The sequence below is a fragment of the Lithobates pipiens genome, unplaced genomic scaffold (assembly GCF_037356315.1).
Source record: "Lithobates pipiens isolate NorthernLeopardFrog02 unplaced genomic scaffold, aLitPip1_a1.2 Scaffold_8, whole genome shotgun sequence".
Lineage (NCBI taxonomy): Eukaryota > Metazoa > Chordata > Amphibia > Anura > Ranidae > Lithobates > Lithobates pipiens.
Window position 1 is genome coordinate 677901049 of NW_027507903.1, and position 140537 is coordinate 678041585.

Consider the following 140537-nt stretch of genomic DNA (forward strand, 5'->3'; position numbering starts at 1 on the left):
TAAATAAAAGTTTGTAATTTTCCCGCAACTTGTGGCAAAATATAAAATATTCCATGGACGTAACATGCCTCTCAGCAAATAGCTTGGGGTGTCTACTTTCTAAAATGGGGTCATTTGGGGGTGTTTTGTGCCATCTTGGCATTTTATGGCCTTCAAAACTGTGATAGGTAGTGAGGAGTGAAATTACAAATGTATGCCCTTAGAAATCCTAAAGGCGGTGCTTGGTTTTCGGGGCCCCGTACGCGGCTAGGCTTCCAAAAAGTCGACCACATGTGGTATCCCCATACTCAGGAGAAGCAACAGAATGTATTTTGGTGTGTAATTTCACATATAACCATGGCATGTGTGAGCAATATATCATTTAGTGACAACTTTGTGTAAAAAAAAAAAAAAAAAAAAATTTTTGTCATTATTCAATCGCTTGAGGCAAAAAAATAAAATATTCAATGGGCTCAACATGCCTCTTATCAATTTCCTTAGGGTGTCTACTTTCCAAAATGGGGTCATTTGGGGGGGTTTTGTACTACCCTGCCATTTTAGCACCTCAAGAAATGAGATAGGCAGTCATAAACTAAAAGCTGCGTAAATTCCAGAAAACTTACCTTAGTTTGTAGATGTGACAACTTTTGCACAAAAAAATAAATATACAGTTATTGATTTTTTTTTAACCAAAGACATGTGGCTGAATACATTTTGGCCTAAATGTATGACTAAAATTGAGTTTATTGGATTTTTCTAATAACAAAAAGTAGAAAATATCATTTTACGTTTATATCGCAAAAAAAAAAAATCGCAGAGTCAGTCAAATACCTTTAAAAGAAAGCTCTATTTGTGGGAAAAAAAGGACGCACATTTTGTTTGGGTACAACATTGCATGACCGCGCAATTACCAGTTAAAGCAGCGCAGTGCCAAATTGTAAAAAGACCTCTGGTCATTGACCAGCAAAATGGTCCGGTCTGAAAGTGGTTAAAGAACAGTTATAAACAATAAATTGTTTGAAGGCATTGTGGGAATATTGAAGACTGTAGAAAAATCAACTTTTCACCCGCATGTATATTACATTCAGTACATATAATTTCATTAAAAATAGGAAGTTCATAAGAAACCACAAATTACATAAATAACTAATCACGTGAAAAAAAAAAAAAAACACATAAAAGAAGAAAAAAAAAGAATAGAAAAAAGGAAAAATATGTACGTTTATTACTCATTGTTCAGGAAACAGTTCACATCTTATTCGATATTCATGCCAAATGGGACATAATTTTTGAGGTCATAAATCCAGCGGGTTTCCATCCTCAAAATTTCCCACCTGACATGACTCCCTCTCCAACGTGGAGAAAATGTATTTATCCCCACAAAAAGGGAGTCCTCCGGATTTTTGCTATGGCAACGTGCATTAGAAATGTGGATGATGAAAAACGTTGTTTAGCTTTGTTAAGATTCGGTAATCCAGTTTCATTAAAGTCAGTTGAATCGTTCAATTCGTATTCAGGCTTCGTATTCAAATTTGGTATTTGGTAACTCTTTTTTCAAGTTTTCTTTGAATTTACCAATTTTTAAAACTCAAGATACACTATTAATGGCCTCCCCTCTAGTATATCATCACAGCGCTCAGTCACCCCCCCCCCCCCCCCCCAGCTGCCACTTAAATGTTTAAATATATATCACAGAAGGTGAAAAAAAGAAAAACTGACAATTAAATTACAACAATCACCTTGTGGCGCTGAAAGAAAAAACTGCTGAATAACAGTGTACTAAAGTGTTCAAATAAACCACGTGAAAATTATAAACACATGTGCATGAATAAAATACAATAAACGTTGAAGTAAATTGTGATTAAATATCCAGAAATAATACTAAGCAATCACATATGGATAATAAAATGTAAAAAAATATAACAAAAAATAAATACAAAAGATAAATAATATCCTCTAATAGTGATCTAATATCAATGTGAGCGATAGTGATCAAAGTCCCAAAAAATTTCAAGGTTCAATAATCAAACAAAAAAAAATTTTTTCCTTGTATGAAAATTATAATAGTAATAAAAAATTAGTTCAAAGACTCCTTTTCCAGTGAAAAATATACAACAAAGTGTCCATATAACGAAAAGCCTCCACCGCACCCTTGGTGTTCGTGCCCTCCTTGTTTAGAACACTCACCAGCAGTATTGCTCAGCACTCTCGTGTCGAGCAAAAATCGCTTTTAGTAAATAGAGATGATTAATACTTCTCCAGCCAACTCTTGTGACAGACTTCGCAGCAGAGGGTAATGATTTAATATCTCAGAATTACCTTATTGGCCAATAAGGTAATTCTGAGATATTAAATCATTACCCTCTGCTGCGAAGTCTGTCACAAGAGTTGGCTGGAGAAGTATTAATCATCTCTATTTACTAAAAGCGATTTTTGCTCGACACGAGAGTGCTGAGCAATACTGCTGGTGAGTGTTCTAAACAAGGGGGGCACGAACACCAAGGGTGCGGTGGAGGCTTTTCGTTATATGGACACTTTGTTGTATATTTTTCACTGGAAAAGGAGTCTTTGAACTAATTTTTTATTACTATTATAATTTTCATACAAGGAAAAAAAATTTTTTGTTTGATTATTGAACCTTGAAATTTTTTGGGACTTTGATCACTATCGCTCACATTGATATTAGATCACTATTAGAGGATATTATTTATCTTTTGTATTTATTTTTTGTTATATTTTTTTACATTTTATTATCCATATGTGATTGCTTAGTATTATTTCTGGATATTTAATCACAATTTACTTCAACGTTTATTGTATTTTATTCATGCACATGTGTTTATAATTTTCACGTGGTTTATTTGAACACTTTAGTACACTGTTATTCAGCAGTTTTTTCTTTCAGCGCCACAAGGTGATTGTTGTAATTTAATTGTCAGTTTTTCTTTTTTTCACCTTCTGTGATATAAATTTACCAATTTTATTCGTAACTTTCAAATTGATAAATTTTGAATCAGTCAAATCGAAAATGTTATTATTTCTACAGAGTTCTACAGACGCTTCTAGAATGGTGGCTTGGGCTTGCCAACTGCAGAAGACAATGTGGGTGGTCTTCCCTTTGTGTTCATTGCTGATGAAGTGTTTGGGCTAGGTGACCATCTCATGAGGCCATTTCCGATGAGGACCCTCACCCGGGAGCACTGGGTCTTTAACTACCGGCTGGGCGGGAGCCAGAGGAGTCATGGAGAATTCCTTTTGGATAATGGCTAGCCGGTTCCGCCTATTTCTGACAACAATCCACATGGCGGGATATAAACTGAACCATATTGTACTTGCCTGCTGCATTCTCTACAATTACCTCAGAAAAAATGCAATGAACTATGTGTCCTCAGTTGGGGCTGAGGCCGGATTTCAAAATACAAATCTGACGACACTTGAACCTGGTCGTCCTGGCTTGACCCCAAAGTGCCTGCGGACTTAGACAAAGTTATGTTGAGTACTTTACAGGTAGGGGGTCATTGATCTGCCAGAGAATGTTTGAAACATTTTTAAATTATTTTCTTTTTTGTAAACTGAACTAATATTTAATTTGATTTACTGTTTTTGTTTATTTTAGCTGTCTCATAGGTTCTCCAATGGCCTTTTATTTTTGAGCATTTTCTTCACCGATGCTTCAGAAGCATCACCTCTGTTGTCCGGCTGGGTCCCTGGCTTGACACTCACTGAAGTTTTCCCACTTCTTCCCAGCTGGTGAGAAGTCTGCTCTGGTACTGTCCTCAGCTTACTCACAGTGGTCTCCAGTAACAAGATGGATGGTCCTTTAGTGGGGACAGCTTCCCCTTGACCTCCCACCACAACTGCTTCCCCATCTGGCTTGGCTGCTACTTCTGGTTGGACTGCAAGCCCGCTCATGGAAAAGCCATCAGGCAGCCTAGCAGTCAAATGTGGACCTGAGAATAGGAGGATCCGGGCTGATCTGTGGAAAACCATTACAGACCAGGTAAGTATGACATCTTTATTATTTTAATGGAAAAGCTTTACAATCACTTTCAACTTGATAAAACGTCAAACGGTACAGCTGACACGTTTCAGGGGACTACAACTTCCCTTCATCAAGGCTTGATTGTGCCGGAAACCATGAAATTAGACCAAGACGGAAGTACAGTTAAAGCGGAGGTCCACCCTAAAATGGACCTTCCGCTCATCGGATTCCTCCCCCCCTCCGGCGCCACAATTGGCACCTTTCAGGGGGGAGGGGGGTGCAGTTACCTGGATAATCCAGGTAACTGCACCCACTTCCGGGCTAGCTCTCTGCGGAAAGGGGCGTACATTACGCCCCTTTCCGCAAGTGCCCACCCCCTTCCGCAAGTGCCCCGCTGCCTGCTGGGAAACACACAGATCCCAGAGGCAGCGGGGACCGTCCTCATTGCGCAGCGCGGCTCGCGCATGCCCAGTAGGGAACCGGGAAATGAAGCCGAAAGGCTCCATTTCCTGATTCCCATACCCAAGATGGCGGCGGCAGCACTCGAGTGTCGATCTAGAGATCGGCTTCGGGTGCCGACATCGCGGGCGCGCTGGACAGGTAAGTGTCACTATTTTAAAAGTCAGCAGCTGCAGTATTTGTAGCTGCTGACTTAAAAAAAAAAAAAAAACGCGGAGTCCCGGCGGACTCCCGCTTTAAATCACACATGTTTAATAATAAAAGTAAATACAAAAAACGTAGTCAAAACATAGCCAGAGTTCAGGAACCGGTACGGTTAGTCAGACAAGCCAAAATGTCAGGGGGTCAGAGAGCAGCGTAGTAGAACAGCAAGCAGGATCTGGAGCCAGAAGGAATGTCAGTATGCAAGTTTTTTAACAGGAATGCAGAAGAGTGTCTCTGTGATGTTGACTAAGGCAAAGGCAGAGATCTTCTGGGCTGCACGCCTTAAGTAGGCAGGACTGACAAGCAGAATATCATCAACAGCTGAGTAACTGTGGAGAGGTAGGAGCTGACAATTAGCTGACAGTTGAGCGGCCAGCTCAGAGAAGCTCCCTCCCCCTCGGAGGACCACCAGGCTTGAGGGGAAAATGTATATGGAAATCACGTAGGAGGACAGGGGCATATAAATCTGAGGATGAGATCCAAGAGTGTTCCTCCTGACCGTACCCTTTACAATGCACCAGGAACTGTATGTGCCCACAGAACCTACGGGAGTCAACAATGGACTGTACTTGATACTCCTCATGGTTATCAACCTGTACAGGGTGAGGACATGCACGGAGGTGGTAAAGCGGTTGAAGAACAAGGGTTTTAATGAGACATGAAATACATTTGAAATATGCATATTAGAAGGAAGGTCTAATGCGTAAACTACTGGGTTACTCCTGCGAAGAATACGGAAAGGCCCAATAAACCGAGGTGCGAACTTCAGTGAGGTAACACGAAGTCGGAGGTTGTGAGATGACTGCCAGACCCTGTTCCCAAACTGGTAGGAAGGTGTAGGCAGGCGTCCTCGGTCAGCACGGAGTCTGTAGCTATCATTAGCATGACGCAAAGCCTCCCAACCTTGTGCCCAAGTGGAACGAAGACCATGGAGATGCTCCTCTAATGCAGGAATACTCTGTGGAACAAACGTGTCAGGCAACATGGAAGGTTGGAAACCATAAACGGGGACAATCAGGAAGCAGAATTCAAGGCACTGTTGTGAGCAAACTCTGCCCACGGTAATAAGTCTGACCAGTTGTTACGATGGTCAGAAATATAGCAATGTAGGAATTGCTCCAAGGACTGATTGGCTCATTCTGCAGCCCCATTAGACTGCCGATGATACACAGAGGAGAAAGCAACTATGCACAAAAGCCTTGCCAGAACCGGGGACACAAACTGACTACCACTGTCCGAGACAATCACCTTGGGAAGCCAGTTCCTTAGAAGTGGGCAACTTCTTTAGTGGAATACAATGAAACATCTTTGAGAACCGGTCAACCACCATAAGGATAACTGTGTTGCCCTGGTAGTGAACTCCATAGACAGGTGGGTTCAGGGCCTCTCTTCATTGGATATGGGTTGTAGGAGGCCCACTGGAAGGTGTCGTGGAGTCTTACTCTGAGCACACATGGAACAGGCAGCTACGAAGGTGGCTACATCAGCACATAGATCAGGCCACCAGAATTGTTTGGAAATGGCCCAAAAGTGTTGATTATTCCCAGGGTGGCCAGCAGCCTTTCGGAGAATGGTAAATCTGGAAAACGGCAGTACAGAGACTCTCTGGGATAAAGCAGCGGCCACAAGGTTTCTCAGGAGGAGCATGGACCTGAGTATTACCAAATGTTCACTCTAACACACACTGAAGAAATGGTGCATGCAGACGCGTCTACAAGTGACGCTCAGGGTGGTAGCACCTTGACACTGAGCCCTTTCCCACTTCCAGCACTATGCGATACTAGTAAAACAGTATAGCACAGTATAATTACACAAGAGTTCCCCCTGTAATGTAGTGCAGTCCTTTGCATGTAACAGAAACACAAGGCCTTACAGTGACTGGTATATTCCCTTGTCTTCTTTCTTCAGCTAGCCATATTATACTGCAGTATTTGTATTCCAATGAGTTAGCAGATGGTAAAGTAACATAAAGTAGTGGATAACAGCAACTCCAGTTATGCAACACACTTATGCCAAGCCAAGCAAGTCTTTTAACGGGAATACAGGAGAGCGTCTCTGTGATGTTGACTAAGGCGAAGGCAGAGATCTTCTGGGCTGGAGGGCTTAAGTAGGCAGGACTGATGAGCAGGATATCATCAACAGCTGAGTAACTGTGGAGAGATAGAAGCTGTCAATTAGCCGACAGCTGAGCGAAGGAAGGGCTGAGCCCAGACCTGACAGATTGTTGGCAGTGATAGGGAAAATACTGAACAATAACAAATTAAAGATTTGTATAAAGGCAGTCTGGGCAACAATTTGGTAATCATAATTGGCTGTACCTTTTGAACCTTTATCAAGGCCACAAGTTTATAGTAGGTCCAGTATAAATTGAATTGGTATTTTGTTTCCCTTTATTCTGCATATAGTTACCAGTGCAGTACAGCGTCATGATTTGAGATGTATACAGTGGGCAGTCAGCAAATGGTTAATCAGGTAATGTAGCTCATACGCTATCTCACAAAAGTAAGCACAGCTCTCATATTTTTGTAAATATTTTATTCTAGCTTTTCATGTGACAACACTGAAGAAATGACACTTTGCTACAATGTAAAGCAGTGAGTGTACAGCTTGTATAACAGTGTAAATTTGCTGTCCCCTCAAAATAACTCAACACACAGCTATTAAACCGCTGGCAACAAAAGTGAGTACACCCCTAAGTGAAAATGTCCAAATTGGGCCCAAAGTGTCAATATTTTGAGTGGCCACCACTGTTTTCCACTGCCTTAACCCTCTTGGGCATGGAGTTCACCAGAGCTTCACAGGTTGCCACTGGAGTCCTCTTGCATGACAACATCACAGAGCTGATGGATGTTAGAGACTTTGCGCTCCTCCACCTTCCGTGGATGTCCCACAGATGCTCAATAGGGTTTAGGTCTGAAGACATGCTTGGTCAGTCCATCACCTTAACCCTCAGCTTCTTTAGCAAGGCAGTGGTCGTCTTGGAGGTACTGTACAGTATATGTGTATTTTACATACATACTATATTTATCTGCGAATTCTTTTATTTGCAGATGGAGACCAAATAATGGAGATCCCATATAATCCTTTAATAGTGATGTTCAATCTTTTTACATCTACAGTTTTTAATATAATAAACCCTGGTGATCCTGCCACGAAGGTCCTTGTTTTGGTAGGTCTGGTTGTAGGGTAACAATGCTCTCTGCCCCTGTCCTCCTTAGACATGTGCAGAGTAATATATTTCGTTTCGGAATTTTGTTTTCGTCCGAAAACTTAATTTATTTAGTTACTCCCGAAATTCGTTTTTATTTATTTCGTTTTTCGTTCAAAAATTGCATGCGTCCGAAAATCCACATGAATTATGGTCGAATCTGTCTTTGAAGGCTTATGGTGTCTGTCGAATGTATAAAGAAGATTCGACGGAGCTAGTATATAGCATACTTTAGAACCCTATTAAAGTCTATGGGACTCCAACGTTCAAAATCTAAAGTGCTAATTTTAAAGACTAATTTGCAAGTTACTGTCCTAAAAAGTGTTTGGGGACCTGGGTCCTGCCCCAGGGGACATGTATCAATGCAAAAAAAAGTTTTAAAAACGGCAGTTTTTTCGGGAGCAGTGATTTTAATAATGATTAAAGTGAAACAATAAAAGTGTAATATCCCTTTAAATTTCGTAGGTGGGGGGGTGTCTATAGTATGCATGGGAAGGGGCGCATGTTTCTGGTGCTTAGAATTGTCCCTGCACAAGGTGTCATTTATGCAGGAAAAAAAGTCCTTTAAAATCACTCGCAGCTATTATGAATTGTCGGCTCCGTAATACAGAGAACACTCATTGAAAGTCATTGATTAAAAAATAAATAAATAAATAAATAAAAAAAGCGTGGGGGTCCCCCAAATTCAATTACCAGGCCCTTCAGGTCTGGTATGGATATTAAGGGGAACCCTGCCTCAAATTTAAGAAAAAATTTGACGTGGGGTTTCCCCTAAATATCCATAACCAGACCCTTCAGGTCTGGTATGGATATTAAGGGGAACCCCGTGTCAAATTAAAAAAAAAATTGACGTGGGGTTCCCCCTAAAAATACATACCAGACCCTTTATCCGAGCACGCAACCTGGCAGGCCGCAGGAAAAGAGGGGGGGACGAGAGAGCGGCCCCCCTCCCTCCTGAACCGTACCAGGCCACATGCCCTCAACATTGGGAGGATGCTTTGGGGGTCTGTGACCCCTCAAAGCACCTTGTCCCCATGTTGATGAGGACAAGGGCCTCATCCCCACAACCCTGGCCGGTGGTTGTGGAGGTCTGCGGGCGGGGGGCTTATCAGAATCTGGAAGCCCCCTTTGACAAGGGGACCCCCAGATCCCGCCCCCCCCCCCTGTTTGAAATGGTCAGGGGGTACAAAAGTACCCCTACCATTTCACAAAGAAAGTGTAAAAAATGGTTAAATAAAACAAATACACTTTTGAAAAATTCCTTTATTAACCAGTTGCCGACCGCCGCACGCCGATGTACGTCGGTAGAATGGCACGGGCAGGCATAAGGACATACATGTACGTCCCTTGCCTCCCGCGGGTCGGGGGCCCGATCGGGCCCCCGCCCGGTGCCTGCGGCGGTCGGTTTTCGTCCGGGAGCGATCCGGGACGAGGGGGCGGCCATTCATTCATGGCCACCCCCTCGCGATCGCTCCCGACGAATAGAAATCCCCGGTGACATCACTTCCTCTCCTGTAATGTAAACACAGGAGAGGAAGTGATGTATTCTCTCCTCCGTGTCGGTATTTTTCGTTCCGACATGGAGGAGAGCGGATCGGTGAGTTGCACCAACACTCTACACACACAGTAGAACATGCCAGGCACACTCACACACCCCCTTTACCCCCCGATCACCCCCCCAATTACCCCTGCCCCCCAGTCACAGTGACACCAATGTCATTTTTTTTTTTTTTTTTTGCATTGGTGTCATTTGTGACTGTAATAACTGTTAGGGCAGTTAGGGTTAGCCCCCTTTAGTTCTAATGTACCCCCCTAACCCCCCCAATAAAGGTTTAACCCCGTGATCACCCCCCGTCGCCAGTGTCACTAAGGCTGGGTTCACATTGCAGCGGTTTATGAGAACGAATGTGATTCGCACCGCACTGCAGTGCAAATCACATCCGATCTCTGTGCGATTCGAGTTCAGCCATTCGCCGCACCCGCCGCACCCGCCGCACCCGCCGCAAATTCGCACGGGACCCTTTTTTTGGCCCGCAGCAGAATCGGATCACACCATGCGATCCGAGTTTGCAGATCGCACTGCGATATGCGAACTGATCTGGGGGTGTCAGTAACATTTCACTGACACTCCCAGCAGTTCGCATAGGGCAGTGTGAACTGCCGCCGGGAGGCATGCGATGCGGGAACCCGCCGCGCATTCGTGGCGTTCCCGCATCGCTCCAGTGTGAACCCAGCCTAATAAGCGATCGTTTTTCTGATCGCTGTATTAGTGTCACAGGTGACGCTAGTTAGGCAAGTAGGTATTTAGGTTCGCTGCAGCTTTTTATAGCGCCAGGGACCCCCATATACTACCGCATAAAGCCCCCTAATTGCCCCCTAGTTAACCCTTTCACCAGTGATCACCATATAACTGTTACAGGTGACGCTGGTTGGTTAGTTATTTTTTTATAGTTTCAGGGCACCCGCCATTTATTACCTAGTCTCACTAGTGTACCCCTAAATTTAGGGGTGTCTACTTTCCAAAATGGGGTCATTTGGGGGGGGTTTGTGCCATCTTGGCATTTTATGGCCTTCAAAACTGTAACGCCCTTAGAAAGCCTGAAGGCGGTGCTTGGTTTTCGGGGCCCCGTACGCGGCTAGGCTCCCAAAAAGTCCCACATATGTGGTATCCCCGTACTCAGGAGAAGCAGCAGAATTTATTTTGGGGTGTCATTTCACATATGCCCATGGCATGCGTGAGCAATATATCATTTAGTGACAACTTTGTGAAAAAAAAAGTTTGTAATTTTCCCGCAACTTGTGGCAAAATATAAAATATTCCATTGACTCAACATGCCTCTCAGCAAATAGCTTGGGGTGTCTACTTTCTAAAATGGGGTCATTTGTGGGGGTTTTGTGCCATCTTGGCATTTTATGGCCTTCAAAACTGTAATAGGTAGTGAGAAGTGAACTCAAAAATGTACGCCCTTAGAAAGCCTGAAGGCGGTGCTTGGTTTTCGGGGCCCCGTACGCGGCTAGGCTCCCAAAAAGTCCCACATATGTGGTATCCCCGTACTCAGGAGAAGCAGCAGAATTTATTTTGGGGTGTCATTTCACATATGCCCATGGCATGCATGAGCAATATATCATTTAGTGACAACTTTGTTAAAAAAAAAAAAAAAAAAAAAAGTTTGTAATTTTCCCGCAACTTGTGGCAAAATATAAAATATTCCATGAACTCAACATGCCTCTCAGCAAATAGCTTGGGGTGTCTACTTTCTAAAATGGGGTCATTTGTGGGGGTTTTGTGCCATCTTGGCATTTTATGGCCTTCAAAACTGTAATAGGTAGTGAGAAGTGAACTCAAAAATTTACGCCCTTAGAAAGCCTGAAGGCGGTGCTTGGTTTTCGGGGCCCTGTACGCGGCTAGGCTCCCAAAAAGTCCCACATATGTGGTATCCCCATACTCAGGAGAAGCAGCAGAATTTATTTTGGGGTGTCATTTCACATACGCCCATAGCATGTGTGAGCAATATATCATTTAGTGACAACTTTGTGTAAAAAAAAAAAAAAAATTTTTTTTTGTCATTATTCAATCGCTTGAGGCAAAAAAATAAAATATTCAATGGGCTCAACATGCCTCTTATCAATTTCCTTAGGGGGTCTACTTTCCAAAATGGGGTCATTTGGGGGGGTTTTGTACTGCCCTGCCATTTTAGCACCTCAAGAAATGAGATAGGCAGTCGTAAACTAAAAGCTGCGTAAATTCCAGAAAACGTACCTTAGTTTGTAGATGTGACAACTTTTGCGCAAACCAATAAATATACAATTATTGACTTTTTTTTTACCAAAGACATGTGGCTGAATACATTTTGGCCTAAATGTATGACTAAAATTGAGTTTATTGGATTTTTCTAATAACAAAAAGTAGAAAATATCATTTTTTTTCAAAAGTTGCGGTCTTTTTACGTTTATATCGCAAAAAATAAAAATCGCAGAGGCAATCAAATACCATCAAAAGAAAGCTCTATTTGTGGGAAGAAAAGGACGCAAATTTTGTTTGGGTACAACATTGCATGACCGCGCAATTACCAGTTAAAGCAGCGCAGTGCCAAAGTGTAAAAAGACCTCTGGTCATTTACCAGCAAAATGGTCCGGTCTGAAAGTGGTTAAAAATAAAAAAATAAAAAAAAGATTCCAGCGGCGGTAATCCACTCTTGCTATCCAGCGACGGACGGTCTTCTCTGCAGCGATGGCTCATCTCATCCAGCGCAGCGAATACATCCCTTTTCTGTCTCCAAGGAGGAGACACTGCAAGGATTCCGGCGGCCTGACGTTTCTTATATACGGAGGGCGGGGCCATCCGTCACCTGACCCCGCCCCCCCCTGACACAAGGGGAAACCCGGGGTTCCCCGTGACGTATGGGTGACCCCGCTCCCCTCTGATGTAACGGAAACCTGCCTGTGTTACATCAGAGGGGTGCGGGGTCACCCATACATCACAGGGAACCCCGGGTTTCCCCTTGCGTCAGAGGGGGGCGGGGTCAGGTGACGGGTGGCCCCGCCCTCCGTATATAAGAAACGTCAGGCCGCCGGAATGCCTGCAGTGTCTCCTCCACGGAGACAGAAGAAGGATGTATTCGCTGCGCTGGATGAGATGAGCCATCGCTGGAAAGACGACCGTCCGTCGCTGGATAGCAAGAGTGGATTACCGCCGCTGGAATCTTTTTTTTATTTTTTTATTTTTAATAAAGGAATTTTTCAAAAGTGTATTTGTTTTATTTAACCATTTTTTACACTTTCTTTGTGAAATGGTAGGGGTACTTTTGTACCCCCTTACCATTTCAAACAGGGGGGGGCCGGGATCTGGGGGTCCCCTTGTTAAAGGGGGCTTCCAGATTCTGATAAGCCCCCCGCCCGCAGACCTCCACAACCCCCGGCCACGGTTGTGGGGATGAGGCCCTTGTCCTCATCAACATGGGGACAAGGTGCTTTGAGGGGTCACAGACCCCCAAAGCATCCTCCCAATGTTGAGGGCATGTGGCCTGGTACGGTTCAGGAGGGAGGGGGGGCGCTCTCGTCCCCCCCTCTTTTCCTGCGGCCTGCCAGGTTGCGTGCTCGGATAAAGGGTCTGGTATGGATTTTTAGGGGGAACCCCACGTCAATTTTTTTTTTAATTTGACGCGGGGTTCCCCTTAATATCCATACCAGACCTGAAGGGTCTGGTTATGGATATTTAGGGGGAACCCCACGTCAATTTTTTTCTTAAATTTGAGGCAGGGCTCCCCTTAATATCCATACCAGACCTGAAGGGCCTGGTAATTGAATTTGGGGGACCCCCACGCTTTTTTTTTTTTTATTTATTTTTTTATCAATGACTTTCAATGAGTGTTCTCTGTATTACGGAGCCGACAATTCATAATAGCTGCGAGTGATTTTAAAGGACTTTTTTTCCTGCATAAATGACACTTTGTGCAGGGACAGTTCTAAGCACCAGAAACATGCGCCCCTTCACAGGCATACTATAGACAACCCCCCTTACGAAATTTAAAGGAATATTACACTTTTATTGTTTCACTTTAATCATTATTAAAATCACTGCTCCCGAAAAAACGGCCGTTTTTAAAACTTTTTTTTGCATTGATACATGTCCCCTGGGGCAGGACCCAGGTCCCCAAACACTTTTTAGGACAGTAACTTGCAGAATCTTTTCTCTCTGTCAAATCTTTTTTCTCTGTCGAATATTTTCTCTATATAATCTTGGACTAATAGAGGTAAGGTTAGGCACATTCGACCACAGGTTCTATAGACAGATTGTTATTGTCAGAGTCACATCGAATCTCCTATTCTATATCGAACTGTTGTAACAATGAAAACAAAGCATTTATTTATGTCGGATCTTTCGTTTTTCAGATTTTGTGCTTTCGTTATCGTTTGTCAAAACGAAAACAAAAATAGCTGAAATTCGGACGAAAATGCATTCGGACGAAAACGAATGCACATGTCTAGTCCTCCTGCGTTCTCACTCTGTCACGTTCAGCCCATGCTAACACACATTACTCAGGCACGGTCCACCATTGTCACCATCAAGATGTCGGTTCAGAGCCATGATGTGCAGGCAAGGCTGTGAGCAATTGCTTAGAAACATAAAATGTCTGAAAGAGGGTGGAGGAGACCAGCAGCACTGGATAAGGTAAAAAACAAGGGACGCTGCGATATACCCTGGCTACCAGTGTGTAGGTGGGGCCTAGGCCCAGGTTATCAGGGAGAGACCACACACACACACACACAGTTCAAGAAGTTGAATTTGTCTTATACAGTATATTGTATAACAGAAGTAGTAAACAAAGTTTTTGTAAGTACTGATATAATCAATATAACATGTGGTATTTTTATGGTGTTACCATGCTTGGACCAGTATAACCAGAGGGCGGCTTCCATTGGAGAGGTGGTGGTTTACCACGTACCAGAATGGCAATATGATGAGGAGAGCCCACTGAAGTGATCAAGGTACCGGGATGTTTTCCTCAAGATAGGCATTTTCTCAGGGCTGACCCTTCTCACCAGGAACCTCTCCCTGTGCTATGTACTTTTCCTAACCAGCAGGCTCTCTCCCTGACCTTCCACTCGCTCTAGGCATGCCCGAATGACGTTGGGACCTTATATTACCAGGTCAGACCCAGACAGCCTCCGAAGGTCACCACAGGTTACAACATCCAATGAGACAGCTTGATCCTGTCTCATTGGAGGAGAGAGACATTTCCCCTAAAAGACTCCAGTCCATCTGTATAATGGTACAGTGCTACCTACTGGATGGAGGGGAACACTACACCTGCCTACAGGCGTTTATGAGAATCCTCATCTACCTGAGTATCTGGTGGGGTCCAACATTCATATATCATTTAGTGCAAAAGGATGATATTATAACACAACACCACCAGTGACATCACTGGCTATAGGGCTCACATATGGAGATGGGGACAGATCCATTTTAATGAATAGGCACATGCCCAGGGGCCCCAGGGCCAGGAAAAAGGGGGGGGGAGATGTGTTGGGGAGTGTACTTTGATTTGGTCGCTTGTGCCACTGTTCTTTGACAGAAATAACTGAAATTTCACTCCTGTCAGAAGGAAAAGTGTCTGGCTTCTGCTGGAGAGAGGATTCTGCTTTCTCATTCCTCCTGCAGGGGACAGAAGAGAGCCGACACTGAGACTGAGAACTCACCTCAGTCTCAGCACAGGAGAGCAATGAGGAGCTGCCTTTCAGTGCAGGTGGGAACATCATTTGTGATCTGTGAGTACAAGGGGGAAATGAGGGGGGGGGGGACAACTCTGATGTATGAGGGCACTGTGATGGGGACACCTGATGTATAAGGATACAGTGATGGGGGAACCTTGATGCATGGGGACACTGTGATGAGGGGACCAGAAGTGTGGGGACACTATGATGGTGACACCTGATGTATGAGGATACAGTGATGGGGGAACCTTGATGCATGTGGACACTGTGATGAGGGGACCTGAGGTGTGGGGACACTGTGATGGTGACACCTGATGTATAGGGACACTATGATTGGGGACACTGTGATAGGGGACACCTGATGTATGGGGACACTGTGATGAGGACACCCATTGTATGGGGACAGGGTGATGGGGGACACCTGATATAAAGAGGCACTATGATGGGGGCACCTGATGTCTATGGGCATTGTGATGGAGACACCCAAAGCACGCTGGTAGGGGTCCCATTGCATTACTCTGCCAAGGGGCCCATGATGCTATTAAGATGGCACTGGATGGGGATCCTGACTTTGACCTTTTCTGTGCCCAATTTTATTCAAACAGGGTGTGCAAATCTGTTTGTACACCAACAAAAAATATTTCTAGTGACATAGAAAGTCAATGCCTGTATGAGATCATCTTTATTGATTGACTCCATTTACACATTAAAAGAAGCACAGGAGAAGCCGAAAGAGGGCAAACTGGTTAACGCCACCCAGAGCAACCAATCCAATTTCCCTTTAATGCAAATCATCAATTGAATAAGTTGTCTGATTGGCTGCTAGGTTTATGCACTGTACTGAATAAGCATGTATGTGCGTGAAAAGAAGAATGTTGGGGGGTCTTCTGGCTTCCCTACAGCTTCCTTGAGTGGCCCATGTAGGGGAATAGAAGCAAGCCCCCAAACCAATGGCTCTTGACACAGCTAAACATTGTTCCTTGAAAACTATACATTCCTTGAAAACTATACATTCCTATAGATTTGATTGACCTCATTGCTGGTGTTTGATGAGTACTATAAGTTGGTGGACAACTAGAGGAAGATATTGGTTTCCTCATATCTTTCCTTCAGAGCATTTTTTTCTCACAGATATATAAGTGCTTTGCGGAACAGTGGGCATCATTCCATCCTTCTCCCCCCCTCAACTGAGCGCAATCTTCCCCACCTTGGAGAGCTCGATTCGCATAGTTATCAGGTTGACCAGCCTCCCAGAACCTGCAGGGAAGAAACAACGTTTTTAATAAGAAAGAAGCACATGGAGACCCTAGTTCAGTGATGGCAAACCTTGGCACTCCAGATGTTTTGGAACTACATTTCCCATGATGCTCTACTACACTGCAGAGTGCAAGAGCATCATGGGAAATGTAGTTCTAATACATCTGGGGTGCCAAGGTTCACCATCACTGCCCTAGTTCAAAAGTCTTGGTCTTTGGATCTAAAACTTTTAATTCTGACCTACTGCTATGCAGAACATAAATAATGTACTTAATAGGTCATATAAAACTTATCAGAAGCAGCAAATCATTAATTAGAAGAGACATTAATTTCTGTTATCTTGGAACACCTTTTCAGCTTGAACAATCCACAGACTTCCAAATACCTCATTGTAGAACAAGTAGACTATATGTCTCCACATTCCACAACCAGATATTCAGAGAATCCAGACAACAACACATTGTTCTTGTTGCACCCTTCTAGATAGATGCTAGGTTAGTTACATTTAGTCTTCAGCTCTCTTGTAGTCAGCGGAGCTGCTTGTGGTAACTCTGTTCTGCTCTGAGTTTCTCATGCTGTGTGTTTGGCTGCTTTGCCCAGTTTCTGGATGGTTCTGGGAAGTAGTGGGCTCGGACAGTCCAATCAAAGGTATGAATATTTATTAAAATATGTTTATTAAAGGTTTTATAACAAACAACATAGAAAAACAACAGTGCTCACAGTATACAAAAGCTGTTTCATGACACAGAGATAGTCAATGCAACATAATACATCAGCAGACATAGTAGAAAACAAAAAGGGTATTCCACTGGCGGCCCCCATAACTTCTGGTAGCATATAGAATCCCCCGTCTTGTTCCATAATAACAGAAAACAAAAGACAGCTCCCCCCAAAAAAAGGGGAGGGGAGCACATATATGGCAGTACAGATCAAACGGATCAATACCCCCCGCAACCACAACCACCATCTCCATGCCAGACCTTATCGTATTTCCTTGGACATCCCCGATGCAGGTAAGTATCTTTGTAAAGGGGAAGACTGTTATTCACCAGGCGCTTCCATTGCACCACAGATGGGGGATCTGCCTTTTTCCAGTGCATAGCAATATTTTTACGAGCATAAAAGAGTAGCAGTCCAATCAACGTGCGTTTGGCCGTGGACTGCACCACCGGCTCAATAAGTCCCAGCATGCAGACCTCCATGGCCAAAGGCACCGTAGTCATGATGACCTTGCTGATCAGATGCAACACTGACTCCCAGAACTGCCGGACCCTAGGGCACAGCCAAAAAAATATGTGTAAAGTCCCCAGGGGAGGCACCACATCGCCAACAGCTCGGAGAGTGCGCAGGGTTCATCCTATGGAGTCTGTACGGGGTATAGTAGGCCCGGTGCACAATTTTAAATTGCACAAGGCGGTCCCTAATAGAGACCAGGGAGTTAAAAGGAAGGTCCCACACATCATCCCAGTCATCCGTGTCAAGTGAGGGGATGTCAGTCCGCCACCTGGCCCAAAGTTTATCAAGAGCCGGTAGCGACACCATTATGAGATGGGAATATAAAACTGAAGTAGGTTTCCTGTCACAGTCAGTCCTAAGTGTGTGTTCCAGTTTCGAGTGTGTCAGACTGCAGGAGGAATTCGGGAATTGTGCCGTGAACGCGTGGGCCAATTGAAGGTATCGGAATAGATAGTGACCAGGAACATTGTACTTGGAAATCAGGCTGGTAAAGGGGAGTAGAGAGCCCTGCTCCACAACATGCGACACAAGCTTAATCCCTAGCTTATTCCATGCGCATGGGTCAGGGATCTGGTATAGGTGAGACAGGCCAGGATTCAGCCACAGAGGGGCATTAGGGGACACATCAGAACGTTCACGGCCCTCCAGGGCCAGCCCCGCCCGCCATGCTCGCAGAGTAGCGACCATGGAGGGAGTCAAGGAAAAGGGAGCCCGAGGGCCCCGGTATATTAGGAGCCTGAGGGCCTCCAACGAACCCAGAACCGAGGCCTCCAGAACAGTGGAGGAGTTCGTTTGGTCCGGCTGCAGCCACCAGGCAACCGTGACTAGCTGTGCAGACAGATAGTATTTTTAACAGTCTGGGAAGGCCATGCCCCCCTGCGTCCGTGGTCTCATCAGAGTCGTCAAGCGGTACCTGGGAGATGAGGAGCCCCAAATAAAGGAGGAAAAAATCTGGTTCAGTTTTTTGAAAAACGACTTAGGCAACCACTGCGGGGAGTGACGGAACAGGTAAGTAAGTCTGGGGATGACCTTCATCTTAAGGAGATTTATACGCCCCCAGAGCGATAATGGCAGGTTACTCCATGATTTAAGTTTGGCCTGAATATCTAAAAAAACCGGGGTAAGATTGAGTGTAAGGTAATCTGACGCCAAGTGAGAAACCTGAACCCCCAGATACTTAAACGAGTCAACCCAGACAAGGGGATTGTCCGAGAGCGAAGTGGCGCTTGCCCCCTGATCAATCGGGAACAAAAGAGATTTGGACCAGTTCACCCTGAGACCAGTGACCTTCGCATACGTATCCAGCACATCCAACACCCCCCTCAGTGCAGGACCAGCATCATTAAGAAAGAGCAGCATGTCATCCGCGTACAGGGCCACCCTCTCCTCCAGCAGCCCAATACGCAGACCTGACACCTGGGGCGAAACATGCAGTGCCTCAGCCACAGGCTCAATCGCAAGGGCAAACAATGCCGGAGAGAGAGGGCATCCCTGCCTGGTCCCCCTAAAAAGCCTGAAGGGGCGGAAAGGGCTCCCCCCAACTGGACCGACGAGGTCGGGCTCCGATAAATCACCTGAAGCCAATTAATAAACAACAAGGGGAAGCCCATTTTCCGCAGTGTTTCCCACAAAAAAGGCCATTCCACCGTGTCGAAGGCCTTCTCGACATCCAAGGAGGCCACCACCCGGGTTCCCACGTTCAAATGTTGGGCGTGAATGTTAGTAAACAGTCTCCTGAGGTTAATGTCCGTGGACCTACGGGGCATGAAACCAGTTTGGTCAGAGTCTATCACCGAGGGGAGCATGGGGTAAAGTCTACCGGCCAAGTCTACCGGCCATGGGGTAAAGTCTTTCCCCCAATATAAGTGGCCGCACAGCGCGGCTCTGCCATTCCGGCCGGAGAGAGCGACGTGTCAACATCTCCTGGAGAAGAAGAAGAAGAAGAAGATGAAGAAGAAGAAGAAGAAGAAGAACGGAAGGCGGCGGCGACGACAGCGGCGACAGAAGACCGGGCCACCGCCTGCAAAAGAGCTATAAGAAGGCGCGGTGGCCCGGCAGAAGAACCGAAGAGGGGGACAAGACCCCCGAAGTCGGGAGAAGAGGCCGGCGGCGGGGAGGAAGAAAGCCAGACTCCTCCGCTAGCAAAAGAGCTACAAGAAGATAGCGGAGGAGTCCGGCGAGAAGACCCCCGAAGACGGAAGACCCCCCGGAGCTGTGCAATAAAATATTTTTTCCCTGTGTTGTGTTTTTTTTTGTACTTTATTTCACAGGTGAATGGGTAGGGGTACATTGTACCCCATACTCATTCACATAGGGTGGGGGGCCGGTATCCGGGGGCCCCCTTATTAAAGGGGGCTCCCGGATTCCGATAAGCCCCCCGCCCGCAGACCCCGACAACCAACGGCCAGGGTTGTCGGGAAGAGGCCCTTGTCCTCATCAACATGGGGACAAGGTGCTTTGGGGTGGGGGGGCCGCGCGGCCCCCCCTTCCCCAAGGCACCCCCCATGTTGAGGGCACGCGGCCTGGTACGGCTCGGGAGGGGGGGCGCGCTCGCTCGCCCCCCTTTCCTGGCCGGCCGGGTAGCGTGCTCGGACAAGGGTCTGTTGTGGACTTGGGGGGGACCCCCATGTCGATTTTTTTCGGCGTTGGGGTTCCCCTTTAAGTCCATACCAGGCAGCGGGGCCCGCGACGTCTCCGTCGCGGGCCCCGCCTACCTGCACACGCGCTCGAAATGAGCAGACTTTCTTCCGAGCGGGAACAGTTTGCTCATTTCGAAAGTGGCCTACACACGGGCGGACTGTTCGCTCAAACCAAGTTTCAGCGGACAGTTTTTCGGAATTTCCGAAAAACTTTGTTCGTCAAACTGTCCGCTGAAACTGTCCGCTGAAGCCCCACACACGAGCGGACTGTCCGCTGAAACACTGTTCAGCGGACAAAGTTGAGCGAACAGTCCGCCCGTGTGTACGCGGCCTTAGGAGTACAACCCTTCATAAAAGGCGCTGAAAGTCCGCAGTATATCCGAGGGGGAGGTCACGGTGTCCCCATCCGGAGTCTGCAAGGCAGACACCAGAGTGAGGGGATGATCATGCTGAGCCATCATTGCCAACAGACGTCCATTCCTATCTCCTTGTTCAAATACCCGCTGTTTCCCCTTATACATGTCAAGTCTGGTAATCTCCGTCAGGTGTAACTGCAAGTCCCTCTGAGCTTCCATTAGTAAGTCAAAATTTACCGGGTTGGGATTCGCCGTGTAAGTGGCATTACAATCATCAACTGCTCGTTGCAATGAGAGAGTCATACCCGTCTGTTTTTTCTTAATATCAGCAATACAGGAAATATATTGGCCCCTGGCATAAGCCTTAAAAGCATCCCAAACAGTTGCAGGGGAAGAGGTCCCCACATTCACCTCCCAAAATTCCGCCAGATGGTCCGGCAATTTGTCGGACAGGTCAGGATGCGAAACCCAGTGTGCACCCAACCGCCAAAGTGCCGCGTTACGGGAGGCTGGGGAGCGAAGCACCACCGCCAGCGGGCAATGGTCAGACAATCCACTGGGGAGATAGGACGCCTCCAACACGTCCGCTAACAGTGCGGGGTTGGAGAAGGCCAAGTCAATCCGGCATGCTGTCTTATAAGAAGCTGAAAAACAAGAATATGCCCTCTTGTCAGGGTGCCTCCACCTCCAGACCTCCTCCAAACCAACCGCCCGAGCCCATCCGGAAAGCTCCAAACACTGCCTCTTAGCAGGCGAAGGCCTGTCCAGGTCTGGAGACAGGGTGGCATTGAAGTCCCCCATCACCAGCACCCGCCCAGGACAGAAAGGTGAAATTTTGTCCAAAACATCATACAGTAATGTGGATGAGAAAGGGGGGGGGAATATAGAGATTCACAAAAATGTATCTTTGAGAATACAGGGTAAACACTAAGATCACAAACTTCCCCAGAGGGTCCGTGCGGACCTCTTCAATAACACACGGAAAATTCCTGTGTATAAGGATGGACACCCCCCTGGCATAAGTGGAGTAAGTGGCATGTATACCCCGTTGTATCCAGGGTTTCTTAAGAGTGAGGACCTTGCTGCCCAAAAGGTGAGTTTCCTGGAGAAGGATAAGCTGGGGGGAATGGGTTTTCAAATATTGGAAGAGCAGGGCTCTCTTAAATTTAGAATTCAGGCCTCTAACATTCCAGGAGAGGACAGTAAACGAATCCGAAACCTGGCTAGCCATTCGGTATATAAAGGAAAGGGGAGCAGGAGAAGCGGGGGGGACCCATCCAGGGGCACCCTGTAGGCAGCAAGATCATAATTACATTGCAGATAATACCGTCAGCACTGAGACACAACATAAAACACAAACAAACAAATGCAGTTGCACATAGAACTGTGGAGGTCAAAACAGGCTCCAAACTACCCAGGCACGGAATGCCTTTCCTACTATATCCCATCGCTCCCCCTAAAAAGAAAAACGAGGGGGGGTCCGGGAATAGTTTGTCCCCAAACAAAGAAAGTCCTAGCTAACAGGTGCAAGTGTCTCCAACTGGGACCCTACACCGGCAGTGGTCGCCCCAGTTCCACTGGTACAAAGGGGCGCGAACCACCGACCAGAAAAGGGAAAAAACAAAAATCAAAAATCAAAAAGTACATAAAGAAAAAGAGGGGGGGGGGACAAAAAAAAAGACTAGGGAGAGGGGTGGATGTGGGGGGCGGCAATCACGCCGCAGTGGCAGCACTTGCTTGTAGTAGTGTGTACGTGTCTTCCGTAGTCTGCTGAGTAGGCCCGCTCCTGCGAAAGTGCCCAGCAGAATAGTAGTGGCATCACAACCAGGCGTACAGGAAAAGAAAAATAGAAACTCAGGGGCGTAGGTGCCGGAGCAGGCACAAGGTAGATGGCAGTATTCCGATCCCTGTGTGCAGGCAGGATAAAAGATGAAAGTCAGTAGGTGCAACGGCCACCTGGCAAGGATCCAGCAGGGAAATCAAAAAAAGGAGTAGAGCGCCAGGCAGGCATTGTAAAGGTGCAGGTGGCATCCGCAGTGCGGTGTAGTTCATCTGCGGCCATCCAACCAGGACAAGGCAGCTTCTGGGTCCATGAAAAGGTGTGCACGATCATCAGCAATCACCCGAAGTTTACTTGGATACAGGAGGCTATACTTGAGGCCCTCATTTCGCAGGCGCTTCCTGACTTCAGTAAAGGAGCGCCTACGGTGCTGCACTTCTGGGGAATAGTCAGGAAAAAGCATTATCTTGGCCCCATTAAAGAGTAGATCCCGCTTTTCTCTGGCCGCCATCAAGACCCTGTCCCGGTCTCTGTAGTTTAACAGCTTAAATAGAAACGGCCGCGGTGGAGCCCCAGGAACAGGGGGAGTAGGAGGGAGTCGGTGCGCCCTCTCCACAATAAATGTAGGAGGCAGATCAGGCAAATCCAGGAGCGTCTTAAGGAAGGCCTCAGTGAATTCAGCAGGCCTCGCACCCTCTGCCTTCTCAGGGAGGCCTATGACACGGATATTATTCCTCCTGAGCCTATTCTCAGTATCTATGGACTTCTCCTGTAAGGCTTTAACTTGTAACTGTAAGGCATGGAGGTCCCGGGAGTCAGCTCTGGTGCTGTCCTCTAGCTGTGATATGCGGCCTTCAGCCTCTGTAAACCGGGCCCTAAATTTGTCCATGTCATGCCTAATGAGGCTCACATTGGCCACCAGATGGTCAATTTTCACCATCACCGAATCCCTGCCCTCCTTGATCGCTGCCAGGAGCTCAGCGTGGGAGTCTGCCTGGGATGGAGGAGGATCAGCTGCTGCCTGAGAGCCGACAGACATCGTGGCGACGGGGGACCGCGTGGGGAAGATGGCCGCCGCGGACCGGGCCTCACCTGCTGCGGACGAATGGAGCCTTCCCGGGGGCTGCGGAGAGGGCCGCGGGGTACCGGAGGGTTTCTTCCACCCCAGGGTGTCAGGGGGAGAGGCTGTGCGAAGAAAAAAACAGCGCTGGAAGTCGACAGGATAAGCGGTGGAGCGGAGCTCAGCAGTCACACGTCTGCTCTTGTTCACATCCCGGCCACGCCCCAAAAAGGTATGAATATTTATGTGGTTCCAGACAATCCCTTGGGAAGGGGGGGGTGCCAAAATGCTGGAAAGAAGTGAGCATAAACAGCCTGATGCCTGGAGCAGAGGGGTTCTTGTCCAGGAGGGGGAGATCTCAGCCTGAAGGGCTGCTTTGCTCATCAAGGTCTCAGGTGTGCTCTTTGGGGGGGGGTATTCCTACAGAACTCTTCTGGAGCTGACAGAGGTACTTCATTTGGGGGATCTGGTTTGAAGACTTCACAAGAATTATGTTTGGCAGATATTGGAAGGAGGCACCCAACTATCCATAAACATTAGTGAGTACAGAACGAAGTATGAGATCCCAGTGACTATATGCTGTTGCTATCCCTCCTTCATCAGAGTCCTGTTTGTGCTTAAAGCGGAGTTCCACCCAAAAATGGAACTTCCACTGTTCGGAATCCTCCCCCCCTCCGGTGTCACATTTGGCACCTTTCAGGGGGGAGGGGGGAGCAGATACCTGTCTAATTCAGGCATTTGCTCCCACTTCCGGGCATAGATAGCTGCAGTATCCACGGATATCAACGCCATGTCCGGCGCCTCCTCCGCCCCCCCCCCCACTGTCTTCTGGGAGACACACAGGTCCCAGAAGACAGCGGGGACCAGTGGGATTGCGCAGCGCGAGTTGCAAGTGCGCAGTAGGGAACTAGGCCATGAAGCCGCAAGGCTTCACTTCCAGATTCCCTTACCGAAGATAGTGGCGCCTCCACCTAAGAGTCGAGGGACAGCCCGATATCGCGGGTGCCCTGTACAGGTAAGTGTCCATATTTGAAAAGTCATCAGCTGCAGTATGTTGCCTTTAAAAAAAAAAAAACAATTTGGCGGAACTCTGCTTTAAAGCCGTTGTAAAAGCTTAAGGTTTTTTTTTTTTCCCTTCATCCATTCTATGCATGAATGTAAAAAATTTCCTCTGTGCAGCAGCCCACCCCCCCCAATACTTACTTACCTGAGCCCCATCTTCCTCCAGTGCTGTGCATGAGAGCCTTGGCTCTCCGGGGATTGTCCCTCCTCATTCACTGAGAATGGCTCCGGCTGCTGTCAATCACAGGCAGTGAGCCAGTGAGAAGTGGGGGGGGGGGTAGGGCACGCACCTGAATGAATTAGCATGATTGGGTGCCCCCATGCCAAGTTGCTTGCTCTGGGGGCACTTGGCAGGAGGGAGGTAGAAGGAGATAGGTGTTCTTAAGTTACTACTTGAAATTGCCAGAGTATCCCATGGTTACACTGCACCCATCCAAGTTCAAGTTTTCAATAAAGCCTATACCCCTACGCTTATCATTGAGCCAGAAGAGTGACTGAGACTATGTGCCTGGCTGTTAATGCACTTACTTGGGAAAGAACTTTGGGATCAAATCAACGTGTCTTTTTTGGGGGGGTGGGGGGGGGGGGGTAGTGAGCGCTACATTTTCATACATACAACGTATTTCTGCAAACTTAAACTTTTATTATATACAGAACCTAACATTAGCATATAAGAACTTAATATTGTAATTTAATCATAAGTAAAATACATGATAATTATGTTTATTCATCCTGTTAGTGAACAGAACTGATCGTTGGGCCAAGGCAGCCAAGATGGCAGTGAGACTAGTGCTAACCCTATTCCAAATGCAAAGAAATGTACGGCGCTGGAATGAAATATAAGCACAGGGCATACATGACGGGGTGGAAGGAACAATCATACTTCAAGGGGTTAAAGAGGGGTCGGGACGGTTTCAGAGAAGTCAATTTTACCATTACCTGATTGGAGGAGCTAGTGCAGGATAAGGAGGAGCTGGAGTGTAAGGAAGGGAGGAAGTAGGAGGCTCAGTTGCAGAAGACAAGTCGGTGTGGAAAGTCCCACCCTCCCGCCCCAGAGGAAAAGTTTGGAGGTGCATCAGGCAAAAGGTTTGGTGATTGGGGTCCTTGACGAAGGCACAAAAATTGAGGTATTGAATGATAAATACGGTTGTACCCGTCTCAGGTATGGAGTCCTCCTGGTTTGTCTAGTTCAGTCTAGACTAACAGGTAGTAAGGTGGTAGGGTTCTGTGGTCAGTTAGTAAGTCCCCGAGGCAGTGTTGTGGCTGGGGACAGAATCTAACATAGAGGTACCACAGATTCCTAAAAGTTTTGGATTGGTGTTGTCAAGGATCTTTCATATAAGGTTTATGGTTAAATATGTTTTTGAGTTAATAAAATACCAAGCGGCCATTTAAATCCAACACAGTGTCCGTGTTATTAATGGGAAAGGAAGGCAAAGGTTGGGTAGGTACATAATTGAGTTGGGGGAGTAAGTAATCTGAACTACCCTAGTCAAGAAAAATGTATATATAATGTAAACAAATCACCAAAAATTCCCAAATCTATGGGCAAGAATTCAAAGAAAGAAGACACTATATATGGACTTTTTTAGGCACCCCGAAGATCACAACCAATTAAAAATATAATATCTTTTTTTTAGCCATCAATGGCTTAAATAAAGACGTTATCATTTTAATTGGTTGTGATCTTCGGGGTGCCTAACAAAGTCCATATCTAGCTTTTTTTTTTCTTGAATACATTCAGGTTTAATTGGATATGGTGCCCTCCATTTAGGATCTCCTGCTACCACCCGTCAGGGACCTGGGGTTATTTTCAGTATAATCAATGAATAACAATTATCGTACTTTGGAGTCAACTCAAAGGAAGTGCCGTCCACCCAGTGCCAGTGATTGTCTATCTCTGTGAGGCCGATCCACCACATCTTCTTCTGAGAGAACGCACGTAGAAAAACCTTGAAGAAAAAACAAAAGACTGAACTGCATACAATGTAAAAGATGGGAACATCAAGTCTTTATTTAATGTAAAATTCAGTTCTGTGGATGTAGCAACAGATGTTCCTCTCTTACAAAACACATTTGTTTATTTTTTTTTAACAAAGTCATTTTTTTGTGCTGCAAAGCAGCATTTATGCATTTCTTGCCTAAGTGAGATTTTCTCCTCGACCTCCTGGGCGTGCACAGGGCTCAGATCCCAAAAGAGCCCTGTAGCACATTTGTGCATGTGCCGGTTATTCCAACCATCTGCCCATTCAGATAGCACGCTGGATGCAGGGCAGCCCAAACTAAATACATTTGGAAATGCATCCCTGAGGCAGCCCCATTCTCAACCGCTCCTCCTTTGACCAACAGAAGTCTCAAAACTAGTTTTTCCATGAGACTGTAACCTACCAGAGTCTGGAAAGGCATTACATAAACTCTTCTTTAAGGCGTCCTCAAGATATTTCCTCTCCCTGATCCCTCTGTGGGGATGGGTTGAGTTCAGAGATTTTACCCTTGTAACGGTGGTCAAGGAGGGTTGCCAAACAATAAAGATCCTTCTTCTTGATGGCACAAATTCTCAGGTTCTTTCGCAGGCTTTGCAGAATAAGGGAGCTCATGCACCACAAGTTTGCAGAGGCATGAGAAGCAGAGTCCTTGGGGTCACTGAGGGTTACAGTATGTGGAACTGCCTCCTCCCAGGCATGTACTGCTCCCAAGGGTTCTGGGGATGGAAAACCATCTCTTAAGGTTTGATGTATGTCTTCCTCTGCTTCAATGCCTCTAAAACTGCTAGAATCCTCCTCCTCCCTCTCCTCCTGTATGGTCTGTGGCGTGGCAAGAATGGTGTCTGCATAAAGCAGGCCTTGAGAGGAAAGGAAGTCCTCCTCTTCCTCCCGCTGCTCTGCCTCGAGTGTCCTGTTTATAATGCCACGCAGAGTATGCTCCAGCTGGAACACAACAGGGGTTGTGTCACATATGCATGCATTATCACGGCTAACCATCCTTGTTTCCTCCTCAAATGGTGACAGTACAGTGCATGCATCCTTTATCAGCAGCCATTGACCTTGGGGAAAATACAGAGCCAGCCTGAGCCTGTCCTTGTGCCATACTCAGACAGGTACTCTTTGACGGCCCTCTTCTGCATGTGCAGCTGCTGCAGCATTGCCAAAATTGAGCTTCACCTTGTGGGCATGTCACAAATCAGGCGGTTCACGGGCAGGTGAAATTTCTGCTGAATTTCAGCCAACCTAACACTGGATGTGTATGACTGCCTGAAATTGCTACAGATTCTCCTGGCCTGCTTCAGAAGATCTTGCAACCCTGGGTACCTGTTTAGGGAACGCTGCACCACCAAATTGAGGACATGTGCCCTGTAAAAGGGCAGACAGGAGGTTTCTGCCATTATTGCAGACCACCATTCCAGGCTGAAGCTGGCATGGCATGAACCACCGCTAGGCCTGATCGTGCAGAGCTGAAATAATCTCTGCACCGGTGTGGCTCCTGTCCCCTAGACAGATCAGCTTAAGCACTGCATGGCATCTTTTAGCCTGACTTGTTGAATAGGTCCTTGAATGCTTAGGGGGTACCTGTGGTTCATAGGACAATTCAGCAGAGGAGAGCATGGAAAAGGAGGGCATGGAGGAGGTGGAGGAGGGGATGATGCCGACAAATCTCACATCATCACCACCATGTTTGTTATTTAAAAAAAAAAAAAAAAAAAAAAAAAAAACAAGCCTTTACAATCACTTTAAGGTGAATACATTGGGCCTTTAGAACCATATTCATTTGGCTTGTCTCATTGTTGATCTAGATCTGGAGAGTCTGTCAGTGATCTGCTATGGTATCTGGGACCCCTAACCCTCACCTCCTTAACCTGGTGCCAAAAATCCTTTCTCCGTCTCCCGATTTTAGCCATGGACTGAAATTATAGCCTGCCCCTGTCACTAGAGGAGCTATCCTTACTTTGGGGTGTCAGAGAGGTGCTACAGCAGTAATAAAAAACTAAACATGAACAACATTAATTACAGTAAATTACATATAAAATATAACACAGAATAATCCCCATCCGATTATGAAGCCCCGGGCCCTTCCAATGGCCCAGTGACACTCCCATCATGACACCAATGAGGAATCAGAGAGTGAGAAGTGACTATTAGAGCTGATTAAATAACCAAAATGTTCACAGATTCGGGTTGCCAAATCTGAATTTTAGTGTTATTTTTGGTGGTTTGGATTCCCCAAAGGCTTTAGGGGGGAAAAAAAAGGGGCCGAAGACTTCAAAAGCTTTTTCTGCTTTATATCAGCTTTTGCTCTTCCCTGAGCACCCTTTCCATAACTACCGGTCCCGCTATGGTGAGATTTTTAAAGGAAGTGGCTCAGACTGCTTTTTTTTTTTTGGCACAATCTTCAATCAGAGCTGCCAGGAGCTTCTCGGACCATACTGCACACTTTTTTGTATTTCCTAATCTCTGGAGCCAGTTTTGGGGTTTCTTTTGACCTCAATGGGACTTTAGGCTCAGAAGCTCCTAATTTCAGAGGTTCACTTGTGGGCAGGACCAGTTGATTGGCATCCAAGGTGGAGTAAAGGCACACAGGGGCCAAGTAAAGTGGCTCCATAAGTATTTGGTTAATTATAAGTAACAAATAACACGCAGGAGACAGCGGCCAGGTGACTACTCAACAGTTGCAAAAAATATGGCATCAGAACGTTGATACCACAGGTGACTTGGGTCCAACAGTTCTCAGCCATGTTGACAGTATTTCAACACAGTCCCAGCACTTGAGATGACACTTTGATAATGCTTACTTTATCAGGCCAGCATCTGATTAAAGGGGTGGATGGTAGACAGAGCAGTGCTGCAGAGGCACTTAGTAGACTGATCCTTGTCCCCAGATGGTCAAGCCAGAAGTGGTATCCCTGCTCGACAAGAACCTCTCACTGGTGCTATTTACACTGTCTCTAAGCAGCGGGAATCCCGTCTCTACTCTGTCCGCTTTTCAAATGCACGCCAACTGCAGATGGGCAGTGTTATTTACTAGCCCTCACAAGAGATAGCCACCATGGTCAACCAGTGTTACGGCATCAAATTAGACAGCTGCTTTGTTGATGACATTGTTGTGGAAATTTTTTATTAATGTATGTTGTCAGATGTCCCCCAGTGTCAGTTTTTCTGTAATACGCTCATGCGAGGGTATTCGCACATATAAACATTGGTGGAAGACCATCAGTGGACACGGCAGATCTGTTTGCTCTTTTAAGGATGTTCGTACATGCCTCATCAAAGGACTGGCCACTCCATGGTGACCGCATCTAAACTCCTAAGTAAGCAGATCTGCGTACTTGGGAACCATAGCATAACCATACAAAATTATGGCCTGCTGAGCTGTGATAGAGTATGGCATGTCCCATTGGTAGCAGTGGGAGTGTGCACACGATCGTGTTCAGAGCCATGTAAGCAGTGTTCAAATTGTGAGACACTTTTGTCTCACGGGATGTTTGCCGCATGACTCTGCATACAACTGTCTGCACACGTCACTGCTGGAATTCTATTTGAATATATACATGTGTGTGATTGGTTCTTTTGAAAGAATACAAGTGTCTGATTGGCTGATTCCACTTTCCTTTGTTTATTCATGTTGACAGTATAAATAAAAGGAGTAAAGCATTCAATGGAGGATTCTGCTAAGCTCAAGGTGATACTAGCATCTGCGTCTGTGTTACTTGGAGATATACAAGCGCGCTTTCCCGGAATTATACAAGAGAGCTGTTTTTGTGCTTTTTAAGCACAAAGAAATTATTTTCTTATAGGGGAGAACCTTAAGATTTCCGGGACAACACTCACGAAGGCTTCAGAGGAACAAAGCTCCTCGCAACCTCTATTCCCTTTGTACAGCGGCCATCTAAACAGTGCCACCTACAGAGGGAAGGGTAGACTGCACCTGCCCACATGCTAACCAATCAAACCTTCCAGAAGCTGGATCATCTCTGGTGAGTGGTGACTACTGCTGAGTTTTACACACACTCTCTATGCACCTTCATTTAGCGGGAATTTCTTACCATCTCATCATTCCCATTAACGACCACCAGGTGAGCCTGCCTGTCCTCACATTGTTTCTTGGCGGACACCCATGGAACAGAATTCGAGCTCCAGTAATAACAGCCACCCGCAAAGTTTATCCAAGCTGTAGAACAGGGTTCACCAGATCCTGGGAGGGAGAGAAAAAAAAGAGAGGGTGAGGAAAAAAACAAAAAAAACAAACGCTGTTCATCCATTGAATCTGCATGATGGCCACTAGACATGTGCACTGACAAAAAATTGTTTGTTTTTGTTTCATTCTTTTTTTTTTTTTGCTTTTTTCGGAAATACGAAAATTCGGATTTTCAAATTTCCGAATTTTCCAAAATCTGAATTTCGACATTTCGAATTTTCACATTTTCACAATTTTCAAATCTTAGAATTTCCAAATTCTGCATTTCCACATTTTTAAACTTATTTCACATTTTCAAATTTCTAAATTTTCAAATTCCAAGATTCAAAAATTCAAAAAATCCGAAAAGAAAAAAAAATCTGTAAAATTCGAAATAACAACTAACTAATAATAACTTTTGGTATGTTAATTCACTACTCCGTCCCTCTCTTATGCAAATAATTTCTCAATATCTCGGTAAAGATATATAGAAAAGACAAACATAGTGTAATCCCGTAAAAAAAAAAAATATTCTTTAATTATACTTATAAAACCTTCAATTAATCCACTCACAAAAGAAGGAGAACACAAAGCATTGGTTCTCTATTCACAGCTCAGTGTTAGGTATGTGTGACCCTCAGATGATGTCAGAATGACGAAACGCGTCAGCTTGGAGCCATACGACGAGCAGAGTGACGGCAATGTGCGGGAGAGGACGGGCTAACCCTTTATCGGCTGCAGCAAGTTTCTGGCGTATACTGCAGAAGAGAGCGGTAGGACTGTCCCCACATACCTGACACTGAGCTGTGAATAGAGAACCAATACTTCATGTTCTGTTTCTTTTGTGAGTGGATTCATTGAAGGTTTTACAAGTATAACTGAAGAATAATTTTTTACGGGATTACAATATGTTTGTCTTTTCTATATATATCTTCACCGAAATATTGAGAAATTATTTGCATAAGAGATGGACAGAGTAGTGAATTAACATACCACAGGACTTTCTGATATGCCTAATTAACCTGGAGGTTCTGGTAAGAGCAATACCAAAGGAGAGTCTCCTCGTTCACACATCCCCTTGTGTGTGTTTTTCGGCACATGTCGAGGTGAATTGCGGAATTTGTTATTTCAGATAATTCGTAACTTCGGGTAAATTCATACTTGTTATGTTCACTTACAGCCAAATTTGAAAGGAAAATTCCAACACCTATAATTTAATATTTATCATTAGTTATTATTATTTCAGATTTTCGAGTTTTCTAATTTTCATATCTTCATTAAAATTTCCAAAATTTCGAATTTCTGAAATTTCAAATTTCTGAAATTTTCAAATTTTTGGAAATTCGAACATTTGGAAATTTGACAATTCGGAAATGCGAAAATTCAAGATTTCCGAAATTCAAAAAAATTCCAAAATTCAGAATTAACAAATTTGTCAAAATTTGTTAAAAAATTCATTTGGAATTAAACAAATTGCACATGTCTAAGCCCACGTACACACGGTCGGAGATTTTTCCAACCAAATCCATCGGATTTTGCCCGTCGGATTTAGTCCGACGGATTGTGTCCGAAACTGTTGCATACACACGGTCGGGCCAAGTTGGCGAAAAATCCGATCTTTCAGAACGTGATGACGTAATTTCGTTACGATGGGACTACATACAGGCTAGTAGCTAATAGCTTTGATGTAGGAATTTGATCTGAGCATGCGTGGCACTTGGCCCGATCAAAATTCTCTACACATGATTGGATTAGGTCCGACCGGCCCAGTTGGCCGGGAAATATTTCCAACATGTTGCAAAATTGGGTCGGACGGAGACGGAATCAGTCCGATGCATACCACACACAGTCGGATTATCTGATGACACGGTCCGATAGGACACATTCCGACAGATTCTCCGACCGTGTGTACAAGGGCTAATGGCCACTAGATTGGGCTAATGAACATACTTGTTTCCTATGACACTCTGCACTATCCGGTGACCACAATGCAGTATTTTAACAATTGAAACATTCTATCTGCAGAGAATATAGTCTGAGAACATTTGATTTTGCCCCATTCACACTAAATGAATTTCCATGCAGTTTTGATGGATGAGCAGCTATTTTTTAAATACACCCCGAATTTCCTGAATTTTAAATTCCGAATTTCCAATTTAAGGTCCAACTGTGGTAGGATTTTTAAAGGAAGTGGCTCAGACTGTTTTGTTTTTTTGTTGGCACCATCTTCAACTAGGGCTGTCAGGAGCTTCCCGAACCATCCTGCACACATTTGCATTTCCTAATATCTAACATGCCCCTTTTTTGGAGCCTGTTTTGGTGTTTCTTTTTACCTCAATTGGACTTTGGGTTCAGAGACTCCTAATTTCAGAGGTTCACTTGTGGGCAGGGCCAGTTGTTTGGTATCCAATATGGAGTAAAGGTACACAGGGACCAAATAAAGTGGCACCATTGTTATTTGGTTTATTAGAAGTAACAAATAACACATAGAAGATAGCGTCTAGGTGACTACTCAACAGTAGCCTGCGAACTCTAAAGTTCTGGGCCATTACACACAATGCAATTCCATGCACCTGGAGCAGTGATTCTCAACCTGGGTTTTGTGGAACCCTAGGGTTCCTCCAAAGGTTGCTAGGGGTTCCTTCAGCATTGGGCAATTTCTGCCTCTCAGATATGTTCCCACTCACACCATTGATCTTTTTAGCTATTTGTAAGGAGGTAATTCTTCCCAATGACCACAAGTGTGAGGACCATTCTTCCCACTGACCATCACACTAATGTATCACGAGTTGTAGACTTCCAATTTTTAGCAGGGGGTTCCCCCGAGACCAGAGAACTATTTCAAGTGTTCCTCTGTGTTGAAAAGGTTGAGAAAGGCTGCTCTAGAGGCTCTTCCCTAATTCACAAAATTCCTTGAACCCGATGGAACTGACCTACGATCACGGTAGAGCTCACTGTACTTTAAAATAAAAACACATATCTTGATCATCAATGAATTTGTGGTCACTGCTTATCCTTCCTAGAGCCCCCATCTTTACATAAGAGAGCAGGTACATTATGATGTAACATTGTATCAAGAGGTTCCAGATAAAATTGTTTTTTGGTGACTGAACTTACTTTTCACTTTTTGCATCTCTCCTTCCATTTTGTTCACAGATTCCAAAACCTTCTTGACATCTATGGAAAGAGAGCCTGTAATATAAAATGCATAAGCGGATGTTCAGTCAACTGCAGAGAAGGTGAGAGGACCCCTATTGAAGTGTACACTCAAATGGGGCTATAATGGCTTTTGGTCAATGGTACAGTGTATATTTATTTTGGTTACATGTATATAGCATCCTCTACATAGGTAGGTTTTAGAGGTTAGGATTTTTCATGAGTGCAGGCAAATTTAGGCAGGCCTAGCTGGACGGCATCACTTCACTGTAACCTCCCTCTTTCTTCTAAAGGAGGGGAGGATAGGTGGAGCTGTCTAGGGTGGTTCAGGGAGCCCTGACCAAACCCCAACTAGGATTTGCAGGGGGCAGGCCTCCTTAAATACCTAGAGTCAGCCCAGCTGGGGAGGAGTTGTCGGGTGAAAGAACTGGAGATGGAGTACTAGGCTGTCGGGGCCTTTGAGGGAGCTCCCCAGTTGAGGCGGGGGTGACCTTGGGCCTGAGACTTTGGTACAGGACGGAGCCTTTCAGGAAAGCATGAAGAATCTGGACAGGGGCACAGAAGGAGTCAGAGAAGACAGCAGGAGCTAGTACTTCCGGGTAAGTCTTCAGGAGGGGACCACCGGGTGCAGCCAGGAAGGCTTTTGAGTGACATGCACAGTTGGGGGGACTAGGGAGGCATGCCTAAATGGCCTGGGAGTGTGCAGTCTGGGATGGGTGCAGAGCCAGCAGAGTGGACTGTGATGTTACGGGAAGTGGAGTCAGGGAGCTGAAGCCAGTAGGGCTGGCAGGGCCTGAAGAAGGCTGACTGGGAGCAGTAGCCCATCTGTGGGACAGCCAGCACAAGAGACTTTCCATATTTTCTACTACACTATAAAGGCCCATGGTCCCTGTCTGCAAAGGTCAACTACTGAGGCCTGGCTGAGCCAGTGTCAGGCCTAAACATTTGCTAGCTGCTCCTGAAGTAAAGAGTTGTGCAGGAGGAAGAGGAAGAGAGAGCAATAGTCTGCAAGCAACAGATGTGCAGGAGGAGTCTGGAGAATAAATATGTACAAAGAATGCATATAGTTTCGTCCCATATGATTGCTATACAATCTGCAAATTTATTGTTCCACTGGGCATCCCATATATTCCTTTACCCATCCAAGTTTATCCCCTCAATAAAAACAACAAAAACAAACATATGGACTGTTCATTGTCTCTAAAGTGGCTGGGAAGTGAAAGCCAGGCTAGGTAGAGTGACAGGTGGGCCACATCACTAAGCAGCCCCTACGGGTATACCGATACATGTACTATGTATATTAGTTATTTCATGACTTACAGTATATGAAAAAAATTGTCAGATCATGCTGGAATTGATATGCCTGTATGCTTCATAATGACCCCAGTCTTTCCTTGGTACTTAACATTGGCCCGATTCTGTCCAAGGTGCTTCACATCAGCCCTAGTCTGTTCCAGATGCTCTAAATTGTCCACACTCTGTCTTAGATACTTGACATTGGCCTTCATTTGTCCTAGATAGTTAACATTGGCCTTCCTTTGTCCTAGATACTTGTTTAGCACTAACCCCTTAAGGAGCTGCTGGTTATTTTTGGGCTTACCATTACCTTTCGCTCTCCTCATCTGACGTCTAGGGGATGTCCCGTGGTAGATGGCCCAGTAACTTGAGACCGACAATAGATCCACTTGAACGGATTTTATTTGTAAAAACTCAAACCATTGAACAGTCTTTCAACTTGGGATCAGAGGGTTGGAAAGGAAAGTTCAGGTTCTCTCAATGTCAAAGTCAAAAACGTTAAAGAACTTTCTTTGACTGCATCCAGAAAATAGCCATTCACAGCTGGATGAACACTCAGATTGGACAGTCCCTCTCTCACAAGGCCTAGCAGCCAACAAGGTGCTTACTCAGGAACAAAGTCTTTATCACCGACGTTGTTGCAGAACACGTAGGGAAACTAAGCTGTAGAACACTTGTAGGATACCTGGATCTTTCAGCCCGCTTGGCGATATCCACAAAACCGCATTCTCTCAGTTACTTTAGCCCCTCCAGGCTCCCGTTAAGAAAACCAACCCATATGTGGTGTTCTTCTAAAGAGTCCTCCCCTGGAATGCTTGAAGTTCAATGGGTCTCTCCCGAACCGGAGACAGCACCCATCCACCTTGGAATCCTTCCTTAGTTCCCTTGCCTTGGGCTAGCCAGCCCCAAGGCATTAAAGTTGGGTGGATCCGCTCCCCAGGCCATAGCCTTCCTGGGGGCTGGTCAGGAGGACCAGGACTATGTAGTCAGCACAGCATACTGGACCAGAACCCAGAACCACATGACGTCCGCATCTTAAATACCCTCTCCCAGAGGGCACAGCGAGAGGGCCACTCCCACTGACCTGGCTCCGGAAGAGAGTAACTTAAGCACCTGACCAGACTATTGTTCCACGCCTGCCACCAGAGACAGTGCCCCCTGTGGCAGGCTGAACATCTCGCAGTCCAGTCAGACTGACACAGAAGTCAAATTTAGGCAAATAGACCCAAACCAAACTGTCATTTGGGTAAAGTTAAATTTTGAAAAACACAGCGCGTGCTCTTCAGGAGCCCAACACTACACTTGACATTGCTCTTCCTTTGTCCTAGATACTTGATGTTGGCCTTCCTTTGTCCTACATACTTGATGTTGGCATTCCTTTGTCCTAGATACCTGACATTGAACTTCCATTGTCTTATATGCTTGACATTGGCCTTCCTTTGTCCTAGATGTTCGACATTGGCCTTCCTTTGTCCTAGATGTTTGACATTGGCCTTCCTTTGTCCTAGATTCTTAACATTGCCTTCCTTTGTCCTGGATACTTGATATTGGCCTTCTGTTATCCTGGATGCTTGATATTGGCCTCCCTTTGTCCTAGATACTTGACATTGACCTTCCTTTGTTCTAGATGCTTGACATTAGCTATCCTCTTTTCTAGATACTTTACACTGGCCTTCCCCTGACCTAGATGCTTTCAATTTTCCTCACTCTGTCCTAGATACTTTACATTGACCTCCCTCTGTCCTAAGTGCTTTACATTGGTCCACTATATTTCACAAGAGAAGGGATGGAGGCTGATTCAAACAGTGAACAACACCAATCTCGGTCTTCACTGAGCAGCGAGCTGGAGACTGACAGTCAGTGGCCTTCTGCTCTGCCCCTCCAGCACTCATTGGAGTATCGGGCTGTAGAGGGGGTGAGAGCAGCTGGCTCAATATACCAGCAGCTGGTCCAGGCTTCTGGCTGGATTCCGAATGTAAAGCCAGGATCTTTCCTGGACAGGCTGAGTGACAACACTAAAGCTAAAGCATGCTGTCGGCTGAAAATGTTCACAGAAGTGCAGAACTAACTACTCACCTTTGGCCTACAGAAGTACAGCCAAAATAGCTTTGGCCATATTCCTCTTTTAATCTAAATGTACTTCTTAAACCTGACCCTAAAGCTTAAATAGATAAAAACTTTAATATTACACTGATTATGATGCCAAATGTTCCCCAAAAAGTCCCAAGCTCAATAACCAAATCATATGCCTCCATGACCCAAACTATCATGGCCAAAACTACTGATCCATCATGCACAAGCTCTCCATCAAAACAATATTATTGAATTATAGAGTTGATTATTCTACCTTATGTCCGAATCTTTGGTCCAACTGTCTTACATACAGTATATAAATCTCAGATTCAGATATCTTTTCATAGAAATGTCTGAACCCTTGGGCCCGACATCATACATAAAGAGTATTTGTATACAGATATCAGCTTGAGATATCTGTCCATAAAAATATCCAAACCCTTGGTCTTACTATCATACATACAATATACAGATCTCAGATTGAGATATCAATCCTTAGAAATGTCCGAACCCTTGATCCTACTATCATACATACGATATACAAATCTCAGATTGAGATATCTATCCATAGAAATGTCTGAACTCTTGATCCTGCTATCATTTGTATACGGATATCAGTTTGAGATGTCTATCCATAGAAATGTCTGAACCTTTGGTTCCACCATCATACATATAGAGTATTTGTATACAGATCATAGAAATGTGGGAACCCTTGGTCCTGCCATCATACATATAGAGCAGGGGCCTCCAAACTTTCAAAACAAAGGGCCGGTTTGTTGCCCTTCAGACAATAAGGGGGTCAGACTGTGACCAGGGGGAGTAGAAAATGGTGTCAGTGGAAGGAACATTGCCCCATCTTTGGTGTCAGTTGGAAGAATAGTGCCTGATTGTTGGTATCAGTGGGGGGAATTGCCCCTCACCACTGGTGTCAGTGGAAGGAATAGTGCCCATTCTTGGTGTCAGTGGGAAGAATAGTGCCCGATCATTGGTGTCAGTGGGGGGAAATTGCCCCTTGCTATTGGTGTAAGTGGGAGCAATAGTGTCCCATCGTTGGTGCCTGTAGGAGGAAAAGTGCCCCATCGTTGGTGTCTGTGGGAGAAATAGTCCCTTCTTGGTGGTGTCCAGTTGGAGGAATAGTGTCCAAAGGGCAAGGCAAAGGCAAGCAGAAGGTCACATCTGGCCCGTGAGACACAGTTTGGAGACCACTAATATAGAGTATTTGTATACAGATCTCATATTGAGATATCTATCCATAGAAATGTCTGAACCCTTGGTCCTGTCATCATACATACAGTATAGAGCAGGGGCCTCCAAACTTTCAAAACAAGGGTCAGTTTGCTGCCCTTTAGACATTAGGGGGGTCAGGCTGTGACCAGTGGGAGTAGAAAATGGTGTCAGTGGAAGGAATATTGCCCAATCTTTGGTGTAAGTTGGAAGAATAGTGCCTGATCGTTGGTATTAGTGGGGGGAATTGTCCCTCACCACTGGTGTCAGTGGAAGGAATAGTGCCCATTTTTGGTGTCAGTGGGAACAATAGTGACCAATCATTGGTGTCAGTGGGGGGAAATTGCCCCTTGCTATTGGTGTAAGTGGGAGCAATAATGTCCCATCGTTGGTGCCTGTAGGAGGAAAAGTGCCCCATCGTTGGTGTCTGTGGGAGAAATAGTCCCTTCTTGGTGGTGTCCAGTGGGAGGAATAGCGTCCAAAGGGCAAGGTAAAGGCAAGCAGAAGGCCACACCTGGCCCGCGAGACACAGTTTGGAGACCACTAATATAGAGTATTTGTATACAGATCTCATATTGAGATATCTATCCATAGAAATGTCTGAACCCTTGGTCCTGTCATCATACCTACAGTATAGAGCAGGGGCCTCCAAACTTTCAAAACAAGGGTCAGTTTGCTGCCCTTTAGACATTAGGAGGGTCAGACTGTGAGCAGTGGGAGTAGAAAATGGTGTCAGTGGAAGGAATACTGCCCAATCTTTGGTGTAAGTTGGAAGAATAGTGCCTGATCATTGGTGTCAGTGGGGGGAAATTGCCCCTTGCTATTGGTGTAAGTGGGAGCAATAGTGTCCCATTGTTGGTGTCTGTAGGATGAAAAAGTGCCCCATCGTTGGTGTCCATGGGAAAAACAGTCCCTCATTGGTGGTGTCCAGTGGGAGGAATAGTGTCCCATCATTGGTGTCTGTAGGAGGAAAAGTGCCCCATCGTTGGTGTCCATGGGAAAAATAGTCCCTCATTGGTGGTGTCCAGTGGGAGGAATAGTGTCCAAAGCGCCAGGTAAAGGCAAGCAGAAGGCCATATCCGGCCACATCCGGCCCACGAGACACAGTTTGGAGACCATTAATAAAGAATATTTGTATACAGATCTCATATTGAGATATCTATCCATAGAAATGTCTGAACCCTTGGCCCTGCTATCCTACATACCGATACACTATTTCTATATATATCTCAGTGTTTTATTATTTCCCATATTTCAGCATAGTGACCCAATCTTTTCATTCTTATTGGTTGAACTAGATGAACGTGCATATATGCAACTATATTCTCATAATTTTCTCCCTCTAGGCGGGTTTAAGAATTCAAAACGGTCTCAAGGAAATGGATGTTTGGGATATTTGCAGAATTGGAACCCAATACCCCCCAATATATCATTTCTTCATATTTATCAGTCTGCAGTCACCTATTGCGTCATTGGGCAGAACGCGTTTCACCAACGACTCAATCTCCGTCACTTTACTGAGCACTCTGGAAGCTGCAGACAGAGAAAAAAATGTTATTAGTCTATCTATAAATTTGCAGAGATGACCACACAAAGGGGTTGATTTACTAAGACTAGAGAGTGCAAAATCTGGTGCAGCATGGCATAGAAACCAATCAGCTTCTAACTTCAGCTTGTTCAATCAAGTTTTGACAAAAAAAAACAGAAGCTCATTGGTTTCTATGCAGAGCTTCACCAGGTTTTGCACGCTCCAGATTTAGTAAATCAACTCCAAAGAGTCTGAACTACAAAAAATACAACACTACAGAAAGACAACGAACAACAGAGAGATGCCGACTTACCGAGATACCCTGAACTATAAAGAAAGGCTGAATTACAGAAATACGTTAAACTACAAGCAGAGAGACTGAGCTACGCAGAAAGGCAATGAACTCCAAAGAGTACATGGTGGGAGACAAAAAGATGCAAAGAGAAGCTGAACCAAACATTCTACGCTCACGTTATGGAAAATTAAGGTTGGATAGGTAAGTGCTTCATTGAGGGAAGTTTAATAAACTTACGATTTGCGTTCTGGATTTCTACTGCCTGGTTCTGCAGAGCTTTCTCAATCTTTTGAATATCACTGGAAAGATCACCTGTAATAGAGGACAACATAAGTTTATTGAAGTGTCTTCAGTACATTCTTTCACAAAGGCAATAAAATATTAGGAAGGTCTCCTTCACAGGAGACAGCGAGAGGATCTCCTTTATAGGAGGCAATGATAAGATCTCCTTTATAGGAGACATTGAGAGAACCTCCTTCGTAGTAGTGAGAGGACTTCTATATAGGAGACATTGAGAGAATCTCTTTCACAGGAGCCATTGAGAAGACCTCCATTACAGCAAACAGTGAGAAGACCCCTTCACAGCAAACAGTGAGAAGACCCCCTTCAGAGGAGACAGTGAGAAGACCCCCTTCACAGGAGACAGTGAGAAGACCCCCTTCACAGGAGACAATGAGAAGACCTCCTTCACACTAGACAGTAAGAAGTCCACCTTTACAGGAGACAGTGAGAAGACCACCTTTGCGGAAGACAGTATGAAGACTTCCTTCACATGAGTAGGGATGGGTGAAAGGTTCGGCCTGAGCATGTTTGGGCCGAATTTTGGGCGTTCGGACGTTTGGCGAACAACGAACATTGTGTGGTGTTCGCGGCAAATTTGAAAGCCACGGAACCACGTTAAAGTCTATGGGACACTAACATGAAAAACCAAAAGCCAAAACATGCAAGCTATTGTCATAAAAAGTGTAGAAAAAAGTTTTAAAAACAGGCGTTTTTTTCGGGAGCAGTGATTTTAATAATGCTTAACCACTTGGGATCCGCGCTATTGCAAAATGACGGCAATAGCGCGGACCCACATTTTCGGGACTACGTCTATTGACGTAGTCCCGGTTACGAGCGGCCTGCGCGCCCCCTGAGGGGCGCGCGCGGCGCGCTCTGTGATCGGCGAGTCCGTGAGACTCGCCTGATCACCGATCCGTGTAAGGGGTCGATCCCGACCCCTTATCACGTGATCAGCTGTCAGCCAATGACAGCTGATCATGTGATAAAACGGAGCCGGTAATCGGCTAGTATTCCTCCTCGCGCTGACAGCGCGAGGAGAAAAAAAAAAAGCCGATCGCCGGCGGCCGTGTTCGGGACATCAGTCCCGATCACGGCCAGCAATATAAAAGGACACCTGCCCCCTGCCAGTGCCCACCTGCCACCCGCAGTGCCATCCTGAATAAAGTAAGTGCCCCCCTGTCAGTGCCACCCAGCAGTGCCCATAGTGCCCACAGTGCCACCCAGCAGTGCCCACAGTGCCACCCAGCAGTGCCCACAGTGCCACCCACAGTGCCACCCAGCAGTGCCACCCACAGTGCCACCCAAAATCTGCCTCAGGTGCTGCACCCCAGTGCCGCCCATCAGTGCCCAGCAGTGCCGCCCATCAGTGCCCAGCAGTGCCGCCCATCAGTGCCCAGCAGTGCCACCTATCAGAGCCACCTATCAGTGCCACCTATCAGTGCCCATCAGTCCCATCTATCTGTGGTACCTATCAGTGCCCATCCGTGCCACCCATCCGTGCCACTTATCCGTGCCACCCATCCGTGCCATCTTATCTGTGCCCATCTTTGCCCATCAGTGCCGCCTTATCTGTGCCCATCGGTGCCGCCTTATCTGTGCCTATTAGTGCCGCCTTAACTATGCCTATCAGTGCCCACCAGTGCAGCCTATCAGTGCCCACCAATGCAGCCCATCAGTGCCCACCAATGCAGCCCATCAGTGCCCACCAATGCAGCCTATCAGTGCCGCCTAATCAGCGCACTTCAATGAAGGAGAAAAATGACCCGTTTGCAAAATTTTATAACAAACTATTAAAACATGATTTTTTTTTTTTTTTTTTTTGCATCTTTTTTTGTTTGTTTAGCAAAAAATAAAACTCCGAGCTGTGACTAAATACCACCAAAAGAAAGCTCTATTTGTGGGAAAAAAATGATAAAAATTTCATTTGGGTACAGTGTTGTATGACCGCGCAATTGTCACTCAAAGTGCATCAGCGCTGAAAGCTGAAAATTGGTCTGGGACTGAGGGGGGTTTAAGTGCCCAGTAAGCAAGTGGTTAAAGTGAAACAATAAAAATGAAATATTCCTTTAAATATCATGCCTGGGGGTATCTATAGTATTCCAGTAAAGTGGCATGTGTTTCCCCATGTTTAGAACAGTCTGAGAGCAAAATGACATTTCTAAAGGAAAAAATGTAATTTAAAAGTAATTGCGTCTCTAATGGAATTGTCGGGTTTCTGTAATATAGATAAAACTCATTGAAAAAAAACGGCATGGTTCCCCCCCCCATCCATTACCAGGCCCTTTTGGTCTGGCATGAATAATAAGGGCAACCCCAAACCAAAAATGTAAAAACCCTGTGCCAAAATAAAAAAAAAAATGGTGTAGTGGTCCCCCCAAAAATCCATACCACACCCTTATCCGAGCACGCAACGTGGCAGGCCGCAGATCGAGAAAGCGCCCTCCCCTCCTCCTGAACTGTACCAGACCACATGCCCTCAACATGGGGAGGATGCTTTTGGGGTCCCCCCAAAACATCTTGCCCCCATGTTGATGGGGACAAGGGCCTCATCCCCACAACCTTTGCCCAGTGGTTGTGGAGGTCTGCGGTCGGGGGGCTTATCTGAATCTGAAAGCCCCCTTTAACAAGAAGACCCCCAGATCCCGGCCCCCCCCTATGTGAATTGGTAACTGGTACATTGTACCCCTAATCATTCACCAGAAAAAAGTGTCAAAAATAGTAAAAAAGACAGGAGACACTTTGGGACAAGTCCTTTAGTAAAAAATAAAAATGTGCCGCGATGTAAATCCATCTCATGCCACCCGACGAGCCAAAAATACGGGCAACCACGCCTTCCTCTGACATCACGGGGCATCAGAGGGGGCAGGGTCACCCATTTACATCAACCCTCATCTATATAACAGCTGTCACCGAGAAGAAGCATCACTTGACGGGAGCCACCCATGGAGGCGGAGCTGTTGCAGCTTTTTTTTTCTTTCTTCGGTCCGTCGGGTGGCATGAGATGGATTTACATTGCGAGACATTTTTATTTTTTAATAAAGGACTTGTTCCAAACTGTCTCCTGTCTTTTTTACTATTTTTTTTAAAAAATTGTGAAATGGTAGGGGTACAATGTACCCATTACCAATTCACATGGGGGATCGGGATCTGGAGGTCCCCTTGTTCTGCCGGCGTATATCGGCGTGAGGCGGTCCTTAAGTGGTTAAGCATTATTAAAATGACTGCTCTCAAAAAAACATTAGATTTTAAAACTTTTTTTTGCATTGATACATGTCCCCTGGGGCAGGACCCGGGTCCCCCAACAATTTTTATTGACAAAAATTTGCATATAAGCCTTTAAAATGAGCACTTTGGGTTTTTCAAGTTAGTGTCCCATAGACTTTAACGGTGCTTGCCGTGTTCGGCCAAATTTTTTGCCTGTTCACAAGTTCTGGTGCGAACCAAACCGGGGGGTGTTCGGCTCATCCTTACACATGCGACAGTAAGAAGACTTCCTTCACAAGAGATTGTGAGAAGACCTTCACAGGAGACAATAAGAAGACCTCCTTCGCAGGCAGGGCTGGACTGGGACAGAAATTTGTCCCTGGACTTCATCCAGACCGGCCCACTTAAATTTTGAGTGTTCCATTAACATTCCTTACATCAGAGTGTCCCATCACCAGCCCCCTTACATCAGAGTGTCCCATCACCAGCCCCCTTACATCAGAATGTCCCATCAGCACCCCTTACATCAGAGTGTCCCATCAGCACCCCTTACATCAGAGTGTCCCATCACCAGCCCCCTTACATCAGAGTATCCCATGAGCAGCCCCCTTACATCAGAGTGTCCCATGAGCAGCCCCCTTACATCAGAGTGTCCCATGAGCAGCCCCCTTACATCAGAGTGTCCCATCACCAGCCCCCTTACAAAGAGTGTCCCATCACCAGCCCCCTTACAACAGAGTGTCCCATCAGCACCCCTTACATCAAAGTGTCCCATCAGCACCCCTTACATCAGAGTGTCCCATCACCAGCCCCCTTACAACAGAGTGTCCAATCAGCACCCCCTTACATCAGAGTGTCCCATTACCAGCCCCCTTACATCAGAGTATCCCATTACCAGCCCCCTTACATCAGAGTGTCCCATTACCAGCCCCCTTACATCAGAGTATCCCATTACCAGCCCCCTTACATCAGAGTGTCCCATGAGCAGCCCCCTTACATCAGAGTGTCCCATGAGCAGCCCCCTTACATCAGAGTGTCCCATCGGCAGCCCCCTTACATCAGAGTGTCCCATCGGCAGCCCCCTTACATCAGAGTGTCCCATCGGCAGCCCCCTTACATCAGAGTGTCCCATCACCAGCCCCCTTACAACAGAGTGTCCCATCACCAGCCCCCTTACAACAGAGTGTCCCATCAGCACCCCTTACATCAAAGTGTCCCATCAGCACCCCTTACATCAGAGTGTCCCATCACCAGCCCCCTTACAACAGAGTGTCCAATCAGCAGCCCCCTTACATCAGAGTGTCCCATGAGCAGCCCCCTTACATCAGAGTGTCCCATCACCAGCCCTCTTACAACAGAGTGTCCCATCACCAGCCCCCTTACAACAGAGTGTCCCATCAGCACCCCTTACATCAAAGTGTCCCATCAGCACCCCTTACATCAGAGTGTCCCATCACCAGCCCCCTTACATCAGAGTGTCCCATCGGCAGCCCCCTTACATCAGAGTGTCCCATCGGCAGCCCCCTTACATCAGAGTGTCCCATCGGCAGCCCCCTTACATCAGAGTGTCCCATCACCAGCCCCTTTACAACAGAGTGTCCCATCACCAGCCCCCTTACAACAGAGTGTCCCATCAGCATCCCTTACATCAAAGTGTCCCATCAGCACCCCTTACATCAGAGTATCCAATTACCAGCCCCCTTACATCAGAGTGTCCCATGGAGCAGCCCCCTTACATCAGAGTGTCCCATGAGCAGCCCCCTTACATCAGAGTGTCCCATCACCAGCCCCCTTACAACAGAGTGTCCCATCACCAGCCCCCTTACAACAGAGTGTCCCATCAGCACCCCTTACATCAAAGTGTCCCATCAGCACCCCTTACATCAGAGTGTCCCATCACCAGCCCCCTTACAACAGAGTGTCCAATCAGCACCCCCTTACATCAGAGTGTCCCATTACCAGCCCCCTTACATCAGAGTATCCCATTACCAGCCCCCTTACATCAGAGTGGCCCATTACCAGCCCCCTTACATCAGAGTATCCCATTACCAGCCCCCTTACATCAGAGTGTCCCATGAGCAGCCCCCTTACATCAGAGTGTCCCATGAGCAGCCCCCTTACATCAGAGTGTCCCATCAGCAGCCCCCTTACATCAGAGTGTCCCATCAGCAGCCCCCTTACATCAGAGTGTCCCATCGGCAGCCCCCTTACATCAGAGTGTCCCATCGACAGCCCCCTTACATCAGAGTGTCCCATCGGCAGCCCTCTTACATCAGAGTGTCTCATCGGCAGCCCCCTTACATCAGAGTGTCCCATCACCAGCCCCCTTACATCAGAGTGTCCCATCACCAGCCCCCTTACATCAGAGTGGCCCACTGAGCCATCGGCCCACCGGGAAACTCCCGGTAGTCCCGATGGCCAGTACATGCTTGTTCGCAGGAGATTGTGAGAAGACCTTCACAGGAGACAGACAGTAAAAAGACCTCCTTTGCAGGAGGTATTGAGAAGACCTCCTTCGCAGGAGACAGCAAGACTTTCTTCACAGGAGATAGAAATAAGACTTCCTTCACAAAAGACAGTAAGAAGACTTCCTTTGCAGGAGACAGTAAGAAGATCTCCTCCACAGGAGACAGTAAGAAAACCTTCTTTGCAGGAGATAGTGAGAAGACCCCCTTCGAAGAAACAGTGAGAAAACTTTCTTCACCATTACCACTGTCATCCTTATAACCCACAGCGGAATGCAGGACAGTTCAGAAGGTTTGCTTCCCAAGTTCACAGGCAGATGATTGGTTGCTAGGATGGGCCTAGCAACCAATCACCAGCTTTCAGCTCCCATCCTCTGTCCAGTCTCACTGTCCAGGGCTGGACTTACCATTGGGCTTGACTGGGCTCAAGCCCATGGGCCCCGCCGAGATACATACCCGAGTGTACTCGGCTCAGCTCCGCTCACAGTCACGCCCAGTCCCTATGATGGACATAACACAGGGACTGGGCATGACTGTGAGCCGATCCGAGTACACTCGGCTACTCTCGGCTCCGCTCGGGACTGCAAGAGGACCCGAGAGCTGCCGAGAGCCAACCGAGAGGACCCGAGAGCCGCCGAGATACACAGGACTCTGCTCCATTTTTAAACTTCAAGACTGCAATGACAAGGCTGCAAATGACACTGGGGCAAGGTTGCAAATAACAAGGCTGCAATGACACTGGACAAGGCAGCAGATGGATGGACAAGGCTGCAGATGGGCACTGATAAGGCTGCATTGATGGGCATTTAAATGTAAGTTTTTTTCCTTAAACTTCCCTCCTAAACATGGGGTGCATGTTATATGCAGATAAATACGGTAATGTATAGAAGGTAGGGCCCGGAAGTGACTCAAGCCCAGGGGCCCCCACCACCCTAAGTCTTGCCCTGCCACTGTCCCATCCACTCTCCCATGTCTGTGTAAGGTAGAACAGGGGAGGGGGGTCAATGTGAAGAAAGGCTGCTTAAGAGTGACACTAATAGGTGGCTGAGGACAATAGGGTGACCTAGAACAGTAAGGGGGAGCTTACGGGGGGCTGGGGACAATTATGGGGGGCTAAGGACTGTAATATGGGGGGGTTTAAGACAGTGGTGGCACTGAGAATGGTAATGGGGGAGTTGAGGACAATTATAGGGGGCTGAGGACAGTAATGTGGGGGGGGGGGGCTAAGGACAAAAATGTGAGTAGGGCTAAGGACAAAAATGTGAGGGTAGGCTGAGCACAGTAATGTGAGGAGGGCTAAGGACAAAAATGTGAGGGGGGGGGGGCTGAGGACAATAATGTGAGGGGGGACTGGGGAGAGTAATAACAGGGGGGCTGAGGACAAAAATATGAGGGGGGCTGAGGACAGTAATAACAGGGGGGCTGAGGACAAAAATATGAGGGGGGCTGAGGACAGTAATAACAGGGGGGCTGAGGACAAAAATATGAGGGGGGCTGAGGACAGTAATAACAGGGGGGCTGAGGACAAAAATATGAGGGTGGCTGAGGACAGTAATAACAGGGGGGCTGAGGACAGTAATGTGAGGAGGGGATTTTGATGTGAAGGGGAGGGAACTGTGATGTAAAGAGAGGGACTGTGATATGAGGCTTAGTTCAGATTTGTGCATGCACAGTTCTGCTTTACACGTCACAGACAAGGCAGCCCTTAATTTTAAAATCACGCTGCACCAAGCCGCATGGTGCTTTGCCCTTATGCTGTTTGGTGCGTAAGAAAATGTGCCATAGGTGGTGATGTGTGTGGGTGCTTTTAAGAATGAATTGCACCCCCCGCACATCTGCTAAAGTGCAGCCCATTTCTCTGCAGGTTGGGGACGCAGCAAATTTTGCGCATATTCTCCAGCCACAGAGATGTGAACCTAGCCTAAGAGGAGAGAGGGGCTGTGAGGGGTCATTGCACAGACATGCGGTTTGGAACAAAATTAGTAAAACTCGTAGTAGACTGTTGGAAATGACCAGAGTAATAGGTGAAAGGGAATAGCTTGGCTTCCATAAATAATTGAGTTTGAAGGTGCCAAGCATTTACTACTGCTGGAGAGCTTGGCAAAAGAAAAAAAAAGGAGAACATTTGATGAAATGGGGATGACGTAAAGGAATACTCTTACTCTTCATTTTCTGGATCTCCTCTGCTTGGTTCCCCACTGCTCCCTCGACAGTTGGAACATTCTTGGAAAGAAGCCCTGTAATACACAGAGAACCAGTTCATCCCTGTCTTCCAAAGGGTTAGTTCTGTGTTAGGGATTGGATTAGGAGTTAGGTAAGTGTTAGCCCCTGTACACACGGTCGGAGATTTCGACAACCAAATCCATCGGATTTTGTCCGTCGGATTTTGCCCGTCGGATCTTGTCCGAAACTGTTGCATACACACGGTCGGACTAAATTGTCGAAAAATCCGATCATTCAGAACGTGATGACGTAATTTCGTTACGATGGGACTACGTTCAGGCTAGTAGCCAATAGCTTTGATGTAGGAATTTGATCTGAGCATGCGTGGCACTTGGTCCAATCAAAATTCTCTACACATGATCGGAGTATGTCCGATCGAACCAGTTGATCGGAAAATATTTCCAACAAGTTGGAAAATTGGATCCGACAGATATTCCGACGGAATCAGTCCGATGCATACCACACACAGTCGGATTATCCGACAACACGGTCCGATAGGACACATTCCGACGGATTCTCCGACCGTGTGTACAAGGGCTAAGAGTCAGGGGTTACGGGGCCAAGCTTAAGTGTTGGAGTCAAGTTTTGGAAGTCACGTTTAGGTGTTAAAGGGCTAGTTTCAGGTTTAAGGGTCAGCTCAAGCATAAGCGCAATGAGGGAGGTCACATTCTAAATGCTCATTTTAGAAGATAGCTGATCCCATGAACTCTCTCCTCTCATGGTGTACCGTTGAGTTCCTTTATTGATGTTTCCAGAACAAATAGTTTCTTCATCTCCTTGGAATCTGGGGGTGAAGAGCATTCACACAGTGAGTATACATAACCTCGGCCACTCAGTGCCTCCCCTCCCCCATATTAGTTCCCTCTTACCCTCCTGAGATAGCATGCTTTCTAAAGACTGCACCCCCATACTCAGATTCCTGAGCTTCACATCCATGTTCTGTTGCATGTCCTCCAGTATTTGACCTACCACAAACAAAGAACTGATGTTTATGCCTAGCAAGTAGGATGAGAGTTCATCAAATTGCATCCACATTTGACTCCTACTATGACCCAGATCTCCATCTGTCTCTTCCTTTTTTTAGATGTCATCTCAGAGTAAGTGTATATCTAGAGAAGTTGGACACATCTGCTCTCTGTACTATGTGATAACATGGGAATGTTGATTCACAGCAGTCACACAAAGGCCGAGATTAGTTGCTTCCCCCTTTACCACTGCCCCTGGATTACCTGTGAGGGCCTTCATTGAGGTTTCCATAGTGGACAGCTTCTCCATCATTCTGGAACCTGTGGGTAGAGAACATTCACAGGGTGAGTGGACATACCCTTTTACAAACATTGTTGCCCTTCAAGCGCACTGGTAGTCCCTCTTACTGTTCTGGGACAGGTGGTCCACTCTGGAACGTATATCCATACTCAGTTTCTCGATCGTCATCTCCATGTTCTTTCTAAACTCATCCAGCCATTGACCTACCAGAGAAAACTGAGATTTATTCAAATCAAGCAAAGATTAGGAAGATAAATCCTTCTAAGCCCTTGTACACACGGTCGAACATTCCGACAACAAAATCCGTCGGATTTTGTCCGACGGATTTTGTCAGAAACTGGTGTTGCATACACACGGTCGGACAAAGTTGTCGGAAAATCCGATCGTTCGGAACGTGATGACGTTATTTAGTTACAACGGGACTACGTTCAGGCTAGTAGCCAATAGCTTTGGTCTAGGAATTTGATCTGCGTGGCACTTTGTCCGATCGGAATTCTCTACAAAGGATCGGACAAAGTGCAATCGGACCATGTTATCGGAAAATTTTATAGCCCAGCGCTAAAACTTTGTCGGTCGGATATTCCAACGGGAACAGTCCGATGGAGCCCACACACGGTTGGATTATCCGACAACGCGGTCTGATCCGACATTTTCCATCGGAATGTCTGACCGTGTGTACAAGGGCTAACTCCACTCACATTGGATCTCTCAAGGGTTACCCAGCTCACTAGGTGTCTCAGCCTTGTTTATGTTGTCCTCCTCTGTAACTGTATATCTTGAGAAGGAAGTCATTTCATTTACATTTTTGTTTCTAGTTACTGGTGACATGGGAATTTTAATTCATGGCAACCACTCAAAGGTCCAAACCAATCACAGATTATGTTTTAGTGTAATAAATTGACCTTGTATCACCATTTGTGCAATATTCCAATTCTTTCCTTCCTTTTCCTCCCTTGTTACCTTTAAGGTCTTGCATTAAAACGTCTGTGGCTGACAGTATCTTCGTTATCCTGGATGCTGTTTGTGTTTTTCCCGATCCTCCCTCCCTCTTAACCGCATCCCTCAACTTACCCTTGAAGTCCTTCATTGATGTTTCCATGACTGACAGCTTCTCCATCATCCTGGAATCTAGAGTTGAAATGAACATTCAAAGCGTGACTACTAGACATATCCTCCATCATCCAATGTCTCCTCCTCCCTCAGAGGTTCCTCTTACCATCGTGGGATAGTTGCCCAACTACAGAATGCATCTCCATGCTCAGATTCCTGAGCTGCACCTCCATGTTCTGTTCCATCTTATCCAATCTCTGACCTGCCGGAGACAAAATACTGCAGTTTTTGATGGGGAGGTAATATCAATGGCAGCCACAAAAAGTCAAGATCTGTCATGTCCATGTTTTTTTTTTCCAACCCATCTAGTCATTGATCTACTAGAGATCATAATACCATATATATGTTATATCTTTCAAAGATCATTCACATGTACTCCTGAAGAAGATCGGTCGAAACACTGTGAGTCTACATGTGGATTATATTGAATCTAAACAATTACAAATTAAAGTTCAGTATTCTATTGTTTGTTTTGTGGTTTGGTTTTTTAATGAATGTTATAATAAAATGTATGTTTTTTTATATATGCAGTGTTCCTCTTGAAAACATGTCCCTCAAAAAGTTATTGGCTACCATTACTGTTGTTTGTGTGTGTGAACACATGGGCACCCCCCTGAAGCATGTGCACATACACCCCCACCCATAGGGAGAGGCACTTCCCTGAAGCATGTGCACATACACCCCCACCCATAGGGAGAGGCACGCCCCTGAAGCATGTGCACATACACCCCCATCCATAGGGAGAGGCAAGCCCCTGAAGCATGTTCACATACACCCCCACCCATAGGGAGAGGCACGCCCCTGAAGCATGTTCACATACACCCCCACCCATAGGGAGAGGCAAGCCCCTGAAGCATGTGCACATACACCCCCACCCATAGGGAGAGGCACGCCCCTGAAGCATGTGCACATACACCCCCACCCATAGGGAGAGGCACGCCCCTGAAGCATGTGCACATACACTCCCACCCATAGGGAGAGGCACGCCCCTGAAGCATGTGCACATACACCCCCACCCATAGGGAGAGGCACGCCCCTGAAGCATGTGCACATACACCCCCACCCATAGGGAGAGGCACGCCCCTGAAGCATGTGCACATACACCCCCATCCATAGGGAGAGGCACGCCCCTGAAGCATGTGCACATACACCCCCATCCATAGGGAGAGGCACGCCCCTGAAGCATGTGCACATACACCCCCACCCATAAGGAGAGGCACGCCCCTGAAGCATGCGCACATACACCCCCATCCATAGGGAGAGGCACGCCCCTGAAGCATGTGCACATACACCCCCACCCATAGGGAGAGGCACGCCCCTGAAACATGTGCACATATACCCCCACCCATAGGGAGAGGCACATGCCCGGTGGAATCCCTGTGTATAGGGTGGCAAGACACCAAGCCAAGATCAGTCACCAATTCCATATTTCTCTAAAGATGTACTTTTTATTTGTTTTCATCTCTAGCCCTTAATTCTTCTTTACCACCTCCATCAGCTTACCACTGAGGTTTTTCATTGAGGTATCTATGTCAGAAGGTTTCTCCGTCACATTGGAATCTGATGGTGAAGAATATTCACAGTGTAAGTAAATACAATCTCTGTCATCCGTTGTCTCCTGTCCACCCACCGGAGGTCCCTCTTACCATCCTTAGTCAGTTGCCCTACCACAGAGTGCATCTCCATACTCAGATTCCTGAGCTTCAAATCCATGTTCTGTTCCATCTCATATAGCCATTGACCTGTCAGAGGTAAAGCAGTGATATTCATTTTAATTAAGTAGTGATGAGGGAGGTCAGTTCCTCCCGCTCTATCCATATTGGACCTCTAATGGCCGGTCAACCATCTGTGTCTGCTTTTCATTAGTTGTCATCTTAGCCCTTGTACACACGGTCGGAAATTCCATTGGAATGTGTCCTATCGGAACCGTTTTGTCGGATATTCCGACTGTGTGGTCTGCATCGGACTGTTTATTCCGACGGACCAAGTTTTCCAACTTGCGGGTAAAATTTTAGAATTACTCCAACGGATTTGGTTGTCGGAATCTCCGACCGTGTGTACAAGGGCTTAGAGTAACTATAATTTGAGATGTTGGACATTGTGCGTATAGAGTTCCCCTGTCAGTATTGATGGTGTGTGAAGGTTGAATTGTGACAACCACACAAAGGCCAAGATCAATTACCAATACATTATGTCAGCGAATTGTATTTTTTTCTCTATTAGCCTGGATGGGGTGCAGACTGAGGCTGCTTCCACTCTTTACACACAGGGGTTTTGTATGATGTGTGGCTTTTTCAACTTTCACCTCATAGTTGTTTACGGAGCTGGGACGAGCTCTTTCCCTGCCTGAACTCTTAGTGGCTGACAACAAATGAGGACCTGCTGGAGCCTTGAGGGGCACCCTTAGTTCTTGTATGGGCTCCCTCCCTCTGAACCACATCCCTCAACTTACTCTTAAGGTCCTTCATGAAGGTTTCCATAGAAGACAGCTTCTCCATCACCCTGAAATCTAGAGTTGAAATGAACATTCACATGGTGAGTTGACATAACCTTCATCAATCATTGCTACCCTCCTCCCTATTGAAGGTCCTATTTACCATCCTGAGGCAGCTGGTCCACTCTGGAGCGTATCTCCATACTCAGATTCCTGAGCTTCATCCCCATGTTCTGTTCCATCTCAGGAAGCCATTGATCTGCTGGAGACAAGTACTGTTTATTTCGAGCAAGCAGTAGTAAAGGCCAGTATCCCCCAAACCTCATCCAGATTGGATCCCTAATGGACATCCGTCATCTCAGAAAAATTATTGTCTTGAAAATTGCAACTTTGTGTGTAGAGTTTTCTTTTCTCAGTAATGATGATGGCCACAGAACAATCAGTGCCAAATAAAAAAAAAATGGTGAATACTGGGATTTTTTTCATTTGTGTTCAAACCCTTTGCCCCTTTGCTTCTCTCCACCTACCACTGAGATCCATCATTGAGTTTTTCATAGATGAAAGCTTCTGCATAATCCTGGAATCTGAGGAAGGAGAACATTCACAATGTGAGTAGACATAACCCTTTTCACAAAATGTCTTCCTTCTCCCCCCACTGGAGATCCCTCTTACCATCTTGGGTCAGTTGACCCATTACGGAGTTCATCTCCAAACTCAGATTCCTAAACTTCACTTCCATGTTCTGTTTCATCTCATCCAGTTGCTGACCTGAGACAAAGAACTGATGTTTATTTCCATCAAGTACCAAGGGAGGTTAATCCTCCCCAATGACATCCAGATCTGAGATGTCATCTAAAAGTAACTGCATATCTTGAGAAGTTGGATACCATGAGTAGCCACCCCCTAAAGAGCCATGGGAAATTTTGGTCCTATTTCCCCCTCAGAGCACACACAGCCAGGCGCACAACATTTCCTGCATTCTTCCACTGGCTAGGGGTTTATTTTTGGGTTTTTATAGACAACAATGTACTGAGATAGGGAGAGGGAGCATGGGATACCCTGAAAATTAGAGAAATGAACAAGTTGAGCACTCTAGGATGTCTATGCTCATGGTGACCTGTACTCCTTCCAGAGTTTAACAGCTAAACACAGTCACTAATGCCGCGTACACACGACCGCTTTTTTCACGGTCTTTCCGACAGAGTTCCAATGGAGTTCCGCTGAAACGGACTTGCCTACACACAATCACAACAAAGTCTGTGGTGACGTACAACATGTACGATGGGACTAGAAAAAGTAAGTTCAATAGCCAGTAGCCAATAGCTGCCCTTGCGTAGTTTTTGGTCCTTCGAAATAGCATACAGACGAATGGTTTTCCCGATAGGAATTGATTCCATCGAAAGATTTAAAACATGTTCTATTTCTAAAAAAAAGTCAGATGAAGCCCACACATGATCGGAATATCCAATGAAATTATTCCGTCTGACCTTTTCTGCCGGAAAGTCTGGTCGTGTGTACGTGGCATAACTCCTCAGTAATAGGGTTGCCTACTCATCTAGTCACAGGATCGTCAGTTGCCTCCTGACGATATCCACCAGGTTATTCCTAGTGAGGGAGATGTAGACTCACACCACCATAGGACAGCTGGATTCTTTTCCACCAAGTTCCTCCTGGCTCTCTCCAGTAAGCTCCTCCAGACCCCGCTTGATCATTGGTTTTCAGCTTGCGAATAGCCTCCCCTCCCCCCAGCTAAGCCTAGCCAGGACCTCGGTCTGTGTCTTCCTCATACATCCCTCCTGAAAGCTGCCTCGGGGCGGAGCCCCTACAAAGGGGTCACCTCCAACAGGACTGGACCCAGGAAATCTACTCTTGCTGCTCAGGCCCCAGACTATTTATGGGCTCTCTCGCCACCTTCTGGGCACACCTCCCTATAAATTTTTCAGGCCACCTGCTCCGTTCTTCCTCCCACTGTACTTCTAGATTATTTTAGAAGACAGGGGAAAGTAACAAAGCAAAAGCTTGAGAAACACCGAGCAGTCCTAAATATTCAACCACCCAGCTCCTCTATTTACATGGGAGCCAAACTAAATTTTCCTAGAAGCATGCATACCCTAGAAGAGTGCTACACATGTGGACATTAATCTGCTCCGATGTCATGTGAATGTTGCTTCATGGCAACCAAATAAATGCCAACATCAATCACCAATTAAATTTTTCAGTAAATGAATTGACTTTTTTTATTCTCAATTTTTGTTCTCCTCCATCCCTTCCTCACATGTTATCTCATCACATCCCTCAGCTTACCTTTGAGGTTCTTCATTAAGGTGGCTTCAATGGCAGATAATGTCTCCGTCATCCCAGAATCTGAAGATGAAGAATATTCACATCATGAGTTGTCATCATATCCGCTTTCACCGTTCCTACCACCGGAGGTCCTCCTGGAACTTCTGCTCTACTCACATTAATGAGCTCTACCTCCATGATATGTCCAATCTGATGAAGTCGCTAAACATCTACATCATGTGTTGTCTGCATCACCGTCAACCACTGAGGCATCACCGTTGACCACCGTCAACCACTGAGGCGTCACCGTTGACCACCGTCAACCACCGTCAACCACTGAGGCATAATAACCTGACACTGATAACTTCCAACTCTTTGGGTGCCAGACATAAACCAGCCAAAAATACTACTTTATCAAGCAGTGCCTCCACAGCTCTAGTTGGGTTACTTACAACTTATCTTTGTAGACCTGGCAGAGTTCTCTTTATAGTTGATGAAACAGGATAGACTTACTTCTTCCTTTCTGGATCTCCTCTACCAGATTGTCCATCTCTCCCAGAATCTTCTGGGTGTCCCTGGAAAGTGAATCTAAAAAAAGAAAAGAAAAAGAAAGCCAGTTCATTTTAGTCTGCTATGGAGTCGGCCCTTCGACCGCATAAACTCAAGCATCAAGCTTTCCAGGGCAAAGGTTCAGCCCAGGAGAAGTCTTGGAAGGAGGCAGTACTGGTGGATGGTAGGAGAAGATTATTTGGAAAACTGAGGACGTGCGGTTAGTTAATGAGAGTCTGAAATGGAATTTGCACACATCTGAACAATGTTTATAAACCATGCTATGTTGCGTCTCTCTAACTCCAGTCTGATTCATGTTTTATTATTATTATTATTATTATTATTATTATTATTATGATTATAATGGTTTATATTGCATAAACAGTTTGTGCAGCGTTTTACAATATAAAGTGAGACACAGTACAGCTACAAAACAATTCAGGACAAGCGGGTTAGAAGGGCCCTGCTCCTAAGGCCGCGTACACACGCGGGGACTGTTCGCCCAACTTTGTCCGTCAAACAGTTTCAGCGAACAGTCCGCTCAAAATTAGCATGGACGGACTTGCCCACACACGACGAACGAACACAAACCGTGCGCGATGACGTGAACGGCACGTACGACGGGACGCAAAATACGACGTCCTATACACTGCAATACAACTTTCGGCGTGTAAATCCTTTCTGAGCATGCGCGGAACTTAGTTTGACGAACAAGCCTACACACGAGGGGACTGTTCGCTGAAACAAAGTTTCAGCGGACAGTTTTTCGGAATTTCCGAAAAACTTTGTTCAGCAGACTGTCCGCTGAAACTGTCCGCTGAAAGCCCACACACGAGCGGACTGTCCGCCGAAACACTGTTCAGCGGACAAAGTTGGGCGAACAGTCCCCGCGTGTGTACGCGGCCTTAGAGCTTACAATCTAAATAATCTATACACAATGTTAAGTGGGGTGCCCCTTTAAAAAAGAAAAAATAAAAAAATAAAAGTCAACAGCTACAAATACTGCAGCTGCTGACTTTTAATAATTGGACACTTACCTGTCCCGGGGGGTCCAGCGATGCGGGGAGAACGAAGCCCCCCCCCTCGTTCCCCGCTCCGCCAGCATTCTTACTGTGGCCACCCGGCTGTGGCTTCACAGCCGGGCACCCACTGCGCATGCGTGAGCGGCGCCGGGCGTGTGATACGCCGTACAGTCATGTGGGACACGTGACAGGTCCCAGATGACTGTGCGGCACGAGGTGAAGTGATGTCACCAGCCCGGGCATTGAAGAAGGCAGACTACGAGGGACCCCCTAGCAACCGGCATTTAGAGGTGAGTAAAAAAAATGTTTTTTCCAATTATTATTTTTTTTTTTTTTTTTTTTTATGAATTTTGAGCTATTTTTTTTTTGGTGGCAACATCATTTTAATTTGTATCTCTCTATCTCCCGTCTGATCAATATTTATAAACAATGTTACTTTGTATCTCTCTATCTCCCATCTGATCAATTTATATAAAAAATGTTACTTTGTATGTCTCTATCTCCTCTCGGATCAATGTTTATAAACACAGCCAACTCTGTACCCCCCCAGTACACAACCACCACTGTATCCCCCAGTACACAGTCACCTCTGTACCCCCCCCCCCCAGTACACAGCCACCTCTGTACTCTCCCAGTACACAGCCACCTCTGTACTCCCCCAGTACACAGCCACCTCTGTACTCCCCCAGTACACAGCCACCTCTGTACCCCCAGTACACAACCACCTCTGTACCCCCCAGTACACAGCCACCTCTGTACTCCCCCAGTGCACAACCACCTCTGTACTCCCCCAGTACACAGCCACCTCTGTACCCCCCAGTACACAACCAGCTCTGTACTCCCCCAGTACACAGCCACCTCTGTACTCCCCAGTACACAACCAGCTCTGTACTCCCCCAGTACACAGCCACCTCTGTACTCCCCCAGTGCACAACCACCTCTGTACTCCCCCAGTGCACAGCCACCTCTGTACTCCCCCAGTACACAGCCACCTCTGTACTCCCCCAGTACACAGCCACCTCTGTACTCCCCCAGTACACAGCCACCTCTGTACTCCCCCAATACACAGCCACCTCTGTACTCCCCCAGTACACAGCCACCTCTGTACTCCCCCAATACACAGCCACCTCTGTACTCCTCCAGTACACAGCCACCTCTGTACTCCCCCAGTACACAGCCACCTCTGTACTCCCCCAGTACACAGCCACCTCTGTACTCCCCCAATACACAGCCACCTCTGTACTCCTCCAGTACACAGCCACCACTGTACCCCCCCAGTACACAGCCACCACTGTACCCCAGTACACAGCCACCTCTGTACCCCCCAGTACACAACCACCTCTGTAATCCACCAGCACACAGCCACCTCTGTACTCCCCCAGTACACAGCCACCTCTGTACCCCCCAGTACACAACCACCACTGAATACCCCAGTACACAGTCACCTCTGTACCCCCCAGTACACAGCCACCTCTGTACTCCCCCAGTACACAGCCACCTCTGTACTCCCCCAGTACACAGCCACCTCTGTACTCCCCCAGTACACAGTCACCTCTGTACCCCCCAGTACACAGTCACCTCTGTACCCCCCAGTACACAGCCACTTTTGTATTCCCCCAGTACACAGCCACCTCTGTACTCCCCCAGTACACAGCCACCTCTGTACTCCCCCAGTACACAGTCACCTCTGTACCCCCCAGTACACAGTCACCTCTGTACCCCCCAGTACACAGTCACCTCTGTACCCCCCAGTACACAGCCACTTTTGTATCCCCCCAGTACACAACCACCTCTGTACTCCCCCAGTACACAGCCACCTCTGTACTCCCCCAGTACACAGCCACCTCTGTACTCCCCCAGTACACAGCCACCACTGTACCCCCCCAGTACACAGCCACCACTGTACCCCAGTACACAGCCACCTCTGTACCCCCCAGTACACAACCACCTCTGTAATCCACCAGTACACAGCCACCTCTGTACTCCCCGAGTACACAGCCACCTCTGTACCCCCCAGTACACAACCACCACTGAATACCCCAGTACACAGTCACCTCTGTACCCCCCAGTACACAGCCACCTCTGTACTCCCCCAGTACACAGCCACCTCTGTACTCCCCCAGTACACAGCCACCTCTGTACTCCCCCAGTACACAGTCACCTCTGTACCCCCCAGTACACAGTCACCTCTGTACCCCCCAGTACACAGCCACTTTTGTATTCCCCCAGTACACAGCCACCTTAGTACTCCCCCAGTACACAGCCACCTCTGTATCCCCCAGTACACAGTCACCTCTGTACCCCCCAGTACACAGCCACCTCTGTACTCCCCCAGTACACAGCCACCACTGTACCCCCCCAGTACACAGCCACCACTGTACCCCAGTACACAGCCACCACTGTACCCCAGTACACAGCCACCTCTGTACCCCCCAGTACACAGCCACCTCTATAACCCCCAGTACACAGCCACCTCTGTACTCCCCCAGTACACAGCCACCTCTGTACCCCCCAGTACACAGCCACCTCTGTACCCCCCAGTACACAGCCAGTACACGAGAAAAGGTTGACCATAAAACGGAAAAATGCTCCAAATAATGAAATATCGTTTATTAAAAATGTAAAAAAGGAAGAAATACACTTACAAGGTTGATGTGAAAGAAGGCATAACAAAAGGGATGCGTCGGCCGAACACAGTAATCCACAGTTGTATCCTTATGTTGATTGAGAGGCAAACTATAGCGTGTCACACCGCCCTACGCGTTTCGTGATATATCACGCCGTCTTGGGGTACGGGTGACACGCCATTTTGCCTCATATTTATATGCCAAACAATGGCCTAAGCCTCCTCCTCCATGGAAAGCCCAGGCCTTCTATACCAGAAGTGACACCAACATGTCCGGCGCGACTACCCAATGGCCGCATCCAGCTGACGCCGAGCGGCCAATCAAAATTGTTTTCCGCGCCATATTCAAGAGGCTGAGTCACGCCCTATACATTGTGTCCAATCGGGAGATCAAATCCCCGTAGCTGTCAGGCGGAAATGACGTCCGCTATCATCATCTTCCGCCCAACCACATGTAAGGGCGGAAATGACGTTTCTAAACTAAAGCGGAAATGACGTCCATTGTCATCGTCTTCCGCCCAACGTCATGTAAGGGCGGAAGAAGACGCTCCAGGACGTCACCGCCCGAGAGTCAAAGACTCTTGGGTAATCCCTTTAAAGAGAGTATTGCACCGAGATCTGAATTTCAACATTCTGGTCTCGCTAATGCATCACTTTTCAATCCCCCAGGATCTTTGGCACCTAGCATCAAGGTTTTTAGGGACGTAGTATTGCGAGACTTAGAGAAAATAGAAGTCAAAAAAGTCCGGATGCAGAGTGATTTACAAAAAGGTTTGGATACCTTATGTAACAATAAATCCCTTGTAATCAGACCAGCAGACAAAAGGGGGGGGGGGGGGGATTGTTGTCTTAGATAGGAGCGACTATTTAAAAGAGCTGCATCGAATTGTCGATGATGGCGAGACCTACACAGTACTAAATAGGGACCCAGTAGTCAAATACAAGAAGGAGTTGACGAGGATAGTTGAGGGTGGTTCCCAAAGAGGAATCCTCACCGATAAAGAAAAACTTCTTTGATACCGGTAGCCCCGCGGACACCAATAATATACTATCTCCCTAAGTTACATAAGAGCGTTACTTGCCCCCCGGGACGTCCAATAGTCAATGAGATAGACTCAGTGACGTCACGGGTGGGCAAGTATATAGACCATTTCCTCCAACCGTTGGTGCGGAAGATTCCATCTTATGTGAAAGACACCAAACAAATCCTTAATATGCTGAGTGGTATTAAAGCGGGAGTCCACCGGGACTCCGCGTTTTTTTTTTTTTTAAAAGCCAGCAGCTACAAATACTGCAGCTGCTGACTTTTAAAATAGTGACACTTACCTGTCCAGCACGCCCGCGATGTCGGCACCCGAAGCAGATCTGTAGCTCGTATCTCGGGTGCTGCCGCCGCCATCTTGGGTATGGGAATCAGGAAATGGAGCCTTTCAGCTTCATTTTCCGGTTCCCTACTGCGCATGCGCGAGCCGCGCTGCACAATAAGGATGGTCCCCGCTGCCTCTGGGATCTGTGTGTTTTCCCAGCAGGCAGCGGGGCACTTGCGGGAAGGGGCGGGCACTTGCGGAAAGGGGCGTAATATACGCCCCTTTCCACAGAGAGCTATCCCGGAAGTGGGTACAGATACCTGTACTGTACAGGTATCTGCACCCCCCTCCCCCCTGAAAGGTGCCAATTGTGGCGCCGGAGGGGGGGAGGGTTCCGATGAGCGGAAGGTCCACTTTAGGGTGGACCTCCGCTTTAAGCCTAAGGATGGTCTGGAGGCTGGAGGCAGTTAGACTCTATTTAGAGCGCAGTTCGGGTTTGGTTCAGATCCAGATAGATTTTATTTTAGAGCTCTTGGAATTTGCCGCAGGGCACAATTATTTCTGGTTCGACAACCAGTTTTTTCGCCAGGACAAAGGGGTGGCCATGGGGGCGAAGTATGCCCCCAGTTTGGCCAACCTATTCATGGCCAAATGGGAGGAGGACGTGGTCGATTCTCCAAGAAGACCTGAAATAGTGCTCTGGGCACGGTACATCGACAACGTCCTCCTCCTATGGGATGGGGAGGAACCGGAGCTCCATGGCTACATGGATATGCTAAATAGTAACAATAGAGGCATTAGATTTAATTATGAAGCCAGTAGGGAGGAGGTTAATTTTTTAGATTTAAACATTAGGGTGAACAATAATACCTTCACCTCCACATTCTTTAAATCAACAGATAGAAACTCATTTATCCCGTTGGGGAGCTGTCATCAAGACTCATGGTTGAGGTCAGTCCCCCTGGGGCAATTTTTGCGCCTGAGGAGGAACTGCACTGAGATCACTACGTTTGATGAACAAGCCATTGTCTTGTCCCAGAGATTCAGAGAAAAGGGATATGAAGCAAATCTGTTGACAGAGGCAGTTACCACTGCACGGAATAAGGATAGATCATGTTTGCTGGCGGAGGGGGGTGGTGACAGGGACAGGAATACGGTGGTCTTGCCTTTTGTCACCACCTTCTCTGTACAGCATCAGAAGGTTAAACAACTGATTCGTAAACATTGGCATTTGTTGACTAATGATCAGATTTCGGGTACCATTCTACCCGAGACCCCTAGAGTCATCTTCAAAGGGGCCTCCACATTGGGGAGTAAGGTTGCCCCCAGTGTACAGAACCCTCCGGAAAGGAGCAGATGCTTCTTTCAAAATTTGAAAGGGTATTATAGATGCAAAAACTGTCGAGTTTGCTCTTTGAATAAAAATAAAAATTCTAAGATTTGTGAGTTTATTTCCACCAGTATCCAAAAAAAATATACAGTTGAACCTTTTGTTACCTGTTCTTTGGAGGCAGTGGTGTATCTCATACAATGCCCTTGTGGACTCCAATACGTGGGGAGGACCAAGAGGGCCTTAAAAGTGAGACTAAACGAACACATCGGTAACATCAAACGCGGCTTCGACAAGCACCCTGTGTCTAGACACTACGATGAGGTACACGATAGGGATCCCTCCAACACCCTATACATAGGGATAGATAAGTATAAACCACATTGGAGAGGCGGGTCATTAGTGAGAGAGATTTCCCGCTTAGAAATGTCGTGGATCTATAGGTTGAAAACTTATGCCCCCTTTGGTATGAATATAGACACGGACGTTAATGCCTTTATAAACAATGCTTAGTCCAGTGGGAGAGTGTGGGTGGCAATTAAAGTCACGAGCTTTGGTGACTTTCCTTCTCCCCTTCTTTTAGAGGGGAGGAGGGGGAAAAGGGAAAAAAACAACTGTAGTCACTCCCTTTATTTGAAATATACAACAATAGTTTGTCTGGATAAACTGATTCGGTCTCGAAGCGTAAAAGATTTCTATAGGAATACACAAGAGTGGGAATCCGAATATGTTTTGTCACTGTAATATGTCATTTCAGTCTGGTCTCATTTTTTCTTTTGTATTATCCATTTTTATTATTATTAATATTTTTATATTTTATTTAGTTTTATTTTTTCATTTTATTGTATCCATGGAGCATCCATAGGGTTAATATAGATTTACTTATTTATTTTAAGAAACTCTTAGGATGGGTTGGATTGTGTTTTTAAATTAGATAAGACATTGTTATCTTGTAATTTATTGTTTATTGATTCGTTGTCAATAACATTGCAAATTTTTTCATGTGCTGGTGGATGGGCTTCTTCCTCCATTGGGGTCACCCAGTGCCTGGCGATACATATTTGGGGATCTAATGTGTCCTAATGTGTCCTCCGCCTCTCATCCCCCCGATTCATTTAAATTGGGATGAATGTACGGTGAGGCTTGGGAGCAATCATATATACGTGGGAGGAGCTATGATATTCAATGCCTGATGCATTGGGAATGAGGCTTGGTTTGTACCGAGCCTTAATTTCCGGTGCGAGCGGAAATGGGGTTTGGTTCTGTTTTTGTCTTGGTCATTGCTTCTCGATTTGTGCCGTCGGTGGGACGGAGTATGTGCGCCTATGCCGAGGTTTGCGCAAATCGAGGGCGAGGCTTGGTCCCCTGTGCACCTTGGGATGGGAAGGTAGCTTATGGTTGAGTCTTTGACTCTCGGGCGGTGACGTCCTGGAGCGTCTTCTTCCAACCCTTACATGACGTTGGGCGGAAGACAATGACAATGGACGTCATTTCTGCTTTAGTTTAGAAACGTAATTTCCGCCCTTACATGTGGTTGGGCGGAAGATGATGATAGCGGACTTCATTTCCGCCTGACAGCTACGGGGATTTGATCTCCCGATTGGACACAATGTATGGGGCGTGACTCAGCCTCTTGAATATGGCGCGGAAAACAATTTTGATTGGCCGCTCGGCGTCAGCTGGATGCGGCCATTGGGTAGTCGCGCCGGACATGTTGGTGTCACTTCCGGTATAGAAGGCCTGGGCTTCCCATGGAGGAGGAGGCTTAGGCCATTGTTTGGCATATAAATATGAGGCAAAATGGCTTGTCACCCGTACCCCAAGACGACGTGATATATCACGAAACACGTAGGGCGGTGTGACACGCTATAGTTTGCCTCTCAATCAACATAAGGATACAACTGTGGATTACTGTGTTCGGCCGACGCATCCCTTTTGTTATGCCTTCTTTCACATCAACGTTGTAAGTGTATTTCTTCCTTTTTTACATTTTTAATAAACGGTATTTCACTATTTGGAGCATTTTTTCGTTTTATGGTCAACCTTTTCTCGACTCATTGGAACACCTTTGAACTGTGACCTGATCCAAGAGTGGTAACAGAGCTGGGGAATAAGACATCTATGTGGTCTGGCTTGACCTTTTAAGGCGTGATCTACCAGGATGTCTGGTAAGGAGCCATCTTATCCCTTTGGTGGTGGTGCACTACAGCATGGTCTATAAGTTGGAGCGACAATCAGAAAGTTGAGGCTATTTGCGACACGTGGTGTTCTTTTCATGGTCTTACCTAAGGACTATAACCACTTAACAACCGCCCATTCCCGATTAACGGCTTCAGGGCGGTTGTTTAACTCTAAGAGGCCGTTAATTAACGGCCTCCCAGAATTCTGCTCTCGCGCGCCCCCTGGGGCGCGCACACGAGAGCATCCGTGACCGCTGGGTCCAGTGGACCCGGCGCATCACGAATCACGGTAAACGGCCGCTCATCGCGGCCGTTTACCACGTGATCGCTCCGTCAAATGACGGAGTGATCACTTGTAAACAAGCCGGCGTCATGTTATGACGCCGGTTCCTCCCTCCCCTCTCTGTACCGATCGGTACAGCAGAGGGGGAAGAGATCGGTGTCAGCAGCGATGTGGGCTGCATCTGCAGTGCCCACATCGCTGCTCACCGAAAATTAACCCCTCAATTCCCTGCAAATACTCTGCATTACTCTGCAATTCCCTGCAAATACTCTGCATTACTCTGCAATTCCCTGCAAATACTCTGCATTACTCTGCAATTCCCTGCAAATACTCTGCATTACTCTGCAATTCCCTGCAAATACTCTGCATTACTCTGCAATTCCCTGCAAATACTCTGCATTACTCTGCAATTCCCTGCAAATAATCTGCAATGCCCTGCAAATACTCTGCAATGCCCTGCAAATACTCTGCATTGCCCTGCAAATACTCTGCATTGCCCTGCAACACTCTGCATTGCCCTGCAACACTCTGCATTGCCCTGCAACACTCCGCAATGCCCTGCAACACTCCGCAATGCCCTGCAACACTCCGCAACGCTCTGCAATACCCTGCAACACTCTGCAACACTCTGCAACACCCGCCAATACCCTGCAACACTCTGCAATGCTCTGCAACCCCCGCAACACTCTGCAATGCTCTGCAACCCCCGCCGATACCCTGCAACACTCTGCAATGCTCTGCAACACCCGCCAATACCCTGCAACACTCTGCAATGCTCTGCAACACCCGCCAATACCCTGCAATGCTCTGCAACGCAGTACTCTGCAACACCATGCTCTGAGATACCCAGCCATAGTCGGTGATACCCTGCAATACCCAGCCATAGACATCTCCCGCCGCCCTCCGCCCTCCGGTGCTTCTACCGAATCGCTAATACGATCAAAGCCAGAATCTTTTTTTTTTTTCAGGCTTCCCAGCTTAGAGGTGAGATGTGGGTCTTATTGACCCCACATCTCACTGTAAAGAGGACCTGTCATGCCATATTCCTATTACAAGGGATGTTTACATTCCTTGTAATAGGAATAAAAGTGATCAAAAAAATTATTTTTGGGGAAAAAAATGTCAAACTAAAATAAATAAAGTAAAATGAACAATAAAAAAAAATGTTTTTTTAAAAGCGCCCCTGTCCCCATGTGCTCGCATGCAGAAGCGAACGCATGCGTAAGTCCCGCCCACATATGAAAACGGTGTTCAAACCACACATGTGAGGTATCGCTGCGAACGTTAGAGCGAGAGAAATAATTCTAGCCCTAGACCTCCTCTGTAACTCAAAACATATAACCAGTAAAAAAAATGTAAATCGTCGCCTATGGGGATTTTTAAGTAGCGACGTTTGCCGCCATTCCACGAGCGTGTGCAATTTTGAAGAGTGACATATTAGGTATCTATTTACTCAGCGTAACTTCATCTTTCACATTATGCAAAAATTGGGTTAACTTTACTGTGTTTTTTTTTTTTTAAGCACAAAACAGTTTTTTTTCCAAAAAAAAGCATTCGAAAAATTACTGCGCAAATACCGTGCGAGATAAAAAGTTGCAAAGACCACCATTGTATTCTCCAGGGTGTTTGCTAAAAAAACATATATAATGTTTTGGAGTTCTATGTAATTTTCTAGCAAATAAATGATGATTTTTACATGTAGGAGAGAAATGTCAGAATTGTCCTGGGTGCTCCAGAACACCTGATGGCGCTCCATGCATGTTGGGCCTCTGTATGTGGCCACGTTGTATAAAAGTCTCACACATGTGGTATCACCATACTCGGGAGTAATAGCAGAATGTGTTTTGGGGTGTAATTTGTGGTATGCATATGCTGTATGTGAGAAATAACCTGATAATATGACAATTTTGTGAAAAAAAAAAAAAAAGTAAAAAGAATCTTGATTTTGCAAAGAATTGTGGGAAAAAATGACAACTTCAAAAAACTCATCATGCCTCTTACTAAATACCTTGGAATGTCTTCTTTCCAAAAAGGGGTCATTTGGGGGGTATTTGTACTTTTCTGGCATGTTGGGGTCTCAAGAATTGAAATAGGCCGTCAGTACTTCAGGTGTGATCAATTTTCAGATATTGGCACCATAGCTTGTGGACTCTATAACTTTCACAAAGACCAAATAATATCCACCAATTTGTACTTATTTTTACCAAAGATATGTAGTAGTATAAATTTTGCCCAAAATTTATGAAGAAAAAATTACTAATCTGCTAAATTTTCTAACAGAAACAAAGAAAAATTCGTTTTTTTACAGAATTTTCGGTATTTTTTCTTTTATAGCACAAAAAATAAAAAACCCAGCGGTGATTAAATACCACCAAAAGAAAGCTCTATTTGTGTGAAAAAAAGGACAAAAATTTCATATAGGTCCAGTGTTGCATGACTGAGTAATTGTCATTCAAAATGCGAGAGTACCGAAAGCTGAAAATTGGTCTGGTTATTAAGGGTGTTTAAGTGCCCAGTGGTCAAGTGGTTAATTAAGGACTGTTCTTTCAGTTGATTAATTTTGCATATTATATTTTGTAGTTCACTATAGAGTGGCACTTATAATTTAGGTCGTCTGTTTGCACACATAATTTTTGGCATTGTTGCTTTTGTATGTAAATGAATGTTCTGCACATGTAATACATTTTTTTTGATGCTCATTAAGTTCACATTTTATACACAGTGGCTCTTTAATCACATAAATTGTCCCTGCATCAAGGGACACTGCACTTGTTTATTAGTGTTTTTCTTGAAATTTTAGTCTCTCGGTTGGAGGGACAAAATACCCTATATTAACCTTTAGGGATTGCGTGGTTCTCTTTGTTTTCTTCCCAGTACACAGCCACCTCTGTACTCCCCCAGTACACAGCCACCTCTGTACCCCCCAGTACACAGCTACCACTGTACCCCCGCAGTACACAGCGACCACTGTATCCCCCCAGTACACAGCCACCACTGTACCCCCGCAGTACACAGCCACCACTGTATCCCCCCAGTACACAGCCACCACTGTACCCCCCCCCCAGTACACAGCCACCTCTGTACCCCCCAGTACACAGCCACCTCTGTACCCTCCAGTACACAGCCACCTCTGTACCCTCCAGTACACAGCCACCTCTGTACCCTCCATTACACAGCCACCTCTGTACCCCCCCAGTACACAGCAACCTCTGTACCCCCCCAGTACACAGCCACCTCTGTACCCTCCATTACACAGCCACCTCTGTACCCCCCCCCCAGTACACAGCAACCTCTGTACCCCCCCAGTACACAGCCACCTCTGTACCCCCCAGTACACAGCCACCTCTGTAACCCCAGTACACAACCACCTCTGTAACCCCAGTACACAACCACCTCTGTAACCCCAGTACACAACCACTACGGTACCCCCCCAGTACACAGCCACCACTGTACCCCCCAGTACACATCCACCACTGTACCCCCCCCCCCCAAGTACACAGCCACCACTGTAACCCCCCCAGTACACAGCTACCTCTGTACCCCTCTGTCCACAATCACCTCTGTCCCCCCCAGTACACAGCCACCTCTGTACCCCCCAGTACACAGCCACCTCTGTACGCCCCCCTGTCCACAGCCACCTCTGAACCCCCCTGTCCACAGCCACTTCTGTACCCCCTACTACACAATCACCTCTGTCCCCCCCTCAGTCCACAGCCACCTCTATACCCCCCAGTCCACAGTCACCACTGTACCCCCCAGTACACAGCCACCTCTGTACCCCCCAGTACACAGCCACCTCTGTACCCCCAGTACACAGCCACCTCTATACCCCCAGTACACAGCCACCACTGTACGCCCCCTGTCCACAGCCACTTCTGTACCCCCTAGTACACAACTACCTCTGCCCCCCCCTCAGTCCACAGCCACCTCTGCACCCCCCCATTTCACAGCCACCTCTGTACCCCCCAATCCACAGCCAACACTGTACTCCCCCTTGTCCACAGCCACCTCTATACTCCCCAGTCCACAGCCAACACTGTACTTCCCCCTGTCCACATCCACCTCTCTATCCCCCTCAACTTCCTTTATTATTAGCAGGTGAATGCGGCCCACCGTGCATTCACATACATTGAATCCTGCCCTTATGTGGAAAAAAGGTTGCTGACCCCTGACCTACAGATCAAAGGGATGAACTTCCATCTGCAGATGAAGTCAGTTTAAAGCAACCTGTCAAGTAAAAAAAAAAAAACATTTTTTTTTTTTTTTTTTTTTTTTTTTTACTGTTCCTCTGTTTAACCCTTTATCAACCCTTAATTTACTCTAATCAGGACTAATTAACTCCTTATTCTCCTTTTTTTTCATTTCATTATCATTTTCCTGCTGATTTTTGTTGCTCACTATAATAGTAATTCAAACTTTTGTTTTATTTTGTTTTTGTATGCTTTGTTCATTCATATTTTTACACCTTTAACATATATGTACACATTTCAAAAAAAAAATAAATAAAAAATAAACAATTTCAAAAAATAAATGTTTTTCATTTGTAAATAACTTCTTTGTACAATTGCTGACAGCTGAAGTGGAAATAAATCACTTGTGGGTAGGTATCGGTAATTGGTACCAGAGTACTTAAAAAAAGAAAAAAAAGAAAAAAAAGAAAAAAAATATCGGTACTCGTACGCGCTGTAAAAAAAATGCTATTGGTGCATCCCTACTTCCTAACATTGCCTCAATAAGCTCACACTTTAGCAGACCATGCCCATTGTTGGGTAAGGTTCCTTCATTTCTATAGGACAGACAGTCGGGTTAATAGTGCTGTAATGGGGAGGGTTGAGGATTCGTCATATTGGCCACCTTACTACCCACCCCCCTCCCCCCCAATCCAAAAATTACCTTGTCATCTGATAATACCCCATTCACGGATGTCCCGTCTCTTCCCTCTTACCTTTGGAATCTGCAGAGGGAGGAAAACCACATCACCTAAATCATTATTGAGCTTATGAACTGGGTACACATGCATTTTACCCCAAAGTACAACTCTAGCCATAAAAATTAGCACGATAACAATGAATAGTCCAATAAAAGACAAAATAAGGCCAACGTTTGCTGAGATATTCATATTCAACCCAAGCAATTCTCCTGCAGTACTTGTTATCTACCACTAGATGTCCTCATCCATTATGAACACACTTCCTCTGAGCTCCGGACATCTTATGCCGCGTACACACGACCGGACTTTTTATTTTCGACAGGAACGGTCCGACGGAACGAATCCGTCGGACAGTTCGATCGTGTGTGGGGCTCCAACGGACCTTTGCTGTCCAAAAATCTGACGGACTTTACAAATAGAGCATGTTTCAAAATTTTTGGGCTCCGCCGGACTCAGTTCCTGACGAAAAATCCATTCGTCTGTATGCTGGTCCGATGGACAAAAAACGACGCTAGGGCAGCTATTGGCTACTGGCTATGAACTTCCTTATTCTAGTCCGGTCGTACGTCATCACGTTCGAATCCGTCGGACTTTGGTGTGATTGCGTGTGGCCAAGTCTGTTCATTCGGAAAAAGTCAGTCGGAACTCCGCCCAAAGTCCGTTGGGAAGACCGGTCGGGCTATGAACTTCCTTATTCTAGTCCGGTCCTACGTCATCACGTTTGAATGCGTCAGACTTTGGTGTGATTGTGTGTGGCCAAGTCCGTTCATTCGGAAAAAGTCAGTCAGAACTCCGCCCAAAGTCCGTTGGGAAGACCGGTCGGGCTATGAACTTCCTTATTCTAGTCCGGTCGTACGTCATCACGTTCGAATCCGTCGGACTTTGGTGTGATTGTGTGTGGCCAAGTCCGTTCATTCGGAAAAAGTCCGTCGGAACTCCACCGAAAGTCCGTCGGGAAGAACGGTCGGGCTATGAACTTCCTTATTCTAGTCCAGTCCTATGTCATCACGTTCAAATCCATCGGACTTTGGTGTGATTGCGTGTGGCCAAGTCCGTTCATTCAGAAAAAGTCAGTCGGAACTCCGCCGAAAGGCCATTGGGAAGACCGGTCGGGCTATGAACTTCCTTATTCTAGTCCAGTCCTATGCCATCACGTTGGAATCCGTTGGACTTTGGTGTGATTGTGTGTGGCCAAGTCCGTTCATTTGGAAAAAGTCAGTCGGAACTTCGCCGAAAGTCCGTTGGGAAGACCGGTCGGGCTATGAACTTCCTTATTCTAGTCCGGTCCTACGTCATCACGTTCAAATCCATCGGACTTTGGTGTGATTGCGTGTGGCCAAGTCCGTTCATTCAGAAAAAGTCAGTCGGAACTCCGCCGAAAGTCCGTCGGGAAGACCGGTCGGGCTATGAACTTCCTTATTCTAGTCCGGTCGTACGTCATCACGTTCTAATCCATCGGATTTTGGTGTGATTGCGTGTGGCCAAGTCCGTTCATTCAGAAAAAGTCAGTCGGAACTCCGACGAAAGTCCGTTGGGAAGACCGGTCGGGCTATGAACTTCCTTATTCTAGTCCGGTCGTACGTCATCACGTTCGAATGCGTCGAACTTTGGTGTGATTGCGTGTGGCCAAGTCCATTCATTCGGAAAAAGTCCATCGGAACTCTGCCGAAAGTCCGTCGGGAAGACCGCTCGAGCTATGAACTTCCTTATTCTAGTCCGGTCCTACGTCATCGCGTTCGAATGCGTCAGACTTTGGTGTGATTGTGTGTGGCCAAGTCTGTTCATTCTGAAAAAGTCAGTCGGAACTCCGCCGAAAGTCCGTTGGGAAGACCGGTCAGGTGTGCGCGGCACTAGGACCAACCCTCCAAGGCTGCGACTGGACAGTGAATGAAGAAGCAGCATGGTGATGAGCTCATCTCTTTGTCATTCTGTCTTCGGAAATTACCCCTCCCCTACAGCCCAACCCTCATCTCACCTTTAAGGTCCCCCATGGAGGTTTCAATGGCAGTCAGTTTCTCCAACGTCCTGTAATCTGAGTAGGAGGAAGAACATTCAGAAGCTGAGCATGCGGGACTCCGGTCATCCAACTTCACCCCCACTCCCACCAGAGGTCCCTCTTACCATCCTGGGACAAGCGTTCCACCCTGGAGTCCATCCCCAAACTCAGGTTACTGAGTCTCCCCTCGATGTTCTGCTCTGTCTGACCTGCAGGAGACAAAAAGCAAAAATTGAGAGGCTCCTCCTCACCTCAGCTTCCTAAGATATCAGCTAAAGCTGGCCACGCACAGCCCAACCCAACTGTACAATCGGCCTTTGTATCTACCAATAACGATGTACTATGTAGGGACCTCATAGTTGGGCTGCTTTCATATTTTTTGGCTTCACTAGAGTGTGCTGACTCGTAATTGATTGTTTTTGTCTGATCCGGGTTTCCTAAGCCGGGTGTTTGATTCCTCCCACCTGTCTTTAGAAGAAGCTTCCAGAATATAGGGCAGGGAGATGCAGATGACCAGTATGAATATTTATCACCCCCCCCCCCCCCGCCAATCTAGAAGGGTGGTTGTGAAGATGTTCAATGTTTGAGGAGCTCTGGATGGGGCCTTTCCATCTTCAGGGAATTTTCCAGTCTTCTAGGTTGGGAGTTTTTTTTTCGGAGACGGGAGATCACAGTCTGGGTCTCACCAGAAGCTCGGCTGAGGCAAAACATGACTTGGTAGTTGGTGGAGAAACCCTTGTTGGCAAACACAGAGGTCAGACGTTTCTGGTGGTTGGTCTCTAGGTTTGCAGACATCTCAGGAGGGATTTAGGTCCGCTCTTCTTTACGGATCTTCTCTAAAACCTTAAGGTTTCTTGGCTGAGGCTTGGTAACTTGAAAATTCAGCTCTAAATTTTCTATAGGATTATGGTCTGGAGACTGGCTAGGCCACTCCAGGACCTTAATGTGCTTCTTCTTGAGCCACTCCTTTGTTGCCTTGGTGGTATGTTTTGGGTCACTGCCATGCTGAAAGACCCATCCATGACCCATCTTCAGTGTTCTGTCTCTCCCATCCTCTGAAACTCCCTACCCCAATCTGCCTGGAGTCTCTCCCATCCTCTTGAACTCACTGCTCCAATCTGTCCAGAGCATCTCCCATACTTTGAGACTCCTTACCCCAATCCAGAGCCTCTTGCATCCTCTCGAACCCCCTACTCCAATCTGTCCAGAGCCTCTCCCATCCTCTGAGACTCCCTACCCCAACCTGTCAATAGTCTTTCACATCCTCAGGGACTCCCTACTGCAATTTGCTCAGAGCATCTCCCATCCTCTGTAACTCCCTTCCCCAATCTGTTTAGTGTCTCTCCCATCCTCTGGGACTCCCTACCCCAATATTTCCAGAGCCCCTTCCATCCTGTGGCACCCCCTACCCCAATCTGTGCAGAGCCTCTTTCTTCCTGTTGCACTCCCTACCGCAATCTGTCCGGAGCCTCTCCCATCCTCTGCAACTCCCTACCCCAATCTGTTCAGAGCCTCTCCCATCCTCTGGGACTCCCAACCCAAATCTATTCAGAGCACCTCCCATCCTCTGAGACTCCATTTCCAGAGCCCTTTCCATCCTGTTGCACTCCCTACCCCAATCTGTCCGGAGCCTCTCCCATCCTCTGCAACTCCCTACCTCAATCTGTTCAGAGCCTCTCCCATCCTCTGGGACTCCCAACCCAAATCTATTCAGAGCACCTCCCATCCTCTGAGACTTCCTGTCCCAATCTGTCCAGAGCATTGCCGATCCTATGGAATTTCCTACCACAATCTGTTCAGAGCCTCTCCCACCCTATGTGACTCTCTACCCTAATCTGTCCGGAGCCTCTCCCATCATCTGCAGCTCTCTACCCCAATCTGTCCGGAATCTCTCCCATCCTCTAGAGCTCTCTACCACAATCTGTCCGGAATCTCTCCCATCCTCTGGAGCTCTCTACCCCAACCTGTCCGGAGCCTCTCCCATTCATTGGAGCTCTCTGCCCCAATCTGTCTGGAATCTCTCCCACCCTCTAGGGCTTTCTACCCCAACCTGTCCAGAGTCTCTCCCATCCTCTGTAACTTCCTTCCCCAACCTGTCCGGAATCTCTCCCATCCTCTGGAGCTCTCTACTCCAACCTGTCCGGAGCCTCTCCCATTCATTGGAGCTCTCTGCCCCAATCTGTCTGGAATCTCTCCCACCCTCTGGGGCTTTCTACCCCAACCTGTCCGGAGCCTCTCCCATTCATTGGAGCTCTCTGCCCCAACCTGTCTGGAATCTCTCCCACCCTCTGGGGTTTTCTACCCCAATCTGTCCAGAGTCTCTCCCATCCTCTGTATCTCCCTTCCCCAACCTGTCCGGAGCCTCTCCCATCCTCTGGAGCTCTCTACCCAAACCTGTCCAGAGTCTCTCCCATCTTCTGTAACTCCCTTCCCAAACCTGTCCGGAATCTCTCCCATCCTCTAGAGCTCTCTACCCCAATCTGTTCGGAATATCTCCCATCCTCTGGGGCTTTCTACCCCAACCTGTCCAGAGTCTCTCCCATCCTCTGTAACTCCCTTCCCCAACCTGTCCAAAGCCTCTTCCATCCTCTGGAGCTCTCTACCCCAACCTGTCCAGAGTCTCTCCCATCCTCTGTGACTTCCTTCCCCAACCTGTCCGGAATCTCTCCCATCCTCTGGAGCTCTCTACTCCAACCTGTCCGGAGCCTCTCCCATTCATTGGAGCTCTCTGCCCCAATCTGTCTGGAATCTCTCCCACCCTCTGGGGCTTTCTACCCCAACCTGTCTGGAATCTTCCCACCCTCTGGGGTTTTCTACCCCAATCTGTCCGGAGCCTCTCCCATCCTCTGGAGCTCTCTACCCCAATCTGTCCGGAATCTCTCCCATCCTCTGGGGCTTTCTACCCCAACCTGTCCAGAGTCTCTCCCATCCTCTGTAACTCCCTTCCCCAACCTGTCCGGAGCCTCTCCCGTCCTCTGGGACTCCCTACCCCAATCTGTCTTGCTATTTCCTACTCCCTGAAAGCCATTTCTTCAAAGAAGCCTATCCTACCTCCACCTAACAACTGAACTTTTCCTCCTAATCCTCTTGTACTGAATTGTATTTGACCTGTATTGTCCCCCTTTACAAAGTGAACTGTTGACTCTGTATAAATCCTGAATAATAATAATAATACAATGAGTGTGTGTGGATGCAATGAAGGTGAACACACCTGTGACGGTGACAATGAGGATGACGATGACGAGGAAGAGGAGTGTGATGCAGAGAGCCCACAGGGAGCAGATGAGGGAGGAGGAGGGCCGGGAGATCCATCTGTCCCCGAATGTTACTGATAATAACAGAAGAGAAAGAGACAATTATAATGAAGATTCTCCACAATTCCTGTTTACTACAAATAACTCTTCATACCGCCGAGAAAATAATAATCTACAGGAAATACGGGAAGATTCCTCCACTGACACCGAGATAACCTCCCCATATACAGCAAACACAGGGCAGTATTGTGTCTCTTCTACTGGGTGTAATTCTCAGTATCTGTCCTTATTCTGTATGTATGGACTCTGCACAGTATCACTTCTCTTGTCCTGTATGCCGGGTGTAATTCTCGGTATCTGTTCTTATTCTGTATGTATGGACTCTGCACAGTACTACTTCTCTTGTCCCGTAAGTCGGGTGTAATTCTCGGTATCTGTTCTTATTCTGTATGTATGGACTCTGCACAGTACTACTTCTCTTGTCCTGTATGTCGGATGTAATTCTCGGTATCTGTTCTTATTCTGTATGTATGGACTCTGCACAGTACTACTTCTCTTGTCCTGTATGTCGGGTGTAATTCTCGGTATCTGTTCTTATTCTGTATCTATGGACTCTGCACAGTACCACTTCTCTTGTCCTGTATGTCGGGTGTAATTCTCAGTATCTGTTCTTATTCTGTATGTATGGACTCTGCACAGTACCACTTCTCTTGTCCTGTATGCCGGGTGTAATTCTCGGTATCTGTTCTTATTCTGTATGTATGGACTCTGCACAGTACCACTTCTCTTGTCCTGTATGTCGGGTGTAATTCTCAGTATCTGTTCTTATTCTGTATGTATGGACTCTGCACAGTACTACTTCTCTTGTCCTGTATGTCGGGTGTAATTCTCAGTATCTGTTCTTATTCTGTATGTATGGACTCTGCACAGTACTACTTCTCTTGTCCTGTATGTCGGGTGTAATTCTCGGTATCTGTTCTTATTCTGTATGTATGGACTCTGCGCAGTACTACTTCTCTTGTCCTGTATGTCGGGTGTAATTCTCAGTATCTGTTCTTATTCTGTATGTATGGACTCTGCACAGTACTACTTCTCTTGTCCTGTATGTCGGGTGTAATTCTCAGTATCTGTTCTTATTCTGTATGTATGGACTCTGCACAGTACTACTTCTCTTGTCCTGTATGTCGGGTGTAATTCTCGGTATCTGTTCTTATTCTGTATGTATGGACTCTGCACAGTACTACTTCTCTTGTCCCGTAAGTCGGGTGTAATTCTCGGTATCTGTTCTTATTCTGTATGTATGGACTCTGCACAGTGCTACTTCTCTTGTCCTGTATGTCGGGTGTAATTCTCAGTATCTGTCCTTATTCTGTATGTATGGACTCTGCACAGTATCACTTCTCTTGTCCTGTATGCCGGGTGTAATTCTCGGTATCTGTTCTTATTCTGTATGTATGGACTCTGCACAGTACTACTTCTCTTGTCCCGTAAGTCGGGTGTAATTCTCGGTATCTGTTCTTATTCTGTATGTATGGACTCTGCACAGTACTACTTCTCTTGTCCTGTATGTCGGATGTAATTCTCGGTATCTGTTCTTATTCTGTATGTATGGACTCTGCACAGTACTACTTCTCTTGTCCTGTATGTCGGGTGTAATTCTCGGTATCTGTTCTTATTCTGTATCTATGGACTCTGCACAGTACCACTTCTCTTGTCCTGTATGTCGGGTGTAATTCTCAGTATCTGTTCTTATTCTGTATGTATGGACTCTGCACAGTACCACTTCTCTTGTCCTGTATGCCGGGTGTAATTCTCGGTATCTGTTCTTATTCTGTATGTATGGACTCTGCACAGTACTACTTCTCTTGTCCTGTATGTCGGGTGTAATTCTCAGTATCTGTTCTTATTCTGTATGTATGGACTCTGCACAGTACTACTTCTCTTGTCCTGTATGTCGGGTGTAATTCTCGGTATCTGTTCTTATTCTGTATGTATGGTCTCTGCACAGTACCACTTCTCTTGTCCTGTATGTCGGGTGTAATTCTCAGTATCTGTTCTTATTCTGTATGTATGGACTCTGCACAGTACTACTTCTCTTGTCCTGTATGTCGGGTGTAATTCTCGGTATCTGTTCTTATTCTGTATGTATGGACTCTGCACAGTACCACTTCTCTTGTCCTGTATGTCGGGTGTAATTCTCAGTATCTGTTCTTATTCTGTATGTATGGACTCTGCACAGTACTACTTCTCTTGTCCTGTATGTCGGGTGTAATTCTCGGTATCTGTTCTTATTCTGTATGTATGGACTCTGCGCAGTACTACTTCTCTTGTCCTGTATGTCGGGTGTAATTCTCAGTATCTGTTCTTATTCTGTATGTATGGACTCTGCACAGTACTACTTCTCTTGTCCTGTATGTCGGGTGTAATTCTCAGTATCTGTTCTTATTCTGTATGTATGGACTCTGCACAGTACTACTTCTCTTGTCCTGTATGTCGGGTGTAATTCTCGGTATCTGTTCTTATTCTGTATGTATGGACTCTGCACAGTACTACTTCTCTTGTCCCGTAAGTCGGGTGTAATTCTCGGTATCTGTTCTTATTCTGTATGTATGGACTCTGCACAGTGCTACTTCTCTTGTCCTGTATGTCGGGTGTAATTCTCAGTATCTGTCCTTATTCTGTATGTATGGACTCTGCACAGTATCACTTCTCTTGTCCTGTATGCCGGGTGTAATTCTCGGTATCTGTTCTTATTCTGTATGTATGGACTCTGCACAGTACTACTTCTCTTGTCCCGTAAGTCGGGTGTAATTCTCGGTATCTGTTCTTATTCTGTATGTATGGACTCTGCACAGTACTACTTCTCTTGTCCTGTATGTCGGATGTAATTCTCGGTATCTGTTCTTATTCTGTATGTATGGACTCTGCACAGTACTACTTCTCTTGTCCTGTATGTCGGGTGTAATTCTCGGTATCTGTTCTTATTCTGTATCTATGGACTCTGCACAGTACCACTTCTCTTGTCCTGTATGTCGGGTGTAATTCTCAGTATCTGTTCTTATTCTGTATGTATGGACTCTGCACAGTACCACTTCTCTTGTCCTGTATGCCGGGTGTAATTCTCGGTATCTGTTCTTATTCTGTATGTATGGACTCTGCACAGTACTACTTCTCTTGTCCTGTATGTCGGGTGTAATTCTCAGTATCTGTTCTTATTCTGTATGTATGGACTCTGCACAGTACTACTTCTCTTGTCCTGTATGTCGGGTGTAATTCTCGGTATCTGTTCTTATTCTGTATGTATGGTCTCTGCACAGTACCACTTCTCTTGTCCTGTATGTTGGGTGTAATTCTCGGTATCTGTTCTTACCTTTTTTGGTCTGACTGTTTTCTGTAGGGTGGTCAATGAGTATCATGTGATCATGAAGCCTGGTGTAGGTCTTCAGGTTTACTGACATGATCTGCAAGAAAAAGATAGATAGATAGATAGATAGATAGATAGATAGATAGATAGATAGATAGATAGATAGGTGGGTAGGTAGGTAGATATCGAGCTGTGCATTCTGGGTGACCAAGAAAGAGGAGCGCCAAGCTTGCTCTCCTCCCTTCTGAACCAGAGGGGCCACTTACCTTCAGCATCAGTATGACATCCTGCCCCCCTATGGTGAGGAGACGAGGGTCTCATTCCCATTTCCTGTCCCCAAAAGGGATCGGGGAGTTTGTGTGGGGGGACCAAAATGGATGTGGGAGGTGAATTCTCCAAAGGGAGGTGTGTGATTTCTTGGAACACCCCCCCTCCCGTCCTGCAAATGAAGTCACAATACTGTACTTATTCCCTTTTGTCAAAAAAATGTGTAAAGGGGATGACTTAAACCTGTATGTGAAGTTAGAGAGCCGTATGATGTACTCCTTTAAAAGTGACGTTTTTCTTCATAGAGGCCAGGGATCTGTCATTTAGCTGACTGGCGTTACTTCCACCAAATAACAGATCCCCGCCTGGCTTTACTGCCACCATATGACAGATCCCCGCCTGGCTTTACTGCCACCATATGATAGATCCCTACCTGACTTTACTGCCACCAAATAACAGATCCTCGCCTGGCTTTACTGCCATCATATGATAGATCCCTGCCTGACTTTACTGCCACCAAATGACAGATCCCTGCCTGGCTTTACTGCAACTAAATGACAGATCCCTGCCTGGCTTTACTGCAACTAAATGACAGATCCCTGCCTGGCTTTACTGCCACTATATGGCAGATCCCCGTCTGACTTTACTGCCACCAAATGACAGACCCCGGCGTAGCTTGTCTGCCCCTAAATAACAGATCCCTGCTTGGCTCTACTGCCACTAAATGATAGATCCCTGCCTGACTTTACTGCCACCAAATGACAGATTCCTGCTCAGCTTCACTGACAGGAAATAACAGATCCCTGCCTGACTTTACTGCCACTAAATGACAGATCCCTGCCTGACTTTACTGCCACTAAATGACAGATCCCTGCCTGGCTTTACTGCCATCAAATGACAGATCCCCGTCTGCCTTTACTGCCACTAAATGACAGATCCCTGCCTGGCTTTACTGCCACTAAATGACAGATCCCCGCCTGGCTTTACTGACACCGTATGACAGATCCCCACCTGACTTTACTGCCACCAAATAACATCATATGACAGATCCCCGCCTGACTTTACTTCCACCAAATGACAGATTCCTGTCTGGCTCTACTGCCACCAAATGACAGATCCCTGCCTGGCTCTACTGCCACCAAATGACAGATCCCTGCCTGGCTTTACTGCCACTATATGGCAGATCCCCGTCTGACTTTACTGCCACCAAATGACAGACCCCTGCGTAGCTTGTCTGCCCCTAAATAACAGAGCCCTGCTTGGCTCTACTGCCACTAAATGATAGATCTCTGCCTGGCTTTACTGCCACCAAATGACGGATTCCTGCTCAGCTTCACTGACAGTAAATAACAGATCCCTGCCTGACTTTACTGCCATCAAATGACAGATCCCCGTCTGGCTTTACTGCCACTAAAGGACAGATCCCTGCCTGACTTCTGTTTGTATATAACAATCCTGGGTGACATCATTGATTAAACACTTCACCACCCGAAGGTTTTACCCTCTTCATGACCAGGGCTTTTTTTTGTTGTTGTTGTTGTTGTTGTTGTTGTGCGCTACTTTAACTGGCAATTGTGTGATTATGCAACACTTTATCCAAATGACATTTATATCATATCTTTGACACAAATCCAGCTTTATGTTGGTGGTATTTGATCACCACTGGGTTTTTTTTTTGTTTTTTGTTTTTTGCTATATAAACAAAAATGGAACGTAAATTTTGAAAAACAAATATGTTGTTTTTTTTTTTTTTGTTTTTTTTTTATATATATATATTTTTTTTTTTTAGTTTTTGTTATACAATTTTGCAGACAAATCAAATAATTGCTCTTTAAGGTCAAACTGTATCCTGCTACAATTTTTTTTTTTTTGGTGAAAATAACCCAAGTCGATGTATATTATTTAGTCTGTAGGACAGTTATAGAATCCACAAACTACAGGACCAAATTTTGAAGATTGATCATTCCTGATGTACCGACGGCCGATCTCATTACTTGAGGCCGTAAAACGCCAGGACGGTACAAATAAAACGCCAGGACGGTACAAATAAAACGCCAGGACGGTACAAATAAAACGCCAGGACGGTACAAATAAAACGCCAGGACGGTACAAATACCCCCCAAATTACCCCTTTTTGGAACGCAGACAGTCCAAGGTGTTTAGTAGGAGGCATGCCGAGTTTTTTTTTTTGAAGTTGTAATTTTTTGTTACAATTTTTTGGAAAATTTGCAAATTATTTTTTTATTTTTTTACATTATTTTTACATACTGTCCCCAGTGCAGTGTCATCCTATGAATGGGGGGGGGGGGGGGAGGTGATCAGGGACACTGACTGGTGAAAATATATAAAAAATAATTAAATATTTGTTATTTCAATGCCCTCCAGTTTCCTCTCTCTCCTCGTTCCCCTCTCTGTATCATCATCTCTCCTTCTTACCTTGTTGTGGCTCGGGTGACTCCTGTGGCTTGGGTGACTCCTGTGGCTCGGGTGACTCCTGTGGTTCGGGTGACTCCTGTGGCTCAGATGACTCCTGTGTCTCGGGTGACTCCTGTGTCTCGGGTGACTCCTGTGTCTCGGGTGACTCCTGTGGCTCGGGTGACTCCTGTGGCTCGGGTGACTCCTGTGGCTCGGGTGAATCCTGTGGCTCGAGTGACTCCTGTGACTCGGGTCACTCCTGTGGCTCGGGTGACTCCTGTGGCTCGGGTGATTCCTGTGGCTCGAGTGACTCCTGTGACTCGGGTCACTCCTGTGGCTCGGGTGACTCCTGTGGCTCAAGTGACTCCTGTGATTCTGGTCACTCCTGTGGCTCAAGTGACTCCTGTGATTCGGGTCACTCCTGTGGCTCGAGTGACTCCTGTGACTCGGGTCACTCCTGTGGCTCGAGTGACTCCTGTGATTCGGGTCACTCCTGTGGCTTGGGTGACTCCTGTGGCTCGGTGGACAGTTCTCCGAGGTTATGATATCAGAATCTTCTTCTCTTCTATTTTTCTATATGTCCCAAGGTCTTCCCGTGACTTTCTCCCTCACCCCCCTGTTTCCTCCCCCCATGTGGGGGATGGGGGGGGGGGCAGAGATTGGCTGGGATGGATGTATTGTGTTCTGGGTCTTCCATGAGATAAGAATTGTTTCGGTTTCATACATTCGGTGGAGATTAAATAAGTATCAGGGATGTTCTGTATTGAATGTCGGTGGAGGTTTAATAATTTCCCTTATTGCAGTGTATAATATTATCATCAGGGGGGCTCTGATGGGGAACCTGATGTAAGGGGGAACTCTGATGAGGACTCGGGTGTAAGGAGGGACTCTGATGAGGACTCTGGTGTAAGGGGGGACTCTGATGAGGACTTGGGTGTAAGGGGGGACTCTGACGAGGACTCTGGTGTAAGGGGGGACTCTGATGAGGACTCGGGTGTAAGGGGGGACTCTGATGAGGACTCTGGTGTAAGGGGGGACTCTGATGAGGACTCGGGTGTAAGGGGGGACTCTGATGAGGACTCGGGTGTAAGGAGGGACTCTGATGAGGACTCTGGTGTAAGGGGGGACTCTGATGAGGACTTGGGTGTAAGGGGGGACTCTGATGAGGACTCTGGTGTAAGGGGGGACTCTGATGAGGACTCTGGTGTAAGGGGGGACTCTGATGAGGACTCGGGTGTAAGGGGGGACTCTGATGAGGACTCTGGTGTAAGGGGGGACTCTGATGAGGACTTGGGTGTAAGGGGGGACTCTGATGAGGACTCTGGTGTAAGGGGGAACTCTGATGAGGACTCGGGTGTAAGGGGGGACTCTGTTGAGGACTCTGGTGTAAGGGGGAACTCTGATGAGGACTCTGGTGTAAGGGGGAACTCTGATGAGGACTCTGGTGTAAGGGGGACTCTGATGGGGACCCTGATGTAAGAGGGGACTCTGATGGGGACCCTGATGGATGTAAGGGGGGACTCTGATGGGGACTCTGATGTAAGGGGGGACTCTGATGGGGACCCTGATGTAAGTGTGGTCTTTGATGAGAACACTGGTAAGGACTCAGAGGTAAGGGCAGACTCCGATGGGGACCCTGCTGTAAAGGGAATGCTGATGGGGACTCTGGTGTAATGGAGGACTCTGATAGGAAATCTGGTGTAGGGGGGCACGCTGATGGAGACTCTAACTTAAGGGATGACTCTTATGGGGATTCTGATGTGAAGGTGGACTCAGTTGATGTAAGGAGGGCTCTGATGGGTGGACTTTTATAGGAACACTGATGGGTACTCAGAGGTAAGGGCATACACTGATGGGGACCCTGCTATAAAGAGGATGCTATTAGGGACTCTGGTGTAAGGGGGACTCTGATGGGGACTCTGGTGTAAGGGGGAGTGGGCTCTGATGGGACTCTAATGTAATAGATGACTCTGGTGGGAACTCTGATGTAAGGCAGGACTCTAGTGAGGACCTTGATGGAAGGGAGGACTCAAGTGGGGACTCTGATGTGAGGGGGACTCTGATGTAAGGGAGGACTCTGGTGGGACCCCTAATATAAGGGGGACACTATGGGACCCCAATGTAAGGGAGCACTCTGGACTCAAATGGGGAACCCAATGTAGGGAGAGACTCTGATGTAAAGGTGGACTTTGATGGGAGCTCTGATGGGGAGTCAGAGGTATGGGTATACTCTAATGGGGACCCTGATGTTAAGGGGATGCTGAAGGGGACTCTGGTGTAAGGGGGAACTCTGATGGGGACTCTGGTGTAAAGGGGACTCTGATTGGGGACTCTGGTGTAAGGGGGGACTCTGATGAGGACTCTGATGTAAGGGCGGACTCTGATGGGGTCTCTGGTGTAAAGGGGGACCCTGATGGGGACTCTGGTGTAAAGGGGGACTCTGATGGGGACTCTGATGTAAGGGGGACTCTGATGGGGTCTCTGGTGTAAAGAGGGACTCTGATGGGGACTCTGATGTAAGGGGGACTCTGGTGTAGTGGGGGACTCTGTTGGGGACTCTGGTGTAAGGGGGAACTCTGATGGGGACTCTGGTGTAAACGGGGACTCTGATTGGGGACTCTGGTGTAAAGGGGCACTCTGATGGGGACTCTGATGTAAGGGGGGACTCTGATGGGGTCTCTGGTGTAAAGGGGGACTCTGATGGGGACTCCAGTGTAAGGGGGACTCTGGTGTAGTGGGGGACTCTGTTGGGGACTCTGGTGTAAGGGGGAACTCTGATGGGGACTCTGGTGTAAGGGGGGGCTCTGATGGGGACTCTGGTGTAAGGGGGGCTCTGATGGGGACTCAGGTGTAAGGGGGGCTCTGATGGGGACTCTGGTGTAAGGGGGACTCTGGTGTAATGGGGACTCTGTTGGGGACTCTGGTGTAAGGGGGACTTTAGTGTAATGGGGGACTCTGTTGGGGACTCTGGTGTAAGGGGGGACTCTGTTGGGGACTCTGGTGTAAGGGGGACTCTGATGGGGACTCTGGTGTAAGGGGGACTCTGATGGAGACTCCGGTGTAAGGGGGACTCTGGTGTAATGGGGGACTCTGTTGGGGACTCTGGTGTAAGGAGGGACTCTGATGGGGACTCTGGTGTAAGGGGGGACTCTGGTGTAAGAGGAGACTCTAATGGGGACTCTGGTGTAAGGGGAGACTCTGATGGGGATTCTGGTGTAAGGGGGGACTCTGATGGGGACTCTGGTGTAAGGGGGGACTCTGATGGGGACTCTGGTGTAAGGGGGGACTCTGATATAAGGGTGAATTTACTGGAGAGTGTAGAATCTGGTGGAACTATGTATGATAGCCAATCAGCTTCCATTTTTTCTTTGTCAAAGCTTAACCCTTTTGCACGACCATGCTATAGTCAGAAGACGGCTACAGCACGGGGGTGGGGGGGGGGGAGGGCATCTATGGACTTCCTTCTGTGATGGCGGCCCCAGTGCCCTCACTGCGGTGTGCAGGCGCCACACTCTGTGATCGCTGTGTCCTTGGGACACCGCTGATCACAGATCGGGGTAAGGAGCCAATCACAGCTGATCGCAGTGTAATCAGGATTTGCCGGTTATCAGCATCTCCTCTCCTCACTCTGACTGCACAGGAGGAGAGGAGAGCCGAGAACCGCCAAATCTACACAGGGGACATCTACACCGATTATCAGTGCAGCCCCAACAGTGCCCACCAGTGCTGCCAGTCAGTGCCTAACAATGCCACCTATCAATGTCCATCATCGCTGCTCATTAGTGCCCGTCAATGCTGCCTATCAGTGCCCATTAGTGCCGCCTCATTAGTGCCCGTCAATGCAGCCTATCAGTGCCCATTAATGCAGCCTATAAGTGCCCATCAGTGTTGCATCATCAGTGCCCATTAGTGCCATCTCATCAGTACCCATCAGTGCAGCCTATTAGTGCCCACCAATGCAGCCTCATCAGTGCCCACCAGTGCTACATCATCAGTGCCCATCAATGTAGCCTATCAGTGCCCATCTGTGTGGCCTCGTAAGTGCCCATTAGTGCAGACTATCAGTGTCCATTAATGCAGCCTACAAGTTCCCATCAGTGCCACCTCGTTAGTGCCCATCAATGCAGCCTACAAGTGCCCATCAATGCTGCCTCGTTAGTGCCCATCAGTGCCCAATAATGCAGCCTATCAGTTCCCATCAGTGCCACCTTATAAGTGCCCATCAGTGCAGCCTATCAGTGCCCATTAATGCAGCCTATAAGTGCCCATTAGTGCTACCTCATCAGTGCCCATCAGTGCAGCCAAACAGTGCCCATCAGTGCAAACTATCGGTGCCCATCAGTGCTGCCTCGTTTGTGCCCATCAGTGCCCATCAATGTAGCCTATCAGTGCCCATCGGTGTGGCCTCTTAAGTGCCCATCAGTGAAGCCTATCAGTGCCCATTAAAGCAGCCTACTAGTGCCCATCAGTGCCACCTCATTAGTGCCCACCAGTGCTGCATCATCAGTGCCATTTCATCAGTACCTATCAGTGCAGCCTATCAGTGCCCATCAGTGCTGCCTTGCTTGTGTCCCTTAGTGCCCATCAATGTAGCCTATCAGTGCCCATCAGTGCAGCCTCATAAGTGCCCATCAGTGCAGCCTATCAGTGCCCATCAATGCCATCTCATCAGTACCCATCAGTGCAGCCTATCAGGGCCCATCAGTGCCAATCTGTGCAGCCTATCGGTGCCCATCAGTGCTGCCTCTTTTGTGCCCATTAATGCATCCTATCAGTGCCCATCAGTGTGGCCTCATAAGTGCCCATTAATGCAGCCTATCAGTGCCCATTAAAGCAGCCTACTAGTGCCCATCAGTGCCACCTCATTAGTGCCCACCAGTGCTGCATCATCAGTGCCATTTCATCAGTACCTATCAGTGCAGCCTATCAGTGCCCATCAGTGCTGCCTTGCTTGTGCCCCTTAGTGCCCATCAATGTAGCCTATCAGTGCCCATCAGTGCGGCCTCATAAGTGCCCATCAGTGCAGCCTATCAGTGCCCATTAATGCAGCCTATCAGTGCCCATCAATGCCATCTCATCAGTACCCATCAGTGCAGCCTATCAGGGCCCATCAGTGCCAATCAGTGCAGCCTATCGGTGCCCATCAGTGCTGCCTCCTTTGTGCCCATTAATGCATCCTATCAGTGCCCATCAGTGTGGCCTCATAAGTGCCCATTAATGCAACCTATCAGTGCCCATCAATGCCATCTCATCAGTACCCATCAGTGCAGCCTATCAGGGCCCATCAGTGCCAATCAGTGCAGCCTATCGGTGCCCATCAGTGCTGCCTCGTTTGTGCCCATTAATGCATCCTATCAGTGCCCATCAGTGTGGCCTCATAAGTGCCCATTAATGCAGCCTATCAGTGCCCATTAAAGCAGCCTACTAGTGCCCATCAGTGCCACCTCATTAGTGCCCACCAGTGCTGCATCATCAGTGCCATTTCATCAGTACCTATCAGTGCAGCCTATCAGTGCCCATCAGTGCTGCCTTGCTTGTGTCCCTTAGTGCCCATCAATGTAGCCTATCAGTGCCCATCAGTGCGGCCTCATAAGTGCCCATCAGTGCAGCCTATCAGTGCCTATTAATGCAGCCTATCAGTGCCCATCAATGCCATCGCATCAGTACCAATCAGTGCAGCCTATCAGGGCCCATCAGTGCCAATCAGTGCAGCCTATCGGTGCCCATCAGTGCTGCCTCGTTTGTGCCCATTAATGCATCCTATCAGTGCCCATCAGTGTGGCCTCATAAGTGCCCATTAATGCAGCCTATCAGTGCCCATTAAAGCAGCCTATCAGTGCCCATCAGTGCCACCTCATTAGTGCCCACCAGTGCTGCATCATCAGTGCCATTTCATCAGTACCTATCAGTGCAGCCTATCAGTGCCCATCAGTGCTGCCTTGCTTGTGTCCCTTAGTGCCCATCAATGTAGCCTATCAGTGCCCATCAGTGCGGCCTCATAAGTGCCCATCAGTGCAGCCTATCAGTGCCCATTAATGCAGCCTATCAGTGCCCATCAATGCCATCTCATCAGTACCCATCAGTGCAGCCTATCAGGGCCCATCAGTGCCAATCAGTGCAGCCTATCGGTGCCCATCAGTGCTGCCTCGTTTGTGCCCATTAATGCATCCTATCAGTGCCCATCAGTGTGGCCTCATAAGTGCCCATTAATGCAGCCTATCAGTGCCCATTAATGCAGCCTATCAGTGCCCATCAATGCCATCTCATCAGTACCCATCAGTGCAGCCTATCAGGGCCCATCAGTGCCAATCAGTGCAGCCTATCGGTGCCCATCAGTGCTGCCTCGTTTGTGCCCATTAATGCATCCTATCAGTGCCCATCAGTGTGGCCTCATAAGTGCCCATTAATGCAGCCTATCAGTGCCCATTAAAGCAGCCTATCAGTGCCCATCAGTGCCACCTCATTAGTGCCCACCAGTGCTGCATCATCAGTGCCATTTCATCAGTACCTATCAGTGCAGCCTATCAGTGCCCATCAGTGCTGCCTTGCTTGTGTCCCTTAGTGCCCATCAATGTAGCCTATCAGTGCCCATCAGTGCGGCCTCATAAGTGCCCATCAGTGCAGCCTATCAGTGCCTATTAATGCAGCCTATCAGTGCCCATCAATGCCATCTCATCAGTACCAATCAGTGCAGCCTATCAGGGCCCATCAGTGCCAATCAGTGCAGCCTATCGGTGCCCATCAGTGCTGCCTCGTTTGTGCCCATTAATGCATCCTATCAGTGCCCATCAGTGTGGCCTCATAAGTGCCCATTAATGCAGCCTATCAGTGCCCATTAATGCAGCCTATCAGTGCCCATCAATGCCATCTCATCAGTACCCATCAGTGCAGCCTATCAGGGCCCATCAGTGCCAATCAGTGCAGCCTATCGGTGCCCATCAGTGCTGCCTCGTTTGTGCCCATTAATGCATCCTATCAGTGCCCATCAGTGTGGCCTCATAAGTGCCCATTAATGCAGCCTATCAGTGCCCATTAAAGCAGCCTACTAGTGCCCATCAGTGCCACCTCATTAGTGCCCACCAGTGCTGCATCATCAGTGCCATTTCATCAGTACCTATCAGTGCAGCCTATCAGTGCCCATCAGTGCTGCCTTGCTTGTGTCCCTTAGTGCCCATCAATGTAGCCTATCAGTGCCCATCAGTGCGGCCTCATAAGTGCCCATCAGTGCAGCCTATCAGTGCCTATTAATGCAGCCTATCAGTGCCCATCAATGCCATCTCATCAGTACCAATCAGTGCAGCCTATCAGGGCCCATCAGTGCCAATCAGTGCAGCCTATCGGTGCCCATCAGTGCTGCCTCGTTTGTGCCCATTAATGCATCCTATCAGTGCCCATCAGTGTGGCCTCATAAGTGCCCATTAATGCAGCCTATCAGTGCCCATTAATGCAGCCTATCAGTGCCCATCAATGCCATCTCATCAGTACCCATCAGTGCAGCCTATCAGGGCCCATCAGTGCCAATCAGTGCAGCCTATCGGTGCCCATCAGTGCTGCCTCGTTTGTGCCCATTAATGCATCCTATCAGTGCCCATCAGTGTGGCCTCATAAGTGCCCATTAATGCAGCCTATCAGTGCCCATTAAAGCAGCCTACTAGTGCCCATCAGTGCCACCTCATTAGTGCCCACCAGTGCTGCATCATCAGTGCCATTTCATCAGTACCTATCAGTGCAGCCTATCAGTGCCCATCAGTGCTGCCTTGCTTGTGTCCCTTAGTGCCCATCAATGTAGCCTATCAGTGCCCATCAGTGCGGCCTCATAAGTGCCCATCAGTGCAGCCTATCAGTGCCTATTAATGCAGCCTATCAGTGCCCATCAATGCCATCTCATCAGTACCAATCAGTGCAGCCTATCAGGGCCCATCAGTGCCAATCAGTGCAGCCTATCGGTGCCCATCAGTGCTGCCTCGTTTGTGCCCATTAATGCATCCTATCAGTGCCCATCAGTGTGGCCTCATAAGTGCCCATTAATGCAGCCTATCAGTGCCCATTAATGCAGCCTATCAGTGCCCATCAATGCCATCTCATCAGTACCCATCAGTGCAGCCTATCAGGGCCCATCGGTGCCAATCAGTGCAGCCTATTGGTGCCCATCAGTGCTGCCTCGTTTGTGCCCATTAATGCATCCTATCAGTGCCCATCAGTGTGGCCTCATAAGTGCCCATTAATGCAGCCTATCAGTGCCCATTAAAGCAGCCTACTAGTGCCCATCAGTGCCACCTCATTAGTGCCCACCAGTGCTGCATCATCAGTGCCATTTCATCAGTACCTATCAGTGCAGCCTATCAGTGCCCATCAGTGCTGCCTTGCTTGTGTCCATTAATGCATCCTATCAGTGCCCATCAGTGTGGCCTCATAAGTGCCCATTAATGCAGCCTATCAGTGCCCATCAGTGAAGGAGAAAAATTACTTATTTACAACATTTTATAACAGAAACAAAGAAAAAAAATGTTGAGTCTTTTTTCATTTATTCAGTAAAAAAAATTCCTCTCCTAATAATCAATAATTCTTAAAGAGGTTATTAAATCCAAAATCAAACATGTATGATATTGCAGCTCATCTGATCATTAGATGTGACGGCTGCATTCCTTTTCTTTTTTTTTTTTTTAGTCTTTCTCCTATTTTAAGGTGCCCCCTGTGCCCCTTCATCCAGAGTGGAGTCACTCTAATACAAGGAGGTGTGTCACTGGCCACATCACCAGGAGAAAAGAGAAGGAAAACAACAACAACAACAACAAAATAAAATAAGCGGCGATATAATGACGTTGTTGGTTTTGGCGTTTTTCGTTTTTTTTAGAAGGTGCGATTTGCTTTTCTACCACTAGATGGGGGTGGTGTTTTTCTTTTACAGCAGGTACCTTATACAGTTATACGCTATATAATACAATATGTTAAAAACTGATTTTTTTTTGTCTGGAAAATAATTAAAACCCCAGAATACAATATATTTTCTGACTTCCATGGGCCCTGTAGAAAAAAAAAAAAAGATAGCAGCTGCCATTTTTTTTTTTTTTTTTAATGTTGCATAATATTTGCTAAAAATTTTTATATCGCCTATATTTTCACGAAAATACAAATGAAAAAATAATTTTATCACACACAAGCACTGTGGGATCTATGGTTGTGTTCACGCTGGGCGCCCTTTTAGCGTACACCCGTGCAGAGGGCCATGTTTGCCTGCTCGGGAATGCGCGGCGGTGGGGGGGGGAGGGGTCTGTGCATCCGCCTGCAGGCAGTCCCATTCATATCAATTGGGACGCACATCCGCTGTTACCAATTTACCATCCATGCGGGGGCGTCCCACCGAACTCACTCTGTTTGAATTCGGGGACATAAAACCAGGGCTGCCTTAATAGCATCATGGGCCCCTGGGCCAAGTAATGCACTGGGGCCCCTACTAACCTGGGCCAATTTACCCACCCACTCTCAAGAATTAAAGTATAAACAGTTGATAGAATGAAACGTATATTTATTAGGACTTTCAATGAATTTGATTTTAAACAAAAAGGAAACATGAATCAAAGACTGAGCAACACAAACAGCACAGTATGGGGGGACACAGCATGGGGGGGGCACGGTACAGGAGAAGTTAGGAGGGCACAATACTGGGATCAGGAGGGCACAGAACAGGGGGTGGGGCAGAAGGGTATAGTACGGGGGGGAGGGGCGGGAGGGCACAATACTGGGACCAGAAGGGCACAGTACGGGGGGGGGGGGGGGGGGTCAGGGTGGGCACAATACTGGGATCAGAAGGGTACAGTACAGGAGGGGTCGGGAGGGAAGAATACTGGGATCAGGAGGGCACAGTACAGGAGGGGTTGGGATGGCACAACACTGGGATCTTAAGGGCACAGTACAGGATGAGTCAAGAGGGCACAACACTGGGATCAGAAGGGCACAGTACAGGGGGGGTTGGGAGGGCACAATACTGGGATCAGGAGGGCACAGTAGAGGAGAGGTCAGGAGGGCAAAATACTGTGATCAGAATGGCACAGTACAGGAGGTTCCAGGAGGGCACAATACTGGGATCAGAAGGGCACAGCACAGGAAGGGCACAATACTGGGATCAGAAGGGCACAGTACAGGAGGGGTCGAGTGGGCACAATACTGGGATCAGAAGGGCACAGTACAGGAGGGGTTGGAAGGGCACAATACTGGGATCAGAAAGGCACAGTACAGAGGGGAGGGGCAGGAGGGCATAATACTAGGATCAGAAGGGCACAGTATGGGGGGTCGGGAGGGCACAATACTGGGATCAGAAAGGCACAGTACAGAGGGGAGGGGCAGGAGGGCATAATACTAGGATCAGAAGGGCACAGTATGGGGGGTCGGGAGGGCACAATACTGGGATCAGAAGGGCACAGTACAGGAGGGCACAAAACTGGGATCAGGAGGGCACAGTACAGGGAGGCTGGGAGGGCATAATACTGGGATCAGGAGGGCACAGTACAGGAGGGCACAATACTGAGATCAGAAGGGCACAGTACCAGAGGGGGTCAAGAGGGCACAATATGGGATCAGAAAGGCACAGTACAAGGAGGCAGGAGGGCACAATACTGGGATCAGAAGGGCACAGTACAGGGGGGTGGGGAAGGCACAATACTGGGATCAGAAGGGCACAGTACAGGAGGGGTCAGGAGGGAACAATACTGGGATCAGAAGGGCACAGTGCAGGGTGGGTTGGGAGGGTACAATACTGTGATCAGAAGGGCACAGTACGGGGGGGGGTGAGGAGGGCACAATACTGGGATCTGAAGGCCACAGTACAGGATGAGTCGAGAGGGCACAATACTAGGATCAGAAGGACACAGTATGGGGGGGGGGGGGGTCAGGAGGGCACAATACTGGGATCAGAAGGGCACAGTATGGGGGGGTTCGGGAAGGCACAATACTGGGATCAGAAGGGCACAGTACAGGAGGAGTCAGGAGGGCACAATACTGGAATCAAAAGGGCACAGTACAGGAAGGGCACAATACTGGGATCAGAAGGGCACAGTACAGGAGGGGTCGAGTGGGCACAATACTGGGATCAGAAGGGCACAGTACAGGAGGGGTTGGAAGGGCACAATACTGGGATCAGAAAGGCACAGTACAGAGGGGAGGGGCAGGAGGGCATAATACTAGGATCAGAAGGGCACAGTATGGGGGGTCGGGAGGGCACAATACTGGGATCAGAAGGGCACAGTACAGGAGGGCACAAAACTGGGATCAGGAGGGCACAGTACAGGGAGGCTGGGAGGGCATAATACTGGGATCAGGGGGGCACAGTACAGGAGGGCACAATACTGAGATCAGAAGGGCACAGTACCAGAGGGGGTCAAGAGGGCACAATATGGGATCAGAAAGGCACAGTACGAGGGGGCAGGAGGGCACAATACTGGGATCAGAAGGGCACAGTACAGGGGGGTGGGAAAGGCACAATACTGGGATCAGAAGGGCACAGTACAGGGTGGGTTGGGAGGGTACAATACTGGGATCAGAAGGGCACAGTACGGGGGGGGGGGGGTGAGGAGGGCACAATACTGGGATCTGAAGGCCACAGTACAGGATGAGTCGAGAGGGCACAATACTAGGATCAGAAAAGGACACAGTATGGGGGTGGGGGAGGGGGGGTCAGGAGGGCACAATACTGGGATCAGAAGGGCACAGTATGGGGGGGTTCGGGAAGGCACAATACTGGGATCAGAAGGGCACAGTACAGGAGGAGTCAGGAGGGCACAATACTGGAATCAAAAGGGCACAGTATGGTGGGGTCAGGAGGGCACAGTACAGGAAGGGGGGGTCAGGGTGGGAACAATACTGGGATAAGAAGGGCACAGTACAGGGGGGTGGTCAGGGTGGGAACAATACTGGGATCAGAAAAGCACAGTACAGGAGGGGGTCAGGAGGGCACAATACTGGGATCAGAAGGGGAGGTCAGGATGTCACAATACTGGGATCAGAAGGGCACAGCACAGGAGGGGTCGGAGGGCACAATACTGGGATCAGGAGGGCACAGTACAGGAGGGGTTGGGAGGGCACAACACTGGGATCTTAAGGGCACAGTACAGGACGAGTCAAGAGGGCACAACACTGGGATCAGAAGGGCACAGTACAGGGGGGGTTGGGAGGGCACAATACTGGGATCAGGAGGGCACAGTAGAGGAGAGGTCAGGAGGGCAAAATACTGTGATCAAAATGGCACAGTACAGGAGGTTTCAGGAGGGCACAATACTGGGATCAGAAGGGCACAGTACAGGAAGGGCACAATACTGGGATCAGAAGGGCACAGTACAGGAGGGGTCGAGTGGGCACAATACTGGGATCAGAAGGGCACAGTACAGGAGGGGTTGGAAGGGCACAATACTGGGATCAGAAAGGCACAGTACAGAGGGGAGGGGCAGGAGGGCATAATACTAGGATCAGAAGGGCACAGTATGGGGGGTCGGGAGGGCACAATACTGGGATCAGAAGGGCACAGTACAGGAGGGCACAAAACTGGGATCAGGAGGGCACAGTACAGGGAGGCTGGGAGGGCATAATACTGGGATCAGGAGGGCACAGTACAGGAGGGCACAATACTGAGATCAGAAGGGCACAGTACCAGAGGGGGTCAAGAGGGCACAATATGGGATCAGAAAGGCACAGTACGAGGGGGCAGGAGGGCACAATACTGGGATCAGAAGGGCACAGTACAGGGGGGTGGGGAAGGCACAATACTGGGATCAGAAGGGCACAGTACAGGAGGGGTCAGGAGGGAACAATACTGGGATCAGAAGGGCACAGTACAGGGTGGGTTGGGAGGGTACAATACTGTGATCAGAAGGGCACAGTACGGGGGGGTGAGGAGGGCACAATACTGGGATCTGAAGGCCACAGTACAGGATGAGTCGAGAGGGCACAATACTAGGATCAGAAGGACACAGTATGGGGGTGGGGGGGGTCAGGAGGGCACAATACTGGGATCAGAAGGGCACAGTATGGGGGGGGGGGGGTCAGGAGGGCACAATACTGGGATCAGAAGGGCACAGTACAGGAGGGGTCAGGAGGGCACAATACTGGAATCAAAAGGGCACAGTATGGTGGGGTCAGAAGGGCACAGTACAGGGAGGGGGGGTCAGGGTGGGAACAATACTGGGATAAGAAGGGCACAGTACAGGGGGGTGGTCAGGGTGGGAACAATACTGGGATCAGAAAAGCACAGTACAGGAGGGGGTCAGGAGGGCACAATACTGGGATCAGAAGGGGAGGTCAGGATGTCACAATACTGGGATCAGAAGGGCACAGCACAGGAGGTGTCGGAGGGCACAATACTGGGATCAGAAGGGCATAGTACTGGAGGGGTCAGGAGGGCACATTACTGGGATCTGAAGGCCACAGTACAGGATGAGTCGAGAGGGCACAATACTAGGATCAGAAGGACACAGTATGGGGGTGGGGGGTCAGAAGGGCACAATACTGGGATCAGAAGGGCACAGCACGGGGGGTTCGGGAAGGCACAATACTGGGATCAGAAGGGCACAGTACAGGGGCGTCGGGAGGGCACAATACTGGAATCAAAAGGGCACAGTACAGTGGGGTCAGGAGGGCACAGTACAGGGAGGGGGGTCAGGGTGGGCACAATACTGGGATCAGAAGGGCACAGAACAGGAGGGGGTCAGGAGGGCATAATACTGGGATCAGAAGGGGAGGTTAGGATGTCACAATACTGGGATCAGAAGGGCACAGTACAAGAGGGGTCGGGAGGGCACAATACTGGGATCAGAAGGGCATAGTACAGGAGGGGTCAGGAGGGCACATTACTGGGATCTGAAGGCCCCAGTATAGGATGAGTTGAGAGGGCACAACACTAGGATCAGGAGGACACAGTATGGGGGTGGGGGGTCAGGAGGGCACAATACCGGGATCAGAAGGGCACAGTACGGGAGGGGGGGTTCAGGAAGGCACAATACTGGGATCAGAAGGGCACAGTACAGGAGGAGTCAGGAGGGCACAATACTGGAATCAAAAGGGCACAGTACAGTGGGGTCAGGAGGGCCCAGTACAGGAGGGGTGGGGAGGGCACAATACTGGGATCAGAAGGGCACAGTACAGGAGGGGTCAGGAGGGCACAATACTGGGATCAGGAGGGCACAGTACAGGGGGGTCGGGAGGGCACAATACTTGGATCAGAAGGGCACAGTACAGGGGGGTCGGGAGGGCACAATACTGGGATCAGAAGGGCACAATACAGGAGGGGTCGGGAGGGCACAATACTGGGATCAGAAGGGCACAATACAGGAGGGGTCGGGAGGGCACAATACTGGGATCAGAAGGGCACAATACAGGAGGGGTCGGGAGGGCACAATACTGGGATCAGAAGGGCACAATACAGGAGGGGTCGGGAGGGCACAATACTGGGATCAGAAGGGCACAGTACAGGAGGGGTCAGAAGGGCACATTACTGGGATCAGAAGGGCACAGTATAGGAAGGGTGCCCCTGCTATGAGACAATCCTACGTACACCGGCACACACCCACATGGCTGTCAATTTGGGAGCAGCTACTGCATACCAATTGACATGAATGGGACTGCCTCCAGGCGGATGCATGGAATACCCGTGCATCCCTATGCGTTTAAAATCGTCCCTTCACATGGGTGTGCGCTTACGTATGCCTGTGTGAATGGAGCTCATGTATATTAAATGAATTCAACAAAACATGCTGCGATCTGTGATATATAATTATCTTGTAAGACCATGGGCACCATCTGGTGGCCGTAATGCAGTATTTTTGTTTTTTAAATACTTCAATCAAGGAAAAAAAAAAGTAATTTTGGCCATTAGATGGCGCTTTCAGTCATACAAAATAATGACATAACCCATAATACAGCAATTTTCATTGGAGCTGTGTGTCACATTCATTCAGCATTTTTTTTTTTATTTTTTTTTTATACATAGACCCCTGTGTAACCCATGAATTTTTGTTACAGAATCAAAGATCTGTTAAATAGATACCGGATGTGTCAGTGCAAAAATGGTGAAAAATTACAGTACCCAAATCGATCAATAGATGGCACTTTAAATGCCTTTACAGCTCATCAGTTTATAAGTAACTGCAAATGAGGAACCGAGAATTATTGCTCTCATTCCGAAGTACGCAGAGATACCCAACATGTGCAATACCCCTCCTCTGCAGATAATGAAGTGTATGTTCTGTCCCAACCATAATGTTATTTTGTGCTATACTACTATGCAATCATTTTACATTTGTTTTAAAGGGGCCCAGAAGAACCCCAGCTTAGTAGTATCCCCCTAGCTCTGCTGATCCCCTACTTTGTAGTAATATCCAGCCCTGCTAATCCCCCAATCAGTAGTAACCTCCATCTCTGCTGATCACCCGTTTAGTAGTAACCTCCATCTCTGCTGATCACCTGCTTAGTAGTAACCTCCATCTCTGCTGATCACCCGCTTAGTAGTAACCCCTAGCTCCGCTGATCACCCGCTTAGTAGTAACCCCTAGCTCCGCTGATCCTCCAGTTTTCTCATTCTCCTCTCTCTCTGGTCATCACTCATCCCCCCATTACATTGCTGCTCACTGAAGTCGTTTACAGGTACTTGATGGACCACCCAAAGGTTAATATTTCAGATAACCGGAGACCCCCGGTACCGTGAGACACCTCAATGAACACAAGATACCAGAAATTTGGTTCAGCTTACAAATCAAAATAGGGGAGGGGGAGTGGTTAGTAAAGGAATATATTGATAACAAATATATGATTTAGACAAGTCAGCAATATATGGTTATACAGGTCTGTGACCCTTAAAACACTCTCCACATAAGGTTACAAAAGTGAATAGGCCACCTGGTTATGAGTCATAAGTCATGCATCCTGCGACATCTGCTAGTTTCTCCTGCTCTGGTCCCCCAGCTCTGCTGATCCTCTGCCACACTGTCTTATCAATCACCTTCTGATATAGAGTTCCCATGTTGCACAGCATGTGTGCCGTCTGCTAGTTGCTCCGCTCCGGTCTGGACCACGTTGACCTTCCTGATGCTCCACGCTGCACACCAGATGTGACACCTGCACCAGACACTCCCAGAAAACATACCGTAGCCATGCCCCTTTAGAGGTTGCTGTGCATGGTGGTTCACCCGCCAGCTAGGCCTGCCTAAGTTTACCTACACTGCCAGAGAAAAACCTCACTCCAGCACCTACCTAACTAGAGGGTGCTACATACACATGAACACAGAAGTGACTGCTGATGACATCTTCCTGGTTCACTTGTTGGTTTCCCAGTGCATCCTGGGATATCTCATACATGTAATACCTCCTAAACAAAGCAAAGCTAAAGTTGAATAAAAGCCTTTTAAAAGCTTCCGGTGCTGTTAGTGAGTGTTGTCAAAGCAGGCTTTAACAAGGGGACCCCCAGATCCCGCCCCCCATGTGAATTGGTAATGAGGTACATTGTACCCCTACCATTTCACAAAAAAAGTGTCAAAAATGGTAAAAAAAAAAAGACAGGAGACAGCTTGGGCAAAGTCCTTTATTAAAAGCTAAAAAAAAAAAAAATGTCCCATGATGTAAATCCACGCCGTCCGACGGACCGAAAAAAAAAAGCCACAACAGTTCCGCCTCCATGGGAGGCTCCAGCCGACTGACGCTTCTTCTGGGTGACACCTGTTATATAGCTGAGGGCGGGGCCACCCGGTGACGTAAATGGGTGACCCCGCCCCCTCTGAAGCCACGGGGAAGCCCATGTGGAGTCAGGGGGGGGCGTGGTCATCCGTTTATGTCACTGGGTGGCCCCGCCCTCAGCTATATAACAGCTGTCACCCAGAAGAAGCGTCAGTCAGGGGGAGCCTCCCATGGAGGCGGAACTGTTGCGGCTTGCTTTTTTAAATTCTTTTTCAGTCTGTTGGGCGGCGTGGATTTACATTGCGCTTTATCTATATTGCCGAGACCCGACAATTCATTATAGCCGCAATCAGTTTTAAATGACAATTTTTCCTTTAGAAATGTCATTTTGTGCAGGGACTGTTCTAAACACGGGAAACATGCGCCACTTTACAGGCATACTACAGACACCCCCCCAGGTATGATATTTAAAGGAATATTTACATTTTTATTGTTTCACTTTAACCATTATTAAAATCACTGCTTCCGAAAAAATGGACGTTTTTAAAACTTTTTTTTTTTACATTGATACATGTCCCCTGGGGCAGGACCCAGGTCCCCAAACACTTTTTATGTCTCTACCAGCTTTGCCCATCTAGAGAGGGACATTTCTGCCCGTTCTTCTTTGCTAAATATCTCCAGCTCTGTCAGGTTGGATGGAGAGCGTCTCTGAACAGCAATTTTTAAGTCTTGCCACAGATTCTCAATAGGATTTAGGTCTGGACTGTGACTGGGCCATTCTAACACATGAATACAATTTTTTTCGGTTGTAACGTGACAAATTGTGCAAAATTTCGAGGGGTATGAATACTTTTTCAAAGCACTGTATATACAATCGTAATGTAAAGTCGGTGTTTTCCCTTCCCTTTGTCTCTTCACCCCTCATTGTCTGATATCTGTATTCCGTATCTTTGCCCCGCGGGGCACGCACTGTCATTTTATAATCGGGAGTGAAGGTTTTGGCGGGTCGGCGATGACGGGCGATCGGTATGCCGCACTCCCAGCGTGACGCACATATGTTTTTAGAAGACCTTTTCCTCCTGGCCGGGGGGGTGCCACTCCCTTCTGAGCTCTCGTCTTTTTTTTTCTGGCTGTTAGGGCGTATTATCGATGACGTCATCACGTGACTCGCATTCCAGGAAACAGAACAATTCAAAGTTTCGTTTCTGTAAATAAAAAGAGAAACTGCTTCTCCGGCTACATCGTCTATAAGAGTGAACTTCCAAGGTCATCTTAGGGGATCTATGTATAGGCCTTTCCGATGTGACAAACATCCGCACAGTCCAATAGAAAAACAATCCTTGAGGCAACCACCAGGAATTTTTTTTTTTTCAGCTGGAACTTGGTGGAACCACCACCTATGCGTCGGGCCTTCTGCACCCTTCTCATCGCTATCACTTGTAAACACAGAAGTCCGGCTTCTGTGGCAGCTTATCTCTCAACAAGGTTCTTTGAGGGGACCCCAAAGCACCCTCCCCATGTTGAGGGCATGTGGCTTGGTATGGTTTGGGGGAGGGGGGCTGGGATCTGAGAGCTTCCTTGTTAAAGGGGGATTCTAAATTCCGATAAACCCCCTGCAGCCCATGGTTGTCGGGAGGAGGCCCTTATCCTCATTAACATGGGAACAAGGTGCTTTGGGGTGGTGGCGTTGCAGAGCCCTCCTGCCCCAAAGCACCCACCCATGTTAATGAGGATAAGGGCCTCCTCCCGACAACCATGTTGAGGGCATGTGGCCTGGTATGGTTCAGGAGGGGGGATGCTCGCTTACCCCCCCTCTATCCTGACCTTGTCATGCTGCATACTCAGATAAGGGTCTGGTATGAATTTTGAGGGGGGCCCCATGCCAATTTTTTTTTTATTTTGGCAGTGAGTTTTCCGTAAATTCCGTACCAGACACAAAGGGCCTGGTATGGATTATGGGGGGGGGCACGACAATTTTTTTTTTACATTGTGGTATGGCGTTCCCCTTAAAATCCATACCAGACCCGATGGGCCTGGTATGGATTGGGGGAGGGGACCCCACGCTGTTTTTTTTTTTACATTTTGGCATGGAGTTCCCCTTAAATTCCGTACCAGACCCAAAGGGCCTGGTATGGAGGTATGGATTATGGGGGGGGGGCACGACAAAGGGCCTGGTATGGATTATAGGCGTGCGCAGCCTTCTGCATTTTGGTGTGCACCCCAAAGCTCAAACACACATGCGATATATATATATAAGTATTGGGACGCCTGCATTTACACGCACAGAAACTTTAATGGCATCCCAGCCTTAGTTCCGTAGGGTTCAATACTGAGTTGGCTCCGCCCTTTGCAGCTATAACACCTTCAACTCCTCTGGGAAGGCCGTCCACAAGGTTCAGGAGGGTGTCTATGGGATTATTTGATTATTCTTCCAGAAGAGCATTTGTAAGGTCAGGTACCGATGTTGGACGAGAAGGCCTGACTCGCAGTCTCCACTTTAATGTGAAGGCCAGTCAAGTTCCTCCCCCCAAAGGTAACTCATCCATGTCCAGATGGACCTTGCTTTGTGCACTGGTCCAGATCATTTGGTGGAGGGGGGATTATGGGGTGGGGGATTGTGGTGTGGGGTTGTTTTTTAGGGGTTGGGTTTGGCCCCTTAGTTCCAGTGAAGGGAACTCTTAAGGTAAATATCTATAGGAGAGGTTTCCACCATCCCTGCTATGTTTCATTTTTCAGTGTGATGTGTATTATATGGGACATCACATATCACAGAGACCGGTATTGGCACTGATCTAGGAGACGGAGTGCAAACTCGGCGCTGATGTCGGGGACTGAACAGCTAGCCTATCAAACGCAAGCCGACGGGATAGGGGCGAGGTAGGTCGTTCCGTGTATGTGGCTCCGCCCCCTTTCTTAAGCAGCCCAATCATTGGCTGGTGTTTGATAGCTGATAGAAAAGGGGGGGCGAAGCCACATACACAGAGCGGCCCGCCCAGCCCCCCCCATCCCGCTGTCTTGTGTTTGATAGGCTAGCTGTTCGGTCCCGCCAACCTCCGACATCAGTGGCAAGTTTTGACAGCTCTTCTCTGCAAGCAGTGACATTGCATGAGGGTTTCACACACTGAGCGGCTCTCACATGACTGCTCAATGGGAAACGGTTTCACAGGAAGCTCCTTATACAGCATTATATCATCATTATTATACAGTCTCTTGCAGCATTTTACAGCAGATCTCCATTAGAGTGTGCCCAGGCACACCCGGCACACCCCACACGCATGCCTATGTGTGAGATGTCCAAAGCCTGGGATATTTTTTTTTTATAACCTAACCCTGCTTTATACTTCTCCATAACTTTATCCCCGACCTGTCTGGTGTGTTCCTTGGTCTTCATGATGCTGTTTGTTCACTAAGACCCCTTTCACACTGGGGCGTTTTTCAGATGCTTTAGCGTTAAAAAAAAAAGCGCATGTAAAACGCCTGAAAGAAGCCTCATCTTCAATCCCAATGTGAAAGCCCCGAGTGTTTTCACACTGAGACTCCTTTCACACTATGGCATTTTTCAGGCGCTTTAGCGTTAAAATAAGTGCCCATAAAGTGCCTGAAAGAAGCCTCAACTGCAATCCCAATGTGAAAGCCCGAGTGCTTTCACACTGAGGCGCTGAGCTGGTGGGGCATCAAAAAAAGTCCTGCAAGCAGCTTCTTTGTAGCGCTTTTGCAGGGGTGAATACACTGCTCGTAAAGCGCCCCTTCCCGTTGAAATCAATGGGAAGCGCCTGCAAAACTGCCCGCAAAGCACCTGCAAAGCGCTTTTGGCAGCAGCGCTTTGTGGGCGCTTTTAACCCCACTAGCGGGGGGGTTAAAAATGCCCCATTAGCGCTCAAAAAATGCTGGTAAAATGCCGCAGTAATTTAAGCGGCGCTTTACAAGCGTTTTTTTCGGGAGCTGACATTGTGAAAGGGCTCTTAAAGCACTCGGGCTTTCACATTGGGATTGCAGACGAGGCTTCTTTCAAGCGCTTTGCGCCTGAAAAACGCCTGGAAAAATGCCCCAGAAAGGGGGTCTACGGTTCTCTAACAAACCTCTGAGGGCTTCACAGAACAGGTGCATTTATACTGAGATTAAATTACACACAGGTAGACTCTATTTACTAATTAGGTGGCTTCTGAAGGTAAATGGTTGCACTAGATTTTAGTTGGGGGTATCTCGGAGTAAAGGGGGCTGAATACAAGTGACACACACACACACACACACACACTTTTCACACATTTATTAGTATAATTTATCATTTTCCTTCCACTTCACATTTATGTGCCACTTTGTGTTGGTCTATCACATAAAATCCCAACAAAATACAATTTTTTTCGGCTGTAACGTGACAAATTGTGCAAAATTTCGAGGGGTATGAAAACTTTTTCAAAGCACTGTATATACAATGGTAATGTAAAGTCGATGTTTTCCCTTCCCTTAGTCTCTTCACCCCTCATTGTCTGATATCTGTATTCCGTTTCTTTGCCCCGCGGGGCACGCACTGTCATTTTATAATCAGAAGTGAAGGTTTTGGCGGGTCGGCGATGACGGGCGATCGGTATGCCGCACGCCCAGCGTGACGCACATATGTTTTTAGAAGACCTTTTCCTCCTGGCCGGAGGGGTGCCACTCCCTTCTGAGCTCTCATCTTTTTTTTTTTTTTTTTTTTTCGGCTGTTCGGGCGTATTATCGATGACATCATCACGTGACTCGCATTCCAGGAAACAGAAAAATTCAAAGTTTCGTTTCTGTAAATAAAAAAAGAAACTGCTTCTCCGGCTACATCGTCTATAAGAGTGAACTTCCAAGGTCATCTTAGGGGATCTATGTATAGGCCTTTCCGATGTGACAAACATCCGATAGAAAAACAATCCTTGAGGCAACCACCAGAAATTTTTTTTTTTTCAGCTGGAACTTGGTGGAACCACCACCTATGCGTCGGGCCTTCTGCACCCTTCTCATCACTATCACTTGTAAACACAGAAGTCCGGCTTCTGTGACAGCTTATCTCTCAACAAGGTGCTTTGAGGGGACCCCAAAGCACCCTCCCCATGTAGAGGGCATGTGGCTTGGTATGGTTCGGAGGGGGTGGGGGGGGCTGGGATCTGAGAGCTTCCTTGTTAAAGGGGGATTCTAAATTCCGATAAACCCCCTGCAGCCCAGGGTTGTCGGGAGGAGGCCCTTATCCTCATTAACATGGGAACAAGGTGCTTTGGGGTGGTGGCGTTGCAGAGCCCTCCTGCCCCAAAGCACCCACCCATGTTAATGAGGATAAGGGCCTCCTCCCGACAACCATGTTGAGGGCATGTGGCCTGGTATGGTTCAGGAGGGGGGATGCTCGCTCACCCCCCCCATCCTGACCTTGTCATATTGCATACTCAGATATGGGTCAGGTATGAATTTTGAGGGGGGCCCCATGCCTTTTTTTTTTGGCGGTGAGTTTCCCTTAAATTCCGTACAAGACCCGAAGGGCTTGGTATGGGTTTTAGGGGGACCCCACGCTGTTTTTTTTACATTTTGGCATGGAGTTCCCCTTAAATTCCGTACCAGACCCAAAGGGCCTGGTATGGATTATGGGGGGGGGGCACGACAATTTTTTTTTTTACATTTTAGTGTGGAGTTCCCCTTAAAATCCATACCAGACCCGAAGGGCTTGGTATGGTTTTTGGGGGGGACCCCACGCTGTTTTTTTAAATATTTTGGCATGGAGTTCCCCTTAAAATCCATACAAGGCCTGAACCTGGTATGGAGTCGGAGGGGGGTCAGGTGCTATTGCTGGGATTCTGCAATACATTACAGCCACAAGCAAGTTTAAATGACATTTTTTCCTTTAGAAATGTAATTTTGCTGCAGGATTGTAAAACACATTAGATGCACTACATTAAAGGCACACTAAGGGGACCCCCCCCCCCCCTCCAGCCTCAGCTGCACTAGAGATAAATGGACAGGAGACAGAGGCTGCTGTTAATTTATAAATTGAAACATTGAAAACACAGATTACTATTGTAGCGGATGACATTTTGGACAAAGTGTCATTTATGTGTAAATTTAGTTTTTGCCTCAGAACAGTAAAGGGGTTCTGAGGGTTAATTATGTAGGTTGACTTTGACATCAGTTTGGCTGGGCTGTGTTAGAAGTTCTGCTTGGTCATGTGTACAGTGAGGTGCACCTGACAAGCCAGAACCAGGCCTGGTTGGACGGTTTGGGTATCAGCCTTCTGAGAACCAATCAGTGGCTGTGCCGGGCCCCGCTGAGGAGTCTGGGGAGGGGTACTTAAGATGTTGAGGTCACGTGTTCAGTAGGAGTTCGTGAGGCCGGAGCGGTCTGTTCTTGTTTCCTGGATCGAGGTAGGTCCCGGTAATGGGGTGTTCAACATCCTGCAACATGCTTCTGTTGGTTACCCCCAATAGACCCGCCTGGTCCGGGTGCGCTTTCGGCGGGACAGATGCAAGGATTTTTGACACCCTAGGCGAACCCCCCCCCCCCGGCTGACTCCGCCCCCTTTTCCCTGCCCATGTAAATCCCACCTTTTTAATAAAGCACCCGTCAAATGCAGCCTCAGCAGTGCCCATCAAAGGCAAATGCAACCTCACCAACGCCCATCAGATGCAGCCTCACCAGCGCTCATCAATGCAGCCTCACCAGCGCTCATCAATGCAGCCTCACCAGCGCTCATCAATGCAGCCTCACCAGCACTCATCAATGCAGCCTCACCAGTGCTCATCAATGTAGCCTCACCAGTGCTCATCAATGTAGCCTCACCAGCGCCCATTAATGTAGCCTCACCAGTGCCCATCAAATTCTGCCTCACCAGCGCCCATCAAATGCAGCCTTACCAGTGCCCATCAATGCAGCCTCACCAGTGCCAATCAATGCAGCCTCACCAGCGCCCATCAAATGCAGCCTCACCAGCGCCCATCAATGCAACCTCACCAATGCCCATCAAATGCAGCCTCACCAGTGCCCATCAAATGTAGCCTCAACAACGGCCATCAATTAATGTTTTCTTGCTGCGGGTGTCAGGACACAGACACAGTCTTCCACCACTACTGCGCCTCTGACACTGTGTGAACGGAGCAGCAGCTGCCTGCTGATGCTGAGACTTAGTTGCTTGCTGCAGAAAGTAGGAAAACCAGTGGCCGGGCGCCCTAGGCAGCAAGGCACCCTAGGCAGCCACCTAGTTTGCCTAGTGGTACCACCGGCCCTGGCTCTCGGTTTGGAGGGGCACCACAGCTCGTGAAAGTGACCGGGGGAGGACTCTTCGGAGGAGGGCCAACAAGTGGCATCCCGAGAAGTGCCTGGTTACTAAGTTGGGAAGCACACTGACGAATCCACGCTTTTTCCAGTACTATCAAGGAGAAAGAGAATGTTCCAGGTACTGAGGAAAAAGGTTCCTGTTCACTTTCAGTTACAACTTGTTCAAGGTCAGAGATTTTACAAGTTCTGAATCAAAGCGCTGACTGCCATAATCCCTGGCTAGAGATTTGTTCAGCCATAAAGCGCCCAGCTGCGAGTGGCTACTCTCTGGGTGGTATTAGAGACTTTGTTATGTCTGCAGTTCAAGGTGCCTGAGTTCTTCAACCTTGCCCTCTGTTCCTATACGAGACTGTGTTGTTGGATGTTACCCCTGCAAAATAAAACCTTTCAAAAGGACTTTATTGGTGTCAGCGTCCAAGTTGTTGGGTATCAACCCTGGGAACCCCTAGACGTGGACAAGCCAAGCGGAGGTAACTGGTAAGTCCAATAAGTTAAGGCCGCCCTACAAAGGGTTATGGCCGCTACACTATGTTCAGTTATGAATGGACAGTCAGTGATTACTGACTCTGTGCATTCGGAAAAGGAAGGAGATGGAAAATTACATATTTAACGGCCCCTTCCTCCACTCTACATCCTTACAGATCTGGGACAAGGGGAAGGGGACCAGAGGAGGACACAGGGAGCCGGAGAGAGGGAGGAGGACATCAGAGAGAGGGAGAAGGACACCGCTGAGCTGGAAGAGGACAACGGAGAAAGGGAGGAGGACCGGGGAGCTGGAGAGAGGGAGGAGGACACCAGAGAGAGGGAGGAGGACAATGGAGAGAGGGAGAAGGACCAGAGGAGCTGGAGAGAGGGAGGAGGACACTGGAGAGAGGGAGGAGGGCACCAGAGAGAGGGAGGAGGACCCGAGGAGCTGGAGAGAGGGAGGAGGACACTGGAGAGAGGGAGGAGGACACTGGAGAGAGGGAGGAGGGCACCAGAGAGAGGGAGGAGGACACTGGAGAGAGGGAGGAGGGCACTTGAGAGAGGGAGGAGGGCACCAGAGAGAGGGAAGAGGACCCAGGGAGCCGGAGAGAGGGAGGAGGACACTGGAGAGAGGGAGGAGGGCACCAGAGAGAGGGAGGAGGACACCAGAGAGAGGGAGGAGGACCCAGGGAGCCGGAGAGAGGGAGGAGGACACTGGAGAGAGGGAGGAGGACACTGGAGAGAGGGAGGAGGGCACCAGAGAGAGGGAGGAGGACCCGAGGAGCCGGAGAGAAGGAGGAGGACACTGGAGAGAGGGAGGAGAGCACCAGAGAGAGGGAGGAGGACCCAGGGAGCTGGAGAGAGGGAGGAGGACCCAGGGAGCTGGAGAGAGGGAGGAGGACACTGGAGAGAGAGAGGAGGACACTGGAGAGAGGGAGGAGGGCACCAGAGAGAGGGAGGAGGACACTGGAGAGAGGGAGAAGGGCACCAGAGGGAGGGAGGAGGACACTGGAGAGAGGGAGGAGGGCACCAGAGAGAGGGAGGAGGACACTGGAGAGAGGGAGGAGTGCACCAGAGAGAGGGAGGAGGACACTGGAGAGAGGGAGGAGGGCATCAGAGAGAGGGAGGAGGACCCGGGGAGCTGGAGAGAGGGAGGAGGACACTGGAGAGAGGGAGAAGGACCCGGGGAGCTGGAGAAAGTGGGATGCGGACACTGGAAAGAGGGAGGAGGACACTGGAGAAATGCAGGAGGAAACTGGAGAGATGGAGGATGATACTGGAGAGAGGGACTTGGGAGGAGGACTCAGAGGAGGACACAGGGACAGTCGGGGGGTCATCAGTGTGGCGGTGGGGGCAGTTAAAGTCACCGATCTCCATATATAGCTTTCAATAAAGCACCTGACAGCTGAAGGAGGTAGAGGAGAGGATGAGAAGCGGCTGTCAGAAAAGCTTTACAGGGAAATCTGTGCTTGTAACTGCCCCCACCGCCACACCGATCACCTGTGAGGCTGCCCCCCCCCCCCCCCCGCTGCGCTTGAGGACACCTGGTCTGATACAACAGGTATCGGACCAAGCATTGGAGCATTTGCATGAGTACCGATACACATTTGGAGTTTAAGTCTGGGCTCTGACTAGGCCATGCCAAGGACATTCACCTTTTTCTCCAATGGGTTGGTGTGTGCTTTGGCTCATTGTAATGTTGAAAGGTAAACCACCTCCCAATTGACAACTTTCTGTCAGCAGAAGGCAGAAGATTTTCCATATTTTGCCCCATCCATTTCTCCTTCTATCCTAATAAGCGGCTTTTTTTCTTGCACCCCTTCCCCCATACAAGCCACACGTGTGGAGAATTTGTGATATCGGTGTCACATGCACACAATGAACACTCTTTGTCACAGTTGCTGTCGGTCTCTTGGTAGCCTCTCTGACCTCCTGATCCAGGGAGGGTCTGTGTTGTACCAAATACCTTTCACTTCATAGTAATAGACTTCACTGTGCTTCTATGCATTGATAAAGCCTTTGTATCCGTCTCTGGACTTGTGCCTGCCCACAATTTTATCCCGGAGATCCCGGTGACGGTGACACCCATAGTTGATTGCTTCAGTTGCACTACCAGAGACTGAAATGCTCCGGGAAAGCTCTTTTCATGCTGAGCTAATCAAAATGGCCCCAGCTGACCACAGGTGAAAATGGCTTTGTGTGCCATTGAGAAGGTGATTAGCTACACCTGACTCGTTATTCTTGTCTAGGGGTTCCCAGGGTTGATGACCCAGTAACTGTAGAGAACGACACTTGAGTTCCTTTTTAGGATTTTTAACAAATGCAGTCTCTTTGTTGGGAATAGAGGGTATCAGGATAAAGTTTAGCTCAAGTGCTGGGAACTGCTAACTTCAATAAAAGTCTCTCTGTGTATAATCCAGAGAATAGCCAGTCACAACTGGACTCTTTAACTGTTGGATAAATCCTTGACTTTGGATCTAGCAGCCAACAAGTGATTCTAGCTTCGCAAAGTCTCTCTCTAAGCCCCCTGTACACACGGTCGGAGATTTCCACAACCAAATCTGTCAGATTCTGCCCGTCGGATTTTGTCCGTCGGATCTTGTCCGAAACTGTTGCATACACACGGGCGGACAAAGTTGGCGAAAAATCCGATCTTTCAGAACGTGATGACGTAATTTCGTTACGATGGGACTACATTCAGGCTAGTAGCCAATAGCTTTGATGTAGGAATTTGATCTGAGCATGCGTAGCATTTGGTCCGACCAAAATGCTCTACACATGATCGGATTACGTCCGACCAGCCCAGTTGGTCGGGAAATATTTCCAACATGTTGGAAAATAGGGTCCGACGGAGATTCTGATGGAATCAGTCCGATGCATACCACACACAGTCGGATTATCCGACGACGCGGTCCGACCGTGTGTACAAGGCTTTAGACTTGGTTGAAAAACTTAGTTGCAAACGGAAGGATAGAGGTAGGAACTTTTCTTACTGTACCAGAATATTGCAGCCGGTCCGGCGATACCGTAAGAAATGTGGATTCAATCAATGTCCTTGGCAGCTCAGCTTCCAGGCTCTTACCGAGCAGCCAGCCTCGTGCGTGGCCCTCTTACTGAAGAGTCCTCTCCTGGTCGCATGTAGAGTTGCTGGGCCTCTCCAAACCTGAGACGGCCCCGGAACACCTTAGAATCCTCCTTCCAGTTACTGCGCCTCAAACTAACCAGTTCCGAGGCTCACAAACGGATGGATCCGCACCCCAGGCCATGAGGGCCTCTGGGGGCTGGTCAGAAGGACCAGGACCACGGAGTCAGCAACAACTTCTGGACCGGAACCCAGAACCACGTGGCTTCAGCACCTTAAGTACCCTCTCCCGGAATACACAGCGAGACGAACGCGCCCGCTGATTGGCTCCGAGAAAGAGATTGGTACCCAATGCGTCCAAGCAGACTACGTTCTAATGCCTCTCACAGGTGCGAACCCCACCTATGACCAGGCAGAACCTCAATACAGCCCAGCCAAACTGATGCCAAAGCATAATTTAGAACAATTAACCCCAAAACGCAACTATAGTTTTGGGCAAAAACTAAAATGACATACATAGCATGTACTCATCAGGAGTACCGGCGCTTCCCATAGTATAGGGCTTGAAATTCCCGGTGTATCATTTAATCTGAAAAACTGTTCTATCTCCCTCTCAACCTTACTTACAGAATCCTTATCCTGTAGCAGAGATTCATTCAATCTCCAATTCAACCTCGGTCCATGATCCTCTCCTATCTCCAACCTAATCATAACTGGTGCATGATCTGACACAGTTCTAACTTTTATTTCCGCCTTCTCAAGTGCTTTCAGAAATTAATGTTCCAGGAAGATATAGTCTATTCGAGAGAAGGAACCATGGACCGAGGAGAAGCATGAATAATCCCTATCCTTTGGGTGAAGTACTCTCCAGGTATCCTGTAGTTGGAATGCAGCCAGCGCCCTTAAAAACATTCTCTGCTTATATACCGATGTCCTAGGGCCTCCTGCTGAAGTATCAATTTTAGGGTTTACACTCCAGTTAAGATCTCCAGCAAGAATTAATTTCCCCTCTTTAAAATCCTCTAATTTATTCAATATTTTCCTTAGGAATATGTCCGCATTCTCGTTTGGGGCATAAATGTTTACAATTGTGCATTTAAGGTTAAACAACATTCCTTTTAAACACAGGTATCGTCCCTCCGGGTCCACCAGTCGCTCCTCTAAATTAAACCTCGTTGTTTTACTGAAACCTATTGCAACCCCTCTGGAGTACGAGGATGGGGAATCCCCATAAATCCATACCGGGAAATCAATCGAATTCAGTCTGACCCCTGAAGTGCATGTTAAGTGCGTCTCCTGGAGACATGCTATATTTGCCTCCATATGCTGCAGCTCATCGTTTATTCTATGTCTTTTCATTTTTGTATTTAAGCCCCTTACATTATAAGTAATAACGTTAACTATCCCCATACCTCTCTTCCAAGGGGCATTCTCCCTCTCTTTTTGGAGCGTCTAGTGAACCCGTTGGTGACCATACCTGCTACCCCTGTGGTAATAAGAGGGGTATTAATAGGGATTGGAGCAGGAAAAAAGAGAGAGAGAGAGAGGAGGAAAACCCTACTGTATGAAGAAATCCAGAGATTGGAGCTGGGTAGCAGACCAAGGGGACTACACGATACCCAGGATCTAGTAAAAAAAAAGAGAGAACTAGAAGACTACCTAGAACAGGACAGGAAGGGCCGCCTATCACATTCTGGGAACAGAGATGTATCAATGGGGAAACAAAGCCGGTAAATGGCTGGCTAAGAGGGTGAAGGATAAGAAAAGCAGAACCTTTATCCCAAAAGTAAGAAATGAGGCGGGGGACATACAAAATATGCCGGAGGATATAGTGAACACGTTCTATACATATTACAAAGCCCTATATAATATTCAACAGGAAACCTTAGAGAATGGAGGCCGGGATGCAATAAAGGACTATTTGAAAGGGATAGATATTCCCAAGGCTAAACAAATGGAAATGGAGGCACTAGAAGCCCCAATATCAAAGTTGGAAGTCGAATGGGCGATCAAAAATACAGCTAAGGGAGGGTGCCCCGGGCCAGATGGTTTCCCGATATCATACTACAAGGAATTTCAAAAACAGCTGGCCCCAAAACTATGCGCGTATTTTAATGCAGTGGGGAGGGATGGAAAATTTCGAGAAGAGACATTACTGGCGCATGTGGTCCTGATCTTGAAAGAGGCAAAGGATCCGTTGGCAGTGGAAAGCTACAGGCCAATTTCCTTGCTAAATTCAGATATTAAACTCTTTGCAAAAATTATCTCTGAACGATTAAGACCTCATGTCCCAGAGTGGATACAGCAGGATCAGGTTGGTTTCATTCAGGGGAGAGAAGGTCGGGATAACGTACTAAAGACCATTATGCTAAGCCAGGAAACCATAAGACAGAAGACCCCCTCGATACTCATGTCTATAGATGCTGAAAAGGCATTTGACAGGGTTAGTTGGGGGTTCTTATTCGAAGTGTTGGAGCGATATGGATTGGGACAGAGGATGAGAGGGTGGATAGAAGCTTTGTATACTAAGCCTAAAGCTAAAATAAGAATAAACGGGGCCCTGTCCTGCCCCCTTGAACTGTGCAACGGGACAAGACAGGGCTGCCCGCTCTCCCCAATACTATTCATTCTGGCACTAGAACCCCTCCTGACTGCTATTAGGAAGAATCAAAACATCCAGGGAATACGGGTAGATGAGAGGGATTATCGGGTTGCTGCTTTTGCAGACGATCTTCTGCTCTATATCTCTAGCCCGGAGACCTCTATACCGGCGATTATGGAAGAACTAAAAAAATATGGGAAAGTCTCCAATTTTAAGGTTAACGCAACTAAATCCGAAATTCTAAACTTAAATATACCAGTAGAAGAACAGAGAATCCTACAAACTAAATACCCTTTTAGATGGAGTGGGAGGGAACTGGCCTACTTAGGAATAAAGCTTACAGCAGGGATGGGGGACTTGTTTGAGGCTAATTATATCCCCCTACTGAACAAAATTAAACAGCATTTAGATAGGATCCAATACAAAGCTTTATCTTGGATAGGGAGAATAAATACAGTTAAAATGTTCATTTTACCAATGTTTACTTACATATGTCAAATGGTCCCCATATTATTACCACAGGGATATCTTAATAAATTAAAAACGATGATTAAAAGATTCATATGGAAAAAAAAAGCGGCGAGGGTGGCCCTTAATACTTTGATAAGAAGTAAAGTCAGAGGAGGATTAGCAATGCCCGATTTCAAAAAGTACTACGAGGCCATAGCAATCTCACGAATCACAGACTGGACACACAATAAAAAGGGGAAGGATTGGGTGGAATTAGAAATGAAGTTAAGCAGAAGGGAATTAGGGGAGATAATATGGATACCCGCAAAATATAGAGAATTAGGGATTAGCACAAATTTATGGACAAAAGGGTCACTGCGAATATGGGACACAATAAATGAGAGACACAAGTGGGAGCACAACTCACCATTTATGCCATTACTAGACACTAAATTTTTTTTACCAGGGCAAGAGGAATATGTATATTATAGCAGATGGGCTAAGAAAGATAAAATTAAATTACAAGAGGTTATGGAAGGGAATAGGGTATGCACATATGAGGAATTAATAGAAAAGTGGGGGCATAAGCCTTTAGATAAGTGGAGATATTCACAATTATATTATTTTATTCAGTCTTTAACACAACCACTACGAGGACAGGAGCAACTTAGACCTCTGGAGAAGCTGATAGGGAACCCTCAATGCGTTGTAAAAAGGATCTCAAAAATATATGACATCTTAATAGAGGTAGAAGAGCAAAAATACCCCCCCTATATGGAGAAGTGGGAAAATGAACTGGGACCGCTGAATAATGATCTCCATAGAAACAGGATTATTAGACGAACGTACTCGGTGGCCAAAGACCTTCAAACTAGAGAGATGTCATATAAACTTTTAACAAGGTGGTATATAACTCCACAGCAAGGAAATAAAATTAGTAGCGAGACCCCCGCAACATGCTGGAGAGGCTGCTCAGCGGTGGGGACCTTCGCCCATATATGGTGGGAGTGCCCTAAGATACAGATATTTTGGGAGAAAATTATAAAAGCTATCTTTGAAATAACAGGGGAAGGGATTAGAAGAGACCCATGGGTTTGCTTATTCCACGACTCGGAAAAAGGAGAGAGAGAGTATGGGTACTCCCTGGTTCCTGGTCTATTGAACTCCGCTAAGGCACTGATCCCGCGTAGATGGAGGAAACCCGACCCTCCCTCGTTGAAGGAGTGGGTAGAAAGGTTAGAAAGGACACGAAATATTGAAGAGACAATCTATAAACTGGATAACCTAGAAGGGAGATATCAATATAAATGGCGACCGTGGATACAATTTGGAAAAACTGAAGGTTATTTAAAGCTGCTTGACTGTTAGTAAAGAAGAAGGGAAAAAGCAGAAAGAGGGAAAAACAAGGCAGAGAGGGAAAAAATGGAAAAGGCCCGGGGAAGGGACCGAGTGAGAGGGGTGGGGAGGGAGGGATAAGGGAGATCATCCTTAAAGAAATGTTGTTGTACTTATCATTACGTTGAATAGTTTATGTTTGTATACTTTGAAAAATCTGAAAATAAAGAATAAATAAAAAGGAGTACCGGCGCTACACAAGTAATTTGCAGGAGGGAGGTGATCCTTTTTCCAACTCAGTGGTTGTTTTTGTTTTTCTGACATGTCGGTGTTCTATCTTTCTAAGTTGCACTGAGTAAATACAGCTGCATAAAACAAAAACTGTGTCTGACTTCATTTTAGGCTGCAAAGCAACAAAGTGTGATTATTTTAAAGGGGGTGTGATTATTTTATATACCCACTGTGTGTATATATATATATATATATATAAAAATATATATATATATATATAAAAATATATATGGTGTAGAAGAGTCTTGTGCTCAGTCCGGGATTTGAACCGGTATGTCAGTTTATCGGTTGCTTTTGTTTTCTTCTATTTTGGCAACAAAAGTTTCAGCTAAAAAAATCGCACATTTGATCGGCTTATATTCGTGTCACACTTCAAGAATAATCACACCCAACAAATAAAATGTGACCTTTATTAATAATAACCTCTGGCATTCACACAAGCAGTCTGAGGCTTCAATCACTGCACAACAATGATATGGTTTACAGCCACGGATTTGCCGGGACAATCTGGCATCTTGGAATTCAGTCCCGATAGTGCTGATGTCCCGGGATCAGCGTCACCCTTATTTTAGTTACTACACATTAACTCCACCGTAAGGGGTTGCCGAAAGTAGTGGTTCACCCGTCACCCTGCCCAGCCAGACATCCACCTCTCAGACACTCAGAGACGTAGAACAGTCCATAGCTTTGTTTTTGTTTTTTATTGAGGGGATTAACCGGTTCCCGACCAGCGCACGCCGATGTACGTCGGCAGAATGGCACGGGCAGGCATATTGGCGTACCTGTACGTCCAATCTTTAATGCCGCCCTGCCATCGCGAGCGCGCTGGTCAGGACCTCCATGAGTCCGGTCGCGGGTCCCGCGGACTCGATCGCCGTGGGCATACCCACGATCGTCTCACGGGGCGGCTGAACGGAGAGATGCCGTTGTAAACAGGATTTCCCCACTCTGCCTAGCAACTAGTGACGCTGATCTCTGCTCCATGTGATTGGAGCAGAGATCAGTGTTCACTAAATGAAAGCCCAACCCCCCCACAGTTAGTAACACACCCCTAGGAACACTTAACCCCTACACTGCCACCCACTGGTTAACCCCTTCACTGCCAGTGTAATTTATACAGGAATCAATGCATTTGTATAGCACTGATTGCTGTATAAATGACAATGGTCCCAAAAATGTGTCAAAAATGTCCGATGTGTCCGCCATAATGTCGCAGTCACAATAAAAATCGCTGATCGCCGCCATTACTAGTAAAAAAAAAAAAAATTATTAATAAAAATGCCATAAAACTATCCCTATTTTGTAAACGCTATAACTTTTGCGCAAACCAATCAATAATCGCTTATTGCGATTTTTTTACCAAAAATATGTAGAAGAATACCTATCGGCCTAAACTGAGGGGAAAAATTTTTTTTTTATATATTTTTGGGGGATATTTATTATAACAAAAAGTAAAAAATAATGCGTTCTTTTCAAAATTGTCGCTCTATTTTTGTTTATAGCGCAAAAAAAAAAAACCGCAGAGGTGATCAAATACCACCAAAAGAAAGCTCTATTTGTGGGGAAAAAAGGACGCCAATTTTGTTTGGGTGCCACGTCGCACAACCGCGCAATTGTCAGTTAAAATGACGCAGTGCCGAATCTCAAAAAGTGGTCTGGTCTTTGGCCAGTAAAATGGTCCGGGGCTGAAGTGGTTAAACATGGATGGGAAATGGAAAATTATGGAATGTTCAGGATATTCAGTGCAACTTGCTTGGAACATTTATATACACTCCAGTCTTCTCTTCAGCACAACACTTGCTTAAGACCTCTCATCCTTCACTCCTAAAGCACTTCCATGGCTGTTACTCCTCCAGACTAGCTAGCACCACATGGTAGGCCTGACACTGCTTCAGCCAGGCCTTTGTGAACTGCCTTTTGCAGGCAGGGGCCTCGGGCCCCTGTGGTGTATAATAGTTCAGGTGCTAGCTGTCCTCTATTCATCTACCACTCCCAAATAGCTCTCTTCAGGCCCTGCCAGGCAGCCTGGCTGCAATGAACTCTCTCCACAGTCCTCTCTTCTGGTTCTGCGCCCATCTCCAACTGCAATCTCCCAGTTCTCTCAGGCATGCCTCCCTAGTCCTCCCTACTGTGCTCACTCACCAGCCCTCCTGACTGTTACCAGTTGTCCTCCCTGGAGACTCTTATGCCCCGTACGCACGATCAGACTTTCCGACAACAAAACCGTGGATTTTTGGTCGAAGGATGTTGACTTGTCTTGTATACACACGTTTACACAAATGTTGGCCAACAATTATGAACGTAGTGACGTACAAGACATACATGAGATCTCCATTATGAACACTAGTTATATCTCTGGCTCCTACTTGATTCCGAGCATGCGTGGACTTTTGTCTGACGGTCTTGTGTACACACGATCGGAAAGTTCCACAACAAACATTTGTTGGCAGAAAATTTGAGAACCTGCTAGCCAACATTTGTTTGCGGAAAGTCCGACAACAAATGTTCGATGGAGCATATACGTGGTCGGACTCACATCAACAAGCTCACATCCAACATTTGTTGTCGGAAAATCCGATGCGGCATTAGAAGAGTGCTCTCTCCGCTCTCTCATGTGCCTCTCCATCCAGGATCACTTCACTCCTCCATGATGCACCCGAGCCCCAGCCCCCCCCCCAGACTGGGGAGCTCCCTGTGGGCCCAGACATCCTACACACCTCTCTTACTTCAGCTTTCCACCCGACAACTCCTCCCCAGCTGGGCTGACCCCAGGTATTCCAAGGAGGCCTGCCCCCTGCCAATCCAATTTGGGGATTGGTCAAGGCTCCTCAAGATACCCCAGGCAACTCCACCTCTCCTTTCTCCCTTTCCTTCCAGCACCTTCTAGAAAGAAGAGGGAGGAGACAGTAATGCTACCTGTGAGTCCCCAGCTGCTACCTTGAGCCACTCCCAGCCCAGAATGAAAACAAACAGACCCTGCCATCAGCTAGGCCTGCCTAAATTTTATTACTCTGCCAGAAAAATTCTCACTCTAGCACCTACCTAACTAGAGGGTGCTACACTCATTAGGACATGCATTACCATTGTAGCACTGACCCCCGAAGGAGCTGCTGGTTTTATTTGGGCTTACTGTTACCTCGCTTGTTTTCTTCTCCATCTTGAGGGTTCCCGTGGTAGATGGCCCAAAGAAAGTGGAAACTGACACTGAATCCTCTTTCGGGTTATTTATTTAGAACAAAAAAAAAATTCTCAATAAATGTTAGAGGGTTAGGAGTGAGTTCAGGCACTTAGATTGCAAGATGGAAGTCTTTAGAGAAAATCCAGGGAATACAAACTGTTTCACAACTGGATTTAGCTTCCCCCGGATAGACCTCTCTCACTAGGCCTAGCAGCTGGTGGGATGCTTGACAAAGTCTCTGCCACAGACTTGTGAGATACACTTGAGCGTTACTGAGGGATGTGAATAAATGTAAAGAACTGATATACGGTACCAGGTTCTCTCAGCCGATCCGGTGATACCGTATGAGTGTTGATCCAGGTAGCGTCCTTCAACTAAGCCCCCAGGCTCCTTCAGAGAAACCAGCCTTGCGCACGGTCTTCTCCTGAAAGAGTCCTTCCTTGTGGTTCTTCAGTTGCTGGGCCTCTCCCTTCAGATGAGACGGCACTGGACCTTTCTTGGATCAGTAGGTCCCGTAACTCACTCGGGGCCTGTCCCTGCAGTTGTGTTGCTTCGGGCCAGCCGGCCCCGGGACTCAGGATGCATAGTTCCACACCCCAGGCCAGGAGGGCCATGGGACTCGGTCAGAAGGACCACCAGAACCTAACAGACAGAAAATATTCCCCGTTAACATGATGTCATTACCTTAAATACCACCCCCCAGAATGCACAGCAGGAAAACACTCCCACTGGGCTGGTTAAGAGAGATAAGTGGCATTCAGTGCACCCAGCTAGACTGTGTTTCTACTCTTGCCGGCGATGACAGTGACACCTGCGGTCAAGGAGAACCCGAAATGTAGAAAAATAGTCCCGAAACCCAACTGTGGCTTCAGGCAACTTAACTTTTCAAAAACCATATGTGCGTGCATGTGCGTATACACGGGCACGCGTGCACCCCCCACTGACGCTGGCGCTAAGTGGACTATTCAAATGCAGCAGCTATACTAGCCAGTTTTGTCTGATCTGCAGCTCTTCCTGTGTTCCTATGTGCGTGCCTGCACTTGAATCCTGTGATTGACCCAGCTTGTCCTGATCACACATGAACACTGAACGCCTTGACCTCAGCCTTTCTTTGGATTCTGCTTGCTTATTGCTCAACTGCCTGCTCCAGTGTTGCTGACCTCAGCTTGTATCCTGACTATTCTCCTGCCTGCTGTCCATGCCTGTACCTGATCTGGCTTGCCTGACAATGCATGCTGTTTAACTATCTGCTGAACTCCACGCTCCATATGCTACTTACCTGGTCATCGATGTTCATCCGCCTGCCACGTGTTATCAGTCTACCCTGATCATGTGATCAGCCACCTGCCAACCAAACAACTGCTAGCCTGCTGTCTGCCAAGTCCAGGGTCTGCTGTTCCTGCTGCCATCTGCTGTGTTGGCCATCTGATCCATTCCTGGTGAAGCAACTGCTTTTCATCCATGCGGTTTGCTGGACACTCTACAGCATTGATATGCAATTAGCGGACCTCCAGCTGTTGCTAAACTACAAGTCCCAACATGCCTCTGCCTCTGGCTGTCATGTCTTGTGCCTCTAAGAGTCTTGCTATGCCTCATGGGAATTGTAGTTTTGCAACAGCTGGAGGTCCGCTAATTGCATATCCCTGCTCTACAGGCACTCATACCTCACCGAGCTCTCATAGTCACTGTCTCACTAGCAGTGGTCCATGTACTGGAGTTGTATGAAAGGCCTTCCTCTGCACATCGGGCTCTACCATCAGGTACGTGACACAGGGTAGACCTGGCCCAAAATGAAATATTTTTTATTTCTCTGTATAAAAGGAAATAATTTAATTCAAAAATAAAAAGACAAAAATAAAAAATAGTAGCACCCCCCTAATTAAATATAAGTTGTTTTGGCCCCTCTGTAGTGAGTAGAGTGGCCGTTGATTGTTTTGATCTGATAAGGGTTCCTAATCTGAGGATTTGATTGCTTCCCTTTGCCTCTGGAAGAAGCATCCAGAGCATAGGTAATGGGATTCAAATGATCGGTTCAATAATTATCAAGCCCCCGCCAATCCCTAAAAGGGGCATCCAGAAGGTGGCTGGGGGGGTGATAATTAGACAGGAGGCCTTAGCAGAGTGTTCTTCTTCTCCTCATCAGGGAGGATTCCAGAACCCCTGGGGTGCTGCCCCTAGGATGGCAATTGATGACTGAGACGAGAGAATAGGGTTTGGGCTTGGCTGAGGTCCTGAAGAGAGATATCTACTGAAGGACAATACTTCCAGGTCCAGGTCTGGAGGAGGACTTTGGCATGTACTTCCCTAAGGATCCACCTGTGTAGTCTGGGTGGCAAACAGCTTCTGGGACACTGTAAGTAGAGATCTTACTGGGGACTTATGGTTGCACAGAAGAGAAAAGGGAACCACTGGCCAGAGATTGTCCTGTGGTCTGCAGCTGAGGGGCCCTAAATCTGCAGACTGTTCCCTGCTACCTCCCTAGAAGTTGCTATTGAGGAACTAGAGAGAAGTTGCCTTTGTGTTTTAGTTGTGGATTGTTTTGGAGTATCCAGTGACCCGAAACCCCTTCCTCCCGTTAAATTCTTCTGCAATAAATCCTAAAAAGACTAGACCACATGTGTCAAATAGGGATGAGCCAAACACCCCCCCCCCCCCCCCCCAGTTCGGTTCGCAGCAGAACATGCGAACAGGCAAAAAATTTGTTCGAACACCGTTAAAGTCTATGAGACACGAACATGAAAAATCAAAAGTGCTAATTTTAAGGGTTAATATGCAAGTTATTGTCATAAAAAGTGTTTGGGGACCGGGGTCCTGCCCCAGGGGACATGTATCAATGCAAAAAAAAGTTTTAAAAATGGCTGTTTTTTTCGGGAGCAGTGATTTTAATAATGCTTAAAGTGAAACAATAAAAGTGAACTATTCCTTTAAATTTAATACCTGGGGGGTGTCTATAGTATGTCTGTAAAGTGACGCATTTTTCCCGTGTTTAGAACTGTCCCGCAGCAAAATGACATTTCTAAAGGAAAAAAAAGTAATTTAAAATTAATAGCAGCTATAGTGAATGTTTCCAGTGTTTACAACAGTCCGAGAGCAAAATGACATTTCTAAAGGAAAAAAAGTAATGTAATGAATTATATAATAATGAATATAATGAATTGTCGGTCTCGGCAATACAGATAAAAGTCATTGAAAAAAAACGGCATGGGATCCCCCCAGTCCATTACCAGGATATTTGGGTCTGGTATGAATATTAAGGGGAACCCCGAACCAAAATTGAAAAAAAAAATTGTGTGGGTGTCCCCCCAAATTCCATACCAGGCCCTTCAGGTCTGGTATGGATATTAAGGGGAACCCTGTGCCATTTTTTTCAAATGTTTTTTAATGGTGTAAGGGTCCCCCTCAAAATTTAGATTTAAATGGTGTAGGGGTCCCCCTCAAAATCCATACCAGACCTGAAGGGGAACCCCGTGGCAAAATGTAAAAAAAAATGATGTAGGGGCCCCCCAACAATCCATACCAGACCCTTATCCAAGCACAATACTTGTCAGGTCGCAGGAAAAGAGGGGGGACGAGACAGAGCACCCCCCCATGAACCGTACCAGGCCACATGCCCTCAGCAAGGGGAGGGTGCTTTGGGGTAGCACCCCAAAGCACCTTGTCCTCATGTTGATAGGGACAAGGGCCTCATCCCCACAACCCTTGCCTGGTGGTTGTGGGGGTCTGCGGGCGGGGGGCTTATCGGAATCTGGAAGCCCCCTTTAACAAGGGGACCTGAGATCCTGGTCTCCCCCTCTGTGTAAAGTTGTAATAGGGTACAAATGTACCCCTACCATTTCACAAAAAAGCGTAAATATTTTAAAAAAAAAGACAAGACACAGCTTGGGGACAAGTCCTTTATTAAAAAATGAAAATGTCCCACAAAGTCCATTCATCTTCTCTCACTGCGCCGATCCGCCTCTATGGCAGGCACCCGCTGTATGACGCGTCTTCACTTTGACACATAAACGGGTGACCCCGCCCCCCTCTGACGCCTCTGGAAAGCCATGGGGAAGTCCCTGGGCATCAGAGGGGGGCCGGGTCACCCAGGAATGTCACCGTGTGGCCCCGCCCTCAGTTATATAAGAACTGTCAAAATGAAGATGCATCATACGGTGGGTGTCTCCCATCGGCCGCGGCTTTGTTTTTGTTTTTTTTTCTTTTTCGGTCCGTCCTCTGGGCGAGAAAAGATGAATGGACTTCGTGGGACATTTTTATTTTTAAATTTTTTTAATAAAGGACTTGTCCCAAGCTGTGTCTTGTCTTTTTTAAAATTTTGACACTTTCTTTGTGAAATGGTAGGGGTACATTTGAACCTCGTTACCATTTCACACAAGGGGGAGGATGGGATATGGGGGTCCCCTTGTTAAACGGGGCTTCCAGTTTCCAAAAAAAAAAGCCCCACCCGCAGACCCCCACAACCACCGGGCAAGGGTTGTGTGGATGAGGCCCTTGTCCGCATCAACATGGGGACAAGGTACTTTGGGGGGCTACCCCAAAGCACCCTTCCCATGTTGAGGGCATGTGGCCTGGTACGGTTCAGGAGGGGAGGCACTCTCTTGCCCCCCCCACCTTTTCCTGAGGCCTGGCAGGTTGTGTGCTCGGATAAGGGTCCGGTATGGATTCTTGGTGGGACCCCCACACCATTTTTATTTTCATTTTTGTTCGGGGTTCCCTTTAATATTCATAGCAGACCCAAAGGGCCTGGTAATGGACTGGGGGGATCCCATGCCATTTTTTTCAATGACTTTTATCTGTATTGCAGAGACCCGACAATTCACTATAGCTGCTATTAATTTTAAATTACTTTTTTTTCCTTTAGAAATGTCATTTTGCTGCGGGACTGTTCTAAACACGGGAAAAATGTGTCACTTTACAGGCATACTATAGACACCCCCCAGGAACGAAATTTAAAGGAATATTTCACTTTTATTGTTTCACTTTAAGCATTATTAAAATCACTGCTCCTGGAAAAATGTCAGTTTTTAAAACTTATTTCTGCATTGATACATGTCCCCTGGGGCAGGACCCGGGTCCCCAAAACCTTTTTATGACAATAACTTGCATATTAGCCTCTAAAATTAGCAATTTTGATTTCTCCCATAGACTTTTAAAGGGTGTTCCGCAGCTTTCGAATTTGCCGCGAACACCCCAAATTGTTTCGCTATTCGGCAAACAGGCGAACACCCGATGTTCGAGTCTAACTTGTGTTCGACCCGAACATCGGGCTCATCCTTAGTGTCAAACCCAAGGCCCCCAGGCTGAATCTGGCCCTCGTCCCTCTTCTATAAATACTGCAGCTGCTGACTTTTAATATTAGGACACTTACCTGTCCAGGGGGCCCGCAACGTCCTCACCCGAAGCCGATCTGTCCCTTCGGCTCCCAGGTGGAGGCACCGGCATCTGTGGTAAGGGAATCAGAAAGTGAAGACTTGCGGCTTCACAGCCCGGTTCCCTACTGCGCATGTCGTGCTGCATGTCCTCACTGGTCCCTGCTGTCTTCTGTGACCTGAAGATGGGGGGGCGAGGAGGGGCCGGACATGGCGTAGATCACCGCAGAATCTGCCGGAAGTGGGAGCAAATATGTGTATTAGACAGGTATCTGCTCCCCCCTGAAAGGTGCCAAATGTGACACCGGAGGGAGGGGGGCTGGAAAAGCAGAAGTTCCATTTTTGGGTGGAACTCTGCTTTAAAGTGAATTAAAATTTTTTTAATAAACTGCCCACTAGATGGCGCTTTTGCTTCTATACACACACACAGGAGCGATAGGGGATTTGCACCCATTCATTTTGTATTAACACAAATCGCACAGCAAAGTATCAGTACTCGGTACTTGTCCGAAAGTTATGGTACTCCTACTCGCCAATAAAAAAACAATATGGGTGCAACCCTAGTATGTACTAAGGCGGTGGCAGGTGGGTGACGCCATGTTTTACTGCAACAGGTGACACCAACCCTAGTGAGCCCACTGTAGAGGAAATAACTGACTGTCATGTTCCCATACCAGAGGGCACATGGCAGGTGTAGATTGTAGCTCTACAAGACTACAGGAATGTGGTGGAACGGATTATGGGTTGTGACCATTGGAACAGGTCCACCTGGTTCCTCCACTGTCAGATGTTGTTTTCCCCCGAGAGGCAAAAATGTTTTCTAATCGTTTGACTTCACGGCTTTTAGACCAAAGCCCAACTCCAGACTGCATACTTGTGTTCCCATCCCCCCATCCGGCAGTATTTGATTCTATTTAAAAAATTTTATCCTTAGATTGTATCATTTCTGAAGTCTTCAGTGGGGTCAACCCACGATGCAGCTTCCTCCTTTGGGCACTAGGTGGCCCCGAGGCCTCATTCACACTTGTGCAACCTAAAAATCCTGTGATTTCCGTTACGACTTTACCCTCGCGACTTGATGGGGGACTTTGGGTGAGCGCGACTTGTGCAGAATCGACAAAAATTTGTTAGGTGTCTTTATTTTTCTAACGAAGACCACATTTTCAGAACAATTGGAATTTGAATCGGTGAAAACAAAATTGATTGACGGATTCAATATCTTTGTAAAGGATAGCTGTTTTTTTTAAGGACGGGTCAAGGAAGCCGGTCACTGCGTCCTTAACAACCGACTCATCAGCTGTATGCCGGCAATAAAAAACAAAACAAAACAAAAAATACCAAAAAAAAATGGCGTGGGGTCCCCCCGAAATCCATACCAGAACCTTATCTGAACATTATTGGCTATGCAGAGCAGACACGGACACAGCCCCTTCCCCCAACCCAAAGCACCTCCATCCCATATTGATTGGTAAAAGGTCCTCTGCCCCACAACCCTGGACGGTGGTTGTGGGGATCTGTGGATGGGGGAGTTATTGGAATCTGGAAGCCCCCTTTTAACAAGGGGGTCCCCAGATCCTGCCCTCCCCTCTCCCTTGTAAATGAGTATGAGGTACTGTACCCCTACCCATTCACCGGAAAAAGTGTAAAAGGTGAGTAAAGATAGTACACCAATTTTTGACAATTCCTTTTTTTTTTTTTTTATTAAAAAATGTCCCCTGATGTAGATCCTTTGTCAATCACGCCGCCCGTTGGACCCCCAAAAAAAAAAACAAGGGTGTACTCACTTTTGTTGCCAGTAGTTTAGACATTAACGACTTGCTTACTGTGCAATTAAACCCCCCTCCTGCCCAGACTGCGCTGTCATACAATACTGTACTCAAATCACATTTTTATCATTTTTTTTCCCATAAATGGAGCTTTATTTTGGTGGTATTTGATCACCTCTGGGCTTTTTATTTCTTGTTAAAAAATTTTAAAAAGACCTAAATTTAATATATACAGTATATATATATATATATATATATATATATATATATATATAAATTGTTTTATATTTTATTAATACATTTTGCAAATGGGTAATTTTTCTTCTTCATTGATGTACGCTGATGAGGCAGCATTGATGGGCAATGATAGGCTGCAGTGATGGCCACTGATAGGCTGCACTGATGGGCACTAATAGGTGGCACTGATGAGCACTGATTAGGTGGCACTGGTGGGTACTGATAGGCTGCAGTGATGGGCCCCCATAGGCTGCACTGATGGGCACTGGTAAGGCAGCACTGATGGGCACTAATAGACAGCACTGGTGAGCACTGATGAGGTGGCACTGGTGGGCACTGATAGGCTGCAGGAATGGGCACTGATAAGCTGCACTGATAAGGCGGCACTCATGGGCACTAATAGGCGGCACTATTGGGCACTGATGAGGCTGCAGTGATAAGCTGCAGTGATGGGCACTGATAGGCTGCACTGATGGGCACTGATAAGGTGGTACTGATGGGCACTAATAGGTGGCACTGGTGGGCACTGATGAGGCTGCACTGATGGGCACTGATAAGCTGCAGTGATGGGCACCGATAGGCTGCACTGATAAGGCGGCACTGCTGGGCACTAATAGGTGGCACTGGTGGGCACTGATGAGGCTGCACTGATGGGCACTGATAAGGCAGTACTGATGGGCACTAATAGGTGGCACTGGTGGGCAGTGATATGGCTGCACGTATAAGCTGCAGTGATGGGCACTGATAAGGTGGCACTGATGGCCACTGACAGGCTTCACTGATGGGCACTGATAAAGTGACACTAATGGACACTAATAGGCATCACTGGTGGGTACTGATAGGCTGCAGTGATGGGCCCCCATAGGCTGCACTGATGGGCACTGATAAGACAGCACTGATGGGCACTAATAGACAGCACTGGTGAGCACTGATGAGGTGGCACTGGTGGGCACTGATAGACTGCAGGGATGGGCACTGATAAGCTGCACTGATAAGGCGGCACTCATGGGCACTAATAGGCGGCACTGGTGGGCACTGATGAGACTGCAGTGATAAGCTGCAGTGATGGGCACTGATAGGCTGCACTGATGGGCACTGATAAGGTGGTACTGATGGGCACTAATAGGTGGCACTGGTGGGCACTGATGAGGCTGCACTGATGGGCACTGATAAGCTGCAGTGATGGGCACCGATAGGCTGCACTGATAAGGCTGCACTGATGGGCACTGATAAGGCAGTACTGATGGGCACTAATAGGTGGCACTGGTGGGCAGTGATGAGGCTGCACTGATAAGCTGCAGTGATGGGCACTGATAAGGCGGCACTGATGGGCACTGACAGGCTGCACTGATGGGCACTGATAAGGTGACACTAATGGGCACTAATAGGCGTCACTGGTGGGCACTGAGAGGTGCCACTGGTGGGCACTGATAGGTGGCACTGATGGGTGGCACTGAATGGCATTGATAGGTGGCACTGAAGTGCACTAATAGGTGGCACTGATAGCTGGCAGTGATGGGCACTGATAGCTGGCAGTGATGGGCACTGATTGGCACTGGTAGGTGACACTTATAGGCAGCACTGTTAGGTGGCACTGATGAGGCACTGATTGGCACCCCTGGTGGGCATTGATAGGTGGCATTTGTAGGCAATGATAGGTGGTACTGATTGTTGGCACTGTTATGCACTGGTGGGCACTGATTTATGGCACTGTGGGCACTGGCAGGTGGTACTGGTGGGTACAGATGAGGCGGCTTTGCCTCTTCCTCTTTGGGACTGATGTTCCTTGCACAGAAGTCAGTGATCGGATTTTTTTTTTCATCGCGCTGTCAGCATGAGGATAACAAAAAAAAAAAAATGACTGATCTTCTGTTTACATCACGTGATCTAAAAAACTAAATATACCGCTCTGTCTACACAATAGCAGCCAGCGCAAAAGTGTAAAATAAACAGAAATGTATATGGAAAATGTGCAGCACCAAGCAAATAACGATCAATATCAAATATAAAATTGACATATGAAAAAATGCAATATAAATAGAGACACGTGTTCCCTGAGAAATGAATGTCTGAGGTGTAAACAAAAAAAGGGACGCAGACAAGTCCCCGAATGTATTCCAAAACGATGGAGAAGGCAGGTAAAACAAACGGGAAAATAAGCCCAACCATAATGGGAAAAGAGAGGAAGAGCGGGGCACATGGCGTCATTCCACAAGGAATATTTATTGGTGTAAACACAAGAATTGCACTTACATTCTACAGAGTAAAAACAAGCGCTTCATATGTGTATGTATGCATGTGTGTGTGCATGTATGTATGTGTCTGTATGCATGTGTGTGTGCATGTATGTGAGTGTGTGTGTGTGTTCATATATGCGTGTGTATGGTTGAAACGATAGGTGCACGGACGCCTATCAGAAGGCAAGGACGGGAGATGAGGAGGGCAGGAGACACACGGAGGGCCCCGCTTGTACCCGTCACCGACTGCCCCACCAACACAGGGTAAGTGCTGGGCAGACGGCAAGCGGGCGGGGAGGGATTCACAGTGGCAGCATTTGATGGCACGCTGCCAGCAGTTGATGTCGCAGTGGCAGAATTTCATGGGCACAGTGGCAGCATTGATGGGCACGCTGGCAGCATTTTAAGGGCACAGTGACAGCATTTAATGGGCACAGTGGCAGCATTGATGGGCACACTGGCAGCATTTTAAGGGCACAGTGGCAGCATTTAATGGGCACAGTAGCAGCATTTGATGGCACAGTGGTGGCATTTGATGGCACAGTGACAGAGCTTGATGGGCACAGTGGCAGCATTTGATGGCACAGTGGAAGCGTTTGATGGATACACTGGCAGCATTTGATGGGCACACTGGTGGCATTTGATGGCACAGTGGCAGCATTTGATGGGTACAACTGGCAGCATTTGATGGGCACAGTGGCATTTGATGGCACAGTGGCAGTGTTTGATGGACACACTGGCAGCATTTGATGGGCACACTGGCGGAATTTGAGGGCACAGCAGCAGAGTTTGATGGGCACAATGACAGCATTTTATGGGCACAATGGTGACATTTGATGACACAGTGGCAACATTTGATGGGCACAGTGGCGGCATTTGATGGCACAGTGGCAGCGTTTGATGGCACAGTGGCAGAGCTTGATGGGCACAGTGGCAACATTTGATGGGCACAGTGGCGGCATTTGATGGCACAGTGGAAGCATTTGATGGATACACTGGCAGCATTTGATGGGCACACTGGTGGCATTTAATGGCACAGTGGCAGCGTTTTATGGGTACAACTGGCAGCATTTGATGGGCACAGTGGCATTTGATGGCACAGTGGCAGCGTTTGATGGGTACATTGGCAGCATTTGATGGGCACACTGGCGGCATTTGATGGCACAGCAGCAGAGTTTGATGGGCACAATGGCAGCATTTGATGGGCACAATGGTGACATTTGATGGGCACAGTGGTGGCGTTTGATGGCACCGTGGCAACATTTGATGGGTACAGTGGCAGCATTTGATGGGCACGGTGGCGGCATTTGATGGCACAGTGGCAGTGTTTGATGGGTACACTGGCAGCATTTGATGGGCACACTGGCGGCATTTGAGGGTACAGCGGTAGAGTTTGATGGGCACAATGACATCATTTGATGGCACAGTGGCGGCATTTGATGGCACAGTGGCAGAATTTGATGGGCACACTGGTGGCATTTGATGACACAGCGGCAGAGTTTGATGGGCACAATGGCATCATTTGATGGCACAGTGGGGGCATTTGATAGGCACAGTGGTGGCGTTTGATGGCACAGTGGCTACAATTGATGGGCACAGTGGCTGTAATTGATGTTTTTTTCAGAACTTTTCAGTTTGCGCCCCCCTAAAAATTTTGAGCACCAGCCGCCACTGGTTTATATGTGCGTGCATATGTGCATTTATATATAAATATGTGTGTGTGTGTTTACATGTATGTATGCACATTTTCTGTAAAATATTGTTCCTCCAAAAAGTGATCCATGCTCAGATCACTTTTCAGAGGCAATTGACAGCCGGTAAAGAGGCAATATGTTGCCTACTGACCACCTGTTTTAACCCCTTAAATGCATCATCACTATGCTGTAACAGCATGCAATGCACACAGTTGCAGGGGGGTTGCAGTGCAGCCCCATTCCCCTAGGGGTGTACTTCAAGGGTGTCCTGACTGGAAAAAGATTGAGAAACACCGACATAGAGGAACTCATCTCTCCATTTTCCTCCTGCAGCCGCTGAATGCCTGTGGGTGGGAGAGGAGAGGAAGAGAAGTGTGGGCGGGGGCTTGGAGAAAGGAGCCTTGTCCAGAGGTCAGGGGAGCCCTCCATGGTCTCTTACATTGGAGCCCCGAGGGTTCTAGTTACACCGCTGGTGGTGGGGGTGTAATGGTGGGGGGGGGATATTTTCTTGGCACACTTTGGGCCCCTTAGTACCCATTGATCATGATTTAATCACCACGGCCTCCCTGAGTATTGTTGCTGACCATGCCCATCCCTTTATGACTACACTGTCCCCATCTTCTGATGGCTCCTTCCAGCAGGATAATTGACCATGTCACAAAGCTCTGATCATCTCACCACCGGACAATGAGGTCACTGTCCTCCAATGGCCTCCACACTCACCAGATCTCATCCAATGGCCTCCACACTCACCAGATCTCATTCAATGGCCTCCACACTCACCACATCTCATCCAATGGCCTCCACACCCACCAGATCTCATCCAATGGCCTCCACACTCACCACATCTCATCCAATGGCCTCCACACTCACCAGATCTCATCCAATGGCCTCCACACTCACCAGATCTCATCCAATGGCCTCCACACTCACCAGATCTCATCCAATGGCCTCCACACTCACCAGATCTCATCCAATGGCCTCCACACTCACCACATCTCATCCAATGGCCTCCACACTCACCAGATCTCATCCAATGGCCTCCACACTCACCACATCTCATCCAATGGCCTCCACACTCACCACATCTCATCCAATGGCCTCCACACTCACCACATCTCATCCAATGGCCTCCACACTCACCACATCTCATCCAATGGCCTCCACACTCACCACATCTCATCCAATGGCCTCCACACTCACCACATCTCATCCAATGGCCTCCACACTCACCACATCTCATACAATGGCCTCCACACTCACCACATCTCATCCAATAGAGCACCATTGGGATGAGGTGGAACGGGAGATCGGCATTGTGAATGCGCAGCCGACAAATCTGAAGCAACTGCCATCATGTCACTATGGAGGAAAATCTCTGAGGAACGTTTCAAACACCTTGTTGTAGCTACAGTATCTCACAAAAGTGAGTACACCCCTCACAGTTATGCAAATCTTTTCTTCTATCTTTTCATGTGACAACACTGAAGAAATGACACTTGTCTACAATGTAAAGTAGTGAGTGTACAGCTTGTATAACAGTGTAAATTTCCTGTCCCCTCAAAATAACTCAACACACAGCCATTAATGTCTAAACCGCTGGCAACAAAAGTCAGTACACCCCTAAGTGAAAATGTCCAAATGGGGCCCAATTGGCCATTTTCCCTCCTCGGTGTCATGTGACTCATTAGTATTACAAGGTCTCAGGTGTGAATGGGGAGCAGGTGTGTTAAATTTGGTGTTATCGCTCTCACTCTCTCATACTGGTCACTGGAGGTTCAACATGGCACCTCATGGCAAAGAACTCTCTGAGGATCTGAAAAAAAGAATTGTTGCTCTACATAAAGATGGCCTAGGCTACAATAATATTGCCAAGACCCTGAAACTGAGCTGCAGCACAGTGGCCAAGACCATACAGCGGTATAAAAGGACAGGATCCCCTCAGAACAGGCCTCTCCATGGTCCACCAAAGAAGTTGAGGTCACGTGCTCAGCGTCATATCCAGAGGTTGTCTTTGGGAAATAGACGTATGAGTGCTGCCAGCATTGCTGCAGAGGTTGTAGGGGTGGGGGGTCAGCCTGTCAGTGCTCAGACCATACGCCGCACACTGCATCAAATTGGTCTGCATGGCTGTCGTCCCAGAAGGAAGCCTCTTCTAAAGATGATGCACAAGGAAGACCACAAACAGTTTGCTGAAGAGAAGCAGACTAAGGGCATGGATTACTGGAACCATGTCCTGTGGTCTGATGAGATCAAGACAAACGTATTTGGTGTCAGATGGTGACAAGCGTGTGTGGGGGCAACCAGGTGAGGAGGACAAAGACAAGTGTGTCTTGTCTACAGTCAAGCATGGTGGTGGGAGTGTCATGGTCTGGGGCTGCATTAGTGATGCCAGCATTGGGGAGCTACAGATCATTAAGTGAACATGAATGCCAACATGTACTGTGACATACTGAAGCAGAGCATGATCCCCTCCCATTGGAGACTGGACCGCAGGGCAGTATTCCAATATGATACTGACCCCAAACACACCTCCAAGGCAACCACTGCCTTGCTAAAGAAGCTGAGGGTAAAGGTGATGGACTGGCCAATCATGTCTCCAGACCTAAACCCTATTGATCATCTGTGGGGCATCCTCAAATTGAAGGTGGAGGAGCGCAAGGTCTCTAATATCCACCAGCTCCGTGATGTCGTCATGGGGGAGGGGAAGAGGACTCCATTGCCGACCTGTGAAGCTCTGGTGACCTCCATGCCCAAGAGGGTTAAGGCAGTGCTGGAAAATAATGGCGGCCACACAAAATATTGACACTTTGGGCCCAATTTGGACATTTTCATTTAAAGGTGTACTGATTTTTGTTGCCAGCGGTTTAGACATTAATGGCTGTGTGTTGAGTTATTTTGAGGGGACGGCAAATTTACACTGTTATACAAGCTGTACACTCACTACTTTACATTGTAGACAAGTGTCATTTCTTCAGTGTTGTCACATGAAAAGATAGAAGAAAAGATTTACTATAATGTGAGGGGTGTACTCACTTTTGTGAGATAATGTATAGCACAAAGAATGAAGGCAAAGGGGGGTCCAACCCGCTACTAGCAAGCTAGAACCAATAAAGTAAAATAAAAATTCTGGATGATTTAATGGCACTCTTATGCCGCATACACACGATTGGACTCGACCGTGTGTGGGGGCTCCGGCGGACTTTTTCTTCACAAAAGTCAGATGGACTTTGAAAGAAGTCTTGACTCAAAATTGTTCGCCGGACTCAGCAGTCTCCGTTATCTTCTGCTCTTTTGCTAGCGGAGGAGCCCAGCTTTCTCCTTCGTTGTTGCCGTCGTCTTCTTTTTCTTCTTTTTCCTGTGACATCATAAGGGGCGGGGTCACCATGTGACATCACCCCGGTGACCCCGCCTATTATGCCTATATAAGTCGCTGCACAACGTGTCCCCGGCATTACAGCGGGAGAGAGCGTTGTGTCAACATCGGAAGAAAAGAAGACGGAAGAAGAAGAAGAAAGCCGGGCTCCTCCACTAGCAAAAGAGCATCAAAAGAGCAGAAGATATAGTGGAGGAGCCCATCAAGAAGAACCGGAAAGCGTGGAAAAGTCAGAAGAAGACCCCCGAAGTCGGAAGAAGACCCCCAGACGGCGCCGACGTCGAAGGAGAAAGCCGGGCTCCTTCACTAGCAAAAGAGCGGCAAAAGAGCAGAAGATAGAGGAGGAGCCTGGCGAGAAGACCCCTGAAGTCGGAAGAAGACTCCCGGAGCTGCCTAATAAACTACTTTAAAAACTTTGTTGTGTGTTTTTTTATTGACACTTTTTCCCTCCAACTAAGGCCGCGTACACACGGGCGGATTGTCTGCCCAACTTAGTCCGCTGAACCGTGTTTCAGCGGACAATCCGCTCGTGTGTGGGCTTCAGCTGACTTTTTCAGCGGACAGTCTGACGGACTTAGTCTTTCGGAATTTCCGTAAGACAGTCCGTCCAAACTTGGTTTCAGCGGACAGTCCGCTCGTGTGTAGGCAAGTTGGACGGACTAAGTATGGCGCATGCTCAGAAAGGATTTACACGGCCGAAGGTTGCATTGCAGTGTATTGGACGTCGTTTTTCTAGTCCCGTCGTACGTGCTGTACACGTCATCGCGCAAGCTTTCAGCGGACTGTCTGTTCATCGTGTGTGGTCAAGTCCGTTCATTCAAAAGTAGGACGGACTGTCTGTCGGATTGTCTGACGAACTTAGTTGGGCAGACAATCCGCCCGTGTGTACGTGGCCTTAGTCTCAGCATCAGCAGGTATCCACTGCTCCGTTGGCACATGGTGTCAGAGGTGCAGCAGTGACGGAGGACTGTGTCTGTGTCCCGGTTCCTGAATGTGTGGAAGCAAGCAAACTTTCACGTTCACTGATGGGCACTGGTAGGCTGCATTGATGAGAGTTGGTGAGGCTGCAATGATGGGTTCTCCTGAGGCTGCAATGATGGGTTCTCCTGAGGCTGCATTGATGGGCATTGGTGAGGATGCATTGATGGGTGCTGGTAGGCTGCATTGATGGGCACTGGTGAGGCTGCACTTGATGGGTGCTGGAAGGCTGCATTGATGGGCACTGGTGAGGCTACATTTGATGGGTGCTGGTAAGCTGCATTGATGGGTGCTGATAGGCTGCGTTGATGGGCACTGGTGAGGCTGTATTTGATGGGCACTGGTGAGGCTGCATTGATGGGTGCTGGTGATGCTTCATTTGATGGGCGCTGGTAGGCTGCATTGATGGGCACTGATGAGGCTGCATTGATGGGCACTCGTAGGCTGCATTGATGGGCACTGGTGGGGCTTCATTTGATGGGCGTTGGTAGGTTGCATTGATGGACACTGGTGGGCTGCATTGATGGGCAATGGTGAGGTTGCATTTGATGGGCGCTAGTAGGCTGCATTGATGGGCACTGGTGAGGCTTCATTTGATGGGCGTTGGTAGGCTGCATTGATGGGCACTGGTGAGGCTTCATTGATGGGCGCTGGTAGGCTGCATTGATGGGCACTGGTGAGGCTGCATTGATGGGCGCTGGTAGGCTGCATTGATGGGCACTGGTGAGGCTCCATTGATGGGCGCTGGTAGACTGCATTGATGGGTTCTGGTAGGCTGCATTGATGGGCACTGGTGAGGCTGAATTTGTTGGGTGCTGGTAGGCTGCATTTGATGGGTGCTGGTAGGCTGCATTGATGGATGCTGGTGAGGCTGCATTTGATGGGCGTTGGTAGGCTGCATTGATGGGTACTGGTAGGCTGCATTGATGGGCACTGGTAGGCTGCATTTGATGGGTGCTGGTAGGTTGCATTGATGGGTGCTGGTGAGGCTGCATTGATGGACACTGGTGAGGCTGCATTGATGGGTGCTGGTAGGCTGCATTGATGGGCACTGGTAGGCTGCATTGATGGGCGCTGGTAGGCTTCATTGATGGGCACTGGTAGACTGCATTGATGGGCGCTGGTAGGCTGCATTGATGGGCACTGGTGAGGCTGCATTGATGGGCACTGGTAGACTGCATTGATTGAGGGCTTCCCTGCCTGCTCCTTAGCAACCAGCTATACATAGTGTATTAAAGAAAAAAAAAAAGCAAAGTGTTCAAAGGCATTGGCTACTTCTTTGACTTTGTGGCAAATAAAGACCCGTGAGATTTGCAAACTACCCAGTGGCAATCTCACCTTTCTACTGTCACCAAGACCCCCAAGGACTCCTTTGTGGTCCACCTCTTCCTACTCTTCCAAGGGAGCCACCTTTGTTTCAGAACTGAGGACTATCCTTCAAATTGAAGTCCAGCTCTCCACCAACGCCTCGTTCCTATGTGCAGGAACATCTCATAGTCCCAACATGGAAGTACGGGAACATTTTGTTCTTGAACTCTGCTCTACCTGGAGTTCGTAGACAGAAGAGATAGACAAGAAAACGAACGGCATCCAGGGTTACGGGACAGAAGAAGAGATGACAAAAATGAGAAAAGAATGTTGTGAAGGCGCCACATACGTCACGTGATATTGAGAAATATTTTTTGGTCAGCTAAAAATAGAATCTACGTGGAATTCAAGGCTAGAGCTCAGCCTAAAGTGATTGTTACGGTAAAAAAAAATTTCTTCTTCAGATCCGCGCTATAGCCAAATGGCGGCTACAGCGCGGACCTACTTTGCCGGGATTGCGTCAATAGACATCCCCGCATGCTTGAGCGGCCTGTGCGCCCCCTGCAGGGTGTGCGCGGTATGCCGCCCGTCTATGTGCTGGTCCGCCGGACTTTCCAAAGGAACGATCCCGACCCCTTACCACGTGGTCAGCTGTCAGCCAATGACAGCTGATCATGTGATGTAAACAGAGCCGGTAATCGACTATTTTTTCTCCTCGTTCTGATAGCATGAGGAGAACAAAAAACTGTTAACCAGCTGCTGTCAGAGAGACATCGGTCCCGATCAAGAAAAGCACCCGCCAGCTCATCTGTGCCCACCTGTGCCACCTGCCAGTTCACAACAGTGCCACTTACCAGTGGCCAACAGTGCCACCTACCAGTGCCCACGGTGCCACCCATCAGTACCCATGGTGCTACCTATCAGTCTCACCAAACAGTGCCTCATCAATAATGCTGCTCATCGCCTACCAGTGCCCATCAGTGTCACCTACCAGTGCCCACCACTGCCACCTACCAGTGCCTTCAGTGCCACCCATCAGTACCCACAGTGCTACCTATCATTGTCACCAATCAGTGCCTCATCAATAATGCTGCTCATCACCTACCAGTGCCCATCAGTGTCACCTACCAGTGCCCACCACTGCCACCTACCAGTGCCTTCAGTGCCACCCATCAGTACCCACAGTGCTACCTATCATTGTCACCAATCAGTGCCTCATAAATAATGCTGCTCATCACCTACCAGTGCCCATCAGTGTCACCTACCAGTGCCCACTAATGCCACCTACCAGTGCCCTCAGTGCCACCCATTAGCTGCATATGATGGGCACAGTTAGCTGCATATGATGGGCACAGTTGGCTACCTATGATGGGCATAGTTGGCTGCATTTACTGGGCACAGTTAGCTGAATATGATGGGGACAATTGGTTGCATATGATGGGGACTGATGAAGACATTCGCTGTATTCAATGCGATTCAAATGAAAGCTTTACAGTTAGCTGTATATGATGGGCACAGTTGGCTGCATATAATGGGCATAGTTGGCTGTATTTTCTGGGCACAGTGGGCTGCATATGGTGGGCATAGTTGGTTACATATGATCGGCACAGTTAGCTGCATATGATGGGCACAGTTGGGTACATATGATGGGCACAGTTGGCTGCATTTGCTGGGCACAGTTAGCTGAATATGATGGGGACAATTGGCTGCATATGATGGGCAGAGTGGCTGCATTTGCTGGGCACATTTAGCTGAATATGATGGGCACAATTGGCTGAATATGTTGGGCACAGTTGGCTACATATGATGGGCAGAGTTAGCTGAATATGATGGGCACAATTGGCTGAATATGTTGGGCACAGTTGGCTACATATGATGGGCAGAGTTAGCTGAATATGATGGGCACAGTTGGCTCCATATGATGGGCACAGTGGCTGCATATGATGGGCACAGTTGGCTACATATGATGGGCACAGTTAGCTGAATAGGATGGGGACAATTGGCTGCATATGATGGGAAAGTGGCTGCATTTGATGGGCGCAGTTAGCTGAATATGATCGGCATAGTTGGCTGCATATGATGGGCACAGTGGCTGCATATGATGGGCACAGTCAGCTGCAGATGATGGGCAAAGTTGCCTACATATGATGGGCACAGTTGGCTGCATTTGCTGGGCACAGTTAGCTGAATATGATGGGGACAGTTGGCTGCATATGATGGGCAGAGTGGCTGCATTTGCTGGGCACAGTTAGCTGAATGTGATGGGCACAGTTGGCTGCATATGATGGGCACATTGGCTGCATTTGCTGGGCACAGTTAGCTGAATATGATGAGCACAGTTGGCTGCATATGATGGGCACAGTTGGTTGAATATGATGGACACAGTGGCTGTAATTGCTGGGCACAGTTAGCTGAATATGATGGGCACAGTTGGCTGCATATGATGGGCACAGTTGGCTGCATATGATGGGCACTGTTGGCTGCATATAATGGGCACAGATGGCTGCATATGATGGGCATAGTTGGCTTCATTTGCTGGGCACAGTTAGCTGAATATGATGGGGACAGTTGGCTGCATATGAAAGGGACATTTGGCTGCATATGATGGGCACAGTTAGCTGCATATGATGGGAACAGTTGGCTGCATTTGCTGGGCACAGTTAGCTGAATATGATGGGGACAATTGGCTGCATATGATGGGCAGAGTGGCTGCATTTGCTGGGCACATTTAGCTGAATATGATGGGCACAATTGGCTGAATATGTTGGGCACAGTTGGCTACATATGATGGGCAGAGTTAGCTGAATATGATGGGCACAGTTGGCTGCATATGATGGGCACAGTGGCTGCATATGATGGGCACAGTTGGCTACATATGATGGGCACAGTTAGCTGAATAGGATGGGGACAATTGGCTGCATATGATGGGAAAGTGGCTGCATTTGATGGGCGCAGTTAGCTGAATATGATCGGCATAGTTGGCTGCATATGATGGGCACAGTGGCTGCATATGATGGGCACAGTCAGCTGCAGATGATGGGCACAGTTGCCTACATATGATGGGCACAGTTGGCTGCATTTGCTGGGCACAGTTAGCTAAATATGATGGGGACAGTTGGCTGCATATGATGGGCAGAGTGGCTGCATTTGCTGGGCACAGTTAGCTGAATATGATGAGCACAGTTGGCTGCATATGATGGGCACAGTTGGTTGAATATGATGGACACAGTGGCTGTAATTGCTGGGCACATTGTGAATATAAATATTGACAGGGAAAAGGGGAAATGAGGGGAAAAAAATAAAAAAGAAATGAAAGAACCTTCACACAAAAAGACCTCAAAAAATGTGGGTTCAGTTGGACTTTTTAGGCATAAAGAAAGTTGTAAACACAACCAGTATGAAAAATAATTATTTCTATTTATTTAAAATAAAAAAGACAATTTAAAAAGAACAGGAAAAAGTTCAATTTCCCTTTTACACAAAAAAAAGGGAAAAAGTTTCCTCCTTAAAATTGCACAATTAAGACCTAATTGACATCCTATCAAGCATAATAACAACCTTTTCAAATTTCCAAAAAAGGAAAAGAAAAAAACAAAGTATATATCTATACAAATGAGGGATCAAGGATATCAATCATACAGTCAACGGTTACATATATTTTTGGTGCTCTACATGTTTCGTGTCTACAATGACACTTCTTCAGGAGCTGATAATAATGTTCTGAATTCTAAGGAGAGAATATAAATGAGTAAAAGGAAAACGGATATATGTATAAAATACTAGAAAGAAAAAACATACATCTATAAACATTCATATAAATAACATACATATATCCAACAAATTTCGTTAGATCACCCATCAAAATACTAAGGTGTAAAAAAAAAAAAAAAAAAAAAAAAAAAAAAGGGGGGGGGGGGGGAAAGAGAGGGGGATTTTTCCTGAGACCACAATGTGGGGGCGGGTATAACATTCCTATTTAATGCCATATAGTATCAGCCACTCGATACTTACATTCCTTCGTAAAAGGGTGTCCTAAATAGGGAGATCACCGTTTCCAAAGGAGGAAATTGGTACGATTGATTACACAAAACTTTTCTCCACAGAGGGAAACAAGAAAAAGAAGAGAGAAGAGGGGGAGAGGAAGAAAAAAGAAAAACAATTGTTGAGCAAGTATATAAACAAAAGTTAAATAAAAAAATATATTTTTTGAACTTAGTGAAATCGCTATAAAGGTGTATTCACCTCATAAAGATTAAATCTTCAGTGTGTTTAGTAAAAATTCTTGAGGCGTAAGTGAACACAGATAAATCCGTGATGGATACTCTTTGGTATCTCCTGAGCTGTATAATTAGAAGATAAAATAAAAAAAAAAAAAGAACCATAAAAAAGTGGGGATTTTTAGAATATATAGATAATATCCAAGAATATAAAGAAATATATCCATAAGGATAAGAAAAAATATATATATATGAACTCACTATATAAGTGAAACATCAGTTATTTAAACAGCAAAGAGAGAAAGAGGGCCAGCAAGGAGGAATTGTGCAGTGTGTGCTAAAACTAAGCTATTAATAGTGCCTACACCATAATAGATTTAGAGGAGATGAAAAAAATATATCAAATAAAAGCATATATAAAGTTGTGTAAACCAATTACCTCAAGTTGCAAAAAACGGATCAAATTCCCACTGGGTAAAGGAGGAAAGTAAAGGGGGAATCAAAGAGGCAGACTAATCGGCCCATTCACCCCTCTCATATTGTTTTTTGTGTGTAGAAGATGGCCGCCGTTCATGGACACCAGCCACGTGTGTCCTTTTATCTATATCCGTCCCGGTAGTGACGCCAATCCGCAATCGACGGAAGTGACGTTTATCTACCCGACCAACGTCTCCTACGATGCGTTCGGTTGATACCGACGTTACACACGAACGTGCAACGTCCTCGCATAGAGCACGTGTGTACGTTCGTGAGGCCAAAGGAAACACCTACGTCTGGCCAATATAACGTACAGACGTGCACCAGATAGGGGAGGAGCACCTTAAAGGTTCCTCCCCGATCTGCGGAGGTGGAATAGGGGGCCTCGTTCCGATGCAGCGAATGGAGACAGTACCAGAAGGGACTGTGAGAACAGCCCACAAGTCCCTATGGTAGAGCGCCAAACCCCATATCCCAAATGGGGTAATTAGGGGTCGCGCTCGCGTGGTCGCACATTGTGGTCAAGGAATAAAAAAAAAAAAATAAATAAAAAAAACACCTAAGCATTGATGAAATAATAATTACAGTGAACTCAAAATATACATAATTCTTTTTAAGCAAATTAGACTGTTACAGAGAGGCAGATCAAATTTAAGTTGATCAGCCAGATCATTAATTATTAATTACATCCAAATGCGGTGTGTATAAGATTCAAAACAGACAAAACAACATCCATATATTCAAAAAATATTTACATTCCGCATTGGGTTATTGTGTATATAAGCGAGAGACAAAAAAAAAAAAAAAAGGGGGGGGAAAGGAGAAAAGGAGGGGGGACAGATGTACTCTACAAAAAAGACTTGTATGATTGAGTCTCATTTAGGCCAGGGGCTTGGGTAGCATTGAGTTTCTCAATCCAAATCGTTTCACGTTGTAAAATGCGTTTGTCCCAATTTCCTCCACGTGGATCCTTTGGAATGATCTCTAAGATACTAAAAAGGACACATGTTGCATCAAAAGCATGACATAGATCAATGTGTCTACTCACTGTTGTTAACATTTTCCCATTGGAGGATACATATACATGGTCCTTGATGCGTTGCCAAAGACATCTCATAGTCTTTCCGACATAAAAAGCTCCGCATGTGCATGTCATTAAATAAATGACACCCTGTGTTTTGCAATCTGCCCTGGATTTTAAATAGACAAATTCACCATTAGGAAGTGCGACTTCTGCACCCTGTTTGACCCAGGGGCAGAAATCGCAGGTCCCACATTTGTACAGACCCCTGCCATTATTGATATCTCGTCCTTTAGGTAAATAAAAGCTTGATACCAAATGATCTCTCAGCGAGGTAGTGCGTCTAAATGTCAGTTGGGGTCTTTTCCCTATGTATTTTTTGATTACCGAATCTTGGTGTAAAATATGCCAGTGGTTTGTAAGGATATTGCGGACCTCTTCATGTTGAGATGAAAATCGTGTTATTAATCTTGTATTGCTTTGTATTTCAGGGTTACATTCTTTCTTTGAGTATAATAAAGTGTTCCTAGGTTTTCTGTACGCACGATTGTACGCCCTTCGTAGTTGAGATTTACTATACCCTCTAGCTAATAGGCGTATACGGAGGAGATCTGCTTCCTTGTGAAAGTCATTATCATGAGTGCAATTTCTACGTATTCTGACATATTGTGCATAAGGAATATTTTTTACCAATGAACTGGGATGAGCACTTGCTGCGTGAAGTAAAGTATTTCCTGCAGTTTCCTTGCGATATAATTTTGTAGCTAGACAGTTGTTTTTGTCTTTAAAGATTGTTAAGTCTAGGAACGTTATTTTTTGAAGATCCATATTTAGGGTAAATTTCAAATTGTATGTGTTGATGTTAAGGAATTTAATGAAGTCTATCAGACTCCTAGTTGTTCCCGTCCAGATTACAAAAATATCGTCGATATAGCGCATCCACGACATCACACAATCGGTAAATATTGACAAAGATTCATTTGAGAAAATTTCCCGCTCCCACCCCCCCAGGTACAGGTTCGCATAGGACGGTGCACAGCACGTACCCATGGCGACACCCTGCACCTGGAGGTAGTGGGACCCATTGAAACTAAACCAATTATGCGTCAAGACAAAATCAAGAAGGGTGAGGATAAAATCGTTATATTTCCAATTGGTGTGTGGTTCCTCATGGAGGAAGGTGCGTATCGTCTCGACGCCCTTCTCGTGAGGGATGCTAGAATATAGAGCTTCCACATCAAGAGTCATGAGAAGGGCGTCGGGAGGAACCACCAAACCCTCCAATTTTTGTAAATGTAAATATTTTTTGAATATATGGATGTTGTTTTGTCTGTTTTGAATCTTATACACACCGCATTTGGATGTAATTAATAATTAATGAACTGGCTGATCAACTTAAATTTGATCTGCCTCTCTGTAACAGTCTAATTTGCTTAAAAAGAATTATGTATATTTTGAGTTCACTGTAATTATTATTTCATCAATGCTTAGGTGTTTTTTTTTTTTATTCCTTGACCACAATGTGCGACCACGCGAGCGCGACCCCTAAT

At 47.3% G+C, this 140537-nt stretch overlaps 2 protein-coding genes across 2 annotated transcripts; both read right to left on the minus strand.

The window, feature by feature from the left end:
- Positions 1 to 15715: 15715 nt before the first annotated feature.
- LOC143962016 (uncharacterized) lies at positions 15716 to 56056 on the minus strand. The gene is made up of 21 exons (XM_077471358.1): positions 55961 to 56056; positions 55469 to 55528; positions 53837 to 53932; positions 53692 to 53748; positions 53328 to 53423; positions 53183 to 53239; positions 52377 to 52472; positions 52234 to 52290; positions 50837 to 50932; positions 50692 to 50748; positions 49728 to 49823; positions 49584 to 49640; positions 49224 to 49319; positions 49082 to 49138; positions 48294 to 48368; positions 40418 to 40492; positions 39819 to 39890; positions 33726 to 33800; positions 30478 to 30626; positions 26286 to 26392; positions 15716 to 16307 (listed from the first exon to the last, which is right to left on the minus strand). The coding sequence occupies exons 1-21, from the start codon at positions 55995 to 55997 to the stop codon at positions 16160 to 16162; spliced, it is 1716 nt and encodes a 571-aa protein (XP_077327484.1). The 5' UTR covers positions 55998 to 56056; the 3' UTR covers positions 15716 to 16159.
- Positions 56057 to 56221: 165 nt separating this feature from the next.
- LOC143962528 (uncharacterized) lies at positions 56222 to 117607 on the minus strand. The gene is made up of 8 exons (XM_077471801.1): positions 117590 to 117607; positions 80992 to 81543; positions 78295 to 78385; positions 74882 to 74998; positions 71796 to 71879; positions 71650 to 71706; positions 69690 to 69698; positions 56222 to 56232 (listed from the first exon to the last, which is right to left on the minus strand). Exons 1-8 carry the CDS (start codon positions 117605 to 117607, stop codon positions 56222 to 56224), a joined length of 939 nt encoding a protein of 312 aa, XP_077327927.1.
- Between the last annotated feature and the right edge of the window lie 22930 nt (positions 117608 to 140537).

Coding starts and splice junctions, on each gene's coding strand:
- LOC143962016 (XM_077471358.1), bottom strand. CDS start 55,997: ATGGACAATCTGGTAGAGGAGATCCAGAAAGGAAGAA. Junction 53,424..53,691: donor CTCAATGATGGATCTCAGTG/GTAGGTGGAGAG, acceptor TGTCTCCAGCAG/ATCAATGGCTTCCTGAGATG. Junction 52,473..53,182: donor CTTCATGAAGGACCTTAAGA/GTAAGTTGAGGG, acceptor TACCTCTGACAG/GTCAATGGCTATATGAGATG.
- LOC143962528 (XM_077471801.1), bottom strand. Junction 74,999..78,294: donor AAACAGTCAGACCAAAAAAG/GTAAGAACAGAT, acceptor TGTTATTATCAG/TAACATTCGGGGACAGATGG. Junction 71,707..71,795: donor GGAACGCTTGTCCCAGGATG/GTAAGAGGGACC, acceptor CCTCCTACTCAG/ATTACAGGACGTTGGAGAAA.